Raw genomic sequence first — 121,724 nt, 5'->3', positions numbered from 1 at the left:
GCCCAGGTTAGAATCTGGTTTTCATCATGTCTGCAGGTAGAGAGACAGAGCTTGTACTGGATTTCCAGCATTGGAAATACAAGTGCCTGCACGAAATGGGAGGAAATGGTAGGAGACAGAGGGTGGTGGTAAATGGAGCTTGCTCCGAAGAAAAGGATGTCGTCAATGGAGTACCGCAGGGATCGGTCCTAGGGCCGGCTCTTTTCAAATGTCTTTGTGAGCGATATTGCAGAAGGGCTGTCTGGTAAGGTTTGTCTCTTTGCGGATGATACTAAACTCTGCAACAGGGTGGACATCCTGGAGGGTGTGAATGACATGAGGAAGGACCTAGCGAAGCTAGAGGAATGGACCGATATTTAGCAACTAAGGTTTAATCCCAAAAAATGCAGGGTCATGCACTTGGGTCGCAAAACTCCGAGGGAACGGTACAGTATAGGGGGTATAGTGCTTCAGTGTGCTAAGGAAGAGCGGGACTTGGGGGTGATTGTGTCTGACGACCTTAAAGCTTTCAAACAGGTAGAAAAAGCGACGGCCAAAGCCAGAAGGATGCTTGGGTGCATAAAGAGAGGCATGACCAGCAGGAAAAAGGAGGTGATAGTGCCGTTGTATAAGTCTCTGGTGCAGTGGCGTACCAAGGGGGGGCAGTGGGGGCGGTCCGCCCTGGGTGCACGCCGCTGGGGGGGGTGCCGCGCGCCTGTCGGCTCTTCGGTTTCATGCTCCCTTTGCCCCGGAACAGGTTACTTCCTGTTCCGGGGCAGAGGGAGCATGAAAACGAAGAGCCGGCAGGCGCGTGGCACCCTCCCCCCAGCGGCGTGCACCCAGGGGGGGTTCTTTCACCGGGGGATCGGGGGTTCTTTCACTGGGGGGGCGTCGCGCTGTTCCGGGGGCGCTGCACTCAGGGGGGCGGGGCGCATCAGCGATCCGCCCCAGGTGTCAGCCCCCCTAGGAACGCCACTGCTCTGGTGAGGCCTCATTTGGAGTACTGCGTTCAGTTCTGGAGACCACACCTACGGAAAGATATAAACAGGATGGAGTCGGTCCAGAGGGTGGCTACGAAATTAGTAAGCGGTCTTGAATGCAAAAATTATAGGGACAGGCTTATGAACCTCAACATGTATAAGCTGGGAGAGAGGAGACATGATAGGAACATTTAAATATCTGAAGGGCATTTATGTACAGGAAGAGAGCCTTTTTCAAATGAAGGAGAGCTCTGGAATGAGGGGGCATATGACAAAATTAAGAGGGAAGAGGCTTAGCAGTAACCTAAGGAAGTATTATTTCACAGAAAGGGTGGTGGAGGCGTGGAATAGCCTCCCGGTGGAGGTGGTGGAGTCGAGGACTGTTCCAGAATTTAAAAAGGCATGGGATAAGCATGTGGGATCGCTTAGGAACAGGAGAAATTAGGGGTTACAGAGGATGGGCAGACTGGATGGGTCATATGGCCTTTATCTGCCCTCATGTTTCTATGTTTCTATTAGACTTGCACTGGTTCAGCTCTTCCCTACAGCAGGGGTTCTCAACACAGACACTGGGACATATCCAGCCAGTCAGGTTTTCAAGATATCCACAGTGAATACGCATGGGATAGATTTGAATACGATAGAGGCAAGGCATGTACCTGAGTGGTGTAGAACGAGTAGAAGTGAATCGATTTAAGAAAGGAGGTGTTGATTCGCCTGTACTAGTCATTGGTGAGGCCCCACCTGGAGTATCTTGCTAAGGATGTAAAAAGACTTGAAGCAGTGCAAAGAAAAGCTACAAAACTGGTACTGGATTTGTGTTACAAGACGTACAAGGAGAGACTTACTGACCTGAACATGTATGCCCTGCAGGAAAGGAGAAACAGGATATGATACAGACGTTCAAATATTTGAAAAGTATTAATCTGCAAACAAACCTTTTTGTGGAGACAGGAAGGTTGTAGAACTAGAGGACGTGAATTAAGGTTGAAGGGGAGCAGACTCAAGAAAAACGTCGGGAAGTATTTTTTCACGGAGATGTTGGTGGATACTTGGAATGTCCTCCTCCCGTGGGAAGTGGTGGAGATGAAAATGGAAACAGAATTCAAAAATGCATGGAATAAACATAAAGGAATCCTGTTCAGAAGGAAGGGAACCACAGAAGCTTAGCGGAGATTGGGTGGCAACACCGGTGATTGGGAAGCAAAGCTAGTGCTGGGAGGAATTATATAGTACGTGCCCTGAAAATGGCAAGGACAAATCAAGGTCAGGTATACATATAAAGTAGCACATACAATGACTTTATCTTATTGGGCAGACTGGATGGACCGTACAGCTTTTTATCTGCCATCATCTACTAGGGGACACTCAATGAAGTTACATGGAAACACAGAAATACTTTTAAAACAAATAGAAGGAAATATTTTTTCACTCAACAAATAGCTAAAGCTCGGGAACTCGTTGCTGGAAGATGTATTAACAGCAATTATCTGGGTTTAAAAAAGGTTTGGACAAATTCCTGGAGGAAACAAAATTCTACAATCTGTTATTGAGACAGACAAGGGGAAGCCACTTCTTGTCCTGGGATTAGCAGCATGGAATGTTGTTACTACTTGGGTTTCTGTCAGGTTTTTGTGACCTGGATTGGCCACTGTTGAAAATAGGATACTGGGCTAGATGGAACATTGGTCTGACCCAATATAACTGTTCTTACACCCTCATGCATATTCACTGTAGTTATCCAGAAAACCAGACCGGCTGGGTGTGTCCCAAGGACTAGGTCAAGAATCCCTGCCCTACAGGTATGGAGCTCTGTAGTGACTTTATTCCCGTATTTCTGCAGTTCATGCTAGACTACCCCAGCCAGTCTAGTTTTCAGGATAGTCACAATAAATATGCATTAGATAGATTTGCATAAAATGGACACAAGGCATGTACATCCCTCATGCATATTCATTGTGGTTATCCTGAAAACCAGACCGGCTAGGGGTACTCTAGGATTGGGTTGAGAAACACTGCTCTCTTCTACCACTCTCAGGAAGGATGAGAGAATGCACTAGATTAGTGATTCCCAAACCTGGTCCTGGAGGCACCCTAGCCAGTCAGGTTTTCAGGATATCCACAATAAATATTCATGAGCGAGATTTGCATACTAAGTAGGCAGTGCATGCAAATATCTCATGAACATTCATTGTGGATATCATGAAAACCTGACTGGCTGGGGTGCCTCCAGGCCTAGGTTTTGGAACCACTACACTAGATCTCATTGACACCCTCCCTCCTTTCCCTCGCCTATCATGTTAGTTGGGTTTTCAGGATATTCACATTGATAACCTGAAACATCACCTGAAGTCCTTCCTACCATCATACTTATGGACCATTTTGGATTTTTTTACACCTCCCCTTATTGTCTATTTTTCTCTGTTTCTTTGTTTCTATCTAATTAATTTCTGATTTCATTGTAATTGAATCTCCTCTGATCTGCCAAAGCCTTTCATTTTCCCTTCCCTTCTTCCTTTGTCCCTTCTACTGTCATTGTAATTGGCTCATCAGTTCATTGTAAGCCGCTTTGAGGCTGCTTTAAGTGGTATTAAGCGGGATATAAATATTTGTACATACAAATATACCTCATGCATATCATGGTGGATATCTTGAAAATCCAACTGGATGTGGGGTCACCAGGAAAGGGTTGAGATGTCCTGCTTTCCAGTATTATCATTTCATAGGGTTTGTTATACAACTGGTGTACAGCCCAAACCTCAGAGGCTGGCTTTCCAGGTCACTGAGCCGTACATTCTCAGACCAAATGTCCGCAAATTGTCCTGATGAATATTTTTCATGGCTGTCCTGAAAATTACCCTCCAACATCAGGTATTACATACCTCTCATTAAAGTATCCTTCTGTCCAGAATTAAAAGTCACTTAGTACAAATGGAAAGGGGTCTAAGTTTTTGAGACAAGTGTCATCGAATGCACAGAGTTGATTTTGATACTGCTGCTGCGGATATATTCACGATTATGAAACTGATTATGTAGAAGAAAGTTAAGCACAATTTGTTTTAACATGCGCAAAAATGTTACATTAAAAATAGTTTTTCATGTTTTGGCAAGGAGTTTTTTGATCCGTAATTACATTGATCGCTGAAAGTTAAACACCGTAATCTGCCTAAGGAATGAGTGGACTCCTTTGCGATGTCCGAGTCTTTTTTCTCCTGCCTATAGAGAATGTGATACAGTCATAGTAACATAGTAGATGACGGCAGAAAAAGACCTGCATGGTCCATCCAGTCTGCCCAAGACAAACTCATATGTGTATACCTTACCTTGAATTGAATTTGTACCTGTCCTTTTCAGGGCACAGACCGTATAAGTCTGCCCAGCAGTATTTCCCGCCTCCCAACCACCAGTCCCGCCTCCCATCACCGGCTCTGGTACAGACCGTATAAGTCTGCCCTCCCCTATCCTCGCCTCCCAACCACCACCCCCTCTCCCATCACCGGCTCTGGCACAGACCGTATAAGTCTGCCCAGCAGTATTTTCCGCCTCCCAACCACCAGACCCGCCTCCCATCACCGGCTCTGGTACAGACCGTATAAGTCTGCCCAGCAGTATTTCCCGCCTCCCAACCACCAGTCCCGCCTCCCATCACCGGCTCTGGCACAGACCGTATAAGTCTGCCCAGCAGTATTTCCCGCCTCCCAACCACCAGACCCGCCTCCCTTCACCGGCTCTGGCACAGACCGTATAAGTCTGCCCAGCAGTATTTCCCGCCTCCCAACCACCAGTCCCGCCTCCCATCACCGGCTCTGGTACAGACCGTATAAGTCTGCCCTCCCCTATCCTCGCCTCCCAACCACCACCCCCTCTTCCCCCCACCTGCTCCGCCACCCAGATTAGTTCACTTTTGGGTGATTTTTTAAGTTTGACGATGAACTTTTATAGCCATTTTTTGAGACGTTCCAGGGGTATAATTCAGCCGTTGGTGGCTTAATGTCCAGAAATTCCAGTGCCGAATCACGTCTGACCACCGGCATTGAAAATCCGGGTTTATGGCTCTGGCTATCCCTTATCCGCTTAAGTGTGATATTCAACGCATAACCACATAAGCAAAACTGAACAAAGATATGACCGTGTTTCATGCAATCCGATTCGTCTAAGTGGTGAATATCGGTACTAAACCACATAGGTGCTGACTCCGCCCCAGACCACCCACAAAATAACCAGCTTTGTAGGTGGGTAGTGCTGATAGCCAGTGACACTAACTGGTTAAATACCACTGAATGTCAGTGGATACCCCTGCCCAAGCAATTTAACTGGACCGGACCCTCGCTGCCTGCTGAAATCGCTTTAAATATTGACCTTAAGTTGTTATCTAATTGTCTTTTCTTGAGTTTGATGATGGCATTAAAAGGTGCATTTCATTAAGGATTTTCTGCTAATCCATCGTTATTACTATAAATTAGAACCTGAATAAATTACCTTGCCATCCCATAGGTTGGAGTCTTGTAACCTGCTGAAAGAGAGTTTATTACTGAGAAAATTGAGATAGACTTTTCTATCTCTGTACTGTCATGCAAAGACTCAGCTGGACAAGACATTAAATACCTGTTTTTTTTTTTTTTTAAATCGCTCTCTCTCTCATATCTGCCACATTACCCAGTTCCAAGAGGGAGATTTTAGGCCAGTCCTGGCTTTCTTATCTCAAAGCATTATGAGATCTACAGCATGAGTTTCAGGCACTATAAATCCCACACTGCTCTGGAGTGTGAGTTCAAAACCAGGATTGGCCAGCAAGTCTCCATCCTGCTTCTAAGAGGACTGGTTCTGGAATGTGCGTTTATAATCTCTCTCTGCAGGAAGCTACCCTATGAGTCTCCTGCTCTGCTGGGTTAATTTAAATCAGTAAAGGACAAAAAATGTGAAGTAGGATTTGCCAGCTGGCTCCAGATTTGCCTGCCAGGTTGGTCCAGTCTTGGGTTTACCTCACCACATGCTGAAGCGACAGTCAGCTGCCTCTTCTACCTTGTTTAATTCAGTACAAGTCTTGCATCCCAAGGGGTGACAACAATGAGATCCAGCCCCCTGCCAGCTAGCAATGGCCAATTCCTCTATTGCATTCTCCAATGAAAGTTGAAGTACAAGTTCCCCCAGGCAGCTGCGTTAAACCACACTGACAAATCTAGCAAGACTAGGACAAAGATGCAATGTGTCCTATCACAAAGTAGAACCCAACTGAACCCAGAATTTTTGGTTTCTGCTGAATCAAATCCGTGACAAAAATTGGCTGCTCAGTTTTGGCAGAAGCCCAAACTGTAAACAAAAATGCCCACCACCCCCAACACGATTACACCCCACCCAACACCGGTAGGCCCCTACCCTAGGAAGCCCTGTTGGTCTAGTGGTTTCTTTGGGGGAAGAAACGAACACCACTCATTCCTGTCCCCTACCCGTGCTGGTTCCAATCACAAAAAAAATGGCTGCCAGAACTTCCCTCAGCAGCCATTTCCATTATAGTGGCATGGGGCAGGAACGAGTGGGGTTCGTTCCTGCCCCCCACAGAGACCACTAGACCACCAAGGCTTCCTAAGGTAGGCCTGGGGAGCGCCTACTTGTTTCAGGCAGGGAGTAATCACGAGGGGGGGGGGGGGGGAAGAGAAATAAGTTTCCTCAGCCAAAACCCAAAGATTTCTGGTTGGTTTTAGTACCGAAATAGAAATCAAACAAAATAAAACATGGAAAAGAAAATAAGATGATACCTTTTTTATTGGACATAACTTAATACATTTCTTGATTAGCTTTCGAAGGTCGCCCTTCTTCCTCAGATCGGAAATAAGCAAATGTGCTAGCTGACAGTGTATATAAGTGAAAACATTCAAGCATTACTATGACAGTCTGACAGGGTGGGAGGATGGGGGTGGGTAGGAGGTATGCATGGGGACATCAAAGCATATCATTGATATTCTAACAGGATGGGTGTGGATAGGTGAGGTGTGGGGTGATCAACAGAGACATACAGCTTTATGGTTTATAATGGGCTAGGAACCCCAGATCCTTGTTAAGTCCTTTCTGTTGGGTGTTAAAATATTCAATCATTCTGACTTCAAAGGTCTTACGTTCTTGTATGGTTTTAAAGTTACCTTTCAGGATTCTCACTGTGAAGTCACTGGTACAGTGTCCTGGTCCTGTAAAATGTTGACCAACAGGTGTGGGAACCCTACTGGCACCAACATTGTTCATGTGATGTCTATGTAAATTGAATCTTGTCTTAAGCATCTGGCCTGTTTCTCCAATATAGCATCCTTCGTTACATTTTTTACACTGAATGATATATACCACATTGGAAGATGAGCAAGTGAAAGATCCCTTTATGTTGAATATCTTTCCTTTGTGGATGACTTTGGGGTCCTGTGAAATATTTTGGCATAGTTTGCAACTGGATAAATTACAGGGAAGTGTGCCCTTCTGTTCCTTTTCAGTCTGTGGTGGAAGTTTACTTCTGATTAGCTTGTGTTTTAAGTTGGGTGGCCGTCGGAAGGCCAGTACTGGTGGGGATGGGAATATCTCTTTCAGTAATCCATCCTCCTGGAGTATAGGTTGTAGATCTCTTATGATTTTCCTCAGTTTTTCTAGAAATAGAAACTGTAACTCAGTCGGCCTCTATCACAGAAGCCAGATCGTGAGGCAAGCCGTGTTTTGGCATGAAGCTGCAGCTTGTTTGGTCACAGACTGAGGGAGCAGCACCTGATCTATGCTGATGTCCTGTCAAGAGAGGGAGGGAGCATGATCCTAAGACAGGGCCGCATGAGAATGCAGGATGTTATATCCAAGTTGTACAAAATATTATTGGCATAGAGCTGTAGAATGAGGGAGCAGGATCGTGTCAGAGACCTATAGCAGGGTATTGTCATAGGCCGCTAGAGGGTGGGGGGGGGGGGGGGGGGGGGGAATACATCAGCTCTCCTTTTGTTTATTTTTCACAATTGTAGCAGATTTTATAACTGGATGATGTAATGCTAGTCCAGATGAGGGTAATTTAGGAAAGCAGTTTGCAGGTATTTTAGGATTTCATTACACAAATGGCTTCTTTGGCCCTGTTAAAAAGGCTTACCTCACTCCCTTCCTCCTCTCTTCCCTGAATGCAGATTGGGTTTAGTCTTTAAAATATAGATAGCAAATGCTAAACCTGAAGGAAGGAAGATTTGGAGGCTGAATGTTATTCTTAAAAGAAAGAAAATAGCTTCTCAACATTTCAGTACAAAATGCACTAGGAAAACAGTGGGCATGATTTTAAAGGTGCACTATACATACACCAACACTGAGAGCACGAACATAAAACCCTTAATCAGAGGTCTCACCCTAGTCCACGTGACCCACCCAGCCAGTCAGGTTTTCAGGATACACATAATGAATATGCATGAAGCAAACCTGAATGTACTACCACCACTGTATGCAAAAATCACTCATGAATATAGAGCCTGGCCGAAACCGAAACGAGCAGCTCAGTTTCGGTTCCACCCCCAGCGGTGGCCCCTTATCCTACTCAACCACCCAATGGCTCTACCCAGGCCTACCTCAGGAATCCTTGGTAGTCTAACAGCCTCGTCAGGGACAGGAACAAACTGTACTCAGTGTTGCCAGGGCTGCGGGTTTCTCGCCCAATTGGGCTCCTTTCCGCGAGCCGCTGTGGCTTTTTCACGCCGCATGCGGGTTGCGGGATTTTGGGCAGCTTTTTCACCCACTGCGGTTTTTTTCCCTGCAGCCACGGGTTGGCTGGTTTTCCCATGGTCGTGGCCAGAATAAGCCCTATGGAGGCGGGCTTAATGATGTCATTTGTAGGCAAATGCCCTCTTTAATATTTATTAATGATGTCATTCATATGCAAATTGACTCATTAATATTTATTAATGATGTCATTCACATGCAAATTGACTTTGTGCAGTTTTGGGCTGGCTTTGGGCGTGACAAATTTTTCCCATCTGGCAACACTGACTGTACTCCTCCCTGCCCTGTACTGCTGCTGCTCCATCGCACTGGCTGCCGCAGGAGCTGCCAGAAGCCATTTTATGATTAGAACCAGAATGGGCAGGAGGAGTAGAAGGTCTCACTCCAGTCCTCAGGACACATTAAGACAGTCAAGATTTCAGGATATCCACAATGAAATGCTTGAGATAGATTTGCATATCAAGGAGACAGTGCATGCAGATCTAACATGCATATTTATTGTGGGTATCCTAAGAACCCCAACTGACTAGGTGTGCCCCAAGGACTGGGTTGAGAAGCATCGCTCTACGCTGCTAGATATGACCGTAGCAAAGCAGGTCCAGAGTTTCTTCACCCAGTCCTTAGGAAACCCCAAGCAAATCTGTTTTTTGGGATATATCTCATGCATATTCATTACCGATATCTTGAAAACTAGTGACTTGGTATGTCCCAAGGACGGGGTTGAGGGCCCCTGTTTTAAAGGGAATAAAAAATGCAGAAGCCAGGCACACAGCCTCTCAGCAATATCTACAACGTTGCTTCCCCAACCTCTCCTCCTACCCCCACAGCCAGCTGGTTTTTCAGGAAAGCCACCGTGAATATGCAGGAGAGAAATTTGCATACATAGAAGACGTACACATGTGTAAATTTCTCATAATGGCTATCTGGAAACCCAAATGGCCTGTCCTACAGGTGCACTAAAAGAGAAGGTGTCAGGTCTTGGGACATCCAGTTTGATTTTCAGGATACCAATAATGAATATGCATGAGATATATTCACATACACTGCAGGCTGAATATGTAGAGCTCCCTCATGCATATTCATTTGAGATATCCTAATAACTAGACTAGGAGTGTTGGAGATCCACTGCACTAAAAGGGTAGAAACGCCATAAACCCAAAAAGAAGAGAGGGTTACTTAGCCCCCAAACAAAAGCAGCATCTACAACTTGAGTTACTAAGATGTTTTAATGAAATGAATGCAAATGGAGAAGTAGAGGAGTGGCCTAGTGGTTAGGTCCTGGGGAACTGAGGAACTGAGTTTGATTCCCACTTCAGGCACAGGCAGCTCCTTGTGACTCTGGGCAAGTCACTTAACCCTCCATTGCCCCATGTAAGCCGCATTGAGCCTGCCATGAGTGGGAAAGCGCAGGGTACAAATGTAACAAAAAAAAAAAAAAAAAAACCTACACATGGATTGGGGGCACTGTTGAAAACGGACTCCTAGACTCTATTGACCTTTGCATTTGCAGTATTGACATGAACATAACTGACATACTAGGTCAGAGCAAAGATACCAAGTCACATGCATTAGGTTGTCATTACACACCTGCCTTCACATGCATTATTCAAGGAGCTGGTGCAGCCCTGCATGTCTTCCTCATCCTGCGCCCCTATCCACAGTCTGGCAAACTCTCCTTCTACTTTCTTTGTCCCAGCCCATGGTCTGGTATCTCTTCTTCTCTCTTTCTAACTCGCCCTCTCCTCATCTACCTTCAAACTTCAGTTTACTGCTAGAAGTCACTCACAGTAGCAGTGATTCATAGCCACTGCCTGTGGACAGCCACAAAGTCTTCCTTTGGCCCTGTCCCACCCTCCTTGATGCAACTTCCTGCTTCCAACAGGGCAGGAGACAACAGAGGGAAGACTCCCCCAGGTCTGGTTGCAGGCAGCATGCGTGTCACTGTTGCTGCTGGGGGAGGGGGAAGCAGTTGAGACTGAGGAAGAGATACTGGACTGTGGGCAGGGAAGGGACAGATGGGGGGGGGGAGGGCAGAGGTGAGGCAAAAGAGAGCAAAGCAATGGGAGACAGAGAGGTACATATGGGAGACCTACAGGCATGTTGTAGAGAAGTCCCATCTCCAGTCTGGTAGACCCTGTGCTACCTTGGAGGAGGGAGGTCTCCTAGAAGGACAGCATCACCCTGGTGAAGTAGGAAGTGCTCCTGTAGCCAGGACCTGCCCACCAGGGGATGTACTATCTCTCACACTGAGGATATGTCTCCAAGTGCTGCCCGAGAGGGAAAGGTTAGGACAGCTGTTGTGGTTGGTGATTCGATCATTAGGCATATAGATAGCTGGGTGGCTGGTGGACGTGAGGATCGCCTGGTGACTTGCCTGCCTGGTGCGAAGGTGGCGGTCCTCACGCGTCATCTAGATATGCTGGGGAGGAGCCGGCTGTCTTGGTACATGTGGGTACCAATGACATAGGAAAATGTGGGAGAGAGGCCAAATTTAGGCTCTTAAGTAGAAAGCTCAAATCCAGATCCTCTAAGGTAGCATTTTCTGAAATGCTACCCGTTCCACGCGCAGGGCCCAAGAGACAGGCATAGCTCCGGAGTCTCAATGTGTGGATGAGACGATGGTGCAGGGAGGAGGGTTTTAGATTTGTTAGGAACTGGGCAACATTCTGGGGAAGAGGGAGCCTATTCCGAAAGGTTGGGCTCCACCTTAACCAGGGTGGGACCAGGCTGCTGGCATCGGCATTTAAAAAGGAGATAAAGCAGCTTTTAAACTAGAAATGGGGGGGGGGGGGGGGGGGAGAGGCCGACAGTCACTCAAAAGCGCATGGTTCGGGATAAGGTATCTTTCAAAGATATCACCAAAACAGGGAAGATAGGGTATCCTGATAGGTTGCAAAAGAGACCGTAGTAGATCAGGTGTCCTTAAATAAAAATAAAAATCAGACAAAAGATTGCAAATTAATACTGTCAAGTACTAAGCATGATGTAAATAGGAACAACAAACATACTTTGAAATGTCTATATGCGAATGCCAGGAGCCTAAGAAATAAGATGGGAGAATATATTGCAGTAAATGAAAAATTAGATATAATAGGCATCTCTGAGACCTGGTGGAAGCAGGATAGCCAGTGGGACACTGTCATACCAGGGTACAAATTATATCGTAGTGATAGGGTGGATCGAATTGGTAGAGGGGTAGCATTGTATATTAACGAAAGCCTTGAATCAAATAGATTGAAAATTCTGCAGGAAACAAAACACTTCTTGGAATCACTGTGGATTGAAATTCCACGTGTAAAGGGGAAAAGGATAGTGATAGGAGAGTACTACCGTCCGCCTGGCCAGGATAAACAGACGGATGCAGAACAAACTGGGCAACACAATAATAATGGGTGGTTTCAATTACCCTGATATTGACTGGGTAAATGTAAAATCGGGGCACACTAGGGAGGTAAAATTCCTTGATGAAATCAAGGACAACTTTATGGAGCAGCTGGTACAGGAGCCGACGAGAGAAAAGAAAAATTCTAGACCTAGTCCTTAGTGGAGTGCATGATCTGGTGTGGGAGGTAATGGTGCTGGGGCCACTTGATAACAGTGATCATAATATGATCAGATTTGATATTAGCTTTGAAGTAAGTATACATAGGAAATCAAATACATTAGTGTTTAACTTTAAAAAAAGGAGACTATGATAAAATGAGAAGGAGCGACTGCGAGGGTCAAAAATTTACATCATGCGTGGATGCTGTTCAAAAACACCATCCTGGAAGCCCAGGCCAAATATATTCCGCTTATTAAAAAGGAGGACGGAAGACCAAATGAAAGCCGGCGTGGTTAAAAAGTGAGGTGAAGGAAGCTTTTAGAGCTAAAAGAAAATCCTTCAGAAAATGGAAGAAGGAACCGACTGAAAATAATAAGAAACAGCATAAGAAGTGTCAAGTCAAATGCAAAGTGCTGATAAGGAAGGCTAAGAGGGACTTCAAAAAAAAGATTGCGTTGGAGGCAAAAACACATAGTAAAAATTTTTTTAGGTATATTAAAAGCAGGAAGCCGGCAAAAGAATCGGTTGGACCGCTAGATGACCGAGGAGTAAAAGGGGCGATCAGGGAAGACAAAGCCGTAGCAGAGAGATTAAATGAATTCTTTGCTTTGGTCTTCACCGAGGAAGATTTGGGTGGGATACCTGTGCCAGAATTGGTATTCGAAGCTGATGAGTCGGAGAAACTTAATGAATTCTCTGTAAACCTGGAGGATGTAATGGGGCAGTTCTACAAACTGAAGAGTAGCAAATCTCCTGGACAGGATGGTATTCATCCCAGAGTACTGATAGAACTGAAAAATGAGCCTGCGGAGCTATTGTTAGTAATATGTCATTCATGCTTAAAATCGAGCGTGGTACCGGAAGATTGGAGGGTGGCCAATGTAACGCTGATTTTTTTAAAAGGTTCCAGAGGAGATCCGGGAAATTATAGACCGGTGAGTCTGACGTCAGTGCCGGGCAAAATGGTAGAGACTACTATTAAGAAGAAAATTACAGAGCATATTCAAAAGCATGGATTAATGAGACAAAGCCAACATGGATTTAGTGAAGGGAAATCTTGCCTCACTAATCTACTACATTTCCTTGAAGGGGTGAACAAGGCGTTTGACAAAGTACCTCATGAAAGACTCCAGAGGAAATTGGAGAGTCATGGGATAGGAGGTAGTGTTCTATTGTGGATTAAAAACTGGTTAAAAGATAGAAAACAGAGATTAGGGTTAAATGGTCATTATTCTCAATGGAGAAGGGTAGTTAGTAGGGTTCCCCAGGGATCTGTGCTGGGACCGCTGCTTTTTAACATATTTATAAATGACCCTAGAGATGAGAGTAACTAGTGAGGCAATTAAATCTGCTGATGACACAAAGTTATTCAAAGTCGTTAAATCGCGGGAGGATTGTGAAAAATAACAAAAAGACATTACGAGACTGGGTGTCTAAATGGCAGATGACGTTTAATGTGAGCAAGTGCAAAGTGATGCATGTGGGAAAGAGGAACCCGAATTATAGCTACGTCATGCAAGGTTCCTTGTTAGGAGTCACGGACCAAGAAAGGGATCTAGGTGTCGTTGTCGATGATACGTTGAAACCTTCTGCTCAGTGTGCTGCTGCGGCTAAGAAAGCAAATAAAATGTTAGGTACCATTAGGAAAGGAATGGAAAACAAAAATGAGGATGTTATAATGCCTTTGTATTGCTCCATGGTGCGACTGCACCTCGAATATTGTGTTCAATTCTGGATGCCGCATCTCAAAAAAGATATAATGGAATTAGAAAAGGTGCAGAGAAGGGCGACGAAAATGGTAAACGGGATGGGATGACTTCCCTATGAGGAAAGGCTAAAGCGGCTAGGGCTCTTCAGCTTGGAGAAAAGGCAGCTGAGGGGAGATATGATAGAGGTCTATAAAATAATGAGTGGAGTTGAACGGGTAGATATGAAGCGTCTGTTTACGCTTTCAAAAAATACTAGGACAAGGGGGCATGCGATGAAGCTACAATGTAGTAAATTTAAAACGAATCGTAGAAAACGTTTCTTCACTCAACGTGTAATTAAACTCTAAAATTTGCTGCCAGAGAATGTGGTAAAGGCGGTTAGCTTAGCGGAGTTTTAAAAAGGTATGGACGGCTTCCTAAAGGAAAAGTCCATAGACCATTATTAAATGGACTTGGGGAAAATCCACTATTTCTGGGATAAGCAGTATAAAATATTTTGTACATTTTTGGGATCTTGCCAGGTATTTGTGACCTGGATTGGCCACTGTTGGAAACAGGATGCTGGGCTTGATAGACCTTTGGTCTTTCCCAGTATGGCAATACTTACGTACTTATGTACTCTCTATGCTAGCGGTCCCCAAAGTATTGCTTTAGCATCTCAGCAGCATTTAGAAAGAAAAACCATGCAGCTCTTTCCAAATGTATACCCTGGATGCACCGCTAGAAAACCACACTCATATGCCTTAAATCTCAGTCACTGAAGTGGTAAAACTTAGTCTTTGGGATGGGCTACCCTTGGCATCTGCAAAAATAGACGAAAACATTTGTTTTCGGACAGTCAGGTGTGCTTTCTTTACAATATTCTCCTTTCAAAAAAAATTACAACCCTGTTTTAGCCATTTCTTATTTTTAAAACTAAAAGCCCAATTCAGAACGCCAGCTGAAGAGCAGAGTGCAGTATACTATGTACTGAAACAAGTGACATTTCAGCGACACCTAGTGGGCCATATGGGAAAGACAGTTGGGATAAAAAGAACTTTTTGGACAAGGATGACCACAATGACCCATTTTTCCTCCCAAAAGGTTAACAGGTTTTAATTCTCATTGTAAACAAGGTTAACAATCCCAGAACAGAATGAAAGCTAAAAAGGATAACTGCACTAGACCGCTCTTTGTGGCCAGACTTTACTAAAAGTACCTCACCTCATGGGGGATTTTTCACTTTAAAGGAGATACTTATTTTCACGTATCCTTCCATAGCATTTCCAATGTTTCAATCATTTCATGTGTGGTCTGGAACCATAAAAATTAACTTGCTTTGGCTACTGCTAGAAATGAGAGGTAGATGGCGAGCAGAGAAAATGAAATGATTTTATGTCCGTTAGGCCCAAGCTGAGCTAAAAACAAGAACTGACCAATCAACCTGAGGTTTCTCCAAGCACATTTCACTGCTCTTCTGACAGATGGACACATTGAAAACTGAGAGACTTCAAACGTGCTGAGAATCTGAAACAAATCAGCAAAAGAATGGAGACAAATAACCTTTTTCTTGCATGGCTGCTGTGAATGGATCCCGATTAAATCCACACTGAAGGATTGGCACTTTATCTAATGCTGGCCCAAGGGCATCAAACGCCTAGAAGAAGTTTCAGCAATGTGCCTCCTACCACCTCCGCCTATAGCTCAAGGCCATACCTTCCCTAACCCCCACTGAGTCCTATATATCTTCCAGTGCAGCATCTGATCTTTCAGTCTGGGCGTCCAGTATTTTCTCCCCCTTCCCTTCCCCATGTAGTCTCTCTGAGCCAGCACGGGGCCTTCTAGTAGAGACCCATGCTCCAATGCTGTTGCATCCCCCTCCCCAAGAGAGAAAATGCATCAGAGGCAGATGTCTACTCTGGCTAGTTGGCAGAGCTGGTCCTGTCATAAGTACATAAGTACATAAGTAGTGCCATACTGGGAAAGACCAAAGGTCCATCTAGCCCAGCATCCTGTCACCGACAGTGGCCAATCCAGGTCAAGGGCACCTGGCACGCTCCCCAAACGTAAAAACATTCCAGACAAGTTATACCTAAAAATGCGGAATTTTTCCAAGTCCATTTAATAGCGGTCTATGGACTTGTCCTTTAGGAATCTATCTAACCCCTTTTTAAACTCCGTCAAGCTAACCGCCCGTACCACGTTCTCCGGCAACGAATTCCAGAGTCTAATTACACGTTGGGTGAAGAAAAATTTTCTCCGATTCGTTTTAAATTTACCACACTGTAGCTTCAACTCATGCCCTCTAGTCCTAGTATTTTTGGATAGCGTGAACAGTCGCTTCACATCCACCCGATCCATTCCACTCATTATTTTATACACTTCTATCATATCTCCCCTCAGCCGTCTCTTTTCCAAGCTGAAAAGCCCTAGCCTTCTCAGCCTCTCTTCATAGGAAAGTCGTCCCATCCCCACTATCATTTTCGTCGCCCTTCGCTGTACCTTTTCCAATTCTACTATATCTTTTTTGAGATACGGAGACCAGTACTGAACACAATACTCCAGGTGCGGTCGCACCATGGAGCGATACAACGGCATTATAACATCCGCACACCTGGACTCCATACCCTTCCTAATAACACCCAACATTCTATTCGCTTTCCTAGCCGCAGCAGCACACTGAGCAGAAGGTTTCAGCGTATCATCGACGACGACACCCAGATCCCTTTCTTGATCCGTAACTCCTAACGCGGAACCTTGCAAGACGTAGCTATAATTCGGGTTCCTCTTACCCACATGCATCACTTTGCACTTGTCAACATTGAACTTCATCTGCCACTTGCACGCCCATTCTCCCAGTCTCGCAAGGTCCTCCTGTAATCGTTCACATTCCTCCTGCGACTTGACGACCCTGAATAATTTTGTGTCATCGGCGAATTTAATTACCTCACTAGTTATTCCCATCTCTAGGTCATTTATAAATACATTAAAAAGCAACGGACCCAGCACAGACCCCTGCGGGACCCCACTAACTACCCTCCTCCACTGAGAATACTGGCCACGCAATCCTACTCTCTGCTTCCTATCTTTCAACCAGTTCTTAATCCATAATAATACCCTACCTCCGATTCCATGACTCTGCAATTTCTTCAGGAGTCTTTCGTGCGGCACTTTGTCAAACGCCTTCTGAAAATCCAGATATACAATATCAACCGGCTCCCCATTGTCCACATGTTTGCTTACCCCCTCAAAAAAATGCATTAGATTGGTGAGGCAAGACTTCCCTTCACTAAATCCGTGCTGACTTTGTCTCATCAGTCCATGTTTTTGTATATGCTCTGCAATTTTATTCTTAATAATAGCCTCCACCATCTTGCCCGGCACCGACGTCAGACTCACCGGTCTATAATTTCCCGGATCTCCTCTGGAACCCTTCTTAAAAATCGGAGTAACATTGGCTACCCTCCAGTCTTCCGGTACTACACTCGATTTTAGGGACAGATTGCATATTTCTAACAGTAGCTCCGCAAGTTCATTTTTTAGTTCTATTAATACTCTGGGATGAATACCATCAGGTCCCGGTGATTTACTACTCTTCAGCTTGCTGAACTGACCCATTACATCCTCCAAGGTTACAGAGAATTTGTTTAGTTTCTCCGACTCCCCCGCTTCAAATATTCTTTCCGGCACCGGTGTCCCCCCCAAATCCTCCTCGGTGAAGACCGAAGCAAAGAATTCATTTAATTTCTCCGCTACGGCTTTGTCCTCCTTGATCGCCCCTTTAACACCATTTTCGTCCAGCGGCCCAACCGACTCTTTGGCCGGTTTCCTGCTTTTAATGTATCTAAAAAAATTTTTACTATGTATTTTTGCTTCCAACGCTAATTTCTTCTCAAAGTCCTTTTTTGCCCTCCTTATCTCCGCTTTGCATTTGGCTTGGCATTCCTTATGATCTATCCTGTTACTTTCAGTTGGTTCTCTTCTCCACTTTCTGAAGGATTGTTTTTTGGCTCTAATGATTTCCTTTATCTTACTGTTTAGCCACGCCGGCTGACGTTTAGTCTTTTTTCCCTTTTTTCTAATACGTGGAATATATTTGTCCTGAACCTCCAGGATGGTGTTTTTAAACAGCATCCACGCCTGATGCAAGTTTTTTACTCTGCGAGCTGCTCCTTTCAGTCTTTTTTTCACCATTTTTCTCATTTTGTCGTAATCACCTTTTCTATAGTTAAACGCTAGCGTACTTGATTTCCTAGTTTCACTTCCTTCAATGCCAATATCAAAACCGATCATATTATGATCACTGTTATCAAGCGGCCCTCGTATCGTTACCCCCTGCACTAGATCATGAGCACCACTAAGGACTAAGTCTAGTATTTTTCCTTCTCTTGTCGGCTCCTGAACTAGCTGTTCCATGAAGCTGTCCTTGATTTCATCAAGAAATCTTATGTCCCTTGCGTGTACAGATGTTACATTAACCCAGTCTATATGCGGGTAATTGAAATCCCCCATTATTATTGTGTTGCCCAGTTTGTTTGCGTCCCTGATTTCCTTTAACATTTCCGCATCCGTCTGTTCGTCCTGGCCAGGCGGACGGTAGTACACTCCTATCATTATCCTTTTCCCCTTTTCCTCCTATTCTTTGGGTCTTATTGATGAGGAGAAGCCATAGGAGTGGCCTAGTGGTTAGAGCAGTGGTCTTCCAATCCAGAGGTGGCCAGTTCAAATCCCGCTGCTGCTCCTTGTGATCTTGGGCAAGTCACTTAACCCTCCATTGCCTCAGGTACAAACTTAGATTGTGAGCCCTCCTGGGACAGAGAAATATCCAGCATACCTGAATGTAACTCAACTTGAGCTACTACCTGAAAAAGTTGTGAGCAAAATCTAAATAAATAAATAGCATTTAAACCTTGGGCCAATATCAGCCCCAAAACTTTTTACATCATCCCTGGAGCACATGTAAATGTCTGTGCCTATGTTTAAGTATGCACTGATATTAGCATGTTTTATAATTTATGAACCCAAACTCCACCCCTGTACATGCCTACCGTCAAAGTACACACCATCATTTCCATGTGGATACTTTTACACCAGTCAGTATTTTTATAAGAGGCTGCATAAGTATGTAAATTATGTTTTAGCTCCAGAGAGTTAATTTTATAACAGGGCAACTAAGTCTGGGATAAGGCACTTCTGTTACAGTACTACTACTACTACTACTACTATTTAGCATTTCTATAGCGCTACAAGGCGTACGCAGCGCTGCACAAACATAGAAGACAGTCCCTGCTCAAAGAGCTTACAATCTAATAGACAAAAAAGAAATAAAGTAAGCAAATCAAATCAATTAATGTGTACAGGAAGGAGGAGAGGAGGGTAGGTGGAGGCGAGTGGTTACGAGTCAAAAGCAATGTTAAAGAGGTGGGCTTTCAGTCTAGATTTAAAGGTGGCCAAGGATGGGGCAAGACCTAGGGGCTCAGGAAGTTTATTCCAGGCGTAGGGTGCAGCGAGACAGAAGGCGCGAAGTCTGGAGTTGGCAGTAGTGGAGAAGGGAACAGATAAGAAGAATTTATCCACGGGTCGGAGTGCACGGGAAGGGGTGTAAGGAAGGCTTGTATGATTCATCCTAGTAGCACAGAAATGCTCTCGCATACATTTGTACCTGCTCTGAAGGTGCCCAGTAAACATGTCTATGAGTGTAAACAAACACGTATAAAATACAAGCATACATTACAACGCCATCCCATCTCTGTTCAGACTAAGCCCAGAATACACCTACTTTTTAATCCACATGTAAAGCCCATTTTACACACAGAAAATGCTTTAGAAGAATTACTCCCAAACGGAGCAACTTTCAAAAGTTTGCATTTTGATGCAAAAGTCCATGGGTACTTTTCCTGGTGGATTTTGTACCCGTTCTTAAACCGCCCAAAGGAAGAGGTCGCTGCAGGGATCTGTGCCCACATTTTCCATGGATAATTTTTCTGGCAAAAACAATGCTTGTAGTTTTAAAAATGCTTAGCTGCACTCTGGGAACACCTCCATCAAAAAATGCGGTTAAAAGCATGTGCACTGTTCCACAAGACATACATCTGTACCTGGTACAGAGTGTGGACAATTTTCCAATAGCTCCATTACCCTTGGAAACAGGCATTCACATGCATAAATGTATTTTGAAAACTGCTCTCCGGCTAATATTTTTACCTTCTAGAAGTGCAAAGAAACCCTTCCTCAAGTTTAAAATAATCATACACATAGTAACTTCGCTTCACATTTCTTTACCAGGCACAGCCTATCTTGACAGAAACATCTTGATTTCAAAGCATCAAAGAATACAGCTGACAAACAGGTCCATGCCTTCCAGATTAATTCGACAGTGCTACATCCAGACTTATTCTGTTCTGGAAGTGCCTTTTGTATGATCACAGCATCAAACAGCTCTCACTGTTCAGAGGGAAAACATAAGAACATGCAAAATAGGACGGCATAGTTTTCAGGAAGCCCTTTCATTGGTGATGTTCGCGTTAGAAAGAAGCTGTTTGAAACAGACACACGAACACTGAAGACTAACACAAACAGAGCTCTTGTACTTTTCATCCTGAAATCAAAACCCACAGTCTACGGCTTTTCCTGTATAGATGGACGGGCACAGGTAGGACTGCTGGCATTTCGCAAATATGGTAATAAAATTTCATTCACATCAGGACTAAACATTGATCTGATCAGTAGACAATGGTTACAGAGCACAAAAGTCTCAGGCAGACATTAGCAACTGCAGCAAAAAAAAAAAAAGGAAAGGGATTTTGTAGGACGTCTATGGGGCCAAGATGTTTTGGTGCTGCTTGTGTATAACGTTGTTCACTTTGTACATCCAGTTGCTCACAGGATATTCTTGGAATGTATTATGTGCACTTGTGGTCACAAATTCATCTTTAAGTAAGTGCTGGAAGTGGGAAATACCTGAGAACTACGACCAGCTCATTACAATAAACAAATGCAGCCAAACACACAACCACCAGGATGGAAGTACCAAAGAGTCAGAATCTAATTTCTCTCCCTGTTTTGGATACCGGGATCCACCTGACACCTAAATTGCAAAAAATCCTGGGACCACTGCTGGCCGGTCCATCGCAGAACCCCAGTTCTCACTGCTGGCCAATCACAGAAGTCCTCACTGCTGGCCAATCACAGGGATCCTCACTGCCTAGCCAGTTGCAGCATCAGCTGAAGGTCCAAGATCTTCTCCCGGGGTTTCCCAACCTCACTTCCCTTTGCAGTTTCAGCAGCATTAATTTTCTCCCAGTCAGAGAAGGAAACAGAGTGAACTCCTGTGGAAGAGAAGAAAGCAGTGAGCAGAAATATCGTGGAAAAAGAACTAAAAAAAAAAATGCAGATGAACCACACATCAGAAAGGTTAACTAAACAAAGGCTGAGGTGTTAATCTACGTCCACGTAAACTGTATCAACCACATTTCCAGAAAAATTTAGTGAAGAGGAAAAGTTATAATTATTATTATGTATTGCATTTGTACCCCACATTATCCCACCTATTTGCAGGCTCAATGTGGCTTACAGAGTGTTGTTATGACATAGTCATGACAGGATCTTAGATACAATCGGTAGTAATCAGAAGATGTATGAGGGATTAGAGAGGTAAGTGATTAGGTAGGGTAGTGTAAGAAGTGTATTTTAATCCTTGAGTGGGTTGGAAAAGTAAAAAGGCAAATAAGGATTTTGTTCATTTTTCTGGATTATTGCTGTAGCTGCACACAGTCTACAAAGGGGTAGCAAGATGAAGCTGGAGAGACACAGAGAGAGAGAGAGCCTTTGGAGTGGGGGAAGGGAGCAGAAAGAGAGCGAGTATGTGCTTGGGTCAGTGCGTGGAGGGTGAGATGACTATGCTGGGGCCACTGCAAATGTCTGCAGGCGTCTTACAAATGAAAACCCGAAGCACACCAGTTCACATTCAGTTAAGAGTTGTCATGAGACATTTTATTTATGTCTAGTGCGTTCGACATGGTAAACCATAAAATACTACTAGTTGGATCAAGGGTTTCCTAACCACAAGAACATACCAAGTGATATCAAATTCAAACATATCACCATGGAAACCAGAATGTGGAATACGCCAAGGATCACCGACCCTTTTCAACCTAACGATGACCCCACTAGCCAAATCCCTATCCAACCAAGGCCTTAACCCTTACATCTACGCAGATGATGTCACGATATACATCCCGTACAAACACAAACTAACAGAAATCACAAATGAAATCAAACTCAGCCTGCAAATCATGAACTCATGGGCGGATGCATTTCAACTAAAACTCAACGCTGAAAAAACACACTGTCTCATCCTCTCATCCCAATACAACACAAACAAATCCACCAATATAAACACCCCAGATTACACCCTTCCTGTTTCAGACAGCCTGAAAATTCTCGGAGTTACAATCGGCCGAAACCTCACGCTAGAAAGCCAAGCGAAAACTACAACAAAGAAAATGTTCCACTCAATGTGGAAACTCAAACGAGTAAAATCTTTCTTCCCGAGGGAAATATTCCGTAACCTGGTACAATCAATGGTACTAAGTCACCTAGACTACTGCTATGGAATCTATGCGGGATGCAAAGAACAAATCATTAAGAAACTCCAAACTGCCCAAAACACTGCAGCCAAACTCATATTTGGAAAAACGAGATTCGAAAGCGTCAAACCCTTACGAGAAAAACTGCATTGGCTCCCAATCAAAGAACGAATTGTGTTCAAAATCTGCACCCTGGTTCATAAAATTATTCACGGCAAGGCCCCGGTATACATGGCAGACCTCATAGAGTGGAGGAGTGGCCTAGTGGTTAGGGTGGTGGACTTTGGTCCTGGGGAACTAATGAGCTGAGTTCAATTCCCACTTCAGGCACAGGCAGCTCCTTGTGACTCTGGGCAAGTCACTTAGCCCTCCATTGCCCCATGTAAGCCGCATTGAGCCTGCCATGAGTGGGAAAGCGCAGGGTACAAATGTAACAAAAATAAAATAGATACTATTGGAGATTCTACATGGAATGTTGCTATTCCACTAGCAACATTCCATGTAGAAGGCTGCGCAGGCTTCTGTTTCTGTGAGTCTGACGTCCTGCACATACGTGCAGGACGTCAGACTCACAGAAGCAGAAGCCTGCGCGGCCACATTGGTGATCTGCAAGGGCCGACTTCTACATGGAATGTTGCTAGTGGAATAGCAACATTCCATGTAGAATCTCAAATAGTAGCAACAGTGGAGGAGTGGCCTAGTGGTTAGGGTGGTGGACTTTGGTCCTGAGGAACTGAGTTCCATTCCCACTTCAGGCACAGGCAGCTCCTTGTGACTCTGGGCAAGTCACTTAACCCTCCATTGCCCCATGTAAGCCGCATTGAGCCTGCCATGAGTGGGAAAGCGCAGGGTACAAATGTAACAAAAATAAAATAGATACTATTGGAGATTCTACATGGAATGTTGCTACTATTGGAGATTCTACATGGAATGTTGCTATTCCACTAGCAACATTCCATGTAGAAGGCTGCGCAGGCTTCTGTTTCTGTGAGTCTGACGTCCTGCACATACGTGCAGGACGTCAGACTCACAGAAGCAGAAGCCTGTGCGGCCACATTGGTGATCTGCAAGGGCCGACTTCTACATGGAATGTTGCTAGTGGCCTAGTGGTTAGGGTGGTGGACTTTGGTCCTGAGGAACTGAGTTCCATTCCCACTTCAGGCACAGGCAGCTCCTTGTGACTCTGGGCAAGTCACTTAACCCTCCATTGCCCCATGTAAGCCGCATTGAGCCTGCCATGAGTGGGAAAGCGCGGGGTACAAATGTAACAAAAATAAAAAAAATAGATTTACCAACCAGAAACACAAAAAGATCAACACGCATATACCTAAATCTCCACTACTCAAGCTGCAAAGGACTAAAATATAAATCAGCCTATGCATCCAGCTTCTCCTACATAAGCACGCAACTATGGAATGCACTACCAAACGTCATGAAAACAATGCACGACCTAACAAAACTTCCGGAAATCATTAAAAACCAACTTGTTCAAAAAGACATACCCTAACGATCAAACTTAAACACCTGAACCCTGCAACACAACGAAACTTATACTAGAACTGGACAAAACTTAACTCTTCCTCCTTGATTACCTAATGTATTCTGTCACTCATGAACTCTAACGCAATACCACTCTGCATTTGTCATACCGGAATTGGCGATCGCCATCACGGTACTATGTAAGCCACATTGAGTTTGCAAATAGGTGGGAAAATGTGGGATATAAATGCAACAAACAAATAAATAAAATGAAATGATGATGCTGAGGAAGGCTTGGTGGTTGGGAGGCGGGGCTAGTGCTGGGCAGACTTCTACGGTCTGTGCCCTGAAAATGACAGATACAAATCAAGGGGCTGGTGGTTGGGAGGCGGGGCTAGTGCTGGGCAGACTTCTATGGTCTGTGCCCTGAAAATGACAGATACAAATCAAGGGGCTGGTGGTTGGGAGGCGGGGCTAGTGCTGGGCAGACTTCTACGGTCTGTGCCCTGAAAATGACAGATACAAATCAAGGGGCTGGTGGTTGGGAGGCGGGGCTAGTGCTGGGCAGACTTCTATGGTCTGTGCCCTGAAAATGACAGATACAAATCAAGGGGCTGGTGGTTGGGAGGCGGGGCTAGTGCTGGGCAGACTTCTACGGTCTGTGCCCTGAAAATGACAGATACAAATCAAGGGGCTGGTGGTTGGGAGGCGGGGCTAGTGCTGGGCAGACTTCTATGGTCTGTGCCCTGAAAATGACAGATACAAATCAAGGTAAGGTATAAACAAAAAGTGGCACATGTGATTTTTGTCTTGTTGGGCAGACTGGATGGACCGTGCAGATCTTTTTCTGCCGTCATCTACTATGTTACTATGTTACATGGAGTTACAGCCTTTTATTCTCCAGTCAAAACAAACTTTACATGTCTTTTTTTGTACTTTTTTTGCAGCTTCATCTCACTGTGCTTCCCACCTCTCACAGACTTCACTCATATTTACATATCTCGCTCACACCATCTCGTTCCCCTCTACGCACATGCACTCATGCTTACACACCTCGGTGCTGCAGCATTTCCTTCAGGGACGGAAAACCAGGCTTGCAGATAGAAGTGTCCAGAACTCCAGAGCTGAGGTCATCTAGCACCGACTGGGCAGTATCAAAGCTATCATTCATGGTAGTTATGATCACCCCAGTGGGACCTCTCTTCACCCAGCCGCTACAATATAGACCTGAGACACGAAGGAAAAAAAAAAAAAAAAGAAAGACAAGCTTACTCACAGTTCACCCTTAAAGGTACAGCAGTCCCAGGAACATAAAAAGAAGCATTTCTACGCAGCATCATACCAAGCGATGCGCAGGGCCGCTGAGAGACTAGGCCGGGCCCGGGGCAAAGCCGCCCCCGCCCCATCGCTCCCCCTGCCGCTGCTGTCCCGTCACTCCCCTATCGCTGCCGTCCCCGGTCTCACCTGCCTGCCTCCATGGCTCCGGACCCCCTGCATTCGAAGTGGCAGTCACAGATTGCCTCCCTTCGGGCCTTCCCTCCCTGTGTCCCGCCCTCATCTGATGTAACTTCCGGTTTCCACGAGGGCGGGATACAGGGAGGGAAGGCCCGAAGGGAGGCGATCTGTGACTGCCGCTTCGAATACAGGGGGCCCAGAGCCGAGGAGGCAGGCAGGCGAGACTGGGGACTGCAGGTCAAACAGGTAGAAAAGGTGATGACCCCCAAGTGCATCACACTGCATGTCTTGGCATTAAATTTTAACTTATCTAAATTCAGCACAATTAAATACTTGACTTAATTTAAGATTGCATCATGTATCAACTGCTTATACATGAACTACATTATGGACACATAGATTTCATTGTGCTGAATTTAGATAAGTGCGTTGAAGAGCACATAATTTTAAGTATTAAATTTCCGGGTACAGAAATTAAATGTTAACTGCCAGACCCTCGACCATTCTTCTGTTTGGAGATCCCTTCCCATGGTTTATATTCTGGAATTCGTTGCCGGAGAACGTAATGAAGGCGGTTAGCTTGGCAGAGTTTAAAAAGGGGTTGGACGGTTTCCTAAAGGACAAGTCCATAGACCGCTACTAAATGGATTTGGGAAAAATCCACAATTTCGGGAATAACACGTATAAAATGTTTGTACGCTTGAGTAGCTCGCCAGGTGCCCTTGACCTGGATTGGTCGCTGTCGGGGACAAGATGCTGGGCTCGATGGACCTTTGGTCTTTTCCCAGTATGGCATTACTTATGTACTTATGGAGGGAGTAGAAATTATGAGAAGGGATCTCCAAACATTAGAAGAATGGTCGGGGGTCTGGCAGTTAAAATTTAATCACTCTATACGTCACCTGGGGTACCACACAGTCCAGTTTTTAAATAATTAAACCAAAAAACACCAAAAACCAACAAATGTTATATACGCATAAATTTATGGGTATACTAGTAAAAAAGGCCCGTTTCTGACACAAATGAAACGGGCGCTAGCAAGGTTTTCCTCGGAGTGTGTATGTTTGGGAGAGTGTATGTGAGAGTGACTGTTTGAGAGTCAGAGTGAAAGTGTGAGTGTGTGAGAGAGAGAGTGAGTCTGGGTGTGAGTGTGTTTGTGAGAGAGTGTGTGTGTGAGAATGAGAGTGTGTGCAAGTGTGTATGTGAGACACAGTGTGAGAGAGAGTGTGTGTGTGTGGGCGAGAGAGAGAGTGTGTGTAAGACACAGATTCTCTGTTTGAGTGAGTGTATGAGACCAAGCGAGTGTGTGAGTGACTGTGTGGCACATAGAGAGTGAATGTGATACAGTGTGAGACAGAGTGTGTGAGAGTGAGAGTCAGAAAGACATTGTATATGAGAGAGAGAGTGTGAGCCGTGCCCTCCCAATCCATGGCCATCTGTCCCCTGCCCCCTCCATTCATCCTTTTCCAGCAATTCCCCTATCTCCCTGAGCCCTGCCCTCCCAATCAATGCCCATCCATGCTCCTCTGTCCCCTGCCCCCTCCATTCATCCCTTTCCAGCAATTCCCCTCTCTCCCTGAGCCCTGCCCTCCCAATCCATGGCCATCCATGTTTCTCTGTCACCTGCCCCCTCCATTCATCCCTATCCAGCATTTTCCCTCTCTGCCTGAGGCCTGCCCTGCAATCCATATCCATCCATGCCCATCTGTTCCCTCCATTCATCCCTATCCAGCATTTCCCCTCTCCCTGAGTCCTGCCCTTCCAATCCATGCCCATCCATGCTCCTTTGTCACCTGGCCCCTCCATTCATCCCTATCCAGCAATTGCCCTCTCTCCCTGAGGCCTGCCCTGCAATCCATATCCATCCATGCCCATCTGTCCCCTCTATTCATCCCTATCCAGCAATTTCCCTCTCTCCCTGAGTCCTGCCCTCCCAATCCATGCCCATCCATGCTCCTCTGTCCCCTGCCCCCTCCATTCATCCATTTCCAGTAATTCCCCTCTCTCCCTGAGCCCTGCCCTCCCAATCCATGGCCATCCATGCTCCTCTGTCCCCTGCCGCCTCCATTCATCCTTTTCCAGCAAGTCCCCTCTCTCCCTTCCATGACCCCCCCCTCGCATCCATGCTCCTCTCTATCCCATGTCCCAGCCTGGCCCACCCTCTTCTCCCCCCCCCTTCGCATCCATGTCCCTCCCCCCCCCCCTTCAAATCCATGCATCGTTTTTTTTTTTCTTCTTTTCAATTTACCTCCGTGGTGTTTCCGGCAGCAAAGCGTCAGGGAAGGAGGCGGCGCTCCCGACGTCTAGCTTTCCCTTCGCTGTGTTCCGCCTTATTTTGAAGGCGGAACACAGCGAAGGGAAGGCTAGACGTCGGGAGCGCCGCCTCCTTCCCTGACGTTTCGCTTCCGGATTTGTTTGTTTTGTCGCGCGGGCGGGGCAGAGACGGCTGGCTGGCTTGAAGGGAGGCTTCATACCACGAATCCACGAACCCTTCAGCCTCAGCCTGGGAGTGACGTCAGATGGCTTCATAGAACGTTGTCCTCAGAACGTTGAGGGTGCGTTTTATTATATTAGATAACATTTGTTGGTTTTTGGTGTCTTTTTGGTTTAGTTAAAATTTAATGTTTGTATGCTTATTATCCTCAAGTAGTTTTTTATGTACAGGGATCTTTCCATGCTTAATAAAGACTTCATACAAATTTAAAAAAAAAAAATGTAATGCCAAGAAGTGCAGAAATACAAAACAGATGTACTGGATAGGAGGGGAGAGATTGGTAAGCTCGGCTCAGGAAAGGGACTGTGGGGTGATGGTGTCTGAAGATCACAAGGTGATGAAACAATGTGACAAGGCGGTGGCCACGGCCAGAAGGATGCTAGGCTGCATAGAGAGGGGTATAACCGGCAGAAGAAAGGAGGTGTTGATGCCCCTGTACAAGTCGTTTCTTGATGCTCCACTTACAGTATTGTGTTCAGGTTTTGGAGGCCTTATCTCACTAAAGATGTAAAAAGGCTTGAAGCAGTTCAGAGAAAAGCGACTAAAATAGTACGGGGTTTAACTAGCAAGACGTACCCGGAGAGACTTACTGACCTTTGCTCTTCTGGTTCAGATAATGATACTTCATCTTGAAGATTGTAATGTACTATATGTGGGAATATGCTCCAAACGCTTATATAAGCTACAGCTTATTAAAAAAAACTGCTATGAGATTATTTTTTTTTAATAAACAGATTTACTAGCGTCTCAAAACATATGATGAGGCTGCACTGGCTTCCAGTAAAAGCATTGTGTTTACTGTATCATATTCTTTATGGTTCTATCTTATACTTTTTATTAAATATAGTTTTAAAATCCTTATTTGGCCATTCGTCAAGATTGTTTAACCAATTAATTCTTCATCCAATGTCTTTTGGTAAGATGCGATTTCGAAAGGTATTTAATACAATTTTTATCATGGCACCATTATGGAATTCTCTCCCGTTATTTATTAGAGCCGAGATAAATTACTTTTTCAAGCGTTGCTATTAATTTTCAGTATGTTTAGATTATCATGTTAAGACTGTGTTAAGAATGCTTTCAGGCTATTTTTAAATTTGTACATCGCATTGAACTCTTGTTTGAGGGAAATTGCAATTAATAAGCCCTATATTGATATTGATTTCAATTTACTAATTATTTGCAAAATGATATCGTAAGGTGAGGGTGATCTTCAAAATATTCTGTCACTTGATGTCTCAAAGCAGTACAGAAGTCTAGGTACACTCTGTAAATTATTCAGATTGTAAACAAATCTGTCAACCAGCTGGGCACAAGCCACCAAGAAACCGGTACATTCTAGGCAGGAGAAACTGTGACTAAAGACCTGAGAATTCCTGTGAAGCAAATGTTTGCATTGAGTCACTATCAATCTCTAGGCAAATACACTGTTCAAAAAGAGGAAGATAGAAAGGTCTGCAACGATTTACTAGCAGAGGAGATTCTGAATATGTGTGCGATGGGCATGGAGGGCAGAGATAGGGAAAGAGATATGGGGGTGGGAATGGGTGTTAAGCAGACAACACCCTTATGCAACTTATCTACCCAAAGTGGAAGAGTCTCAACTGGGCAGATAGCATGGGACAATGTGGTGTTTTTCAGCCATCATTTACTGGGTCAGACCAATGGTCCAGCTAGCCCAGTATCCTGCTTCCAACAGTGGCCAAACCAGGTCACAAGTACCTGTTTCTAATAATGGTTTCAAACTGTATTCCAGGTGGGCCAAGTGTACAAATAAAAGGTTACTGCCAGCATAATGCGAAATTCAGTGTTCCCCTCTTTTGCCACTGTGGGGGAACAATTTTCATAACTGCCCCCCCCCCCCCCCCCCCCAGTTACCCACGGGCTTCACAGTCATTTTCAGAGGGGGGAAGTAACTGCAGTGCTGTGCATCTCCCTTTTGTGCAGGCAGTTTTCCCCCTCGAAAACATCCATGTGGATTTGAAAACTTAAAATCAACCATTATTTCTTCCCCCATCTTCCCTACCTAAAAATATGTGCATCATCGACTCTCACAAATATCGTCTTCTGCAAGCAAAAGTGAGAACTTTTCAACCTGCCAGTCTGCCAGGGTAAAAGGTTTTTGAAAATTGACCTCTTCAAATCAGCTGTAACTTAAGACTGGAATTATCTTTGCTGCGAGAAATTCTACAACCAGCACATATAGGAAAGAAGATGGAGGGCACCCTTGACGGGTACCCAGTGCCCAATGATACCTGTTACTCTCTTGCTTAACTCCCCTTCCACTTCACTCAGAACCAATTTTCTCTGCTCTTCTAACCCCAATGTAGCCCTACCCAGGCTCTTTTTTGTTTTCTTCCTCTCTTCCCCCACGGACTTCTTACTCTTTTTCCCCTCTCCATCAGCCATCACATTCTCCTCCAAGGCCCGACACCTTCTCTCCCCCCCACCATTCCAGGGCTTTCAATGATTCTGCTGACCCCCCACTGCCAGCTCTAGAAGGAGCCCAACAGTTAGAGCTGTGGGAAGCCAGGGTTCAAATCCCACCAATGTTCCTTGTGTTCTTGGGAAAGTCACTTAACTATTACCTCTGGTACAAAGAGATTGTAAAGCTCTCTGGATCGAGGCAATACTTGCTGAATGTAACTCACCTTTACCTCAGGTTTGGAAAAGCCAGAATTAAATCTAGGATCTGAACTCAAGGATGCTTCCTTGTTCTACTCCACCAAGGAGAAATCTGTAACTTCTTGCTCTTGAGAACTCAATCAGGACAAAAAATGCTTCTTATGCCTCCCCTTCAAACCAGTGGAATAGCTACGGGTGGGCACAGGCCCACCCAATCTTGGCTCAGGCCTACATAGCTGCAGCCCAATACTGCTCTTCCCCCCTCCCCCTCCTCTGCGGCATCCCGGGTCTCTGAACCCCTTCCTTCCCTGGTATGGTACAGGTGTCCTCGGCGCCTGCAGAGATTCATTCTTGTTGCTTGCACCGGCCCCACAGGCTTCCTTCTGCCATGTCCCGCCCTTGCTGACATCACTGCCTGTTTCCTGTCTGGTGGAATGCAGCAGATGGAAGCCTGCAGGGTCGGCGCAAGCAGCGAGATTGAATCGCTGATTGAATTGCTGCAGGTGCCGAGGACGCCTGTACCAACAATGGGGAGGGACAAGAGTTCAGAGACAGGAGCGCAGATGCTGGGACGTCACAGAGGAGAGGGAAAAGTTGTGGGGTAGTTGAAAAAAAAACCTCTTATGTTCTTAAAAAATATCTCCGGGAAGATATTTGTGGTGTGTGTTTGGGGGGGGGGGGGGGGGGGGGGGAGAGGAGCACATGCACGAAGAAGGGCCCATTCAATTTACCTCTGGGCCAATCCAAGTCTGCCTACGCCTCTGCTTCAAACCCCATGCCTCCTCCTCTATGCCCAGGGCTTTCCTCACCAGCCCAGAGGATGCACCTGCCCCATGCAAGCAGATGAGCACATTTTAAGAGATCTGTGGATCACAAATTCCCTCTCCTTCTCTGAAAGCACTTACAATGTGGGAATGGACAATCGATGTGTCAAAGGAACATAAACTCCCCAAACCACATACATGCCAAGGATACTAGTGTCAAAAGGAGAAGCCCTGATTTTCTGCTCCCTGCCATATACCCATCTTGGAAGGGTTTCTAGCCACCTGCCTGTAAATTCTATAGGGTTACGACTGTTCATTTTGATACTTCTGTGTTAATACTAACCTGGGACATTATGAACTCGGCCCATGCTGTTAGGGATTATTCCTTGCTTGGCATCAAAAGGCAGAGATGGAGCAATTGGAAGACTCTTATAGCCGATGCTGCTTAGGATCAATCCACACTCAACGTTCTCAAACTCTCCTGTGGGAACAGCCACAGCAGACTCCCCTGAGCCCTCCAGGTGCAATGTCAAGTGAGAACAGACGGGGAAAACATGATGGAAACAGTGAAGGGGGGGGGGGGGGGAGGAAAAAAGACCAAATCAGCTGGTGTAAAAGAAAAAAATTCCCTGAATAAATCTCCAGCTCAGTTTATAATAATCCTATCACTGGTCTGCTGGGGTTCTCTCTTCCTCCAACATGTGTCACCAATTCTGCCCATTTCAACATTGCTCTCCTCACATCATTTGTGATCACGGAATTAAAGCAGTCAATGAGGGGGTCCTGATCAAAGTCACCATGAAAACTCAGCCAAGAGACTGGAAGGGAGGAGGAGGAGGAAAACATTGCACAGAAAGCCGAAATCTCTCAATTCTTACCTCAAGTCTATTGACGGCCAATCTGATCCCCACAGCCTGCTTCCCATTAACGCCGGGCAGGATCTCAGTGGGACTACGCAGGAATTTCAGGCCCCACTCTCTTGTGGCCGACACCCAGCGAGCTGCTTCTCTCTCGTAGGGTTTTTCCAGTGCAGATTTGATCATCAGCTCTGTCAGTCGCTTCCGTGGTCTGGGAACATCTAAAAGTGAAGCGCAACGATATGAGGGATTGTATACGTCCCTATAGGGATGGTAAGGAACACTATGGAAAAGCAATGGGGCAGATATTCAAAAGATTTAACCAGGTAGAAGAGGCTCGTTCCCGCTTAAATCACACTGGCCGGCTCTCCCGCTGATATTCAGCAGCGTTTAATCGGACAGTGCTGCTGAACTGGGGTGCAGACTGACGCAGCAACTGTCTGGTGAATGTCGAGGCGGTCCCCAAAGTTATCCGAGCACCGATGACATTCAGTGCTGGTACCCAGATAACTATCCGAACTGGTAGTACTGCATAAATAGTGGTCTTAATTTGCCCAAAGCTGGATGGTACCTATACTGAATATCACCGGTACCTGGATAATTTCCAGGAGCTACCGAGTGCCAGAAATTTACTTATTTATTGGGATTTATTAATTGCCTTTATGAAGAGATTCACCCAAGGCGGTGTACAGCAGGTACAGTTTAACATAAAACATACAATTTTGTTAACAGCTTAACAATAGTAAAATAACCAAGAATAAACGTAAATACAGTAAATGAGGTAAATTTGAAAACAGTAAATTGAAACCTAGTAATAGAACAACCGTGAAATGATATCAAAAATATACACATTTAACAGCACTGGAATTCAAACACCAGAGATATAATACAACTAGTAAAAAAGGCCCGTTTCTGTAAGAAATGAAACGGGCGCTAGCAAGGTTTTCCTCGGAGTGTAAGTTTGAGAGAGAGAGTGTGTGTGAGAGATGGAGTGTGTGTGTCAGAGAGAGAATGAGAGAGAGAGAGAGAGAGAGAGACAGAGTGTGTGCGTGTGTGTGAGAGAGAGAGTGAGTCTATGTGCGAGTGTGTGTGTGTGAGAGAGAGTGTGTGTGTGTGGGAATGAGAGAGTGTGTGTGAGAATGAGAGGCCCCCCATCCCTTTCTGTCTGCCAGGGGCCCCCTCCCTCTCTCCCAGTTCCAGGGTCCTCCCTCCCTCCTATTTCCATGGCCCTACCAGTTCCAGTGTCCTCCCTCCCTCCCTCTGAGTTCCAGGTTTGTGCTCCCCCTCCCAGTTCTAGGTTCATTGCCTCCCTTAGGGCCCTACCAGCCTCAGGGTTCCCCCTTTTCCCTCCCTCCCTCCGACTTCCATGTTCTCCCCCCCCCCCCCTCCCAGTTCCAGGTTTCTCCTCTCCTTACCGGTTCCAGGGTACCCCCTATTTCCTTCCTTCCCTCTTAGTTCCAGGTTCGTCCCCCCCCCCTTCCAGTTCCAGGTTCTTTGCCTCCCTCCCTCCCCCGTGATACGTTCTTTGATTTTGAGCAAATGTTTTTTTTCTTGTATCTGTTCAGTGAAAGGTTTTTTTCTCCTACACACCCATCTCCTCCTCCTCCGCCGCTCCCTGCCACTTTCTCCATGAGTTTCCCTACTCCTCCCCCTGCCTGCCCATTACTTGTGCTGTGCTTAAGCCGGTCGCCGAGTTGTAGATGGAGGGAGAGCAGGCGGGCGGTCTCTGACAGTGCACTGACACCAGTGACAGCTAAACGCGCTGTGATTGGCTGAGCGACCTGGAGGGGCATAATCGAATGGGGCGTCCAAACAGTTGTGATTTGGACGTCCTCGCAGATTCCGATCCCCAATTCTCTCCGGCGTGGTCATTTCGGGCACATAAGAAAAACACATCCAAGAGAAGGATGCCCATCACAAAATCTGAAGGGAAAAACGTCCAAGTGCTCATCAGGGACGTCCTTTTATTTTTTTGAGTGAAGGACGTGTATGAAGCCATCTTTGGCATGCGCAGAGCAGCCAGCATAATGATTGGCTGCTCTGCGCATGCTCAGCTGGCCGACTGGCTTCCCCTCCTTAGGAAGGAAATCGCGTGCAAATGAGCTAACAGCGAGCAGCTCATTTGCATGCGATTTCCTTCATGCATGCCCGTTTTTTACCGATTCACTAAGGGCTCGGTAAGGGAAGGGCTCTTTCCGTGGAGTTAGTGCATCTGGCTCAGACTCACTTGGGATAATTTGATGGTTGGCTAAACTCAAGGCAAGTTCTTTGTATAGTTAAGCAAGAGATAAGGAACTGATATACATTCTGGTGCTCAGTGCCTTTAAAATCGCTGACCTCTACCAGCTGAAAATCAGGGGGGGGGAATACTTGCATCCAACATGTCATTCCCCACACAGCACAGTGGAAGATCCTGAAGTACCAGGAAATGCAGTGTGAAACCAAGAAAGATTTCCCGTTGTTTTGGGTGCTACAGGCTTGATCAAAACAAATTTCCAAACACACCTGGATAAGTTGCCTATACATGTTACATCTTCTGAACTCCAGAAGGAAGCTCTCTTTGGTGCAATGCAAGTTTTACGGTGAACATTAGCAGTAAATCTGAGAGACTGAGATCACACTCCACGTGCCCTGGCTTAGGAGTGAGTGAGGTTTCATTACTGTCATGGTATGTGCAAAGCTAACTCATTTGGTGAAACTGACCCCACCCCCAAGAGCTGAACTAGGTCTGGGTGAAGGGAGCATTGGATGAACTTTTCCAAATCCTGCTAGGATCTGAAAACAGACTGCAAAGTAAAAAGAACAAACTGGTGACTAAAAGCCTCCTTACCTTTAATCACATCCCTGAGGCCTTCAAAGTCACCTGGACGCAGGAGTGGCTTGGTTCCAGGCAAATTAATCATCTCTCGCAGTTCCTGTGGAAATTTAGACAGCAATGAAGAACTCATGCCTCGAAAACTTTACAGTAAAGCAGTTTAACAGATTACAGGCAATTTTCTCTAAAGAAAAAATTAAGTAAGAAAATTATAAATTATCAACTTGTATTAGACCCCCAATTTGAAGGGGCTGGACCTTAGTACTACTCAGGAGATTAGTTTCAAATATCTTACAAAAATAAGAAGTAAAGGCTTAACAGTATATACCGCGCATTTAACTTTTCCATTAGTCTCTTTTTCCAAGGCTAATCAGACCTACTAAACTCCAACATAAATTATAAAACCTTTTTCTGTGTAATAAACTGTTTCAAATGCTCAGAAACAAAAAATACATATTTGACCCCTAAGTATTTCACATTACATTTGCACGGATAATTGAGATTAAAAGAGGCTCCCAAGGCTTCTTACTTAATTTTTTCTTTAGAGAAAATTGCCTGTAATCTGTTAAACTGCTTTACTTGTTCAAGATATATTCTTGTAAATTAATGAAAATGATAAAGAATTTAAAAAAAAAAAAAAAAGAAAACTTTACAGTAAGTGCTCTGGTTCAGTGGCAAGCTGATGCTGGGGAGCTGGGTTCAATCACCAGCCATTTGCCGAGTTCACACAGAGACATCCAAGCTGCTTCTCATTTTTACTGTGCAGTCTAGTGGGGAGCGGAGGGGAGGGGATGGCCTCAGCAACTACAGCTCTCAGTCTAAGGATCCTGCTTTTGATTCTCAGATGGTAACACGGTAGTACAGAACTGTGGCTGTAGGAATAACTGGATGTATGCACAGAGGGTTTGGGTTAAGGTGTAACACTGATGGAAAAGTTTACCTTTATGGTAAATGCCACCTGGAGAGGACCCCTCCGGCCAACAAGCCATACCCGTTTCACCTTGCTGTGCGCAATTGCTTCTAGGGAATGTGCAGTAATGTCCGTTTTCTACAGGGTGAAAAATGAAGAATTGAGCGCTACATTGGCCGAAGAAAGGGACAACTCAAACTCTTTAATTCATTCACCACAGGAAAATAAATGCGTGAACTGGCTGTCAGGAAAAGAAAGCGGGATAACTGATATCTAGAGACCTGGAGTATCCCTGTACAAGATTCAGGATGGACAGAGATACAGACCAACTAAACATACATATAGTAACATAGTAGATGACGGCAGAAAAAGACCTGCACGGTCCATCCAGTCTGCCCAACAAGATAACTCATATCTGCTTTTTGTGTATACCCTACTTTGATTTGTACCTGTGCTCTTCAGGGCACAGACCGTATAAGTCTGCCCAGCACTATCCCCGCCTCCCAACCACCAGCCCCACCTCCCACCACCAGCTCTGGCACAGGCACAGACCGTATAAGTCTGCCCAGCACTATCCCCGCCTCCCAAGCACCAGCCCCTCCTCCCAACCACCGGCTCTGGCACAGACCGTATAAGTCTGCCCAGCACTATCTCCGCCTCCAAACCACCAGTCCCGCCTCCCACCACCGGCTCTGGCACAGACTGTATAAGTCTGCCCAGCACTATCCCTGCCTCCCAACCACTGGCTCTGGCACAGACTGTATAAGTCTGCCCAGCACTATCCCTGCCTCCCAACCACTGGCTCTGGCACAGACCGTACAAGTCTGTCCAGCACTATCCTCACCTCCCAACCACCAGTCCCGCTTCCCACCACCGGCTCTGGCACAGACCGTATAAGTCTGCCCAGCACTATCCCCGCCTCCCAACCACCAGACAACACTAGGATTCCAAGCAGCTTCATGAGGTCACTATGAAGCATCCATTTCATCTTAAGACCTTCTTTTTACTCACCCTCAGCAGATCAGGTGGCGTTAGCAAAATCCGTGCAACATCCAGAGCGACATTTCCCTGTCCCAGAATCACAGCAGTCTCGCTGCTTAGGTCTGGTTCAAGCTGTTCTCGAGACACGAGTTTAAAAAAAAAAAGAAGAAGAAAAGAGAGAAACTAGACAATAAGGACAATCTGCCCCGGCACCAGCCTCACCCATCAGCATCAGTATCCCTTTTAATGAATTTGGATTTTACTTTTAATATGTACCTTTTCCAAATCCAAGCTTAAGACAAGTTACAAGGTCACATATCTGCCCAAGAAGGCTTACAATCCGAATGTGTATCCGAAGGTGTGGTGACTTGCCCAACATCACAAGGAGTGTTGGCGGGGATTTGAACTCTGGCTTCTCTGCTGCTCCTCTACTCCCACTTTGATCTCAATAGTTCCTAAACTGCCCAGTGGTGTTACCCACTGTCCATTTATATCCCGGAGTGGAGGAGTGGCCTAGTGGTTAGGGTGGTGGACTTTGGTCCTGAGGAACTGAGTTCAATTCCCACTTCAGGCACAGGCAGCTCCTTGTGACTCTGGGCAAGTCACTTAACCCTCCATTGCCCCAGGTACAAATAAGTACCTGTATATGTAAGCCGCATTGAGCCTGCCATGAGTGGGAAAGCGCGGGGTACAAATGTAACAAAAAATAAATAAAAAAAATAAATATTACACAGAGCCAAATCACAACTCCACTAGCACACAAACCCTCTTATTGTTACAATGCTTAACTTTAACAACTGTCTCCTCCCTCCGACACTACAGGGTATGCTCCCCTCCCCCAATCAGAGCTCAGTTTTACCATTCAAATGACACATGCTTGGTTCAATTCAGAATATCGGGGAAACGTGTACCAGTCACAAGAGCAGCTTACGTTTTGGTTCTCGGGCAACCCATTGTACCAGCCCACAAAGGCTCTGGCGGAATAAACTCCAGGAAGGTGCTCCCCGGAGATTCCCAGCATGCGATTATCTTCAGCGCCATAACTCTGTGGAGAAAATAAAGCAAAACCATCCCTTTGAATGTCTACGCTCTGCGATATCCTCCACCCCTCTCTGGCCAATCTATAGCGCATTACTGATGTTTTCCAGTAACTAGTGATGAGCGAGAAACTCCGTATCTGGGTAGCTTTGAGACAGCTATGGAAAATTAAGTTGCAGAGAAGGAAATAACCTTCCATGGCTGCGGTTACATTTATAAAAAATAATAAGACAATAAGACATAAAACATATCTGTTCAGAACCACTGAAGAAGTGTGCCTCAGTGACTTTAATATTCCTGCTAATGATCCTTCTAACTCTTATATTTCCAAGTTACTCGCTTTAACATCCTCCTTTAATCTCCAACTATGCTCCACCTCCCCCACTCACACCCTTGTCACCTCTCGTTTGGACTACTGCAATCTGCTTCTTGCTGGCCTCCCACTTAGTCACCTCTCCCCTCTCCAGTCGGTTCAAAACTCTGCTGCCCGTCTCCGTCTTCCGCCAGGGTCGCTTTACTCATACTACCCCTCTCCTCAAGTCGCTTCACTGGCTCCCTATCCATTTTCGCATCCTGTTCAAACTTCTTCTACTAACCTATAAATGTACTCGCTCTGCTGCTCCCCAGTATCCCTCCACACTCGTCCTTCCCTACACCCCTTCCCGTGCACTCCGCTCCATGGATAAATCCTTCTTATCTGTTCCCTTCTCCACTACTGCCAACTCCAGACTTCGCTCCTTCTGTCTCGCTGCACCCTATGCCTGGAATAGACTTCCTGAGCCCCTACGTCTTGCCCCATCCTTGGCCATCTTTAAATCTAGATTGAAAGCCCACCTCTTTAACATTGCTTTTGACTCGTAACCACTTGTAACCACTCGCCTCCACCTACCCTCCTCTCCTCTTTCCTCTATACATTAATTGATTTGTTTGCTTTATTTTTTGTCTACTAGATTGTAAGCTCTTTGAGCAGGGACTGTCTTTCTTCTATGTTTGTGCAGCGCTGCGTACGCTTTGTAGCGCTATAGAAATGCGAAATAGTAGTAGTAGTAGTAGTACATACATAAATCAAATGTGAAAATACCAAGTCTAGCAGATATAGAAGTCAAATAAGCAATTTTACGGGGCAGAAAGAAGACCAGAGAGAACTTAATGTCACAGAAGAGATGTAGCATTACCAACCCCAACACCTACAATTGTTAGCCAAAGAAAGGCAATGCTAGTATGCTTTCTGTTCATTTATTTATTTATTCACAATGGCTTGATATACTGCAAAAGGCCAGGAGTGGCTTCTAGGCAGTTAAACTTGAAAACAAGGGAGCCCCAAAAATGGTAGTGTGGGCGTGTGTACTGGACCATTTCTCTAGCACGTCTGGAAAAAAAAAGGGGTTGGGGGGGGGGCTGGGAAGTGGAGCTGCGGCAAATGAAAACCAGCGTTCGTCTATTTACGGCCTGAGCCCTTAACGCCGCCAATTGACTTAGCGGTAAGGGCTCACACATTATCCACGCGGTAACCGTCCAGCGCACATCAACTACCAGTTACTGCCAGGAACGCCCCCCACGGTAGAAAATTATTTTATACTGTGTATTTTCAGTGCGCACCAAACTCGGACTTACTGCCAGGCGCACGCATTAGCCGGGTGATAATGACGATTTGTCGCACGCTGCACGCACCTGTGAAAAAGGGCCCCAAAGTTTCTCATGCCAGGAATAGCATTTTACGGGGAGCTATTTCATTACAGGTTAATATTCTCTTATCTCCTATTTGTCCTGTTTGTCTGTCCTAATTAGATTGTAAGCTCTGTCGAGCAAGGACTGTCTCTTAAGTGTACAGCGCTGCGTATGTCTAGTAGCGCTATAGAAATGATAAGTAGTAGTAGTAGTAGTTACCTAAAAAGTGTTTTAGGAAGCCATTTTTTACAATAAAGGCAACATAGGTGCCAAGGTTAAGGTTCAAGGTTGCATTTATTTGATTAATCACCTAAGGCAAAGCCATCAAAGCAATTTACATAAAATAAAAGCTCACACAATGTAATACATTATACATTTTACAACATAAGCAAATATATCAGATACCCATATAGAAAGTAAAAATCAGAGCAAAAAGCAAGCAAACCCGCTGCACTCACAGGATCCTAAGGCCAAGGCAGACCACCAGTTAGAAAAAGCAAAATGTAATTAGGGAAGGCTGCCTGGAAGAGGTGTGTTTTAAGCAAAGCTTTAAATGAGGGGAGAAAGATCTCCGTAAATAAAAACATGCCTGCATAAAATAGGCTCCAGGCACAATCCTAATAGCACACGAATACTCACACATGTTTATATCTGCTCCTAGGCGTATGTGAATATGTGACAGTGGCCAATCCAGGTTACAAGTACCTGGCAAGGTCCCAAAACAGTACAATACATTTTATACTGCTTATCCTAGAAATAAGCAGTGGATTTTCTCCAAGTCCATTTTAATAATGGCTTATGGACTTTTCCTTTAGGAAGCCAACCAAACGTTTTTTTTAAACCCTGCTAAGCTAACTGCTTTTACTACATTCTCTGGCAACGAATTCCAGAGTTTAATTACACGTTGAGTGAAGAAATATTTTCTCTGATTCATTTTAAAGTTGCTACTTTGTAGCTTCATTGTGTGCCCCCTAGTCCTAGTATTTTTGGAAAGAATGTACAAGCTATTCATGACTACCCGTTCCACGCCACTCGTTATTTTATACACTTCTATTATATCTCCCCTCAGCTGTCTTTTCTCCAAGCTGAAGAGCCCTAGTCACCTTAGCCTTTCCTCATAGGGAAGAAAACCCATCCCCTTTATCATTTTCGTTGCCCTTCTCTGTACCTTTTCTAATTCCACTATACCTTTTTTGAGATGCGGTGACCAGAATTGAACATAACATTCGAGGTGCAGTCACACCATGGAACGATACAAAGGCGTTAAAATAGCCTCATTTTTGTTTTCCATTCCTTTCCTCTAAGCGTGTACACATGCATTTTATAAAGTACATAGATACATCCCAAATCCATTCAATCTATGGCCCTAGGAGGATCGTGAGGGGCAGGTGCAAGCGCATGGACCTAAATGCAGTGCTTCAGCGTGCATCTTACCGTGATCTGTAAATTATGCATGTAATGACCAGACGCCTCCCCTGTGAGCACCCCTTTCAGTTACACACTAGGTGAGCTGCATGCATCGTTTATAGAAGAGCGCTGAGCACGCATCTGGCACTCACACAGGTAAAAGCACGCAAACGGCATAGTGTAATAGGTTAAAACATATCTATTTTAAGTGTGGTCACTTACGCCAGCCATAAAGGGAAATACGAGCATAAATCCCAGGATTCTATAACTTAAGAGTGTCACGTGTGCGCCTTGCCCAAACTCCCCCCCCCACATCAACGCCACTTACAAACTATGCACCATCGAAGATTGGCACATATTTACAGAATACTGCACAGCCAGATTATTGTCGTTTGTGTGTGAAGCGCAGAAACAACCAGCATATCGGTAGAATTAACCTGTATCAGTGTACTTATGAACATACTAGTAAAAGCGGCCCGTTTAGGGACTGTCCTTCGATGTTAAATTGTACAGCGCTGCGTAACCCTAGTAGCGCTTTAGAAATGTCAAGTAGTAGTAGTTTCCAACAGAAAGGAAACGGGCTCTAGCAAGGTTCCAGGCCCCTCCCCTTCCCCCCCTCCTCTTCCCCCCCACCTGCCCCCTCCTCTCACCCCCCTCATCCCCCGCATCATAACCCCTCCTCATCACCCCTCCCCCGCTCTCATCTCAGGACCCCCCCCCCTCTCTCGTAAAAGAACCCCCCACCCTCGTCTCTGGACCCCCGCCTCCCCCACCCACCCTCCCTCTCTCGTCTCAGGCCACCCTCCCTCTCGTTTCAGGACACCCAGGATCCCCTCCCCCCCACCCTCTGTCGTCCGTCCGAGTTCCACAGGTCGCGACGGCCCCACTCCCATTCGAGTTCCACGCCCCCCGTCTCCTCCGGTTTCCACGCCCCCCCTCCTCCCATTGCTGCTGGCCAGCGCCTCCCTCCCTCTGTGTCTGTGGCCTCCGAGTGCAAGGAGGACGTGTGCGGGTGCCCCCGCCCTTCATACCTGGCAGCTGCCGTTTAAAAAGTTTTACCTCCTGCTCAGCCGTTAACACTGAAGTCCAGCAAATACAGACGCCGCTTCATACAGGCTGTGGTTTCGTTTCTGTTTCAGCTGTTCCTCTGGTCCCGCCCTCATTTCCTGTTTGCGGAAGGGCGGGACCAGAGGAACAGCTGAAACAGAAACGAAACCACAGCCTGTCTGAAGCGGTGTCTGTACTTGCTGGACTTTAGTGTTAACGGCCGAGAAGGAGGTAAAACTTTTTAAACAGCTGCTGCCACTTAGGAAGGGCTGGGGCACCCGCACACGTCCTCCTTGCACTCGGAGGCCACAGACACAGAGGGAGGGAGGCGCTGGCCAGCAGCAATGGGAGGAGGGGGGGGGGCGTGGAAACCGGAGGAGACGGGGGGCGTGGAACTCGAATGGGAGTGGGGCCATCGCGACCTGTGGAACTCGGACGGACGGGAGTGGAAGGAGGGAGGGAGGTAGGGGATCATGGAACTCGGGGGGGGGGGGGGGCGTTTGTTTACTCACCTTCGGTGGCTGCTGCTGGGTTCACTTCCCTCTCACTTCCCATTGGTCCGCCCTGTGAAGTCATCCCCAGGGCGGACCAATAGGAACTGTGTTACGAACCCAGGCAGCCAGACGGAGGTGCAAATTATTATATAGGAAGAGTAGCCATATTGGGTCAGACCAATGGTCCATCTAACCCAGTATCCCGTTTTCCAAACAGTGGCCAAGTCAGGTCACAAGTACCTGGCAGAAACCCAAATCATGGCAACACTCCATACTACAAATCCCAGGGCAAGCAGTTGCTTCCCATGTCTATCTCAATAGCAGACTATGGACTTTTCCTCCAGGAATTTGTCCAAACCTTTTTTAAACCCAGATACACTAACCGCGGTTACCATATCCTCTGGCAAAGAGTTCCAGAGCTTAACTATTCGTTGAGTGAAAAAATATTTCCTCCTATTTGTTTTAAAAGTATTTCCGTGTATCTTCCTTGAGTGTCCCCTAGTCTTTGTACTTTTGGAACGAGTAAAAAAATCAATTTACTTCTACTCGTTATACACCACTCAGGATTTTGTAGACCTCAATCGTAGCTCCCCTCATCCGTCTCTTTTCCAAGCTGAAGAGCCTTAATCTCTTTAGCCTTTCCTCATACTGACATTTGATAAGATTCACAATAAAATCTGAATAGGCAAAAAAGAAATCCATAAAGTACATGACACAGAGAAACAAGCAAACTGCAAAATAGCAGATTGGCTGCAGTACTGTCCAATGCGGACCCCCCCCTCCCCCCCCCCCACCAAATAACCGGAACTTGTGTCCGTGCAAATTCCCAAAAGGTAAAAGAAATACGTCTTTAAATGAACTTTGCATTTGCAAAGAGACTGCTCAGATCAAAGTTCCAAGGTGAGAGAGTTCCACAGAAAGGGCACCAAAATTGGCTGCAGTACTGTCCAATGCGGACCCCCCCCCCCCCCCCCCCCCCACCAAATAACCGGAACTTGTGTCCGTGCAAATTCCCAAAAGGTAAAAGAAATACGTCTTTAAATGAACTTTGCATTTGCAAAGAGACTGCTCAGATCAAAGTTCCAAGGTGAGAGAGTTCCACAGAAAGGGCACCAAAAAGTAGAAAGCACTCTGCACTCTTTCTGGTCAATTCAAATGAGCCCTTGATGGGTTAGGAAGAACTAGTCGGCGATTGTTCAAAGACCTTAAGACTCAAGACGGAACATAAGTGATTGTCATGGATGCTAGATAATCAGGAATTCCAGTGGCGATTGCTTTGTGGGTCAGCATGTATATTCCCGGGCAATGTTATAACAGCCATGTTCCACACGTAGAAAACGCTTCACACGTGGAAAAAAGCTTTATAAAATTATCCCCACGCTGTTTCGTCATCACTCACCAGCACTACAGCGTGATACGCCTGCTGCAGCTCCTCCACAGTTACGTCCTTGCCAACGGTGATATTTCCGTAGAAGGCGCAGCGGTCGGAATGTGCTGTCTGAGTGAAACTGTTTATCACGTTCTGTTCAAGAGACACAAGAAAGACGGTACAGAGAAACATATATTAAAGCACAGATCCATGCTGCAGCGGAGTCCTTTTACTGGCTCCTCTCTAGGGCACAAGAGCTGTCCTTGACTGAATCTAACGGACAGCCTTGTAGCCTCCTGCCCGTATCTTTCTTTTATCTCCTGACCCGTTTCAAGGGCTGGCATGTCCTCTTATCTGTCAAGCATTCTTTTTAGATATTTCAAGGACTCATAAAGGCTATCTTCAAAAACTAAATAACATGAAAAGCATTGAAACAGCAAAGAGCACACATCTTTCAGTGTAGGTTATCACCAGTAACTAGCTCAGTGACTGTATAAATTTATTTTGGTTCCCACTGGATGCTGTATAGGCGAATGCTTAAATAATACATAGCCCTTGTCTATTCTCTCTTCTTCCCCGCCCTCCTTTTACAGCCATGGATCTCTCCACGTCGCCTTTCATTCTGCTCCTTTAACTCTTTTGATTGTTGCTGTGCCGTATCGCTAAAGGCTCCCAATATCAACACCCAGCTCCAGATCAATTACAAATTCTTCTCATAAAGAACATGTATGTTAGTAGCAGGGGCGTAGTAGCTACTATGGGGCCACGGGGGCCTGGGCCTCCGTAGATTTGGCCCTGGACCCTCCTGCCGATGACCCTCTCGACCCTCCCTCCCACCGCCAACCCACCGTCTGCTACCTTTGCTGGCGGGGGACCCCAACCCCCACCAGCCGAAGTCTTCTTCCTTTGTTTTTTTTCTGAGTCTGAAGTCCTGCACATACAACGTGCAGGACATCAGACTCACAGAAACAGAACGAAGCCCTGCAGATCGCAAGGCTTCGTTCTGTTTCTGTGAGTCTGACGTCCTGCACGTTGCATGTGCAGGACGTCAGATTCAGAAACAGAACGAAGGAAGAAGAGGATTCAGCTGGCGGGGGGTTGGGTTCCCCTACCAGCAAAGGTGGCGACGGCGGGTGGGCGGGGAGGTGGGGGGGGGGGGGTCGAGAGGGTTGTCGGCGGGGGGGGGGGGGGGGGGCAAAGTTGGTGGTGGTGGTGCTGGTGGCGCCGGGGGGGGGGGGGGGTCGGCAATGGCGCCGGGGTGGGGGGCTAAAATGTGCCCCCTCACCTCGGGCTCTGGACCCCCCTCCTGCCGAAGTCTGGCTACGCCCCTGGTTAGTAGTACTACTGGATCTATCGGATGCGCCTGACACCACTACTATGGCTCAGTATATCAAGCCAAGCATTGCTTAGAGTGGGCATGTATTCGTCATTGATCCAAACTTTTTTTTATTTTTTTTTACTTTTAATCTATCTATTATCAAAGAAACTTATTTTTCAAACTTCTAGTTCTTAGCTTAAAAGCTTCTTCGTTTTATTTTCTCAATTCTCAATTTCCCCATATTAGATTGGAGGAGACTTCTTGATAAACCACACTGGCTCCTAATCAAAGAGCGAATTGCTTTCAAAATCTGCACTCTGGTTCACAAAATTATCTACGGTGAAGCTCCGGGATAGATGACAGACTTGATCGACCTACCAACTAGAAACACATCTGAATCAACACGAACGTACCTAAATGTCCACTACCCAAGCTGCAAAGGACTCAAATACAAATCAACTTACGCGTCCAGTTTTTCCTACATAAGCACACAACTGTGGAACGCATTACCAAAAGCCATGAAAACAACGTATGACCACCTAAACTTCTGGAAAAAACTAAAAAGTAACCTGTTTAAAAAGGCATACCCTGCCGATCCAACATAAATGCCTGATCTCTGCAACACAACAGTGGAGGAGTGGCCTAGTGGTTAGGGTGATGGACTTTGGACCTGGGGTACTGAGTTAAATTCCCACTTCAGGCACAGGCAGCTCCTTGTGATTCTGGGCAAGTCATGTAACCCTCCATTGCCCCATGTAAGCCGCATTGAGCCTGCCATGAGTGGGAAAGCGCAGGGTACAAATGTAACAAAAATAAAATAGATACTATTGGAGATTCTACATGGAATGTTGCTACTATTGGAGATTCCACATGGAATGTTGCTACCACTGGAAATTCTACATGGAATGTTGCTACTATTGGAGATTCTACATGGAATGTTGCTATTCCACTAGCAACATTCCATGTAGAAGGCTGTGCAGGCTTCTGTTTCTGTGAGTCTGACGTCCTGCACGTACGTGCAGGACGTCAGACTCACAGAAGCAGAAGCCTGCGCGGCCACATTGGTGATCTGCAAGGGCCGACTTCTACATGGAATGTTGCTAGTGGAATAGCAACATTCCATGTAGAATCTCAAACAGTAGCAACAGTGGAGGAGTGGCCTAGTAGTTAGGGTGGTGGACTTTGGTCCTGGGGGACTGAGGAACTAAGTTTGATTCCCACTTCAGGCACAGGCAGCTCCTTGTGACTCTGGGCAAGTCACTTAACCCTCCATTGCCCCATGTAAGCTGCATTGAGCCTGCCATGAGTGGGAAAGCGCAGGGTACAAATGTAACAAAAAAAAAAAAAAACTAAAGAATGTAATGGACATAACACAACTCCTCCGTTGTACAATTCCCTAATGTGGCTGTGCCACATGAACTTTATCTTACCACAACATCACTTTGTATTTGTTTACACCGGAGTCTCCAAACACCTGTCCGGTACTATGTAAGCCACATTGAGCCTGGAAATAGTGTGGGATATAAATGTAACAACTAAATAAATAAATACTGAGCCATAGTAGTGGTTTCATGCGCATCCGATAGATTCAGTAGTACTACTAACAAAAATGTTCTTTATGAGAAGGATTTGTAATTGGTCTGGAGCTGGGTGTTGATACTGGAAGATACAGGAGCCCCCTCCGTTGAGAGACGTTACGGATAGTGTTAAAATTGGAGTCTCACTAAAGGCGACATATCAAGTTTACGTGAGATACAAAAAAAAAAATCTGTACATCCAGCAAGATAACCTTGGCTGGAAATAATTCCAGCTTAGAAACTTAGGAGCCCTTTTACTAAGCCACGTAGGTGCCTACACAAGCCCATTTGGAGTTACTGCCCAGCTACCGCAAGGCCCGTGTGGTAATTTCAGTTTTGACGCACGTCCGCTGCATGCGCCAGAAAATTGGGCAGTAACTCCGACTTGACGCGTGTCGGCGATTACCTCATGGTTACCACGAGAGACCTTCCCGCTAAGTCAATGGCTGGCAGTAAGGTCTCAGACCCAAAATGGACACGCGCCATTTTTTTTTTAAATTTTGCCGCACGTCCATTTTCGGCAAAAAATTTCTAAAAAGGCCTTTTTTACAGGTGCGCTGAAAAATGGATCTGTGCGTGTCCATAACATGCACCTTTTTTCAGCGTGCCTTTGTAAAAGGACCCCTTATTTAATCAAGGACTGGGAGTTTCACTTTCACATAGGTGCTTATAACATTTCCTGGAGGTGTACATGCTTAAAAGTAGAAAATACAATGCCTACTTTTTATGCAGTATACATGTGGGTGTTCCCAGTGGACGAAGAATGGGCAAAGTGGGGTGGGATTGGCACTTCTGCATGAATTTTATAAAATGTACACATCTGTGCCATTTCTACTGGCACCTGCACACGTGTAGTTACAGGAGCTTTCGGTTAGGCTCTGCTATAAAGGTACATAGCTGAATATGTTGTTTTTATAAAATAGCTGCAATGTGAATGCCTTCCCTGCCTACGTACTCAGTTGTATTATTACCCTCTAATTGGGTAATGTAGGCCTTTCACTCTGCAGACTTTGCAGGATCTCCTCAAGACCCTTCACTGGCTCCCTATCCGTTTTCGCATCCTGTTCAAACTTCTTCTACTAACCTATAAATGTACTCACTCTGCTGCTCCCCAGTATCTCTCCACACTCGTCCTTCCCTACACCCCTTCCCGTGCACTCCGCTCCATGGATAAATCCTTCTTATCTGTTCCCTTCTCCACTACTGCCAACTCCAGACTTCACGCCTTCTGTCTCGCTGCACCCTAAGCCTGGAATAAACTTCCTGAGCCCCTACGTCTTGCCCCATCCTTGGCCACCTTTAAATCTAGACTGAAAGCCCACCTCTTTAACATTGCTTTTGACTCGTAACCACTTGTAACCACTCGCCGCCACCTACCTCCTCTCCTCCTTCCTGTACACATTAATTGATTTGATTTGCTTACTTTATTTATTTTTCATCTATTAGATTGTAAGCTCTTTGAGCAGGGACTGTCTTTCTTCTATGTTTGTGCAGCGCTGCGTACGCCTTGTAGCGCTATAGAAATGCTAAATAGTAGTAGTAGTAGTAGTAGTAGTTTTGCAGGACATGGATAGAAGTTGCTGGTAGCTGACTTGCCCTATCAGGTGGCCAAAATCGCAGTTTTAATATCCTCCCCCCCCCCCCCCCCCACCCCCCCAGACAACAAGTGAGAAAAACTCTTTGTCTAGTCAGGCCTAAATGTCTACAGAAGTAATTACATCTCTGAATCCCACTCTTTATCAAGTGAATGTTCTCTGACACACAAAGTCCTCTATGGTCTGGAGTTTGGAGGATGATCTGGATGTGCAGTTCCCTGGATCCCAGCCAGCAGGATACAGTATGAAGGCTGAATCATTTCAGCTTCTTTTTGAAGATGCCATAAAAATATAACAGCATAAAAAAAACTAAGCTGAGTCAGATCGAGATCCACTGCGCCCAACATCCTTGTCTCAGACAGTGGCCAGTCTGGATCACAAGTACCTCTTTGAGCAGGGACTGTCTTTCTTCTATGTTTGTGCAGCGCTGTGTATGCCTTGTAGCGCTATAGAAATGCTAAATAGTAGTAGTAGTACCTGGCAAATCACAAAAAGAAATGCACCTATTTCTCAAAGCTCATTTCCAGGGGTGAGCAATGACACTCCTAACTCTACCTGGCTAACCAATGTTTTTTAAATAAACTTTTCCTCCAGGAACTTGCCCAATCTTCTTTGGAATCCTGCTACCATCAATGGAACCCCAATGCTCAAGTCAGTGAGGGTGATTCTATACCAGTGAGCCTATATTTAGGTGCTTACATTCTTTTATAGAATATTAGCCTGACAGGTAAGATACATGCCTGTAATTTAGACCCAAACACACATCAGTCATAGAGCTGGCCTAAGAGTTCACTCTTGTTTGCTAAAAGATACACATAAGAACATAAACGTTACCATACTGGGACAGACCAAAGGTCCATCAAGCCTAGTATCTTCTTTCCTACCTGGATTGGCCAAGTATCCCAGAACAGTAAAACAGATTTTATGCTGCTTATCCTAGAAATAAGCAGTGGATTTTCCCAAGTCCATCTTAATAATGGCTTATAGACGTTTCTTTTAGGAACTTGTCCAAACCTTTTTTAAACCCTGCTAAGCTAACTGCTTTTACCCAGAAACATAGCCAGGTTGAGGGCGCGCGGGGAGTGGAGAGTCATCCGTTGCCGGCACATATTTTAAACGCGACAGATCGTGTGAAAAATAGGCGCCAGAAGGAAGTCCGTTTGGGGGAGCGACCCACCTAGCTACGCCTCTGCTTTTACCACATTTTCTGGCAACAAATTCCAGAGTTTAGTTACATGTTGAGTGAAGAAATATTTTCTCAGAGTATTTTGTAATTCATGCACATAACTATGTGCTCTGCCCATACCCCACCCATATGTATGCCCACCTTCCAAAACGTGCACCATCGCATTTAGACACCTTTCCACAGTACAGCGCTTAAGCAGACTTTTTGGCATTTACTCATGTATGTGCACACACACACACACATCTATATGCCTGTATTCTAGTCCTTTAGATGAGTGCTTGGTGCATAAAATTAAACCCCGAGTGCCTAACCTAAGAGACACTTACCTTTACCTCCGGATGGTCCGGTGCCACACCAAAACGCACAAGGCCAAAGGGTACAGGTAGCTTCTCATAAATGTCCACCTGCACCTGCTTATGATGCTAAAGAGAAGAAACAGAGCAAAGGTTTAAGAGAAGGTGATGCAGTTTATAAATTGACTGAACATTTCTATAATTGAAACCCCAAACAAAAATTCTCAGATGATAAATTAGAAAGAAGTTATACTTTTAACTCAAAAATAGGAGGAAAAAGCTTCAAGAGTTCCAGGCGTAAAAGCCTTTGGAGCTGGAACTCTTCATCACTGGCTAAAAACAAAAACCACCTACTAGACTTCAATTTATTTTCTTTTCTTCAAAAATTTTTTAAATATTAAAACAAATACCAGTGGATTCAGTAAATATGTTGCTTAGCTTTTAACTTTTAACTAAGCATAAAGGAATCCTGTGCCGAAGGAATGGATCCTCAGGAGCTTAGTCAAGATCGGGAGGCGGGGCTGGTGGTTGGGAGGCGGGGATAGGGCTAGGCAGACTTATACAGTCTGTGCCAGAGCCGGTGGTGGGAAGCGGGACTGGTGGTTGGGAGGCGGGGATAGTGCTGGGCAGACTTATACGGTCTGTGCCCTGAAGAGCACAGGTACAAATCAAAGTAGGGTATACACAAAAAGTAGCACATATGAGTTATCTTGTTGGGCAGACTGGATGGACCGTGCAGGTCTTTTTGTGCCGTCATCTACTATGTTACTATGTTACTCTGTCTTCACCTTCCTTCATGTTTCAAAAAAAAAACAAACAAACCAGACCCACGACCAGTGGTGGCCAGCATTTCGCCTTGCTTCATCAGGGTCTATGGATCAAAAATTCTTAACAATTTTTAACAGCGCCGGCATCAATCCGACTGAAGAAGTATAGGTAGACATTACATTACGAGTTCTCTATCGGAAGTCCATGGGACAGAAGAGCAAAGCGGAGAGCGCTGGAGATGGAGTGGCAGCAGCGGGCAGGAAAGAGTGGGATTCTTTCCTGCCCCCGTAGCCGCAGAGGCCACTAAACCACCAGGGCGGCCTTCAAGGATCAAGGTAGGTTTTGTGAGCGGCGGCAGCGGCCAGCGGAGCTTAGCGCACGGGTAAGCATGGCAGTTTCTGGTGCCCCCCCCCCCCCCCCCCGCCATGCATACCCTGCTTACCGCGTTCCGCCGGCCCTGGGTGCGCGTGTAAAACACACGCCGACGCCAGCACCGGCCCCCTTTTGCCGCAGCTTGGTAAAAGGGGCCCTAAGTTTGTACTTGAGTCAATGGAGGTTTAAGAGATTTGTCAAGACCACAAGGAGCTGCGATGGGACTTGAAGCAGGTTCTCCTGATTTTCAGCCCCGCTGCTCTACCCGTTATTACAGACTTGGGGCCGATATTCAGCTGGTGGAGGCTGGCATTATCCCCGGAAATTCAATGCCAGGCCATGAATTTCCAGGTATACAGAGGCAGCAAAAACATAGCCACTTACCCCCCAGATTCTATATAGTGCGCCTAAAGACCGGCGCGGATTCTATAACAATGTGCGTCATTTAACAAACTGAATAAGCTAATGAGCGCCAATAACAGAACTTAACAAGCATGAGCATTAATTGGCACTGATTTAAGCACACAGCTCGCTAAGCGTATTCTGTAATGAAGTGCGCCAAACTTCTAACGCGTGCAGGCAAAAAGGATGTGCTTATGGGTGAGGAAATGGGCATTTCATGAGCGTTCCAAAATTTACACGCCTAGTTATAAAATACGGCCCAATGCGCCTAAATCTACGAACAGGGATTTACACCTTTTTCATTGGTGTAAATGGATGTGCGTAGATTTAGGCGCTGAAATACGAACTAAGCGTATTCTATAATCAGCGCCTAAATCTAGGCACCGATTATAGAATAAGCTTAGTCAGCACTGATTTCAGCGCCAATTTTTTAGGTGCCATATACAGAATCTCCTCCTTTGTGAATGGGAAATAGGGGAGAAAGGGGGGTGGGGAGTTTGTGGCTGCATCACCTGCTGGAGTCTGGATTACAGTCTTGTACAAGAGGTTTCAGCAGGGAGGACCTAAGAAGGGATGGTGGTTATTTTTTTGGTGGCCTTCTCGTCATGAAACGTAGATTAAATTCTATGGCCAATATTCATCCAAGGTTTGTAAACGCTACTGTAGAGTAACTTGATAGATGGTTCCATGGTGTAATGGTTAGCACTCTGGACTTTGAATCCAGCGATCCGAGTTCAAATCTCGGTGGAACCTAGACAAAAGTTTTTGCCAAACAGGAAAGGATCGTGGATGTATAGAATCATATTCCCAGGGGAGGTGATGAAGGGGATAAAAAACAGCAGCTGAATTTTAGAAAGCTTGGGACAGAGAGGGTCCTGTGTTGTAAAGATGTGATGTGAAGTCAGAGATTATAGTGTAATTATGAGATTAAGGCAGTGCTGTTCAACCTTTTCCTGAAGACACACCCTATCCCTGTAAATTCAATGCCAGCCCACATTCAGGCTCCGGCATTGAATTTCCAGGTATACAGAGACAGCAAAACCATAGCCACTTAAGTGCAATATTCAGCACTCAACCAGCTATGATGAACCGCATAAAGACCTGACTGAATTTTATGTGGTGCAGCATCCTGTGAGAGCAAATCACTTTAACCCTCCATTGCCCAGGTACAAAATAAGTACCTGTATATAATACATAAATCACTTTGATTGTAACCACAGCAAGGCGGTATATCAAATCCCATCCCCTTTCCCTTTTCTATCTTAGTAGGTGAAGTGCTGAATATCGGCACCCTGAACGCCCCAAAACAGCCAGTCTTGCATTGGGTGCTAATCGGATTTTTTCAGTGACACTATCCGGTTAAGAGCTACTGAAAATTCCCCGGACAGGTGAATTAAATCATTTTGAATATCGAGCCCTTGGTTGTCATGGCTGTTTGCCTTCACTACATTGTAAGCTCCAGGGAGTACATAAGCACCGCCATACCGGAAAAAGACCAAGGGTCCATCAATCCCAGCATCCTGTCTCTGACAGTGGCCAATCCAGGCTTCAAGAACCCGGCAACCCCCCCCCCCCCCAAAAAAAAAAACTTAATTCTTAATAATGTTCAATGGACTTTTCCCTCAGGAATCTGTCCAAACCCCCTTTAAATTCCATAAGGCCAGCTGCTGTCACTACATTTTCCGGCAACGAGTTCCAGAGTCCAACTACACGATGAGTAAAGAAAAACTTTCTCCTATTTCTTTTAAATCTACCATATTCTAGCTTCATCTTGTGTCCCCTGGTTTTGTTGTTGTTTGGAAGTGTAAACAAATGCTTTGCATCTGTCCACTCTATACAGCGCTGCATACATTCAGTAGCAGTGGCAGTTTACAAATGATTGTAGTGAAGTATTTGCCCTTTGGTTTTACAGTCTAGTTACAAAAATCCAGGAAATCAGCACTCTGTCTACATATACACATTACCAGAGAAGCACGGAGTCAAGCTGAGCAGTTATTTTCAACAATCACAAATGGTTAAGAGGAAATGCTGGCGGGGGTTGTTTACCCCTTTTCCACCACTATTAGGGAGCAGAGTTTTGACATTTGCAACAGAGCAGTTCATGTTTGTCCCAGGAAACAAGTAAAAGTGTCATACAGGTCACAGATGCAACCAAACTTTAGAGTTAGCAGATTTTATTGAAGAACCTGACATCTCCCGTGTTTCAGCTATTGCCTGCGTCAGGAGTCATAAGTTTGACAGCTATACAAAACTCTTGGGTCAATCACAGTCAATGGATACATCACCACCATGACTGTGTGACCGATCACCATAGCGATTGTGTGATTGACCCAAGAGCTTTGTATAGCTGTCAGATTTATGACTCCTGATGCAGGCAAAAGCCGAAACACGGGCCGTGTCAGGTTCTTCAATAAAATCCACTTCCTCCAAAGTTCGATCTCGCCTGTTCCATCTGTGGCCCTCTACACTTTTACTGCCTCGTCAATATTTGTCTTACTGTTTCCCGCTGGTCTGCTTGTTCCAGGAAACAAGTAAGCAAGTGGTCCCGTCCACCAGTCCCAAAAAGGATGGTAGTTGTAGAAGCAGACAAGATTTATCGAGGATAAAAAAAATATTTTATTGGAGATCAAACATAAAATCAAACTTGATGGATGGTAGTCGTAGAAGAAGACACAGTTAACGGAGGATAAAAGATAACTGAGTCTGCTTCTACGACTACCATCCATTTTTACGTCATTCATAAAATCCTAGATTCCTGGAAAAGTCAGTTGCTGGTATTAGTTGTATTTTGAACAATCAGCCTGAGCTGCTCGGCCAGTTGGAATAAGGCTTTCCTATACACAGAAAATGAAGACAATGTTGTATTATGAAGAACATGTACATGACATATTACCTTTAAAAGGTGCTGCGCAGTATAAAACCCTGCTGGACCACTACCCACGACGCATACCTGAGGTGTGGAGGATGCAGTGGAGAGCAGCTTCCCTAAACCTGAACCCACAACAACAGAGTCCTTAAGTAGAATATATGAGCAAATTAAAACTACATGTCATGATTAGCTGTCTTCTTCCCCCTCTCCAGCTCCATCTTTCCCAGGACCCCCTATCTTCTCTCTCCTACCTACCATCTCCTTCTTTCCCAGGACCTCCCATCTTCTCCCTCCCCAGCTCCTTCTTTCCCAGGACCCCCTATCTTCTCTCCCCACCCCACCAGCTCCTTCTTTCCCAGGACCTCCCATCTTCTCCCTCCCCAGCTCCTTCTTTCCCAGGACCCCCTATCTTCTCTCCCCACCCCACCAGCTCCTTCTTTCCCAGGACCCCCTATTTTCTCCCCCCCCCCCCCCCCCAGCTCCCTCTTTCCCAGGACCTCCTGTCTTCGTCTTCCTCCCACCCCCTTCTTTCTCAGCCCCCCCCCAATCTCCTTACCCAAGACCACTGCAGGATGCAGACGGGCCGCGAGACTCCGGAGGTTGCGCCCAGAAGAAACACCACAGATCCACCACCTTGCACCCATCCTGCACGCACGCACGAACCGGGACCTGATAAGAAGCACGAGCAATTCTGTCAAGAACAGAAGCCATGCCCTTTGATGCCCGTGGGCGGAGACCCAGCCTAGTCCCACCCATCCCAAACCACGTGTGCGGACACAACCAAAGACGTCTCCTGTGCTGCAAGGTTCCGCCCTGCCCCTTGCCCTCCGCCCAGTCATGTTACTTTATTAGAATATGTACAAACCAAAAGCCAGAGAATGGAACAAGGAGATTGGATCAAACGAAGGCGATTGGATAAAACAGGAGACGAAGTGACGTCAACACGTTGAACCCAATTAGGGCTTCTCTGTTTCCACAGTCCCGCGCAGCCGTCATCCCCATACACTCAACTCAAAGCAAACAACCTATCATCTGTTGCATCCACGTTGCCGTTCTTTATTGTTGATAGCATTTTAATTTAATCTCACTTATATTGTTAAACTTGTCAGCTTGTGCAGTTTCAATTTATTTAATAACTTATTTATGACATATATATCAAGAAATATGAATTGAGTTGAAATTTGCTCCTTTTGTTTTGTGAATTACTGGTATATTTATTTTCCCACTCATGGCAGGCTCAATGTGGCAATCAATGGAGGGTTAAGTGACTTGCCCAGAGTCATAAGGAGCTGCCTGTACTGGGAATCGAACTCAGTTCCTCAATTCCCCAGGACCAAAGTCCACCACCCTAACCACTAGGCCACTCCTTCCTATCACTTTGTAACACCAATTGTATTTCTTCCCTGTTAAAGTGATGCCATAACAGATCTTTGTAAGCCACATTGAGCCTGCAAATAGGTGGGAAAATGTGGGATACAAGTGCAATAAATAAATAAATAAAAATATTACAAAAATGCACTTGATATTTTTATTACTATTATTTAAAAGACATGTTGAATAATGAGGGTAGAGCTACCTTCATGCAGAAGTCCAGAGTCAGTCAAAATGTGACACATTTGTGCAGTTCAGCACACTGTTAGCTGCCAAGTTCATACAAAGTTAATTATGTTCAATAGAAAATATATCTGTTGGCTCAGGTTGCTTGCTATGTGAATATTCCATCACTGTTTCATTATTATTATTATTATTAACATTTGTATAGCGCTACCAGACGCACGCAGCGCTGAACATACAACTTAGAGAGAGACAGACCCTGCTCAAAAGAGCTTACAATCTACCAAGTATTGCATATTAAGGGTATTTGCTTTAAACTTTGTTTTAATTCATTTATCCATTCCCTTCATGCACATGGTTTTGCTTTCTAAACCCAAATGTGAATCCTAAGGGTGGTGAACAATTAGGTATAAACTGTGTTGTTTCTGACTTTACTTGTTTTGGACTGCTTTGGGTCCTACTGATCTATACATTTGCTGTCTGGAATTTTGGAAGATGGAAATGGGAATATAAAAATTAAGGGCCCTGTTCACTAAGACACGCTAGCATTAAGGGCCTGTTTACTAAGACACACTAGCATTTTTAGCATGTACCTAACATTAGCACACGCTAAATGCTAAAGACACCCATATATTCCTAGCGCACCCTTAGAGCTGCTTAGTAAACAGGGCCCTAAGTTTTGGATGTACTCCGTAGAAGTTGTTTACTTTTGCAATGTGTGTATGGATGCCTGTTTGAATAACTGTCTATACTTATGGCTATAATTTCTGAACATGTGGCATCATTAAAGGACAGACTTTTAAATGCCCAGTTGGGTACTCAACTTTGTTAAATGTTTCAGACATATCCATCTATTTGCTCCCATGATATAACTGAATTCTATTATTCTGTCTCACTGTATTTTAAAATGTAAGCCACATTGAACCCGACTTTACTTGGGATAATGTGTGATATAAATGTAAAAAAAGAAAATCATTTATCCTCCACCTTTTAAGACACTGCCTATCCAGCTGTTTGGTGATGGCACAAGGAAAGCAAGTTTGGTCCAGTGAAGACTAACTCAAAGTAACTTGTTGCTTAGCTGGACTCTAGTATTACCATATTGAAACTGTGACCATACCATGCCTCTGTGGTTACATTCCACTAATCCTATCCTATATAATAAAAAGCACCTCCAACGTTCTGAAGCTGACTCTGTGGCACTTAAACCTTGAGGCATTCGTGCTCTCCATCTCATGAATTGATGTCAGTACTTCCTGGTACGTCACCAGCGGCACTGACAAACCACATGAAAGCAGCACGAGGCACACCAACGGACAGAAAAAACAGCCCAAACAGCGTACCCGAACGTGAACGACACACAACCGCCGTGAATACTGCCGGTAAACCCACCTCACAGACACACTCGACAACACCCCCACACACACGGTGCTCTGTCACTCGCCCCTCCAGAGATGTCACTGGACCCCGTCCCCTGGCCACAGCCCCCCTCATCCACTCTCCTCCCCAATGCACACTGCCACAGACCTCCCTCTCCTGTCCGACTTCGGACCTCCGCCCTCTCCTCTCCGACTTCCGACCTCCCCCTCTTCCACGACCGACTCCCTCCCGAATCGCCATGCCGCTACAAAAAAAGAAAATCAAAGCTGGCACTTACCAGCTGATTCCCCCCTGCAGCGCAGCACTGACAGCCGGAGCCAAGGGAAACGCTCTGGCTCTCAGAACAGCAGCAGTCAGTCAGACAGGAACTAACTCCCTAACTCTCCGCAAATTCTTTGTTTAAAATAAATTTTATGGTTCACAGATTTTTTTTAAGTGATGAGAGAATGAGGGAGCCAAGCAGAGAGCACATAATCTTGTCAGATGAGAGTACAGGGTGAGGCAGGGACCTTGCAGTAAGGTATGCCCCCAAAGGTGACTGAGGGAGGGAGGGGGGAGGGCGACCCTGGAACTGGCAGGTAGGGAGGCCCTGGAACTGGGAGGGAGACCCTAGAACTGGGAGGGAGTGGGGGAGGGGGACCCTGGAACTGGGAGGGAGGGGGAGGGGGACGACCCTGGGAGGGAGGGGGGAGAAAAACCCTGGAACTGGGAGGGAGGGGGAGGGATGACCCTGGAACTGGGAGGGAGGGGGGCCCTAGCACACACTCTCATTCTCACAGACACACTCTCTCTCTCTCTCTCACACACACACACTCGCACCCAGTCTCACTCTCTCTCTCTCTGTCACACACACACATTCACTCTCTCTCTCTCACAAAGTCACTCTCACACACACTCTCTCAAACATACACACTCCAAGGAAAACCTTGCTAGTGCCTGTTTCATTTGTGTCAGAAACGGGCCTTTTTTCCTAGTAAGTTAAATAATTAACTAGCTTTCTTGAAAGGATTATATAAACTTTGGATGCATGACTAGGAACACAAACATACACTTATTTATTCAGTATCACAATTGCTCATTTACAGCCACAAAACAACCTTTTAGGGTGTAAAGTATTCACAATGAGCTCCTTTTATTATCCACCAGATAGAGAGAAAAGTTTTCAGTTTTGGCACAGTATAAGTCATCAAAAGAACAAAATATAAGAAAATGAATGGACAGCATTAGGGGTTTATAACCCTTTTTTTTGTACCCTGTGCTTTCCTACTCATGGCAGGCTCAATGTGGCTTAGGTACTTATTTGTACCTGGGGCAATGGAGGGTTAAGTGACTTACCCAGGCCAGAGTCACAAGGAGCTACCTGTGCTTGCAGTGGGAATTAAACCCAATTCCACAGGACTAAAGTCCACCACTCTAACCACTAGGCCACTCCTCCAGTTATGTTTAAACAAAAGAGATCTGCATGAAACAAAATATTTATTTTTATTTTGACTTATCAAACCACTTGCCCTGAAGTATGTTCAAAACAGAATCTGTGTATCTAACATGTCAAATTCTACAAAAGAGATTAAGATGTGAACATGATGTGCCCCAGTGAAATGAAAATTTAATTCTACTTCCGTTTAATTTCAATATATTTTACCATCTTTATAACACCAAACTTCCAAAGCAGATTACAACAACAGTTAAGATGAACCCATCAGGAAACAGGATATCCTCACTGATATCTGGCCATCTGTATTATATAGAACAGTGAATTAAAATGAGCACACACTACAGGGTTTATAATTGTTGTTTCTACCAGTTACAATAATTTTTGAAACTGTTTTAGTGATATTCAATTGTATTTTTTTTCTCCTCCACGTTTTAAGGCACTTCCTATCCTGGAACAGCTTTAGAGTTTAGACTAGTTACAGATGGACCGACGATAAAGAACGACAAGGTGGATGCAGCAGCTCATAGGTTTGCTCGCTTTGTTTTGAGGGTATGGAAATGACGGCTGGGCGGGAGGAGTGGAAACGGAGATTAACCAAATTGGCTTCCTTGCATACAGTGGACTAGATAGGCTCACTTCCACACTCCTGTCTGTTAAAAACCACCTTGGCCAGAACCATAGAGTAGGCAGCTTCGGTCGCGGGGGTTATGACGTTTTTCAGTGGCGTACGTACGTCTCTGTCTGCTGCTTCCGGTACTCTATGGTGGGCAGATGCGGGAGGTCTTGGAGGGTCGCGGTCGTTGGCTAACAATAAAATTAACAATTTAGAAGTGTGTTGACCAGACGTTTTCTCTAATTCACCTGTAGGAGAACGCTTAACAAGTGGACCCTTTAGTTAGCCTTTTATAAAGCAGAATTGTAAGCTAAGTGGGCCAGCGACGGTCTTCCTCAGGCATTAAGCATAATTCCTGAGTCTGAGTGGGAAATGGGGGAAAGAGGGGGGAGGGTGTGGGTGTGGGTGCATCACCTGCTTGGGTCTGGATTACAGTCTTGTACAAGAGGCTTCAGAAGGGATGGTTGTTATTTTTTTTGGTGGCCTTTTTATGAAACCTAGAGCAATTGGTATGCTGATGGCCTATATTCTCACCCCAGGTTTGTAAACACTAGTGTGACTTGCTAGATGGTTCCATGGTGTAATGGTTAGCACTCTGGACTTTGAATCCAGCGATCCGAGTTCAAATCTCGGTGGAACCTAGTCAAAAATTTTTGCCAAACAGGAAGGGGTCGGGAATGTATGGAACCATATTCCCAGGAAGGGGAAATAATCAGCTGAATTTTAGAAAGTTTGGACATACACAGAGGGTCCTGTGTTGTAAAAAATCAGAGATTAATAGTGTAATTATGAGATTGCATAAGGCAGTGCTGTTCAACCCTCTCCTGCAGACACACCTTGCCAGTCAAGTTATCATCAGGATCATGAAAACGAACAAAGCCAAAAGAATAAGAGGAGGCCGAGATCCACACAGGTAAGTTCTACACACAAAAAGAATGTGGATCCAAAAATGGTGCAACAGCTTTATTGATGGTTTTAGACACCTGCACAGCAAAAATAGTGCCATAGTCCTCAAGAATTGGTGTGAAGGAACAGAGTTTATTTAAGAAAATGACATGGGCTGTGTTTTGGTGATGCTTCTACCTCGAGGTCCCTTAATAGGGAGTATCAAATTTAATTGTCAAGATTTCAAACATCCAGCAATGAGATCTAATCAAATCCTTCCTGCAGTTCAAAGAATGTTTTGAGCAAATGGGCATTCCTGTATGGCTCACACAACATTTGTTTTAAGCTGACGTGGCCTTGTTTCATAAGAACGTAAGCAATGCCATTCTGGGACAGACCGAAGGTCCATCAAGCCCAATATCCTGTTTCCAACAGTGGACAATCAAGATCAGAAGTACCTGACAAGATCCCAGAACAGCAAAACTTTGTGGCACGGCTTGGTAAAAGGATCACTTAATGCGCTAAGGGCCCCTTTTACAGAGCTAATGAAGTAGTTCAATTCTGCAGGGCCCTTTTTCTAAAGCTTAGCACGCACTAATGGATATTAGCATGCACTAAATGCCATGTGGCCCATAGGTATAAAATAGGACACCCAGCATTTAGCTCATGCTAATATCTGTTAGCATGCACTTAAGCTTTAGTAAAAGGGCCCCTTTGTTGCCAAAAGACCTAAAAACAACATAATCACTCAAATGTATTCATAGATTATACAAAGATCAGACTTTTGTTAGTATTAAACTCAGCAGATTTTTAAACTGCAAATATCTCGATCTTTTAAAATCAATATATCATCCCTATTAAACTGCTTATAAAAATGTGGTTCAGCAAGATCATTCTCATAATACAAATAAAAAAAAAATATATATATATAATCCTACTTGTTTAAATTTCATGCATTAATTATTGCTAAAAGCTCTTTTGGCTATATAAAGTTCATCTACTTCATTACTGGAAGCCTTTCATAAATTTATTTTGTGCTAATTAAGTCAAAATATAATTATGAAGTTATAGCTTTTTAAAATTGATGTGTGTTGTTGTTGAAGTAAAACTGAACATAGAAAGTTTTTTTTTTTATGGTATTTTAGGACTTGTGATTTGCTGTCACCTACTGAACAGTGCATTTATTTTTGTTACATTTGTACCGTGCACTTTCCCACTCATGGCAGGCTCAATGTGGCAGGCAATGGAGGGTTAAGTGACTTGCCCAGAGTCACAAGGAGCTGCCTGTGTTGGGAATTGAACTCAGTTCCCCAGGACCAAGGTCTACCACCCTAACCACTAGGTCACTCCTCCACTCCTTCAAGTGCCTAACGCAGCTAGAAATGGTGTGCCGGGGATGCACTCAGGCATCCTGCGATAACTTAACTGCACACTAAGAAATATTTCTGTTTTGTTTTTAAGGGGGAGCATGTCACAGGCGGAAAGTGGGTCCACAAAATAGGTGGCGGCAGCAGCCCTAACCACTGCTCACTTGCCCTGTACCTTTTATCCCCTCCTCTTTAATTCCCCTTACCTCTTAGTTGTTCTGTCTGTTACCTGTCTTATTTAGATTGTAAGCTCTTTCAGCAGGGACTGTCTTTATGTGTATGGTGTACAGCGCTGCGTATGCCTTGCAGCGCTATAGAAGTGATTAGTAGTAGCAATTTCCAAAAATAGCTACACTATCAATGCATGGTTGTTAATACAAAAAAGTCAAAATTAGAACTGATACTTGTATATATTTATCAGTTTGTTTGTTGATTCATTTTTTAAGTATTTGTTTCATAAATATTATTGTTTGTATGATTAGTTATATTTTATGTTCTTAGGTATTACCTCTGATGAAGATAGTTTTCAAAACATGGCCATTTCAAGTGTCTTATACCTGTTGCACTATTTTTGGATTCTCATTCTGTTTTGTCTGTAGAACTTACCTGATGTGGATCTCCTCCTCTTTTTGTTGTTCTTCATTTTCATGATCCTGAAAACCTGACTGGCAAGGTGTGTCTCCAGGAGACGTTGAACAGCACTGCCTTATGCAATCTCATAATTACATCACAATTCGACTTTCTCTTCGCATCTTCACAACAACGGACCCGTTCTGTCTGCAAATTAAGCTACTGTTTGCCTTCATCTCCTGGCGATGCAGTTCCTTGCATCCATGATCTTTTCCAGTATGGCAAAAAGATTTTCAAGGTTCCACCGAGATTTGAACTCAGATCGCTGGATTCAGAGTCCAGAGTGCTAACCATTACACCATGGAACCATCTGTTGTGTCATTGTACTGAATTATTTATAAGCCTGGCAAGAGTATTTTTATTGTACTTGCGCTGGGCTTCATCATGAGAAGGCCATCAAATAAACAATTGTTTTAAAAAAAATCAATCATCCTTGCTGAAATTTTTCGTACTGGGATGTATTCCAGACTCCAGCAGGAGGTGCGCCCACAAACCTTCCCCTCTCTTTCTCCACCATTTCCCACTCAGGGTTCGATGCACAAAACCTAAAAAGGCAGCAACATGGTTTTTAAACTGGTTATAGCCGGTTTAGCGAGCATGGAGTTCAACGAGATGTGCACAAAGGGATTCTGTGGGCTGATTTCCGTTGCGGTAGCAACTAATGATAATTGCATGCTAATATATTAAAATGAGATACTTACCATTTAAATGTGCATGCAAAGCGATGCACAGCCGTTTTCTGAGTGATGCACAGAAGCAGCCCCTACCTTTACCGTGAATTTAGCGGGTGGTCAGGAGCTGCCGGTACTGTCTGGGATGACAGGAGACAGGACTTTTCAATGGCTTCCAGCAGCTTGCAGATCTTAGCTCAAAGAGAGAACCTCTGACAGCACCCTCAGATCCACCAAAGTCTGGTTCATGTCTTTGGGAAGAAAACTATCCTGCAAGGAAAAAAACAGGAGGAAAAAACGTGATCAGTAAGCACCGTACCGGTGCAAACCACCAGCGTCCGCTGCTACTTCTGCATGGGGATGAACAACTCGGCAGCTGCTCCCAGTACTTCCTGCAGCAGTCGGTGTGCCCCTCTTCCAGAAGTGGCAGCCGTCACTGGGGTCCCACTGAAATAGCAGTCAGATTCAGAGACGGGTCCCCCAGGAGCGGTGACAGCAGCAGAGACTCTTTTCTTTCGGGTGAGTTGTGCTACTTGTTTTCTTTCGGGCACAGTTTGATGTAAAGCTGGTAGTAGCACTCTGGACTGGTCCTGTAACCCATTTGGCAAGGATCAGAGTGTACTGTTGGTTTCTTTTTAAACTTGTTAGCTTTCATGCAAGGTGGGGGCTTGGGCAAAAGCCCACACTTCTTGCTTTCAGACACACTAGGTGAATCCCAGTGGGTAGTTTATGGTGGCTCCATCTGCCAGGCCGTAGGAGCAGCGCTTGCAAAAAAATAAAAAAAGGCTACCTCTACTGCTTTCATACACGCAGCTTGTACACAGGTACAGTTGGTAAGTCCCTTCCTCCATGACCCTCATTTGCTAACTTGCATTGATACATATTAATTCAAGCTAAGTGCATAATGGGGCTTGTATTATATCACAACGCGTGTTAGTAAGTGAAGCTTGGGGATTCAAGGAGCATCAGTGGAGGAGATGGAATTTGCTTCATAATCTGCTGCTACAACGGACTGACCGCATCTGCTTGTGTCTGTAAGCAGCATGCGTACCTCTTAAGCTGCCAAATAAATCTGTGTTATCCTAAATTTTGCTTCTCCCCACTCACTCTAGCTGATGGTGAAACTTATTTTTATTAAACAGTACAAGGTTAGAAAGGAAAAGTCTGAGAATGCATGTGAATGAACACCTACGGAACAATACAAGAATATCGTGTCTCTGGTAACATCCAAAACTAAACAAAATAAACCAGGACCTTAGCCACCGATTATTAAAGTCTCAGCTGTCACCAATGCACTAGTCCACTCATCCAATATTTGTAATACAATGCACACCCATAAGTAGCAAGGGAACCCTCAGATGATTTTGCCACTTCTCATGCAGTCAAGCATACTGCTCTGAAATGGTATAGCGTTTCTTTCATCGGGTATCCCTGCAGTGAGTTCGGAAGACTTTTTTTCTTTTTTTATTGCTTCCCGACACCACTGTGGTACAATTTTTCAATCTTTTTAAACCAAATGTGCAAAGTGGAAGAATTCCCACGAGACTGGATAAGTACTCAGCTTTTCACTTTGCACATTTGTTTTAAAAGATTGAAAGTTTAAAGTATTTAGTCCATTACTTTGCACATTTGGTTTAAAAAGATTGAAAAATTGTAGCACAGTGGTGTCGGGAAGCAATAAAAAAAGAAAAAAAGTCTTCCGAACTCACTGCAGGGATACCCGATGAAAGAAACGCTATACCATTTCAGAGCAGTATGCTTGACTGCATGAGAAGTGGCAAAATCATCTGAGGGTTCCCTTGCTACTTATGGGTGTGCATTGTATTACAAATATTGGATGAGTGGACTAGTGCATTGGTGACAGCTGAGACTTTAATAATCGGTGGCTAAGGTCCTGGTTTATTTTGTGAATGAACACCAGCATGGTTTCTGAGGGTCTTTTACTAGGATTGCCTCTGAACCAGGTTAGCCCTGAGTCCTGCCCGATTGATCCGGTGTGGGGTTTTGCCCGATTGCCTCCAAGGACTTGCAGTTCTACCTTTGCAACAGAAATTGGAACTAGAAGTCCATAAGTACAGTGGGAGAGAATCAAGAATTTGGATCAGCAAAGTCAGGGATGATCTGGGTCTGATGTCAACACTTTTTTATTTATTTATTTATTTGTTTGTTACATTTGTATCCCTCATTTTCCCACATATTTGCAGGCTCAGTGTGGCTTACATAATACCGTAAAGGCATTCGCCAAGTCCGGTAGGGGATAAGTACAAAAATGTTATAGTGGGGTAGGGAAGATAAGATTCAATCAAGTTGGGTTTGAGGTAAAAGGGTTTGTTAACATCCAGTACGATCTTTGATAGTGAAGCGTTGCAGGGTTGAGGCATTTAAGTTGGGTCAGTTGGATATGCCTTTCTGAATAGGTGAGTCTTTAATAATTTTCTGAATTTTAGATGATTGTAAGTTGTTTTCACCACTTGTGGTAGTGCGTTCCACAGGCGCGTGCTTATGTAAGAGAAGTTGGACGCATGGGTTGTCTTGTATTTTAGTCCTTTGCAATTTGGGTAGTGGAGATTCAGGTAAGACCGTGATGAACTGGTACTATTTCTGATTGGAAGATTGATTAGGTCAATCATGTAACCTGGGACTTCATCGAAGATAATCTTATGGACTAAGGTGCAGATTTTGCCCTCTTCCTTTTGCCCTCCCTTTCGCTCTTCCTTTTGCCAGTTCTGTTCTGTTCTTGTCATTTATAGAGCACTTTGTTCATATCATTTTATAAAGACAACTACAAAGCTTGGAAAAGGGAGATTGTTACATTACGTTTGGATGAGATATACTCTCAGAAGGAAGTAAGTGGAATATAAGTCTTTAAGACAGTTAAGTGGCTTTTCCCTCCTGAATTGAAATAGCTGGTAGCAGCTGTGATTTTTTGCCATGTCACTGACGTCCAGCCTCTGTGAACTGGTTTTTCCTTTAACCCAAAATGAGAGGAAGCCCATAGAAATTAAATGGACTTCTTCTCATTTACCATGCAGGAATCAGTAGTGTGGCTTTGTAAACAAAGCCCTGAGTGCGATATTCAGCACTTAACTGTCTATGGTGAAGCGAATAAAGATAGTTCTGACTTGTATGTGGTCCTATTTATTTGGGTAATTTGGCCGGTTAAGTGCTAACTCTGCCCTCAGAACGCCCCGAAAATAGTTTTGAGTTGGGCACTAACTATACGTTTTCAATGGCACTAACTGGTTAAGTGCCGCCAAATTTGACTGGTTAACCCCCAAACAAGCGATTTAACCGACCCGGGGCTGTTTCTGGCCAGTTAAATTGCTTTGAATATTAACCCCTTCTTGTCGTTTTGCTCTGAACAGCTGCAGTAAGTTTTTTGCATTTAACAGCAAAAGTTAATATACAGTAAGCGCAAAGGCTGTGTGAAGTTGGTAGCTCGCCCAGCGTATCCCCTATACATACCACACTGAGCATGGCAACCTGGACTACTGCTGGCCCAGTGCGGTTACTGCCAGGTTACTGCAGGAGCCCTTACCGCCACCTTCATGAGTGGCAGTAAACGCTCCCCGCTGCATGGCCACATGGTAAGAGTAATTTTACCCCATGGCCATTTTATTTTACTATGGTAAAAAGGGTCCTGGTGCACAGGAAAAACAGCCCCCGCCGCTACCGCAGGGCCTTTTTTTACCGCAGCTTGGTAAAAGGACCCCTGAAATGTTCTTTACTGTGCATTAAGACTGTACTTAGTATGGATGCCCTTAGGCTACCTTCTGTATATGGCGCCTTAAACAAAACGTGCAAGTGGAATTCTATAAGCCACGCCTAAAGTTTGACGCAGTTTATAGAATTAACGCTTAAGCTGTCACGTTTTCACAGCAGGAGACTAGGCAAATCTCAGGCAAGCAGTCAGGCTTCACCTGTACTTGGCCACTTTTCACCCAGAGTTGAGCTCTGGGCTTCAGGTGGCCGGCAGGACTTGCTGGACAGGGCAGGACTGGATAACAGCAAGGCAGCACAGGGACTGAGGGTCAGAGGGGAAAGGGAGGAACATGGGCAGCAAGGCAGGAGACTGGGCAAAGAAGGGAAAGCTAAAGGGCAGAACAGAAAGCTGCAGAACAGCCACTAAACAGGGAACAAACACTGACTAACAAGACACAGAAGTAAGAGCTGCAAGCAGCCCCAAAGCCAGAACACAGACAAACAGAAACTAAACACAGAATTACAAACAAGAAACCAGGCAAGGAAAGCAAGCAAACCTAAACTAAACACAGGCTAACTAGAAACAGGCAAGAATCTCAGGCAATGACCGGACTAGCAGAAGTGCAGCAAGCACCAACATACCAGGGCCTTAGACGCAATGCAAAGGCAGAGAGGTTCCAAATGGCTAATAAGCCCAGCAGGCAGCTGAGACTCAGGTGCAACAATCACCAAGCAACTAAGGGTCGGGCAGCCTGGACTGAGCTGAAATCTGGAACGGGTGACAGCACACCGACAATCTAATATAGCCAGCACACAGAGACAGAACTAAATCACAAAGAACAGAAAGAAGCCAGCTCAGAAGCTGACCACAGGAAATAAAGTGAATCTGAGAGGGGTCACGGCCACAGACGTGACATAAGCAGAGAGGTCACACGCAAACTTATGTGCTGACGTTTGCACCAATGAGAATGTGGTACAAATGCCCATGCCTAAATTTACGCAGAGAGCACCATTATCAATTAAGCTCGAAACTCAAAACCAGGCCCCTGATCCCTCCGAAATGCCCATGACCCTCCCATTCCCGCATCTCTTTTTCAGGCCACGCGTAAATTGTAGGCACGGATCCCGCACCTAACTTTACACGCGTAAGTCCCAATGTAATCTAATTAGTGCCAAGAATTGCTTGATTAAAAAAAAGCCAATTAGCACTAATTGATTTGTTATTCTATTACATTGCGCAAATCGGGAGCATGCCTAAATTTGTGTGTGCGATTTTTAGTGATCTTTGTAGAATCGGGGTTAATGCCTCCTGTCGAGGAGGTGGTAAGTACCACAGTATGCAGTCCACACCCATTCTCCACCCCTTACATGGTGTACAGTTCATGTACAAATTAGTGCACAGTGTCATGGCAGCACAGAAACATTAATTTTTTTATTTTTGTTACATTTGTACCCCGTGCTTTACCACTCATGGCAGGCTCAATGCGGCTTACATGGGGAAATGGAGGGTTAAGTGACTTGCCCAGAGTCACAAGGAGCTGCCTGTGCCTGAAGTGGGAAATAACTCAGTTCCTCAGTTTCCCAGGACCAAAGTCGACCACCCTAACCACTAGGCCACTCCTCCACATTCATATGCTAATATGTGTGTTATCTGCATAATATGCTCTAGTAAAAGAAAAAAGCTCACTTGACCAGGGGGGGTTTCTCTTCCATTGATGTCATTTCCCACCACCTAATTAAACAATGCTGCGGAAACTAAGGTACAACCGTGCAACTCGAAACCTTTTAGATAGTGAAGTACAGGGTCAGGTATTAGCTTGAAGTAAAGTAGACTGGTGAACGGTAATGCTTGATTGAGAGAGGATCAGATTTTCTTTTAAGTTATTTATTTCTTTGTCACACTGTATATCCATCAGTACCACAGAGTTTGCCTCATTTTGCACCCTTGAGCAATAAAATATTGTTTGGTTCACGTGTGAATAAAGCACCAGTTTTCTCATGCAAGAATCAAAGACTTGGAGATGTTAATTTGAACTTCTTGAAGTGGAACTCAAGAGGATTGCCTAATCATTTTTCCAGTTGATGCAGGTTTTCTATTTTGCCATCTAGAATGGGTATATTAGGGGTAGGTAACCACAGTCCTTGAGGGCCAAGACCTAGTCAGGTTTTCAAGATTTCCACAATGAATATGAACGAGATTGATTTGCATGCATGTCCTCCATTGTATGAAATGTATCTCAAGCGTATTTATTGTGGAAATCTTGAAAACCCAACTGGGTTGTGGCCCTCAAGGGCCATGATTGCCCACCACTGTGTTATGGATTCGGAGTAGTAAACACACTGTGGCAGATCTATCAAACCTCTTCTAATAAATAGAAATGTTTCAGAATTGTCAGTGAAAATATCTCGGCATCTCTATATATAAAAGGCAGCACCAACGTTCTAATGAAGCCAGGGTTGCCAGGCGGAAAATTTTTTTCCCACCCAAACGAGCCCAAATCCAGCCCAAACCCCGCCCAAAGTCAAACCCCGCCCCTGACACCCCACCCCGCATCATCAACCCCGCCCCCGCCGTCATCGGCCATGCCTCCCCCGTCATCGGCCCCGCCCAGAACATCACTAACCCCGCCCAAAACGTCACTAACCCCGCCCCCCGCGGCCGAAAAAGCCGCTTAAAAAACCGCCCAAAAGACCCAAAACAAGCCCAAAAAACCGCAACCCGCCGCGGGCAAAAATTTCCTGCGGCGGGTCGCGGAAAACCGCCCAATTGGGCAGTAAAACCGCCCACCTGGCAACACTGAATGAAGCCTCCAGCCGGAAGTGTGAAGCTGCAGAGATATCCGGTTTCCCCATGTATGTCTGCCCCGCCCTCGCTCTCTCTCTAACACAGTGAAGGAAAACACAGCACAGCACGAAATCGCTCTCTTTGTAACAGTGAAGGACTGGAGGAGGGAGGGGAGAGAGGGCAGACGCCTTCACTCTCTCTGTAACACAAACAAACACAATACAGCAGGAAACTTAACACTGAAGGACTGGGGGGGGGGGGGGACGGAGAGCAGAGGGGAAGGGAGAAAGGGCAGAAGGCAGGGACACACACACTCCCACATGCACACTCTGAAGAAAACCTTGCTAGCCCCCCCCCTCCCCCGTTTCATTTGCATCAGAAACGGGGCTTTTTTACTAGTACTTTAATATATCTGCCACCTCCTTAGCTACCCACCTCCACATCACCAGTTTTTATTCCTTTTAAATTCTACTGTCCGCACTGTCTTTTGGACTCTCACCAAGGCACTTGAAATATTCCTGTCTTTGAAAAGCTTAATAAATATATCTTGATAAAAGGTGCGAAACAAGTACGAGATCACTCGCGTCACACTTACAACCCTTCTGATATTCCTGGTTACTAACTGCAGCGCAGAGGTTCTCAACCCAGTCCTTGGGACACAACTAGCCAGTCAGGTTTTCAGGATACCCACAATGAGCATGCATGAGATAGATTTGCATAGAATGGAGGTAGCGCATGCAGATTTACCTCATGTGTATGCATTGTGAATATCTTGAAAACCAGACTGGCTTGGTGTGTCCTGAGGACTGGATTGAGAATCCCGTGCTCTAGAGCATGTCTTGAAGAGAAGCAACAATATTTACTTTAAAAAATTGTATATACTGTGCCCCGATATGTGACATGTATCCTGCCCCGTTTCATTCCCTGTGCCATGTCATAGGCTTGAGTCTATGTCTGGTTTTCCCTTCATAAGAGTTTATAAAGGGGAAAGGGGTTAGGTTATTACTATTAACCAATTATATTTGCATATGCTGAGGCGCAGGAGGATACATCTACTAATCATTTCTATAGTGCTACTAGACGTGCAGCACTGTACATACTATATAGAGTGGAGGAGTGGCCTAGTGGTTAGAGTGGTGGACTTAGGGCCTGGGGACCTGGGTTCAATTCCCACTACAGGCACAAGCAGCTCCCTGTGGCTCTGGGCAAGTCACTTAACCCTCCATTGCCCCAGGTACAAATAAGTCCCTGCATATAACATGTAAGCCGCATTGAACCTGCTATGAGTGGGAAAGTCCTGGGTACAAACGTAATAAAAAAAAATATGCAGGTACTATCTCTGTCCTAGAGGGCTCACAATCTAAGTTTTTTAACCTGGGGCAATGGAGGGTTAAGTGACTTGCCAAGGTCACAAGTAGCTGCAGGAGCGGCAGTGGGAATCAAACCCAGGTTGCTAGGATCAAAGTCTGCTGCACTAACCGTTAGGCCACTCCTCCACTCTCACATGCAACCAGGATCATGCCAAGGAGTCCTTCAGTCCTCGAAAAGACATATTTGTATTTGTACTGGGGCCACAGTCCGTAAGCGCTGGCAATTGCTGTATTACTTATGGTGGACCTCTTGGTGGAAGCATCACATAGGGCTGTGTGACTTGAAAATGTGCAGTGACATTTGTCGAAGCATAGACGGAGGAAAAGTGAAAGCTTATTTTTGGAGATTTTCCTCCAATGCCGGCCGTTAAATTTTATACTTTTACTGTTCACAGGAGTAGGCAGGTATTCCTGCTAGTTTAAGCTACGTGTAAGCTTTGGAATAATTAGGATAATTCATTTATAAATCACCAAAGAAAACTGACTTCACCCTTCTTACTGTTAGATCTCAGAAAATTTAGCATATAATAAACCCTTCATAATAGTGAATTGAATTTAGTCAGGTTTGAGCTTTGGTACTTGAACACCAACCTTACAAGACATTGCTCACGATACTTCTCCTAATGCATGTCATCCTCACGAGTGAGACACTGAAAATCACCTTATGTTTTTCTCACCCATAATTCAAAATGGAAGACAGTATTTTTAAAATGAGTCTGCAGATGCTCAGTACAGCAAGGAAAAAAATATGAATGGTGTAACAGTTTTCAAAGTAGAAATGAAAATATGCGTAAGTTGAAGAATTTAGATCCAAAGTAGAAAAATGTAGTCATTTCGTAGTGACGGTGAGAGTATGGGTAGGAGAAAGTTTAAGAAACTCTTCAGTACATCTGGCCATTGTGGCTGAGGTGCGAAACAGTTTAGTGCATGTGGCCTTAAGTGATGGGTACTAAAAGAAGCTGTGTTCCCCGAATCCCTGCTTGTGCTTACTGGGAGGATTCTGAGACCTGATATCCACAAGCAATAGGCAGGAGATAAATTTGCATGGATTAATGAATCGAGGGGTCCTTTTACTAAGCTGCGGCACAAGGGGGCCTTTGCGGGCATCAGCGTGTGCTTTTGATACACGCCGAGGCCCCCTTTTACTGCAGTGGGTTAAAAAAACGGGGGTTTTTTTCTAAAGAAATGGCCGTGCGGCAAGCGAAGCATTTGCCGCGCAGCCATTTCAAGAGGAGCACTTACCGCCACCCGCAGAGGTGGCGTTAAGGGCTCCTGCGCTAACCAGGCAATGCATGGCACTGCCCAATTACTGCTAGGTAAATACTTGGAGCTACAAAAATAGCACTGGAAATGGCGCACATTGGGGGTGGGAACTACCGCCGGGCTGCTGCGATAGCCTGGCAGTACTTCCAGTTTAGCGAACGGTAAGCCTGAGTTGGGCATACCGCCGCTTAATAAAAGACCCCCCCACTTAGTATTTGTAAATTTATCTCCTGCGTGTTCCTTGTGGTGAGCCCAAAAACACAATGTTCTTTTCTTTTTTTTTTCTTTATTTAAGTGTTTCAGTACCTCACCACAAAGAGTGAATATGCAATCGGCATTATTTAACATGAAATAAGAAAAATAATAAGTAAATATCTTAACAGCCAGTTTGTCCACAATTTTAAGAAATTAGATTCCGAGATTAAGGAAATTGATAAAAACACAAAGTTCTGAGTTACCAAAAAGATTTGGGAAGACCCAGCTTAATGTAACCGAGCACTGCTTTTTGAGTCTTAAGCAGGTTTTCTGTCTCTTGTCTCTCAGTCTTTTTCACTAATCGAGACATTCTGTTCACACTTGTTTGCCTGATGGGAAGGAGAAGAGGATGATTTCTTGTAGCCTCCTTAAAACGAGCTGGTGGTGTCGCTGTGATGACTTGGGAAAAAGAGCTGCACAAATGTCTTGTCATCACTGCCTAGTTTCTGTTGTCACTGAATTCCCACCAGCTGGGTTATAGGGGGAACCCGGACCATCAGCTCTTCATATTGTTTGATAAACATCCTCAGACGAGACAGGTAGGCGTCTTCATGGTAAGGAAGATTCTTCTTCATCAAATATTGTGAAACAAGAGGCTTTATCTGAAGATCAAGAAAACATTTTTAAGGCTGATGTTCAGAAAGACTGAACTCATAAATTTAGGCATCTTAGTTGTCTAACTTTGTTCCTTATTTTATTTTATTTTTTTTAGTTTTTATTTTATGTTTCAGTCTTTTTATTGATGGCAAAATACATAAACAGCATTTGTCCTCTTGGTTCTCCAAGAAGCCAATCTCCTAATACATTTAACAGATATAAAATAACATCAACCATCATCAACAAATTTTGTTTTTATCTCCAAAACATTCCCGCCCTCCCTTCCTTTTACTCTGTCCCTCTCCCGGACCACAAACGGCAACTCATTAAATACCATTGGAAACAACCACGTCTAGCCTGAAATAAACTGCTCAAATTCAAGACTGTACCGGTCCGCTCTTTGTTCCTTATTTTTAATCAGATTTAGGAATCTTAAGTTTTCAGCTGAAAATTCGCTGGCATTTAGGAGCTTAAAAGTTATGCTCTTAAATGTAGGCCTGTATCCATTTGCCTAGATTTAAAAGCCCTGTTTACTAAGCTGAACTATAGACACGCTAATGTGTTTAGCATTCGCTAATGCTAAAGACACCATATGTTTGGCCCTAATTTAGGTGCTTCTTAATGAAACTAAATGCTAAGCTCCTAATTTTTTCCCCTTGCCATTAATCTGCCCCTGTTACTACCCATCTTTTAGGCTCTTAATTTTAAGAGTTTAGTGATTACGAGTATAATTTAGGAAGGCAATCCTAGTAGATTTTCAAAGAAGCCAATTTAGGAGCCTAAACCCATTATGTATTAACCAGCAAAGAAACATTTGTTGGAAGAGAAACATTCAGCCTGTTTCTGGGATGCGCAGAAAGGCCAAGGAAATATCTTTGCCAGGTTGAATGTTTATGTAAGAAGACACGGGAGAGGTATTGTGACAAAAAGGGTTGGCTTGCCTGGCGTATTTACTCGCCATTCATCTTTAGCCATGAGAGGAGACTTGACACCTCTTGCTAGGACCCTTGTACTTCTAGATACACTCACCTTGAGACACATGTGGTCAGAGAGACTAGGGAAAAGGTGATGTTCCACATGACAGTTAACAATTGCGTGGCCAAAAGTCCAATCCAGCAGGGGGTGTCGAGGAAGATTCAGGACAGCGTGGCTCATCTGCTGATCCGTTTGGGCTTTTTTCAAGGGAGAACATTGGGAGGCCAATGTGCTGCAAGATAGAAGACATGCACGTAAGGGCTGATATTCAAAGAAGGCTGCCCATGACCTAAATGCCTCATTTTAGGCACATAAAGTTAGGATCATTTTTATCTAAACTCATGTGCCTAGGTTTTGGGTTGAACAGTTTTGTAACTTTAGGTTCTGAAATTTGAGCATCTAAGTTAGGCATCTAAATATTCCAAGGATGGTTTTCTTATCTGCTCAGTCTTGAGTTTCTTATTGAATGTAACACATCTAGACCCATCTACCTCATTAATTCACAGTGAGCCCCATTTTAGATAGAACATAGAAATTGGAATTTTCACATCCATGTCAGGATGGGTACAATTCGGATTCTGTTCTTATTAGGGAAAGGTTGTTCTGATTATCCAACAAGCATTGATGTGGATGGAGTTCAGATTCAGATTACAATACAGTTGAAGTGTTTAGGTGTTCAGCTTGATTCTGTTCTATCCTTTCAGACCCAAATTCAAAGTATTATTTTTAAAAATGTATATTTTTTTACATTGAGAATTGCAAATGCAAAAAAGCGCCAAGGGCCATTCAAGCATGAGTCCTTTATTAATAGACCCGACACAGGCCGTGTTTCAGCGTCAAGCACCTGTGTTAGGGATCAATAGGAATCAGTCTATTTAAAATAGTGAGCTAAAAGCTCATATGATCAACAGACTAAAGCTGATTACAGATTATGTCATCAACACAAAGCAAAGTGCGTCATCACGCACCAGCATCTTCAAATTGGCGCCAAATTGAATACACTGGTGTGCGATGACTACATATCTCTAATCAGCTTTAGTTTGCTGGAACGGCCCTTGGTGCTTTTTTGTATTTCTACTGTTGTGTGTGCTTTAAGGGATTTTTTCACCGGAAAATTACAGAATAGTGATCCAGTTGATTGTGATGCCCATATTGCTTATTGCAGTGCATTGTTTCTAGGTTGTCCAGTATCTGTTACAGACGATGCAAGTGGCACAAAACATGCAGCATGTTTTCAAACTGGATCTCCTAGATTTGCTCATATGTAACCGGTTTTGATGGAGCTCCATTGGCTGCCAATCAAATGGAAGATTCAGTTTAAAGCATTATTACTGATTTGGGTCCAGTAGTACTTGCTTCAACATTGAGAATTTATCAACCTGCTCGTACATTACGCTGTACAGATAAATTAATACTGGATATACTATCTTTTAAGTACTATATACAGTTGGTTATTGTTCCTTCATTGTCTATGTGGCAGGTCCTTTGGTGTGGAATTCTCTCCCTCTGACTCTCAGAAAAACGACAAATTTGTTACAATTTTGTAAACATCTGAAGGCTGATCTTTTTTTTTGTTGGCTTTTTGACTCTTGGTTCTTAGTTTATTGTTCTTTAATCTGAACCACATGATTCAAACTGGATTTTATCCTATATTTGTATTGTAATTGTTTCAATTGTTTTTATTATGCCTACTCGATATGTTCTTTCTTGTAAGCCACCAAGAATTGTGGATTGTGTGGGTCATAAATATTTTTAAATAAAATAAATATTTCAGAATGGGATCTGTCGATGTAGAGCCTGTTCTGAAATCCAAGCGTACATGCATGTTTATGTGGCAGTAGGCGCAGTGGGATCATCCATTTTACCACTCTAATCATTGAAAATGTCAACAGGGGATAAATAGGTACAAACACATGTAAGTGTTGGCACATACACATGTATGTTAGCCATTTTTCAAAACTACATATTTACTGTAAATACCACTTATGACACAGAGGCCACATTAATCCTTTAATTCCAAATTGAGGGTGAGGGCAGTAATGGAAATCTTTCAGAGGATACCTGTGTTACTCCCTCCTGTAAAGGGCCAACCAATATATGATTTTACAATACATGTACATACGGAAGTGTAGATGTAAATCCCAACATGTGGATTGTCCCAACATACATGTGTGTTCCCTTTGCCTACATCATGCCCAAACCACACCTGTTTGTAATTAAAATGTTTTGCAGGAATATATATGCGAATATTGGCTTTCTAAAATGGGAGTTTACATGCAATATACATGTGTGAATCGCAAATGAGGATTCTAAAATAAGGGCCAATAGGTATGAGGTTAATCCAATAAAAAGGTATCATCACCATTTCTTTGTTGACTCATATTTCTTTCTATTAAACATCAAGGCAAAATGCTCTTCTTCCTTGATATTGCATATAGAGGCTTGAAAACCATGTAAATATATGGGATGATAGCATGAAAGCATTAGAGAATCTATGAGCTTGCTTCCACGTATTCTGTGATTCATATACCTGGAAGATGTTGACATGAATAATGGGATGGAAAGGATAGCTCTGATGAGGAACATGAAGAAGAGAGCTGACCCTGCTGTCTGGAACCCTGAGATCTCTAGAAGGAGCCAGTAATGACTGTAGAGACCCAGGCAAATAAAGCAGAGGCTTCGTACAGCCCTTATAAAGTCCATATCCTTCAGAAACCCTACAACCAGAAAAGAAGACAATGTAATGGAATTGACAATGAGCACATCAAAACAGATTGACGAGCAGTCGGTCACCAAGATGAGCAGCCAGAGAGCAAGAGAGGATAGAATGAAGGACAGATAACAAAAAACAGAGAAAGGGAGTTGTTGGAGAGACCCTTTCTTGCTTACAAGTACGAATCCTGGAGAATGCCAGTACTAAATTAAAAGAAGTGGCAAAAGCATGCAGAGCATAACTCATGGAATTCTTTCCAGCTCCTCTGCATTTGTTTGTGCCTGTGTTTTTGTTGTTTCTAGGTGTGTCTCTGACCTGGAGGGGATAGGGATTGGATGGTTTGAATGGAGTGGTGTCCAAACAGTAATAAAATGAAAAAGATGTGAAACTATATCTAACTAGTAGATGTCACTGTCAACAGATTTCAAAGGACGTATTTTACAGTTTAACCACAGGGTACTACTGTCCTAAGGTAACAGGTATTGTATTGCTTCCCCATCACTAGGAGGTTGTACACATGGAGGGACATTTTCAATATGACGTCTAAGTCCGACTTTGGACGTTTTGTGAAAAACGTCCAAAATCCGAATAGGAAAGGTAATTTTCAAAAGAGAAAAATGTCTATCTTTTTAAAATATGGTTGCGAACAACGTTTTGTGATTTGGACGTTATGTTTTTAGGTCCATTTTCGAAAAAAAAAAAAATCTAACTGCAAAACGCACAAAATCAAGCCATTGGAATGTAGGAGGGAGCCAGCATTTTTAGTAGACTGGTCCCCCTGACACCCCAGGACAGCAATAGGCATCCTAGGGGGCACTTCAGTGGACTTAATAACATGCTCCCAGGTACACATCTCACCATTGCTCGCTTACCTTGTGTGCTGAGCCCCCCAAAACCCACTTCCCCCAATTATACACCACTACCATAGCCCTTACAGGTGAAGGGGGCACCTATATGTGGGTACAGTGGGTTTCTGGTGAGTTTTGGAGGGCTCACAGTTTCCTCCCCAAATATAACAGGGGGAGGTAGGAACCTGGGTCCACCTGTCTGCAGTGCACTGCACCCAACACTAGACTACTCCAGGGACCTGCATGCTGTTCTAATGGACCTGAGTATAACATCTGAGGCTGGCAAGTAATGTTTTTCATCACATTTTTGGAGGGTGGAAGGGGGTTAGTGACTACTAGAGGAATAAGGGGAGGTCCATGTGATTCTCTCCAGTCAATGGCGTACCAAGGTGGGGGCGGTCTGCCCCGGGTGCATGCCACTGGGGGGGGGGGGGGTGCCGCGCGTCTGTCGGCAACGCTCGTTCCCTGCTCCCTCTGCCCCGGAACGGGTTACTTCCTGTTCCGGGGCAGAGGGAGCAGGGAACGAGCGAAGCCAGCACCCCCCCCCCCCCTAGCTGGTAAAGATGCACCCAGGGGGGTGTCGTTTCCACCGGCGGGAGGTGTCTGTCCTTTCGCCTGGGGTGGTGGGGTCACGCTGCACCCGGGGGGGGGGGGGGCGCATCGGCGATCCGCCCAGGGTGTCAGCCACCCTAGGAACGCCACTGTCTCCAGTGGTCATCTGGTTATTTAGGGCACCTTTTTGTTCATTATTTGTTGTAAAAACCAGGTCTAGCTCAAATGTCTTAGTTTTAGTCCTGGACATTTTTGTTTTGTTCCATTATGGCTGAAAAACATCTAACTCTTAGGAATGACCATGTCCCTGCCTGAACACACCCCTGTTATGCCCCCTTGAGATTTGGACGTACTTCTGACCAACTTCATAGAAAAACGCCTAAAAATGGGTTTCGAAAATACTGGTTTGGATGTATTTGTGAGAAAAACGTCCAAATGCTGCTCTATGCCACTTTTTAGACGTTTTTCTGTTTCCGAAAATGAGCCCGATAGTAACCAGTAGCAAATTACAACTGTTTACTCACAAGGTGTTATCATGCATAGCAACCATTAAGAAGCTGATCAGTCCGGTCACTAGGATTCACAATAACATTTACAATAAAATATTGAATACACATCTTATTCATCCCAGCAGGGATAGGAGTGTGAAAATTGAGGGGGGGGGGAGAGCACCTTGGTGGGGAAAGAATGTAGAGCAATGTTCCCCCCCCCCCCCCACACACACCCATTTTCAGACAGTCCTGATCAGATCTAGCCAATTTTCAAACTTATGTGTCTTCTCATAGGTTCTCTCCCCCCCCCCCCCCATCACATGTGCTTCCTTTCCATTAATGTTTTGGAGAGTTACTGTGCCCCCCCCCCCCCCCCCCCAGATACAGCCAGAAAGATGTTCTCAACCCATTATGTATAATTTCATTCCAATATTCTGTTGGGTCAGAAAGAATTTAAAAAACAACATCCTTGCAGAAAAAATAAAAGAAACAAAATTACCTAGTGCCACAAGAGGAGTTAAAATGGGCAGTGCCAGGTGGTGCAATGAAGAGATAGACATATCGACTGAGGGCAGGAATCTTCCAGACACTGGAATCACCCAGACCGATGACATTAGTATAAGCATGATGCTGTTTCACGTGACTGTGCACGGCTTCGTGTGCAGGGAAAGACCCAAAGATCTGAAACATTAAAAAAGTAAGGTTAATACTATAACAAACAGCACAGCCCTGTGCCATACATATTCTCAAGGGCTTGTGCGATGTGGTGATCATTTTTCGGGAAGTTTGCTGGAGTCTGCTGATCTTGCTGGAATTTCAAATCATTCAATGGATTAGTGAGAACAGAAAATGCTGAAAACAGACTCCTGTAAAACAATACCAGCTATCACAGCATCAGCACTTCAGTACTGTGCATTGGAGCAAAAGGACTTTGCATCAGTAGAATAACAAAGTTTTAAGATGAATCAACCAAACGTAAAAAAATCTAAAACGTAAAAGTCCTAACGAATTTGAAAAAACGAAGAATGCACCAAAAAAAACCAAGTCGCACATGTTCGGTGCGGTATTGAAAAGTACAATGTATTAAACATTCATTAAGTGGTGTAATCACCCGGCGGTAATTCGGCCCCTAAAGCATGCGCAGAGCAGCCAAGCGTTTTGCTGGCTGCTCTGTGCATGCCACAAACGTCAAAACAACAACAAAAAAAACACAACAACGTGCTCCACGCTTCCCCCCTGCATTAAATAGAAAACTAAAAACTAATCAAAAAAGGATTGGGAGGGGGCAAAGGCGCTCGTCCGGAGCGTCCTGTATGGACGGCCTTGCCCCCCCCCCCCCCCCCGCTGCTCCCTGCTTCCGCCCGCTTCCCCCTGCACGAAAACTCCAAATTTTAGCAGCCCCGGCCCCCCTCCCTTCCTTTCCTTTCTCTCTACTCTCTCCCACAGCTCCGCCTCCCGCCATCCTCCGCCCCCGGCCCCGCCCCCACCGCCCCCCTGAGGTCGTCGCCGCCGCTCCCCCTCCGCCGGGCCCCCCCTCCGCATTACCGGGCCCGCGCAGCGCCTCTCACCTCTGTATGAAGCGCTGCATGGGCAAGAAGACCATCTGATCGCTGCAGTCTTCAGGACTTCTCTCTCCTTCCCTGAACTGGGGTCCGCCCCCGTCTGACGTAAGAAACCTACCATCAGACGGGGGCGTATGTTGAACAAATCTTGATTTATTTTACAGTGTTAGTTGTCCTAACTTTGAAATTTTTACTTATTATGGTTTCTTGTAATTCCTGGTCTGTCCCATCTTTTTAATCCTTATCTGAATAGATATCGCGGACTATAACAGCTGAGATGTTATGTTATGCTGATGTGCAAGTAAAAGATACTCCAACAGCACACGATGATTGAACTGGCTCAGTCCTTTGTAAATTCTCACAACATGTGGATAGAAATCATGGACTGTCGGGGTAGAAGACATTAGGGATGGGAATTCATTTGCAATGATATGGGAATCCCATGTTGTTGCATGTCATTTTCAAATGAAAATGAGCTTAAAAACACAATAATTAATGTTTTTATTTGCCGATAACAGTGGGCACTCTTTCAAGAAAATGCACTATTTGCAAAGGGGGCTCCCACTATGCATACAGAAACTATTATCACAACCACTGTGCATGTGTGCATTGTACATACTCTTTCAGAAGAGTGTGCCTGTGTTCAAGAGACTTTGCTCCCCTGATGAAAAAAGGGCCAACAAAATGAATAAAACAAACATTCCCAGAAACAACACAGGAAACAATTTGAAATTTCTGGCTGCTCATCTCTAGAAGACATTCCAAGAGATACGTCCATAGCTGAGGTGTCCCTCAAGACCAACCCATATGAATAGTATGTGCTTCAACGCAATGCACCTTTCCGTTGAGTTTTCATGTCAGTCGGATGTAGGACTGTGCTGTGGTACCATGAGTCTTCACTTGCTAGTACCTGGGGAACTTTCATTCATTTTCTGGCTGCACAAACCCCCCCCCCCCCCGCCTCCCTATTTAATCCATTCATTACAGCAGGATTCCTCGTACCATGCACTAAGGCTTCTCCTAGAACTCTGCAATTATCACGCTAAATCCAACAAGTATGTGTCACCACTGTACAATAATATGCATTTCACCCAAACAGACTGTGAACAAGGTTTTTATAACATCCACAGCCCTGGCATCTCCTAGGAGCAAAAAATACAAGCCATGAATAGAACCTAGGTTCCTCTGCATGCAGTGGGCCACATTGCCTGTCACAGGAATGGACCATTCAAGACTATGATAAAGAGTGAATTTGCACCAAGGCCTTGAACACGCCAGCTCATCTTTGTAGTTCTCCAAGGTATCTGCTGCTCACCCTGGCCTTCATTTTAAGAGGAGAGACCTGTCCTATATCACCACCCCTTGCCATGACCCGATTTTTGTGGATGAAGAGTTGCAGGGGGGCAGACTCAAGAAAAATGTAAGGAAGTATTTTTTCACGGAGAGAGTAGTGGATGCTTGGAATGCCCTCCCGCGGGAGGTGGTGGAAACAAAAACAGTAATGGAATTCAAACATGCGTGGGATAAACATAAAGGAATCCTGTTCAGAAGTAATGGCAGAGCCGGTGGCGGGAGGCGGAGATGGTGCTGGGCAGACTTATACGGTCTGTGCCAGAGCCGGTGGTAGGAGGCGGGACTGGTGGTTGGGAGGCGGGGATAGTGCTGGGCAGACTTATACGGTCTGTGCCAGAGCTGGTGGTGGGAGGCGGGGCTGGTGGTTGGGAGGCGGGGATAGTGCTGGGCAGACTTATACGGTCTGTGCCAGAACCGGTGGTGGGAGGCGAGGCTGGTGCTTGGGAGGCGGGGATAGTGCTGGGCAGACTTATACAGTCTGTGCCAGAGCCGGTGGTGGGAGGCGGGGCTGGTGGTTGGGAGGCAGGGATAGTGCTGGGCAGACATACGGTCTGTGCCAGAGCCGGTGGTGGGAGGCGGGGCTGGTGGTTGGGAGGCGGGGATAGTACTGGGCAGACTTACACGGTCTGTGCCCTGAAAAGGACAGGTACAAATCAAGGTAAGGTATACACAAAAAATGGCACATGTGAGTTTATCTTGTTGGGCAGACTGGATGGACCGTGCAGGTCTTTTTCTGCCGTCATCTACTATGTTACTATGTTAAGAGTTGCAGGTCTTCAATTATAAATTTGGGATAATATACACCATGCTAACACCCAAAGTGTTTGTGTTCATGGCACATATCACACTACCACTTGTTCTATTTAAATTATGAATCTGTTATGTACTTGCACACGTACCCTCGATGAAGAAAACAGCCAGATCCGGCTCCAGAATCGGGACTCTGTCAGGGCATGGTGACTAGCCATGTGACTCCCTTTTACTGTAATGGTACTGTGAGCAGCCCCCTGGATGAAAATCCCGAGAGCGAAGAGTAGGAGGTTGTCCGACTGCAGGAAGAAGAACCCTGCAAAGAAAAGAAAAGCTGCGGCAGGCAATTTTGGTTTGTTGCTCTTCAGGGATAGTATTCCTTTGCATCCGCTGATTAAGCAATATCTGCAAAAATTGACTGTCCACTCAATTCTTGTATCAAGTTTATTTTTCAAGGTCTAATTTATAATTTTGTGGCCAGGTTTGATTTCTTGTATATTTGTTACAGTGCTAATACAGTTTAATTTGTTATTACAATGTACACCATGTGCGGTGGGTTTTTTGGTTAAAATCTGCTGCAGGGTTTTGTTGTTGTTGTTGTTTTTTAAATGATCAGGGCTGGTTAGAAATGGAGAAATGTAGGCAGATAAAGACCATATGTCCTATCCAGTCTGCCCATCCATGCCATCTACTCTCCCTATCACTCCCTTAGAAATTATATGTACTTGTCCAAAGCTCTCTTGAATTCAGATACTGTTTTCATCTGCACCACTTCCACCAGGAGACTGTCCCACAAATTCACCACCCTTTCCATGAAGGAGTTATGTTGCCCTGAGCTAACAAGGGCTGGATTTTGGCGCCCATAGGCCAGACAGAAGATCCCAGAGAGCAGGGGAGATGGGGGGAGGGGAATGAGATATCAAAGCCTGGAGAGCCAGGAGGAGCAGAGAAAGGGTTGTGGTTCCACAGCCTTTGACATGGCACATGCATGTGACCATTAAGTAAACAGGTGCTCCCTGGCATCAGCATTAGCCCCTTCCAGCCTCAACCCCCTGCAAGATGTGGAACACAGTGGCGTGGCAGGAGCTTGTTGCTTCACTCCCACTGCTCTACTTCTTTAAAGCCACTGCTGCTGGCAGCACTGTGGCAGCTTTGAAATATTTAGAAGGGAGCTCCTACATGTTACAGAGCCTCTGCTGGTGTCCCTTGTTGTTGTGAGGGGCTGTGAGTAGAGACCATTTACTAGTCGGGGCCTGTGCAACAGGCAGTAGTGACTTTTCCATAGCTTGCCTGATCAAGTCTGAAGGCAGAGCGGCATGCCATGCTACACTGATTTGGAAACACCAATCTAGCAAGCTAATAGAATAATTAAATAAAATTACAGGACCAGCCAACAGCGAAAGAAGAGGACAAAAGAAAGATGGGATAGCCACGGGATCCTTTTTGGTATGATTGTGTCTTGTGAAGTAACATAGAGGAGAATTCTACAAATGGGCGTCAGAAAAGTTTGGCACTAAAGCACTATTCTATAAAGGGCATGCACCCTTTATAGAATGGGTGCCAAACCTACACTTGTTGAAAACGGGTGTAAATCCCGGCGCCCAAGTTGGGCATGGAGATCCATTATTCTATAACACTGCGGGCAACCTTTTGGAATGCCCATGACCCACCTGTGTCCCTCCCACAGACACGACCCCTTTTGGGTTGTGCGTTATGGGATTTAGGTGCCCAGAGTTATAGAACAGCCAGATGCACATGCAAATCCTAACTGGCGCCAATTAACATCAACAATTGGTTATTAGCATCCAATTATTGACAGTTAACAGTTTGTTGGCCAATTAAGTTGCACATGCATCTCGGCAGTGTACCCACATTTGGGCACACAAATTTTGGGTGCTGTATATAGAGTCTGGGGGGGTAATGTGCTACTCATTTCTTACCCTTCCTGATGTGCTTCGTTTTTGGAATCATATTTTATGTACTTTACTCTTTTGCTTTTCTCGCTGCTATAATATAATGTAAACTGTCAGGATGTCAGATATTTGCGAATAAATAAGTAAGCATGAAGTCAGCATTCTGCAAGGAAGCTGCCCCAACATCATTATTCTTGCTTGTTTTTTTCCAAAACCACTGCCAATTGCCAAGTCACAGATGTAAACAAGATCATGGAAGTTTGAGCCCTGATCAGAGCCTCAGCACAGTTAAGAATCTTCACAAGGGATTAACCTGCGTCTTCAAAGCCTAGTAGTAATACTCAGCTTTTTTTGAGGGGGTACTTGGGGGTACTGAGTACCGGCACCTTTTCCATTGTCTGCTAAAATTGTCTCATGGTCCCCAAGTTTTAATGAAAACGCTCAGGCTCTACATGCAAATTCTGCCTTGTCATAGATTCTGTGACTGGTTGCAGGGGGCCTGGCTATTGTGGGGTGGGTCCCTCAGTGATCACCCGACCCCTGAAGGATGTCCTGGCATTTGAGTACCGGCACCTTTTTTGCTAGAAAAAAAAGCACTGGTAATACTCTAATTTTTATAGCATTACTGGACATTCGTAATGCTAAATGGTATGGGCCTGCATTCAGTAACTGGCACTCAAAATTCAGTGACTAACAATCCACTCAAGCTTCAGATTGTGTTTGAAAATCACAACACAACTTCACACCAGCTGTGTAATTCTAGTGTGGAACACTCACACCCTTATGTAGTCACATTAATCTAATTTAATGGAGAAAAAAAGCTTCAGTATCGCCACCCAACCAGCCCGACGTAGTTGGCTATAAGGCGTAGGCTCGGTGTGCCATCATATAGCTTTAAAAAGCTCCATATATTTTAGTACAGCGAAAGTAGACCCCCTATATGGGGATTAATTTAAAATAAATGTATGGAGTTTTTTAAGCTATATGATGGCACACCGAGCCTACGCCTTATAGCCAACTACGTCGGGCTGGCTGGGTGGTGACACTGAAGCTTTTTTCTCCTTTAAATTAGATTAATGTGACTACATAAGGGTGTGAGTGTTCCACACTAGAATTACCCAGCAGGTGTGAAGTTGTGTTGTGATTTTCAAACTCAAAATTCAGTGCCAAAAAAAGTCAGTGCAGAGCAGTATTTTATAAAGGCTGATCCGGGATTGGCGCCCTTTATAGAATAGGGCACTGTGCCGAGATCCACGCTCAAATTTGGGTGCAAAGATTTATGTCAACTAAAATTAGGTGGAAACCCCGGCATGAAAGTTGGGCGTAGATCATCACTATTCTATAACACTGTGCCAGGGGCAGACTGAAAGTGGTCAGGGCCCCTGGCTAGTAAAGGTCATTGAGGCCCCACCGGCCACTGCCCACACCCCACCATTGCACCGCTGCTGCCCTCCCCAACCCTACCTTGAAGAGACTGGTGGTCTAGTGGCTTCTTCGGGGGCAGGAAAGAATCCCACTCTTTTTTGCCCACTGCTGCTACTGTGCATGGTGGTGGCGATGGCTGCCAAGACTTACCTTGGTAGTCTTGCGGGTCTCAGCAGTTTTGGCAGCCAATTTTAAAACACAGCAGCGCCAGTGCCACCAAGCAGGGTAGCGGTAGTAGGCAGGAAAGAGTGGGATTCTTTCCTGCCCCCACAGAAGCCACTAGACAAGCAGACCCTTCAAGGTAGGACCGGGGAGGGCTGCAATGTGCTGTTACATAGTAGATGACGGCAGAGAAAGACCTGCACGGTCCATCCAGTCTGCCCAACAAGATAAACTCATATGTGCTACTTTTTGTGTATACCTGACCTTGATTTGTATCTGCCATTTTCAGGGCACAGACCGTAGAAGTCTGCCCAGCACTAGCCCCGCCTCCCAACCACCAGCCCCGCCTCTCACCACCGGCTCTGCTACCCAATCTCGGCTAAGCTTCTGAGGATCCGGGGCCGGGCAACCGGGTAAAGCCTCTGGGCTCTTGGGCACTGCCCAGTTGCCAAAATGGTCAGCACTGTGTGCATGTTAAGGGAACGCCCCTGACCCACCCATGTCCCCCCCCCCCCATCATTTTCCACACCCAAAACTCAGCAGGAAAATAGTGCCTAGTGTTAGGGATCATACATAGATTCCCCCTCCCATATATCCCTATCCCAAAGAGCTTACAATCTCAGTGGGCACCTGAGGCAATGGAGGATTTTGTATATCTTTTTGTAGGTTGCAATAAATCATTTTTGAAGAAACTACAAACTTTACAGAATATAGCAGTTAGGCTGATTTTTTTCAGCTGGAAAATTTGATAGAGCGACTCCCCTTTTGATCAGAGCTCACTGGCTACCCATCCAAGCCAGAGTAATGTTCAAGATTTGTACAATAGTATTTAAAATACTGTACGGATCTGCTCCACAATATAGGCTTTCTTTAATTATTCACCCTTCTATTTTAAATGTTATCCAAATTACATGAGGCCGCAATCCTACATTTCCCATCAACAAAAAGTGTTAAATATTTAGTCATCTTTAAAGCTTCATTCATGTATATGTTAGCCAGTGTTTGGAATAGTTTATCTAAGTACTTTAGAGGTCAACAGTGTATGTGAATTTTAGGAAATAGCTAAAACGTTGGTTATTTAAACATTACCTTAGTTAATTTATCTACTTTATTTTTTGGCCCTATGCCTGGTATGTTAATTTTATGCTTTTGGAATTGTAACTTCCTGGGCTATTCCTAGTTTTTTTTATCTTTGTTATCCGTATTGAACTTGCAATGGTATATGCGGAATATAAATAATGATAATAAGATCTGTACATACCATGAGTCATTCTATATTTTTTTTGTTACATTTGTACCCTGCGCTTTCCCACTCATGGCAGGCTCAATGCAGCCTGCGCTTTCCCACTCATGGCAGGCTCAATGCAGCTTACATGGGGCAATTGGAGGGTTAAGTGACTTGCCCAGAGTCACAAGGAGCTGCCTGTGCCTGAAGTGGGAGTGGAACCCACTAGCAACATTCCATGTAGAAGTCGGCCCTTGCAGATCACCAATGTGGCCGCGCAGGCTTCTGCGAGTCTGACATCCTGCACGTACGTGCAGGACGTCAGACTCACAGAAACAGAAGCCTGCGCAGCCTTCTACATGGAATATTGCTAGTGGAATAGCAACATTCCATGTAGAATCTCCAATAGTAGCAACATTCCATGTAGAATCTCCAATAGTATCTATTTTATTTTTGTTACATTTGTACCCTGCGCTTTCCCACTCATGGCAGGCTCAATGCGGCTTACATGGGGCAATGGAGGGTTAAGTGACTTGCCCAGAGTCACAAGGAGCTGCCTGTGCCTGAAGTGGGAATTGAACTCAGTTCCTCAGGACCAAAGTCCACCACCCTAACCACTAGGCCACTCCTCCACTCCATATATTGGTGTCCATATTTGCTTATAGTTATTTAATATGCTGTACACTGCTTTAGGTATTATTCTTTCAAAAAGCTGGGTAATACATTGCAATATAGTTGATAAATAAAGTTAGCTTATGAGGTGGAAAGGATTATCTACGTCAGTAATAACAAGAGGCAGGTTATGTGAACTAATTTCAAAAAAAGTATTAACAGTAAATGATGCTTCAGGAGCCCCTCCTTCCTTTCTCCCCTGGTACCTTCCCTATATTAATTTCCTCCCCCCCCCCCCCCCCCCCACAAGCCAAACACACACCTCTTTCCTCCCTCCTACATATGGGTCTGCCAAGTCTGGACCTCTGCGTGGACACAGCTGCCCTTAGTACCTGCAGCAAAGGAGATGAGCGCTAGGATGATCAAAACTCCGTCGATTCCATGTCTCTCCCACCAGCTGCTGCTCCTCACCACTTTCTGTACCAGTGTGGATAACTCCTGCATCAGGGACTCTTCTCCCTCGGCCTGTTGAGACAGTCCTCGCTTGGCTTCCTCCAGAGCACAACTCTTCTTAGGGAGGCAGCCCCCCTCCTCCTTTTCAAGGCCATTGTCTTCCGCCAAAGTAGTGGGATGTAGTCCTGATCCAACAAAATCTTCCTCCTGGGGGTGGGCTCCTTGGTTCCCTCTTCTCCATCTCAACTGCTCTGGATCAGCAAGTGGCAGCTCCTGCCTGAGATCCTGTCTTCTTCCAAGGATGCTGCTTTCCTTTCCAGCAGTCTCCACATCTACCCCATCCTGGATCTGGAGGGGATACTGATCTGGCTTCTCTTCCCTTCCTCTCTGCTCTCTGCCCTTCTCTGTTCCAATCTCTGCCAGTTTATTTACAGACTGAACATTCTGCTCTGCCTCCATCCTCCCAGGACACTGCTGAGTAATGCAAGGTCCCAGCCTCAGTCTGCAAACTTGTTTAAATGTAGCAATGAAGCTATCCCAGGAAAGGCTGCCAAGGCACACGGAGGCAGTGCTAGCTTTGGGTACATGCAGACCTCATCAGCTCTGTAATGGTCTCAAAATGTGAGTTCCAGTTTCTTAGTTGCAGCAATGAGAAAAGCCTCTGGAATGTGGCCCAGTCTCTGCCTCACCCTTTCTTTGTGCCTCCCTCCTTTTCTGGTTTCTCTCACCCTGAGTCCTTCTCTTCCCACCTTTCATCTTGGTCTCTGTCTCCCAGTGGTTTATTTTTTTTCTCCTGTGCCTAGGGTTCACAGATGATCAGGAGTCTTCTGTTTTCTCCTCTGCAGAGAGAGTTGGGGAATAAAGAAAAAAGGTTTAAAAAAGAAACTCAGAATTCTGCTGGAGACAAGGAGGAGGTAGAGAGACAGTGGAAGCACAAACAGCTGAAGGCTAAGACAGAAACAGAAGCCATAAGAAATGTTGGAATGAGACGTTAATCCCTAAATCTGCTCCACTGCCCAATATCTGGTGCCACCGAGTTTTGAAATAAGGCCAAAGAATGTCATATTCCCATTACTAGACTAGACTGAAAAGGGAAAGCTGAATGGATCTGAGTTTTTCAGGTGTTACGTAGACAGAGTATGAAAAACTCACAAAACTCCCCATGAACAAGATGAAGGTATGAATGAAGATGTGTCTGGGAACTAGGACTTGCCTGAAACTTATCTCTTCGACAAAATATATCATAAAGAACAACACGCATAACTCCACATCTATATATATAAAAGGCAACCCCAACGTTCTGAAGCCTCCACGGAAGTTGAGGCGCCCGAGATATCCGGTGTGCCCTGGAGTGTCTGCACCGCCCTCGTGTCAAAATGTCATGACGCGTCATGACGTCGAGGGCGGAGCTATTGACACTCAAGGGCCGAAACGGCCCACAGCGAACAAGGCAAGTAGCTTCGAGGGACGGAGGGAGGGGCCCCTTGCTAGCGCCCGTTTCATTCCGCTCAGAAACGGGCATTTTTTCCTAGTTCTTTAAGATATCCAGGAACATTCTTCAATGCCCTTTGCTTTCACACTATCATATACCTAATGTCTATGACTTGATACTATCATGTATCTCACCACCATGCACCCTAAACTTCTGCTAACATAAATGTATACTCTTTTCTATTTCCAGTACTATGTATTTCACCATCATGCACTATGCATCCAGTACTATGTATTTTACCTGCTGTAAAACCAAATGTATATTCTTTTCCATTTCCAGTTTCCATGATGAATTGTAAGCCACATTGAGCCTGCAAAAAGGTGGGATAATGTGGGATACAAATGCAATAAATAAAAAATTATTAGGTGCTCTCTCCTTCAGGGAAAGTGAGCATACACTGAAGGGAATTAGCTGAAGTCAAGAGCGCCAGAGAAGGACACTTTCACTCTATAACAGCAGCAGTAACAGAATAAGAAAGAGATGCTGAGCATCCAGGTCAAAGAACAAAAAGGAAGAGATGGCAAATAAACAGGGCATGTCTCTCTATGAAACGACATTTAAAGAATTAAAATAAACACCTTTAGCTAATTATCTCATGAAACCCAGGTCAATGACTCACGATTACTACGTTTATGTCATCCAAATTATTCAAGCATTTTAACGAGGGAAAAAAACACAACACCCTCCTCTATTTGTCTTTTTCTCTTAGAATAATGATGTTGTGTATGACAAATAGTTTTGATTTGGTTTTACCGTGGCTCAATCAGTCTTCGGACTCCAAATTATTTAGGTCATCTGAGTCCTTTAAAGTCAATGGGGAAAGTAATTTTGCACTCGACCAGTGAGGGCTTCCATCCATTTTTAATCAAACATGCTTAAAACTTTCTAGCAGTGTATCTGACACAGAGAAATTAACATTCCACGACATCAAGAGTGGCATAAAGTCCCTATAAAACCAAGAGAGGGGCAAAAAGCACGAACAGTGGCAGGAAGAATCCAAGCTACCATCAGAGGGCTTAAGCAGCACAGAGAGGGGAAAGAAGACCCCAGGACATGAGAAAATGGGCAATAAAAAAAACCCACATTAGCCATGGAATAGGAGGCAATATTCTGTTGTGGATTTGGCACCCGTTAATTGATAGAAAACAGAGCCATTTCTCTCAGTGGAGGAGGGTGGATAGTGGAGTGCCGCAGGGATCTGTACTGGGACTGGTTCTTTTTAACATGTTTATGAATGATCTGGAAAGCGGAACAACAAGTGTGGTGATTAAATTTGCAGATGACTCAAAACTATTCAAGGTTGTTAAAACCAGGGCTTTTTTTGAGGGGGTACTGAGTACCGGCACCTTTTTCATTGTCTGATAAAATTGACCCATGGATCGCACGTTTTAATGAAAGAGCTCAGGTTCTATACACTAATTCTTTCTTGTCATAGGATCTGTGACTGGTTGCAGGGGCCCTGGCTATTGTGGGGTGGGTCCTTCAGTGATCACTCCACCCCTGAAGGGTGGCCTAGCATTTGAGTACCGGCACCTTTTTTGCTAGAAAAAATGAGCTGCTTAAAACACAGGCAGGCTGTGAAAAATTGGAAGAAATGGCAGATGAAATTTAATGTGGGCAAATGCAAAATGATGCACATTGGGAAAAATAACCCAAATCTTAGTCACCTGATGTTAGGCTCCTTCTCAAGAATTAGCACTCAACAAAAAGATTTAGGTGTCATCTTGGATAATGTGCGGAAATATTCTGCCCAGTGTGCAGCGGCAGCCAAAAAAGCAAACAGAATGCTGGGAATTATTATGAAATGGATAGAAACTAAGACATACAATACTATAATGCCTCTGCTTCACTTCTTGGTGTGACCAAACCTTCAGTGTTGTGTGCAATTCTAGTCGCTGTATCTCAAAAAAGATGTAGTGGAATTAGAAAAGGTTCAAAGAAGAGCAACCAAAATGATTAAGTGGATGGAACTCCTCTCATATGAGGAAAGGCTTAAAAGGTTAGGGCTCTTTAGCTTGACTCTTTAGCTGAAAGGGGATATGATAGAGGTCTACAAAATCCTGAGTGGTATAGAACAGGTAAGCGTGAATCGATTGTTTATTCTTTCAAAAAGTACTAAGACTAGGGGGAAACTCAATGAAGATACATGGTAATGCTTTTCAAATGAATAGGAAGAAATATTTTTTTCACTCAACCAGGAGTTAAGCTTTTGGGCTCATTTTCGAAAGAGAAGGGCACCCATCTTTCGACACAAATCGGGAGATGGGCGTCCTTCTCCCAGGGTCGCCCAAATTGGCATAATCAAAAGCCGATTTTGGGCGCCCTCAACTGTTTTCCATCGTGGGGATGACCAAAGTTCCCGGGGGTGTGTCAGAAGCATAACGAAGGCGGGACTGGGGCATGCTTAACACATGGGCGTCCTCAGCCGATAATGGAAAAAGGAAGGGCATCCCTGATGAGTACTTGGCCAACTTTACTTGGTCCATTTTTTCTTGCGACCAAGCCTCAAAAAGGTGCCCAAACTGACCAGATGACCACTGGAGGAAATCGGGGATGACCTCCCCTTACTCCCCCAGTGGTCACTAACCCCCTCCCACCCTAAAAAAAATCTTAAAAAATATTTTTTGCCAGCCTCAAATGTCATACCCAGCTTCCTGACAGCAGTATGCAGGTCCATGGAGCAGTTTTAGTGGGTACAGTGCTCTTCAGGCAGGCGGACCCAGGCCCATCCCCCCCCCCTTACCTGTTACACTTGTGGTGGTAAATGTGAGCCCTTCAAAACCCACCAGAAACCCACTGTACACACATGTAGGTGCCCCTCTTCACCCCTTAGGGCTATGGTAGTGGTGTACAGTTGTGGGGAGTGGGTTTTGGGGGGGGCTCAGCAAACAAGGTAAGGAGGCTATGCACTTGGGAGCAATTTATTTATTTATTTATTGCAATTTCCGAACTCCACTGCAGTGCCCCCTAGGGTGCCCAGTTGGTGTCCTGGCATATGAGGGGGAGCAGTGCACTATGACTGCTGGCTCTTCCCACAACCAAATGGCTTGGATTTGGTCGTTTCTGAGATGGGCGTCCTTGGTTTTCATTATGGCCGAAAACCAGGGACGACCATCTCTAAGGACGACCATCTCTAAGGTCGACTTAAATGTTGAGATTTGGGCGTCCCCAACCGTATTATCGAAACGAAAGTTGGATACCCATTTTGTTTCGATAATACGGGTTTCCCCGCCCCTTCGCGGGGACGTCCTGCGAAGACGCCCTCAGGAATACTTGGGCAACCCTGTCTGATTATGCCTCTCCATGGCACTCGTTACCGGAGGATGTGGTAACAGCAGTTAGTATATCTGGGTTTTAACAAAAGGTTTGGACAAGTTCCTGGAGGAAAAGTCCATAGCCCGCTATTCAGATAGAAATAGGGAAAGTCATTGTTGTCTCTGCAATTAGTTGTCTGGAATCTTGCTACTATTTGGGGTTTTGTCAGGTAGCTGTGACCTGGATTGAACCCTGCTGGAAGCAGTATTCTAGACTTGATGGACCATCGGTCTGCCCCAGTAACACCCCAAAACACTGGGAAAGGGGCAAAGCAACACCACATTGGCAGGAAGACCCCAAATCCTCTAAGTACAGGACAAAGAAGTCCCAAGAGGGTTAGGTCACGGTCAGAGTTTTGTGGGAAGATATGTCAATTTAAGGGATGCCTGAAGGAGTATCTGAGTGTCTCCTCAGACAGATTTCCATAAGAGATTTTGAAGTCAGTAGGGTACTATTTGTCACACCACCAGAAAGATCACACAAAAGGACCTTAGTGACATTTCTTTGAACAGAAGATTTAGAACCAGCTTGCTTATGCCTCTTTCCTGTTTGGGTTTTTTTCTCCCTCCCTAATTATACTCAGTATGTGGCTCTAGATCCACACCCAGACAATTTGAGAGAATTTTACAGTGGAGTCAGTTTGCAGTGCCACTAATACACAACCGATCTGCCTGTGCCTTTTGCCCTGTCCTATTTTACTTTTTTCCTCGCCCACTCAGACAAACTGAAAGATTTTTACAAGAGTCATCGGTTTTCCGTGTCATTGACACAGAAACAGTGCTGCTACAGCCTCTCTCTCTCTCTCTCTCTCTCTCTCTCTCTCAAATCCCTGCTTTTTTTAATGATGCATTCTCTATTTTGTGTTCTCTGTTTGGCTGCAGCAAAGTCATTTTTCAAACGAACAGCTTTCTCTCTGATCCTCTCTGTATGTTATGCTTTCACTTTCCTAGACAGGGGCTGCTGACATCATCAACAATCGGATTTGGGAGAAGGGAGGCAGGGATGGGCTCACTTGACTGCTTATCAAAAATTTTCGATATGATATTGAAGTGACTCTTTTTACTTTACTTTCAACCTATGACCCCCTTATTCCAGTGCTTTCTTTCCATTGAAAAAGGCCTGACTCCTATGTTTTATTTTTGTGTACTGCCTGCAAGCCTAAAAGCTATCAAAGCAGTATACATTTAGGTACAGTAGGCATTTTTCTGTCTCTGGAGGGCTCACTATCTGGGTTTGTACCTGAGGCAATGGAGGGTTAAGTGACCACGAGGCTCATTTTCAAAGCAATTAGACTTACAAAATCCCATAGGTTACTATGTAACTATGTAAGTCTAAGTGCTTTGAAATTACGCCTCCATGTATTCACACTTTTGATATATTGAAATGTCTCTATCATATCTCTCCTTTCCCACCTCCCCCCCCCCCCCCCCCCAGGGTATTCATGTTTAAATCTTCAAGTTTGTCCCCATATGTTTCACAATTTGCCGATAACTCTTAGGAGAGGAGTATTTAGATGCTCGTTTTTTAAAAAAATATATATATCTCATATATATTATTTTTGAAGAGAGGAGACCAGAGAGATTTGTTTCCTGTTATTTCCCTTGGAACAAACATTCTAAACTACATCATTCAAGGTTATAAAGACCCCTGAAGCAGGCCATTGTGCCGAAACACGGCCGTGTCGGGTCGCTGTTATGCACATGTAATTTTTTAAGTGAATTTTTTAAGTGAATAAATATAAAACAGTTGGTATCCTCATCCATTCTCCTCACTTTTTTGTTTCATCTGTAGTAGACCATCAACCATTTTGGCACTGTTTTCAACCCAGTCCTCAGGGATCACCTGGCCAGTCAGGTTTTCAGGATATCCACAGTGAATTTGCATAGAGAAATTTGCACACTAAGAAGGCAGTGTATGCAAATTTATCTCATGCATATTAATTGTGGATAACCTGACAACCCGACTGCTGTGGACTCCAGAACTGCACACAGTACTTCAAATCAGGTCTCACTTGAGACTCACACAGATGCTCTGCCACCTCCTTCTTCCTGATAACCATTCCACTCCTAAGACGCCCAAGCAGCCTTCAGTTGTTATGGTCTTCATATCTGTTTGGCAACTTTAAGATCATCAGATATAATTACCCACAGGTCTTGTTTTTCCTTTGTGCACAGAAGGATTTCATCCCCTAAGCCAGTGCTTCTCAATCTTGTCCTTGGGGCACATCCAGCCAGTTGTGTTTTCAGGATATCCATAATGAATTTGCAAGGAATAGATTTGCATACCAAGCAGGCAGTGCATTCAGATTTCTCTCATGTATGCAAATCTTCTTACAGAATGCTCACAAGGTGCAAAGAGGGCGCACTCTTCTTAAGGAATGCACACAATGTGCAAAGAGGGCACACTTTTCTTAAAGAATGTACATAGGGTGCAAAAAGGGCACACTTTTCTTAAAGAATGCACACAACGTGCAAAGAGGGCACACTCTTGAAGAACGCACACAACGTGCAAAGAGGGCACACTCTTCTTGAAGAACGCACACAACGTGCAAAGAGGGCACACTCTTCTTGAAGAATGCACACAAGGTGCAAAGAGGATGCACTTTTCTTAAAGAATGCACACAAGGTGCAAAGAGGGTGCACTCTTCTTGAAGAATGCACACAAGGTGCAAAGAGGGCACACTCTTCTTGAAGAATGCACACAAGGTGCAAAGAGGGTGCACTCTTCTTAAAGAATGTACATAAGGTGCAAAAAGGGAATACTTTTCTTAAAGAATGCACACAAGGTGCAAAGAGGGCACACTCTTCTTGAAGAATGCACACAAGGTGCAAAGAGGGTGCACTTTTCTTAAAGAATGTACATGGGTCTAGATTCCATATATGGCACCTTAAAAATTGGCGCCGAAAAAATATGTCTAGGCATATTCTATAAACTATGTCTAAAATTAGGTACGGTTTATAGAATACACCTAGCGCCCATCCACATGACCAAATTTAGTCACAGGCAGTTACACCAACCACCTTATAATTGAAAGAGAAAAACGCCTAGATATCGACCCAAATCGGGAGATAGACGTTTATCTCACAAAAACGAATAAATCGGTATAATGGAAAGCCGATTTTGGACGTTTTCAACTGCACTCCATCGCGGAAGCGTACAAAGTTGACGGGGGCGTGTCAGAGCCGTGGCGAAGGTGGAACTGGGGCGTGGTTATCGGCCGAGGAGAGATGGGTGCCTTTCGCTGATAATGGAAAAAAAGTATGCGTTTGTAGCTAGAATTTAGGGCACTTTTCCTGGACCCTGTTTTTTCACAAATAAGGCCCCAAAAAGTGCCCTAAATGACCAGATTACCACCAGAGGGAATCGGGGATGACCTCCCCCAGTGGTCACTAATCCCCTCCCACCACAAAAAAATGATGTTTCACAACTTTTTATTTTCACCCTCAAATGTCATACCCACCTCCCTGGCAGCAGTACGCAGGTCTCTGGAGCAGTTGTTAGGGGGTGCAGTGGACTTCAGGCAGGTGGACCCAGGCCCACCCCCCCCCCATCTGTTACAATTGTGCTGCTTAATGCTTAGTCGTCCAACCCCCCCAAACCCACTGTACCCACATGTAGGTGCCCCCCTTCACCCCTTAGGCTATAGTAATGGTGTAGACTTGTGGGCAGTGGGTTTTGAGGGGAATTTGGGGGGCTCAACACACAAGGGAAGGGTGCTATGCACCTGGGAGCTCTTTTACCTTTTTTTTGTTTTTGTAAAAGTGCCCCCTAGGGTGCCCGGTTGGTGTCCTGGCATGTGAGGGGGACCAGTGCACTACGAATCCTGGCCCCTCCCATGAACAAATGCCTTGGATTTATTCGTTTTTGAGCTGGGCGCTTTCATTTTCCATTATCACTGAAAAACAAAAACGCCCAGCCAGGGCCGTGCCTAGGGTCTCTGGCGCCCCCCTGCAGACTATCAGTTGGCGCCCCCCCCCCCCCCCCCGGTGAAAATGATCGCTCACCACTTGCTACACTGACAGGAATTGTCAGCAATATTCTTAGAAACAAATTGCTATACATTGCAAAATAAGATAGCAGATGTAAATTCTCAAAGTAGACATATTCCAAACGCTAAAATGAAAATAAAATGATTTTTTTCTACCTTTGTTGTCTGGTGACTTTCTTTTTCCGATCATGCTGGCCCAGTATCTGAGTCTGCTGCTATCTGTCCTCTTAACTCCATTTCCAGGGCTTCCTTTCCATTTATTTCTTTACTTTCCTCCTTTCTTCTTCATTTCTTGCTCTAGATCCATTTCCAGCAATTTCTTCTCTCTCCCTGGGTCCTGTCCTCCCATCCATGTCCATCCTTGTCCCTCTCTGCCCTTCCCTCCTCCATCCATAGCCAGCAATCCTCCTCTCTCCTCTCCCCTCCATTTCCAGCAAATTGTCCTCTCCCTGGGCCCCCATGTCCATCCTTGTCCCCCTCTGCCCTTCCCTCCTCCATCCATAGCCAGCAATCCTCCTCTCTCCCCTCCCCTCCATTTCCAGCAAATTGTCCTCTCCCTGGGCCCCCATGTCCATCCTTGTCCCTCTCTGCCCTTCCCTCCTCCATCCATAGCCAGCAATCCTCCTCCCCTCCCCTCCATTTCCAGCAATTTGTCCTCTCCTTGGGCCCCCATGTCCATCCTTGTCCCTCTCTGCCCTTCCCTCCTCCATCCATAGCCAGCAATCCTCCTCCCCCTCCCCTCCATTTCCAGCAATTTGTCCTCTCCTTGGGCCCCCATGTCCATCCTTGTCCCTCTCTGCCCTTCCCTCCTCCATCCATAGCCAGCAATCCTCCTCTCTCCCCTCCCCTCCATTTCCAGCAAATTGTCCTCTCCCTGGGCCCCCATGTCCATCCTTGTCCCTCTCTGCCCTTCCCTCCTCCATCCATAGCCAGCAATCCTCCTCCCCTCCCCTCCATTTTCAGCAATTTGTCCTCTCCTTGGGCCCCCATGTCCATCCTTGTCCCTCTCTGCCCTTCCCTCCTCCATCCATAGCCAGCAATCCTCCTCTCTCCCCTCCCCTCCATTTCCAGCAAATTGTCCTCTCCCTGGGCCCCCATGTCCATCCTTGTCCCCCTCTGCCCTTCCCTCCTCCATCCATAGCCAGCAATCCTCCTCTCTCCCCTCCCCTCCATTTCCAGCAAATTGTCCTCTCCCTGGGCCCCCATGTCCATCCTTGTCCCCCTCTGCCCTTCCCTCCTCCATCCATAGCCAGCAATCCTCCTCTCTCCCCTCCCCTCCATTTCCAGCAAATTGTCCTCTCCGTGGGCCCCCATGTCCATCCTTGTCCCTCTCTGCCCTTCCCTCCTCCATCCATAGCCAGCAATCCTCCTCTCTCCCCTCCCCTCCATTTCCAGCAAATTGTCCTCTCCCTGGGCCCCCATGTCCATCCTTGTCCCCCTCTGCCCTTCCCTCCTCCATCCATAGCCAGCAATCCTCCTCTCTCCCCTCCCCTCCATTTCCAGCAAATTGTCCTCTCCCTGGGCCCCCATGTCCATCCTTGTCCCTCTCTGCCCTTCCCTCCTCCATCCATAGCCAGCAATCCTCCTCCCCTCCCCTCCATTTTCAGCAATTTGTCCTCTCCTTGGGCCCCCATGTCCATCCTTGTCCCCCTCTGCCCTTCCCTCCTCCATCCATAGCCAGCAATCCTCCTCTCTCCCCTCCCCTCCATTTCCAGCAAATTGTCCTCTCCGTGGGCCCCCATGTCCATCCTTGTCCCTCTCTGCCCTTCCCTCCTCCATCCATAGCCAGCAATCCTCCTCTCTCCCCTCCCCTCCATTTCCAGCAAATTGTCCTCTCCCTGGGCCCCCATGTCCATCCTTGTCCCCCTCTGCCCTTCCCTCCTCCATCCATAGCCAGCAATCCTCCTCTCTCCCCTCCCCTCCATTTCCAGCAAATTGTCCTCTCCGTGGGCCCCCATGTCCATCCTTGTCCCCCTCTGCCCTTCCCTCCTCCATCCATAGCCAGCAATCCTCCTCTCTCCCCTCCCCTCCATTTCCAGCAAATTGTCCTCTCCGTGGGCCCCCATGTCCATCCTTGTCCCTCTCTGCCCTTCCCTCCTCCATCCATAACCAGCAATCCTCCTCTCTCTCCCTTCCCCTCCATTTCCAGCAAATTGTCCTCTCCCTTCACGCGATTCGCGAACCGCTTAGCACTGCTTTAAAAAAAAAAAGGGGCGATCAAGGAGGACAAAGCCGTAGCGGAGAAATTAAATGAATTCTTTGCTTCGGTCTTCACCGAGGAGGATTTGGGGGGGACACCGGTGCCGGAAAGAATATTTGAAGCGGGGGAGTCGGAGAAACTAAACAAATTCTCTGTAACCTTGGAGGATGTAATGGGTCAGTTCAGCAAGCTGAAGAGTAGTAAATCACCGGGACCTGATGGTATTCATCCCAGAGTATTAATAGAACTAAAAAATGAACTTGCGGAGCTACTGTTAGAAATATGCAATCTGTCCCTAAAATCGAGTGTAATACCGGAAGACTGGAGGGTAGCCAATGTTACTCCGATTTTTAAGAAAGGTTCCAGAGGAGATCCGGGAAATTATAGACCGGTGAGTCTGACGTCGGTGCCGGGCAAGATGGTGGAGGCTATTATTAAGAATAAAATTGCAGAGCATATACAAAAACATGGACTGATGAGACAAAGTCAGCACGGATTTAGTGAAGGGAAGTCTTGCCTCACCAATCTAATGCATTTTTTTGAGGGGGTAAGCAAACATGTGGACAATGGGGAGCCGGTTGATATTGTATATCTGGATTTTCAGAAGGCGTTTGACAAAGTGCCGCACGAAAGACTCCTGAAGAAATTGCAGAGTCATGGAATCGGAGGTAGGGTATTATTATGGATTAAGAACTGGTTGAAAGATAGGAAGCAGAGAGTAGGATTGCGTGGCCAGTATTCTCTGTGGAGGAGGGTAGTTAGTGGGGTCCCGCAGGGGTCTGTGCTGGGTCCGTTGCTTTTTAATGTATTTATAAATGACCTAGAGATGGGAATAACTAGTGAGGTAATTAAATTCGCCGATGACACAAAATTATTCAGGGTCGTCAAGTCGCAGGAGGAATGTGAACGATTACAGGAGGACCTTGCGAGACTGGGAGAATGGGCGTGCAAGTGGCAGATGAAGTTCAATTTTGACAAGTGCAAAGTGATGCATGTGGGTAAGAGGAACCCGAATTATAGCTACGTCTTGCAAGGTTCCGCGTTAGGAGTTACGGATCAAGAAAGGGATCTGGGTGTCGTCGTCGATGATACGCTGAAACCTTCTGCTCAGTGTGCTGCTGCGGCTAGGAAAGCGAATAGAATGTTGGGTGTTATTAGGAAGGGTATGGAGTCCAGGTGTGCGGATGTTATAATGCCGTTGTATCGCTCCATGGTGCGACCGCACCTGGAGTATTGTGTTCAGTACTGGTCTCCGTATCTCAAAAAAGATATAGTAGAATTGGAAAAGGTACAGCGAAGGGCGACGAAAATGATAGTGGGGATGGGACGACTTTCCTATGAAGAGAGGCTGAGAAGGCTAGGGCTTTTCAGCTTGGAGAAGAGACGGCTGAGGGGAGATATGATAGAAGTGTATAAAATAATGAGTGGAATGGATCGGGTGGATGTGAAGCGACTGTTCACGCTATCCAAAAATACTAGGACTAGAGGGCATGAGTTGAAGCTACAGTGTGGTAAATTTAAAACGAATCGGAGAAAATTTTTCTTCACCCAACGTGTAATTAGACTCTGGAATTCATTGCCGGAGAACGTGGTACGGGCGGTTAGCTTGACGGAGTTTAAAAAGGGGTTAGATAGATTCCTAAAGGACAAGTCCATAGACCGCTATTAAATGGACTTGGAAAAATTCCGCATTTTTAGGTATAACTTGTCTGGAATGTTTTTACGTTTGGGGAGCGTGCCAGGTGCCCTTGACCTGGATTGGCCACTGTCGGTGACAGGATGCTGGGCTAGATGGACCTTTGGTCTTTCCCAGTATGGCACTACTTATGTACTTATGTACTTATCAGCAGGAACAGGCTGCTTCAGCCAATCCCAGGGGCCTTCCTTCAGCGTGTTCCGCCCAAGGGCTGAAGGAAGGCTCCTGGGATTGGCTGAAGCAGCCTGTTCCTGCTGACGTAAATTTTTTTTTTAAGCAGTGCTAAGCGGCAGCGCGGTTCGCAAATCGCGTGAAGGGGGGGTGGGGGGGTGGGACGACGCGACGGCAACGAAGAGGAGAAACAAGAGAAGTGCTGCGTGTGCCGGTAAGCTGCTCAAAGGCACAGGGGACGCCGTCAACACTGCCAGGTGGGGACCGGAGCCGGTTTTAAAAGTCATGGTTGGGCTGGGGAGGCTTAGCCTCCCCAAGCCTCTTATACGGGGCGCCTATGCCTCTGCTCTTTCCTCCGCACCCTGGGGCCTTTAAATCTTTTACTTCCGGTCGCAGCAGCGTCAGTGAAAGCGGAGCGCTGCCGACATCTCCCTTCGCGCTCTTGGTTCCCTCAGTGTCCGCCTTCTTCTAGAAGGCGGGACACTGAGGGAACCAATGAGTGCAAGGGAAGGGAGACGTCGGCAGCGCTTTCACTGACGCTGCTGCGACCAGGTAAAAGATTTAAAGGCCTCGGCGGCGCGGGGCGAGAGTAAGCACCGCGGCGGCGCCCTCCAGAGGTGGGCGCCCCCCTGCGGCGCTTACCCCGCTTACCGCATCGGCACGGCCCTGCGCCCAGCTCACAAATTGTCGAATAAAACATGGACGTCTATTTTTTTCGAAAATATGGTTCGGTCCGCCCCTTCACGGACCCGTTCTCGGAGATAAACGCCCATGGAGATAGACGTTTTCGTTCAATTATGCCCCTCCAAGTGTATTCTGTAAGAACACGAATAGTTTTTAGAAATGCCCATAACCCACCATTCCCTGCCCATGGCTATGCCCCTTTTTCAACTATGTGCCCTAGAATTTGTGTACATTACTTTCAGAATACACTTAGTTGTGCATGTAAGCTCTAATTAATGGTAATTTGTGTCAATAATTGCTTGTTAAGTGGTAATTAGTGGTGCTGATTGGCTTGTTAAATAATTAAGCTGCTTATGCAAATCCAGAACAATTTGTATGCAGAACTGTAATAAGTCTAGTAGTGAAGCATTGGGTTAAAAGAAATGGATTAAAAAAAACCCCCATAAACCTCTTAATGGTACAAATAAATCAATGCATTATAATTCTAATGTAGCATCGATTCAGGGCTACTGGTAGTATTGCAGCCAATACTGTGGGACAATGTGCTTAAATGATGCTAAAGCCTTTGAAGAATTGAAAAAGAAAGAAGTTATTTCATTTAAGAAAGGAGTTAAATACTTAAGTCACTAAAGACTAGATGTACAAAAGGACTTTGTTCCCACGGAGACGGCAATTTTGAAAAAGGGAGCAAGCTGGCTAATAAAAGAGTTTCCCAGCTACATCCCTGAGTCAAAGCACCATTCTCGCAGCAAGTGGATCATAAAGGAATGTGTTCATATTTGCCATTTTGCTTGTTTTAACATCAAAGAGCTTGCTGACCCCTGATGAAGGCATTGTGTCGAAACTTGGCCAAGTCGAGTCGTGGCATAATAAAATTGTATGGCAAACCTACCATTGTTTCCTCCCTCTCTGGACCACCTCTGCTTTTTGTTGATGCTTGAAATAAAATAATATTATACAGTGAAATACGGTATTCTCAATGTCAACACAATACAAATGAAATATTTTCATAGGCAGCAGGTGGAACATACAGTTGAGACATGCAAAAGGACATTTTTAAAAGGGCTTCCAACTCAGAATAGGGATGTCCAAGACAGCATCATAAAGGGATGTCCATCTCACATGTATTTTTCAACAGGATACATAGAAACATGATCTCTCTATATAAAACGCACCTCCAACGTTCTATGAAGCCTCTTTTAGCCAAAAGTGAAGGGGGTGAGATCCCATTGTGTCTGCCCCGCCCACGCGTCAAATGTGATGACGTCGAGGGCGGAGCAATGACACTCAACCAATCGCATCGCTCGGCAGCGAAGCGTCAGGGAAGGAGGCGGCGCTCTCGGCGTCTAGCCTTCCCTTCGCTGTGTTCCGCCTTCTTCTGACATCAAGGATGACGTCAAAAGAAGGAGGAACACAGCGAAGGGAAACCTAGACGTCGGGAGCGCCGCCTCCTTCCCTGACGCTTCGCTGCCGGAACCGCCACGGAGGTAAATTTTAAAAGAAGAAGAAAAAAAAAAACCCCCATGCATGGATGCGAAGGGGGGGGGGGGCATGGATGCGAAGGGGGGGAGGAGAAGAGGGCGGGCCAGGCTGGGACATGGGAGAGAGAGGAGCATGGATGCGAGGGGGGGTCATGGAAGGGAGAGAGGGGACTTGCTGGAAAAGGATGAATGGAGGCGGCAGGGGACAGAGGAGCATGGATTGCAGGGCAGGCCTCAGGCAGAGAGGGAAAATGCTGGATAGGGATGAATGGAGGGGGCAGGTGACAGAGTAACATGGATGGCCATGGATTGGGACGGCAGAGCTCAGGGAAAGGGGAATTGCTGGATAGGGATGAATGCAGGGGACAGATGGGCATGGATGGATATGGATTGCAGGGCAGGCCTCAGGCAAAGAGGGGAAATGCTGGAAAGGGATGAATGGAGGGGGCAGGGGACAGAGGAGCATGGATGGCCACACACACACACTCTCTATCACACTGTGTCTCACATACACACTTGCACACACTCTCATTCTCACACTCACACCCAGACTCACTTTCACTCTGACTCTCAAACAGTCACTCTCACATACACTCTCCCAAACATACATACTCCGAAGAAAACCTTGCTAGCGCCCGTTTCATTTGTGTCAGAAACGGGCCTTTTTTACTAGTGACAGATAAAGGCCAAATGGCCCAACCAGTCTGCCTATCCTCCGTAATTCTTCCTTTTCCTAAGGAATCCCACGTGCTTGTCCCACACTTTCTTAAATTCTGACACAGTCCTCATCTCCACGACCTCCACTAGGAGGCCATTCCACACTTCCAGCACCCTTTCCGTGAATACTTTCTTAGATTCCTCTTAAGTTCATTGTATGTCCCCTCATTCCAGAGTTTTCCTTCAATTGAAAAATGCTCACTTCCTGTACATTAATGCCCCTGAGATATTTAAACATCTCTATCATATCTCCTCTCTTCTAGTGTATACATGTTGAGGTTCATAAGCTTGACCCTATATGTTTTATGTCCAAGACCGCTTACTAATTTTGTAGCCGCCCTCTGGACCAACTCCATCCTGTTTATATCTTTCTGTAGGTGTGGTCTTCAGAATTGCACACAGTACTCTAAATGGGGCCTCACCATAGACTTATATAAGGGCACTATCACCTCTTTGTTCCTGTTGGTCATCCCTATCCTTATGCACCCAAAAAGGACTGCCGAGGGGGGTGGGGGGCAAGATTCTCCTGGGCCCAGCCTCCAAGGGGGACCCAGTGCTGAGGTCTCTCTCTCTCTCCTGCTCCTGACGGGAACTGGGTGATCGCGTCCCGACAAGAGCAGGAGAGAGAAAACTCCAGCGCCGGGCCCCCCTTAGACGCTGGGAAGGAACAGGCACAGGGCTTCAGGGCCTCTTTTTTGGCTGGCGGGGGTCCCCAGGCCCCACTAGCAGAAGAAGCCTTCCTCAAGCACTGTTCTTCACTCCACCACATTGCCTGTCTTGTGGCTGCTTTTCCCCTCGCATCCCGCATGCTCGGTTTTGGTGAAATTAAGCATGCGTAACATGAGGGGGAAAGCATCCGCAATGCGGCGGAGTGAAGAACAGTGCTGGAGGAAGGCTTCTTCTGCTGGCAGGGCCTGAGGATCCCTGTCAGCCAAGGTATGCGGAATAGTATGTGTGTGTGGGGGGGCAGTGGCAGCGATCCTGGTGGTCAATGGGGCAGCGATCCTGAGGAGGGTGGCAATCCTGGAGGGGGGGAGGGGGCGGCAGTGGTGGCTCTGGCCAGGGCCCAGCTCAGTCTCTTGGCGGCCCTGCACCCATGCATCCTTCTGGCTATGACCGTCCCTTTTTCTACCTGTTTGAAAAGTTTGTCATCAGACACAATCACCCTCCCCCCCCCCCCCCCCACCCACTGTTCCTTTGTACACAGAAGCACTTCACCCCCTATATTGTGACCCAACTGCATTTTTTAGTATTAAATCTTAGTTGCCAAACGCTGGACCATTCCTCAAGCTTTGCTAGGTCCTTCCTCATGTCATCCATTTCTGGAGAGCTCACAATTAAAAAAATGAAAGGAAATAGTTGAAGTGGGACTTGAATCTGGGTTTCTTGGTTTACAGCCCACTGCTTTAACCATTAAACTAATCAGTCTTTTTTTTCTAGCTTGCTAAGAATGCCTACAATACCTGAAGCTGTCATACAGCCTGGTATCTTTCTGATTTCACTTTCAGGGGCGAGGAAGGGGGACAGCAGCCACTGAGGGATTAAGGAGGTGTCACGCCTGAATCCCTCCAGTGGACAGGTGAACAATCAGAGCACCTTTCTGTAATCTGGATGTACCTGAACCAGGTCTAAATAATGGCAATCTCCCTTCAGTAATCACTGTTGGCTGTCCATATTTTGAGCCCTCTCTAGTCCCACCCAAAACTCACCCAGACCACACCCCTTTGCTATATGGATGTTTCTGCAGTGTTATAGGTTCATATCCTGCCTTTGCAAAACTGGGATTTGGACATTCCTGCAGTATGGCCATGGAGTGGAGGAGTGGCCTAGTGGTTAGGGTAGTGGACTCTGGTCCTGAGGAACTGAGGTCAATTCTCACTTCAGGCACAGGCAGCTCCTTGTGACTCTGGGCAAGTCACTTAACCCTCCATCACCTGCTGCATTGAGCCTGCCATGAGTGGCAAAGCGTGGGGTACAAATGTAATAAAAAAATTAATGCTGGTTTTCAGATGTTCAAAAACAAGTGCTTTAGACAGACAGAGCATTCAGAGAAATGAAAGTGGTCAGCTAGACAGAAAATAAGTTGTATGTATATACTAGTAAAAAAGGCCCGTTTCTGACACAAATGAAACGGGCGCTAGCAAGGTTTTCCTCGGAGTGTGTATGTTTGGGAGAGTGTATGTGAGAGTGACTGTTTGAGAGTCAGAGTGAAAGTGTGAGTGTGTGTGAGAGAGAGTGAGTCTGGGTGTGAGTATGTTTGTGAGAGAGTGTGTGTGTGAGAATGAGAGTGTGTGCAAGTGTGTATGTGAGACACAGTGTGAGAGAGAGTGTGTGTGTGTGGGCGAGAGAGAGAGTGTGTGTGAGACACAGATTCTCTGTTTGAGTGAGTGTATGAGACCAAGCGAGTGTGTGAGTGACTGTGTGGCACATAGAGAGTGAATGTGATACAGTGTGAGACAGAGTGTGTGAGAGTGAGAGTCAGAAAGACATTGTATATCAGAGAGAGAGTGTGAGCCGTGCCCTCCCAATCCATGGCCATCTGTCCCCTGGCCCCTCCATTCATCCTTTTCCAGCAATTCCCCTCTCTCCCTGAGCCCTGCCCTCCCAATCAATGCCCATCCATGCTCCTCTGTCCCCTGCCCCCTCCATTCATCCCTTTCCAGCAATTCCCCTCTCTCCCTGAGCCCTGCCCTCCCAATCCATGGCCATCCATGTTTCTCTGTCACCTGCCCCCTCCATTCATCCCTATCCAGCATTTTCCCTCTCTGCCTGAGGCCTGCCCTGCAATCCATATCCATCCATGCCCATCTGTTCCCTCCATTCATCCCTATCCAGCATTTCCCCTCTCCCTGAGTCCTGCCCTTCCAATCCATGCCCATCCATGCTCCTTTGTCACCTGGCCCCTCCATTCATCCCTATCCAGCAATTGCCCTCTCTCCCTGAGGCCTGCCCTGCAATCCATATCCATCCATGCCCATCTGTCTCCTCTATTCATCCCTATCCAGCAATTTCCCTCTCTCCCTGAGTCCTGCCCTTCCAATCCATGCCCATCCATGCTCCTCTGTCCCCTGCCCCCTCCATTCATCCCTTTCCAGCAATTCCCCTCTCTCCCTGAGTCCTGCCCTCGCAATCCATGCCCATCCATGCTCCTCTGTCCCCTGCCGCCTCCATTCATTCTTTTCCAGCAAGTCCCCTCTCTCCCTTCCATGACCCCCCCCCCTCGCATCCATGCTCCTCTCTATCCCATGTCCCAGCCTGGCCCGCCCTCTTCTCCTCCCCCCCTTCGCATCCATGCATCGTTTTGGTTTTTTTTTTCTTCTTTTTCAATTTACCTCCGTGGCGTTTCCGGCAGCGAAGCGTCAGGGAAGGAGGCGGCGCTCCCGACGTGTAGCTTTCCCTTCGCTGTGTTCCACCTTATTTTGAAGGCAGAACACAGCGAAGGGAAGGCTAGACATCGGGAGCGCCGCCTCCTTCCCTGACGTTTCGCTTCCGGATTTGTTTGTTTTGTCGCGAGGGCGGGGCAGAGACGGCTGGCTGGCTGGCTTGAAGGGAGGCTTCACACCACGAATCCACGAACCCTACAGCTTCAGTGACGTCAGATGGCTTCAGGGCTTCAGGGCTTCACAGAACGTTGTCCTCATTAGAACGTTCACGGTGCGTTTTATTATATTAGATATTGTAATGCTTTTGCTTTTCTGTTGTAATTTGCCTAGGATATAAGTGGAATACAAATAGAATGAAGAATAATAAACAATAATAATTTACACAGTGGAATGCCCACTTTGAAAGCAGCCAAACATATGTTGTACATTTTTTTTTTCTGGAGTAACAAATCCCACCCAGGGAGATGACTACACTTCTGGATTATTTATCCTGGAGTAACCAGTACCTGAGCACACAATTCTGGAACACGCTGCCGCGCAACCTAAAAACGCTCTATGAACTAACCGACTTCCGCAAAATACTGAAGACCTATCTCTTTAACAAGGCATACCACAAAGATGAACTCCAATACAAATATCCAGAACTGCCTTACAAAATTTGCTTGTTAAACTATTAGTATGTTCTATCATTACCATGTTACCCTTCTATAATGTTAAATGTATATCTTCTTATATGCTTCCACTATCCATGATGTACTGTAAGCCACATTGAGCCTGCAAAGAGGTGGGAAAATGTGGGCTACAAATGCAATAAATAATAAAATAATAATAATAATAATAATAATAATAATAGGGTTTTAGAGTCAACTCGAGCAGAAATAGAAACGAATCCACATTTTACGTGGGAGTTCCTGGAACTGCGGACTAGATCAGGGAGTGAAAGGAGATCCAGAGCTGAATACTGGAGTAACTAATCCAGGGGTAGCAAACTTTTCTGTGTGAAACCAATTAAAAAGGCAAGAACAGAAGTCCCTCTTTCACATTGATGTACTAAGTGGCACAACATTTTGCAAAGTTATGTTATGTTATGCCAAGTCTTGTATTCCATCAATACCTTTACAGTCCAAAGACGGATTCCACAAAACAAGAGCCAGATCATTTCATCTGGGAATTATAAACAAGCTATTATATTTATAAATTTAAACAAATTACATTACAGAGGTGTCCTTTTACCAAGCTGTAGGAAAAAGGGCCCTGTGCTAGCAGAGGGGGCTGTTTTTCCCATGCGCCAGGGCCTTTTTTTCCGCAACTGGTAATAAAGCCCCCAGACATACATGGCCATGTGGTAAGAGAAGTCCCATTGAGGTGGCGATAAGTGCTTTCGCGCTAACCCACCAGTGGCTGGGTAGCACGCAGCAATGCCCAATCCCCACCAGGTTAGTGCCACCACGTAAGCCATTTCTAGGGTTTTCTTTTTCCCCCAGAAATGACATACGTTCGGGGCAGGACTAGCACTGGTGGTTGTGTTCAGGGTTGCCAGATGGGCGGTTTTCCCGCCCAATTGGGCGGGTTGCGGTTTGTTGGGCTTGTTTTTTTTTTCGCGCGGTTTTTCGGCCGGTGGGAGGTGGGGCTAATGGCGACAGAGGCGGGGTTTGGTGACGTATTGGGCGGGGCGAGGTGACGTATTGGGCGGGGCGATGATGGTGGGGGCGGGGCTGATGACGGCAGAGGCGGGGGTGATGACGGAAGGGGTGGGGCTGATGACGGCGGGGGCGGGGGTGATGACAGAAGGGGCGGGGTTAATGACAGCGGGGGTGGGGTGATGACGGAAGGGGGTGGGGTGTGTGCGGTACTTTCCTTTCCTCCTTCCTGTACACATTAATTGATTTGATTTGCTTACTTTATTTATTTTTTGTCTATTAGATTGTAAGCTCTTTGAGCAGGGACTGTCTTTCTTCTATGTTTGTGCAGCGCTGCGTACGCCTTGTAGTGCTATAGAAGTGATAAATAGTAGGTTAGTAGTCTCTTGTAACCAGAGCTAATGTTGTGATGTCATAATGCCTCAGGCCACCAATAAGAGCCAACCTCATCAGTGATGTCACAATGGCTTGATTGTCCTATACTTGGCTCACTTTTATTACATAGCTCTTTGAGCAGAGACTGTCTTTCTTCTATGTTTGTGCAGCGCTGCGTACGCCTTGTAGCGCTATAGAAATGCTAAATAATAGTAGTAGTAGTAGTACATAACTATGCATGGTCAGAAAATTATCCATTTCATCCCCCAAATTTTTGAGTGGGGATCTAGAGGAAAACATTTTCCCATCTAAGATTATAAGCAAAAAAAAAGAGCACAAAGGGCCTTTAAAAACAGAAGGGACATCATTGGATCAGTATTAGACCCAAGCCACAAAACTTGGTTTTATTCTTATTACGTTTAAGTTGATGAGTTGAAATCCAATTTTCTATCGTACTGACACAATTTTAAATATTAGATAAGGTTACAGGCCACAATTGGGATACAGGTAGTGTGACAGTAATGTCATCCACTTGGCATGCAACGCATGGCCACTGGTGTACATTATTCCAGACAACTTTGCTTTTTGGAGTGGAGGAGTAGCCTAGTGGTTAGTGCAGTGGACCTTGATCCTGGGGTAACTGAGTTTGATTCCCACCGCAGCTCCTTGTGACTCTGGGCAAGTCACTTAACCCTCCATTGCCCCTGGTACAAAATAAGTACCTGAATATATGTAAACCTCTTTGGATGTATTTGCGAAAACCTCAGAAAGGCGATATATCAAGTCCCATTTCCCTTTCCCTATTCGAGATTCTACATGGAATGTTGCTACTATTGGAGATTCTAGATGGAATGTTGCTACTATTGAGATTCTACATGGAATGTTGCTATTCCAGTAGCAACATTCTATGTAGAAGCCTGCCCTTGCAGATCAGCAACGCGGCCGCGCAGGCTTCTGTTTCTGTGAGTCTGACGTCCTGCACGTACGTGCAGGACGTCAGACTCACAGAAACAGAAGCCTGCGCGGCCGCGTTGCTGATCTGCAAGCTTCTACATGGAATGTTGCTAGTGGAGGAGTGGCCTAGTGGTTAGTGCAGTGGACTTTGATCCTGGGGTAACTGAGTTTGATTCCCACTGCAGCTCCTTGTGACTCTGGGCAAGTCACCTAACCCTCCATTGCCCCAGGTACAAAATAAGTACCTGTATATATGTAAACCGCTTTGAATGTAGTTGCAAAATACCACAGAAAGGTGGTAATCAAGTCCCATTTCCCCTTTCCCCTATGACATCACAATATCAGAAGTGAGCCAAGTATCGGGCAATCAAGCCATTGTTGACATCACTGATGAGGTTGGCTCTTATTGGTGGAATGAGTTGAGGAGTAGCCTAGTGGTTAGTGCAGTGGACCTTGATCCTGGGGTAACTGAGTTTGATTCCCACTGCAGCTCCTTGTGACTCTGGGCAAGTCACTTAACCCTCCATTGCCCCTGGTACAAAATAAGTACCTGAATATAGGTAAACCACTTTGAATGTAGTTGCAAAAACAAAACTAAGAAAGGCAGTATATCAAGTCCCATTTTCCCTTTCCCTTTTCTATTCTTGCACATTTTCATCCAGAATGTTACACTTGTGGAGTGCATTTAAATTAGCAGTTCATGAGTACCTGTGATGCAAAATTATGCAGAGAAACTCCTTTAACTATTAGCTGTCTTTTAGAAAGTTAGCAATCAGCACTGCTCACTAGCTGGAAAATGGTTTAGGCTGCCAGGTAGATAATGCTGCATTGAAGTTGTTTTCAGTGACATTTGCTTTTAAGCCTTTTTCCTAATTTGTTTTCTACTGGGCTCCTTTGCACATAAGTATCTTAAATAAATAGTATGCACTGTTTCGCAAACAGTGAATAAAATGTTCTTCCCCTTAGGACTTTGGCTCTTTTAAGAGGTAAAGTTCGTCAGCAACCTCTATCACCGCACATCTGCCATCTTCATGTATTGGTTACTGGCATGAGTGATGCTCAGAGACATCCCAGAATCATAGCCTATCCCAATGCAGAGGTCATGTTTCTCCAGGAGAAGCGCTATTTTGGCAGACAGGTCCTGAAGAAGCGACGTTTCTGAAACGGAGGGGCTCCGTAGAGCTGGGTTCTTGCAGAGTGAAGCGTTTTTGCAAAAGCTAAGTGATTCGACTATATTTTAAGTTGAAACTCAAGGAAAAGTCAAGTATTTAAAAACAGTATAAAAAGGAAATGGTGAATGGACAGCAAGGGGGAGGGAGGGGGTGTTTGAGGGAAGGGATAATTGGCTGGGGGGGGGGAATAAAAGAGGTAGGGGGATGGGAAGGGGTAAAAAAGGGAGAAAAATTCATGGAAATGAGGGCATCCCCATTCAAAGATGCCTGAGAGTCAATGTCTGTTTTAACTCCATAGAGGGGGCAATGGTTTCAAATGTTTTTCATTTTTGTATCACAGTTTGCCGATGCAATTGTTTTCATGTATCAATAAAGATATTTAAAATAAAAATAAAAATGGCTTAAAAAAACAAAACAAAAAACAAATAAAGGATGGGGCGGGTTTTCTGACTCCTGATGTGTTATACAGCAGCAATACCATAATTATAGAACTGGTTTGTTTTTTTACTGAAGTCTTTCCTCCACCTAAACTAATTATTTAAATAGGTGCAAATACGGAGCACACTTTGTTATATTTCCTTGTAGAAAGACAGCAATCGGCACAGGTAATTAGTGGGAAATGATTTGGGCTGCCAGGTAATACTGGTTTGAAATTGTTTTCCAGTGAAACCTACCAAGAAATGTACAAAAAGGGTTAGCAAAATGGCGAGGGCTAAGTTTCTGGGTTTGGTTTCTAGACAGGACACACAACACTGGGTGCTGAAACTTAACATCAGACAATCGCACAGCAGTTTTATCAACAACACGTTCCCACTCCATGGCCAAAATGCATTTCCATGCTTGTGTTACAGGTAATGTGATTACTGACCTCGTTTTATACTTTGTTCTGGCTGTTCTAAATAATCTCTGAATGTATATTTAGGAACAGGTGTACCTGGGCATGGTTCCTATGGACACTAAATAGGAAACACCCTTCACTAGATTCGTTCACTGGTGAATATGGTTAAGTATCTGCTGAGTCAAAAATCCTAATTTTCCTCCTGATATCCGTGTTGGCAAATTCTGCAACTTGCTGCTCCATTAACGTGCCCACCCCATCATTAAAATAGAGTTCAGGTAAGCCTCTGGTGGGCCGATGATCAGAAGCAAACGCGGGTGCTAGAGGGTATTATTTTATTTATTTATTTATTTATTGCATTTGTATCCCACATTTTCCCACCCATTTGCAGGCTCTATGTGGCTTACAGAGTTTTGTTATGACAAAGTCATTACAGGAAATCAAATACAGTTAATATTATACAAAGATTGAATAAGAGAAGAGAGAAGGAAGGTGTTAGGCAGGATAGTATAGACTGTGAACTTTAATAACTGGATGGGTTGGTGAGGGAGTTTTGTAAGGCTATGGGTTCTCTTTGTAGGCCTTGTTGAAGAGATGTGTCTTCAGAGATTTGCGAAAGTTGGTTATTTCGTCAATGGTTTTCAGAGCTGTAGGTAATGCATTCCATAACTGCATGCTCAAGTAAGAGAAGGTGGTGGCGTGTATCAGCTTGTATTTTAGTCCTTTACAGCTGGGGAAGTGTAGATTGAGAAATTTACGGGCTGATCTTATGGCATTTCTGGGGGGCAGGTCCACGAGGTTCAGCATGTAGATTGGGGAGTCTGCATGGATTATTGTATGTACAATCGTGCAGATTATCACTATACTAGCACCTGCGTTTGCTACCGCCCCATGATCAGAGCCCCTGAGTGCAAGAAACTATGTGCTCGTGGGCTCTGAACGCAACTAGCATGCAAAACAGGGCTCTTAGCACAAGTAGCATGCTAAACCTATTCTTCCCTAATGATCAGCGAGCAGTTGCCAAACATTGCTGTGCTGTCCATGGCAAACCCTACACCAACTCGCATTTGCATGCTAGCAGGCCCCCATCCCCCCCAATGCAGCCCCCTCCCATAGGAGCAGGAACCCTGACTCCCCCCCCCCCCCAGTGACACAAGTTCAGGGGGGGCTGGATATCTGGTGGGTCTTCAGTCCTCCTAGCATCCCCCCAAGTAAAGCCCTGGTGGACCAGTGGGTTGCGAATCAAGCCCCCCCAACCTGGTGGTCTAGTGGCCCTCTTCCCCGCCCCCTGTATCTTAGTTGGAGGAGGGAGGTAGACTCCCTCCTCTTCCAGCAGCGCCACCTTGAAAACAGCGCAATTCTCCCGCACTTTACCCTATGATCAGAGATAATAGCACACATAAACTTGCATGCTATTATCTCTGATCACAGGGGTGGTAAATCCCCACGCTGTTCCAGCACTATTTTTAAAGTGCTGTTTGGAACAGCGCAGGGCTTTCGATCGTCTGGGCATGAGAATGCACCATGTGTAAATGCCTCTCTGGAGGTGTAAAACAGAGCAGGAAAATATCCCCCGGTAAAGATAAAAATGCTTTCAGAGACAGTATACACTCCTCTGTTCCATGGGAGGGGGAGGGGGGTCAAGTGTTGTTTTTCTGTCTCCCTGTGCTGAGTGCTATTGGACAGAAGAGCCCAACGTTTCTCAAATACAGTGAATGAGAGCCAGGAAAAAAAGGAACAGAAAGTAGATGAAGACGTACTCTCACAGAAGGATATAAATATCCACATTGTGCTATGAAATGTTCACTTTCCCTGGATCAGCACAGACAATCAATTGCCAAATCGGCTGTAGTTTGAAAAAGACTGAAATGGTGGACTAACCTTCCCCCCCCCCCCCCCCCCCCCCCCCAGCTAAATGAAAGGAAAGAAAAGAAAGGGGAAGGGATTTGAATACTAGCTTTCTGTGGGACAATCAAAGCAGTTTATATGAACTACAGAGGACAATTTTGAAAGGCATTTATCTTTGGCTGAATGAAAATTGCATCCTTCAATGCAGCTAAAAGGACATATTCCCCCCAGATTCTATATAGCACGCCTAGAGATCCGCAGCGAAATCCAAGCACATTCTATAGCAATGCTCATAACTTAATTGGCTTAACAAGCTAGTCAGCATTGATAACAAGCAATAATAAGTATTAATTGGCAATAATTAGATTTACATGTATAACTCGCTAAGCGCATTCTGGTAATGCAGTGCGCCTAACTTCTAATGCACGCAGGCAAAAAGAGGTGTGGTTATGGGCAGGGAAATGGGCAGGGCCCCCGAGAGGGGGGGCAGGGGGGGCAAAATTCCCCAGGCCCGGGCCTCCAAGGCCTCCCGCCCTCACGGAAACCGGAAGTTACATCAGACGAGGGCGGGACACAGGGAGGGAAGGCCCGAAGGGAGGCGATCTGCAACTGCCGCTTTGAATACAGGGGGCCTGGAGCCGTGGAGGCAGGCAGGTGAGACCGGGGACTGCAGCGGCGGGGGGAGTGACGGGGGGGTGGCAGCAGCGGGGGGAGCGACGGGTGGCAGCGGCGGGGGAGCGATGGGGGGCGGCAGGGGGAACGACTGGGGGTGGAGGTGGGGCAGCCTTGCCCCTGGCCCGGCCTTGTCTCTTGGTGGCCCTGGAAATGGGCGTTTCATGAGCATTCTAAAATTTACATGCATAGTTATAGAATATAGCCCAGTATGTTTAAATCTACACGCCGGGATTTATTTATTTGTTACATTTGTAGCCCACATTTTCCCACCTATTTGCAGGCTCAATGTGGCTTACATAGTACTGGAGAGGCTTTGAAGTCTCCGGTGAACAAATACAAGGTAATGTTGTGATAGGATAGAGTTCATGTAGCACTGTCACATGAGGGAGTTGTACAACGGAAGAGTTGAGTAATGTCCATTACGTACTTGAGTTTTGTTGTGTAGCAGAGTTCAGGCATTTAAGATGGGTCGGTAGGGTATGCCTTTCGGAACAGGTTAGTCTTTAGTGATTTCTGGAAGTTTAGGTAGTTGTACGTCGTTTTCAAGGCTTTTGGTAATGCGTTCCATAATTTATTTATTTATTTATTTATTGCATTTGTATCCCACATTTTCCCACCTATTTGCAGGCTCAATGTGGCTTACAGAGTTTGGTTATGACATAATCATTCCATGATATCAGATACAAAGTAATGTACAATGATTGGGTAAGGGAAGAGAGAAAGAAGGTGTTAGGCAGGATAGAAGGTGGACTGTGATAACTGGGTGGATTGGTGGGGTAGTTTTGTAGGCTATCCTGCTTATAATCGAAATAGAAAAACGCCTATATTGTGACCCAAATCGGGAGATAGACGTTTATCTCACAAAAACGAATAAAGCGGTATAATCGAAAGCCGAATTTGGACGTTTTCAACTGCACTCCATCGCGGATGCGGACAAAGTTGATGGGGGCGTGTCGAAGGTGTGGTGAAGGCGGAACTGGGGCGTGGTTATCGGCCGATCAGAGATGGGCGTCTTTCGCCGATAATGGAAAACAAATATACGTTTGTAGCGAGAATTTAGGGCACTTTTCCTGGACCCTGTTTTTCCACGAATAAGGCCCTAATAAGTGCCCTAAATGACCAGATGACCACTGGAGGGAATCGGGGATGACCACCCCTGACTCCCCCAGTGGTCACAAACCCCCTCCCACCACAAAATATGCCGTTCACAACTTTTTATTTTCACTCTGAAATGTCATACCCACCTCCCTGGCAGCAGTATGCAGGTCACTGGAGCAGTTATTAGGGGTTGCAGTGGACTTCAGGCAGGTGGACCCAGGCCCATCCCCCCCCCCACCTGTTACACTTGTGCTGGTAAATGGGAGCCATCCAAACCGCCCCCAAACCCACTGTACCCACATGTAGGTGCCCCCCTTCACCCCTTAGGGCTATAGTAATGGTGTAGACTTGTGGGCAGTGGGTTTTGAGGGGGATTTGGGGGGCTCAACACACAAGGGAAGGGTGCTATGCACCTGGGAGCTCTTTTACCTTTTTTTTTGTTTTTGTAGAAGTGCCCCCTAGGGTGCCCGGTTGGTGTCCTGGCATGTGAGGGGGACCAGTGCACTACGAATCCTGGCCCCTCCCACGAATATATGTCTTGGAGTTATTCGTTTTTGAGCTGGGCGCTTTCATTTTCCATTATCGCTGAAAAACAAAAACGCCCAGCTCACAAATTGTCGAATAAAACATGGACGTCTATTTTTTGTGAAAATACAGTTCGGTCCGCCCCTTCACGGACCCGTTCTCGGAGATAAACGCCCATGGAGATAGACGTTTCCATTCGATTATGCCCCTTCACGGGTTCTTTTTGTAGGCCTTGTGGAAGAGATGTGTCTTCAGAGATTTGCGGAAGTTGGTTATTTCGTCAATAGCTTTCAAGTCTGTAGGTAATGCATTCCACAACTGCGTGCTCATGTAAGAGAAGGTGGTGGCGTGTATCAGCTTGTATTTTAGTCCTTTGCAGCTGGGGAAGTGCAGATTGAGAAATTTGCGGGATGATCTTATGGCATTTCTGGGAGGCAAGTCCACAAGGTTTAGCATATAGATTGGGGCGTCTGCGTGAATGATTTTGTGTACAATCGTGCAGATCTTGAACGCAACACGTTCCTTGAGTGGGAGCCAGTGAAGTTTCTCTCTTAGGGGTTTTGCACTTTCATATTTAGTTTTTCCAAATATGAGTCTGGCGGCGGTATTCTGGGCTGTTTGGAGTTTTTTTGATAGTTTGTTCTTTGCAGCCAGCGTATAGTGCATTATAGTAGTCCAGATGACTTATTACCATTGACTGTACCAGGGTACGGAAGATATATCTCGGGAAGAAAGGTTTTACTCTTTTGAGTTTCCACATGGAGTGGAACATCTTTTTCGTTGTGTTCTTCACGTGAGTATCGAGTGTGAGGTTTCAGTCGATGGTAACTCCAAGAATTTTTAAATTTTGTGCGTCTGGGAGAGAACAGTATGGTGTGGTTATTGTGGAGTAGTTGTTTTTGTTGTGTTGTGAGGTGAGTACAAGACATTCTGTTTTCTCTGCGTTGAGTTTCAGCTGGAATGCATCCGCCCAGGAGTGCATGATTTGGAGGCTTTGGTTGATCTCGTTGGTGATTTCATTTAGATCATGTTTGAATGGGATGTAGATCGTGACATCGTCTGCAAATATATAGGGATTAAGGTTTTGATTAGCTAGAAGTTTGGCTAAAGGTATCATCATTAGGTTGAAGAGAGTTGGTGATAGGGGGGATCCTTGGGGAACTCCATAATCAGGTATCCATGGGGGTGATATGTCCTCATTCGTTGTTACTTGGTATGATCTTGTGGTCAGGAATCCTTTGAACCATTTGAGAACAGTACCTCCTACTCCAAAGTATTCTAGTATATGTAATAGTATTCCATGATTAACCATGTCGAAGGCGCTGGACATGTCGAACTGTAGGAGGAGTATGTTGTTACCAGTTGCAATTGCTTGTTTGAATGAGTTCATCGCAGATACTAGTACCGTTTCGGTGCTGTGATTTGACCGAAATCCTGATTGAGACTCGTGCAGAATCGAGTGTTTATTTAGGTAGTCAGAGAGTTGTTTCGTCACTGTGCCCTCCATGAATTTGGTTATGAGCGGTATAGATGCTACTGGGCGATAGTTGGTTAGGTTCATTGTGCTTTTCTTAGCATCTTTTGGCAGCAGAGTAAGTAAGATGTTTCCTTTTTCTGTGGGAAAGAGACCATTTTTAAGCCTGTGGTTTATATGATTCGTGAGGTCTTTTTTGAATTGTTTGGGGGCGGATCTTATTAGGCTATTAGGACAGGTGTCTAATTTGCATTGTGACTTGGCGTATTTTCCGAGCCATTGTGAGAATTCATCAGACGATATCGTGTCAAAGTTGGTCCATGATCGATCTGCTGGGCTTTCCCCAGGTTTTGGATCTAGACATTCAAGGATGCTTGTGTATTCAGTGATGTTGGTAGTTATCATGAGTCGGAGCTTTATAATTTTTTCATTGAAGTAGTTCGCAAGATTAGTTGCGGATGGGGTGTTTATGTTGTTAGAGGTAACCGGTGTGGTATTTAGGAGTTTGTTTACGAGTGAGAAGAGTTTGTGTGTGTCCTTGTAGTTTGGTCCTATTTTAGTTTTATAGTACGTTCTTTTAGTTTGTCTGATAGTGATTTGTATTTTCTTTGTAGCTGTTTCCAGTCTTTGAGTGTATGTTCGTCGTTTTTCTTGGTCCATGCTCATTCTAGTCTTCTGACCTGTGTTTTTAGTTCTTTCAATTCTTCGTTAAACCATGGTACTGAGTTTTTTCTATGTGAGGTTCTGGTTTGAAGTGGTGTTATGTTGTCTAGTACTGTTTTGCATCTGTTCTCCCATTCTTGGAGAAATTGTGGCGAGTCTGTGGATGTTGTCCATTCGTCTGTATAGAATTGCTCCCAGAATGTTAGTGGGTCTATTTTGCCTCTCGTAGTATAGGTTTTTTAAACTCTTGCTTTTGTTGTGTCTTTTTTGTTCTCCAGCGAAGGGAGAGGTTTGCTTTGTAGTGATCGGACCATGGCGTGGCTGTCCACTTTGTGTCTCTGAGTGTGAGATTAGGTTCTGATGGGAATTTGTGGGTGATAATATCTAATGTGTGTCCTTTGTTGTGGGTGGGTTGCATGTTTGGCCAGTGAAGCTCCCATAGTTGCGTACTTATGTAGGAGAAACTGGATGCATAGATTGATTTGTAATTTACATCACATTTTCGTTGGTGTAAATGGAGGTTATGTAGTTTTAGGCACTGAGATATCAAACTATAAACCGTGCCTAAATCTAGACACCGGCAGCTCCTTGTGACTCTGGGCAAGTCACTTAACCCTCCATTGCCCGCCGCATTGAGCCTGCCATGAGTGGGAAAGCACGGGGTACAAATGTAACAAACAAATATATGCTTAGCACTAATTTACGCACCAATTTTTTTAAGTGCTACATATAGAGTCTCCTCTTTTAGGGTCAAACCTGGCCCAGCCATTACACAAGACTAGGCAGTCAACTAGGGTGGCAATTTCTCGGGGGCAGCAAAGAGTAGCTGCAATCAAAGCAAAACAATAGGTCCTGACAGCCACACAAACTCATACATCCATCAGCACATACTTTAACCTGCAGAAAGGGGGCAGCAAAGAGTAGCTCCAGTCAAAGCAAAACAATAGTCCTGACAGCCACACAGTCACAAAGAACCATCAGCACCTGCTTTAACCTGCATTTCTATAGGATGTTTGTGTGGCAGTGACGTAGCCAGAGGTGGGCTTGGGTGGGCCGGGGCCCACCCACTTAGGGCTCAGGCCCACCCAACAGCAGCACACATTTAGTGGTAGCTGGTGGGGATCCCAAGCTCCGCCAGCTGAAGACCTCCTCCTGATGGTGCTGAAAACATTGCTCTCCACTGCTGCAGGCATGCGCTGAAAACTGAGCATGCGCAGTTGCCAGTATCGGCAACTTATGGAGCTCAGACTTCTGCCTAAGTTGCCGATACTGGCAACTGCGCATGCTCAGTTTTCAGCGCATGCCTGCAGCAGGCTGCCAAGGTAGAGAGCAATGTTTTCCTGCCAGCTGAGATATTTTTTAAAGTTGGTGGGGGAGAGGGGAGAACACATGCCCACCCACTTCTTGTCTAGGCCCACCCAAAATCTGCTGTCTGGCTACGCCCCTGTTGTGTGGTCATCATGTTTGTTGAGTTTATCAAAATCTTGGTGGGGGCTGCAGGATAGGGAGCCTGAAAAGAAAGTGAGGCGGGGGGGGGGGGGGGGGTGTAAGGCTGAAGGTTTGCCTAGGGCGCCCTCTACCCTGTGTTTGTCCCTCACCTGTCATCCTTTTGGTCCACCTGCTCTTAGTTAGGACTCAAACTCGTTTGTCCTCTGACCCCCATTCGTTGTCTCTTCTTATCTCTTTCTGATGAATGACGTTTGATTTCATCTTTGTTTACATTTTTAAAGAAATTGTAAACTACTCTGATGTGTTTGCAAACAGTAGTATAGCAAAAACATAGTAAACCTTCCCCTGGCTCTGATTAGGGGTATGCGTAGAAGAAATTTTTGGCTCATTTTTGGGTTATTTTCAGACTCCCCCCCCCCCCCCCCCTCTATTTTCAGCCATTTTTCAGTTTTTTTCATACATTGATTTTAATGAAAAAAATTTAAATACATGACAGAACATTTTAATGTGTGCTAATCGACATAACACATGTAAATTCACATGTTACCATGCCTTAAATCAGTTTAGTGTGCACTAACATTCTTAAGGAGCCCTTGAATCAAAACATGCACTAACAAACCCTTGCAGCCCTAGTTCCACCATTTGCACATTTAGTTGCATTTTGAGGAGTACGTCCTAGAGCTGGGTTTAGGTCAATAGATTTACGTTTAGAGTAAGAGGGACGCTGTGCTCCTGTGAAGAGTAAGCAGGAAGATTTTGCATGGATTTTAGTCACGGGTTTGATGTGACTTCAGCTCTCAGCTGGTTTCTTCGCTCTAGACAATTACAACTGAACGACCCCTGATGCAGGCACTTTGCGCCGAAACACAGCCCGTGTCGGGTCAATGGTACAAGACTTATGTACAAGACATATCATGTGCAATTAAAGGTTTGTCCCACTTGTGAAGGCTCCTGGTACTTTTTACGCTGTCTGGGTTTTTGTTTTGTGCTTTGAACTCTCTCTCTCTCTGTTGTTGTCAATAGAGAAAAAACATAAACCAGACACTATTCAAAATGATGTAACTGGCCGACAAACTGTTCAATCGCTTGTTCGGGACTATCTGTTAATTTTCAGCAGCACTTAACGGGTTATCCCTGCTGAAAATTCGTGGTTAGCACCTAATTGAAAACTGGCTATTCTGGGAGCGTTCCAGGGGCAGAGTCAGCATTTGGCTGGTTAAGTGCTGATATTCGGAACAGGCCAGGTTAACCACATAATAAGGACCATGTAAAACACATTCCTATATTTATGTGCTAACCCGTGAGTCACTTAGGGGTCCTTTTACTAAGCTGCAGTAAAAAGTGGCCTGCGGTAGTGTAGGCGCATTTATTGGGCGCGCGCTGGGCCAGTATTTACCGCATCTACAAAAGACTTTTTTTTTTTTTTAAATGGGACGGGAAAAGGGCCTGTGGTAAAAATGAAACCAGCGCATGCCCCAAACCAGCCTGAGTCCTTAACGCCATCTAGCGGTAAAGGCTCATGCGCTACGTGCATGGTGACCGGTTGGCACATGCCGAATGCCAATCACCACCAGAACCGGTGCGAATGGGAGGAAATAAATAACTAATTCATCCATGCATGACGGGCAGGTGCCAAATCTGAAATTACTGCCGGGAGGGCGCACTGGCCTGGAGGTGGTCTCATTTGGGCGCATGCTGCATGCGTGTAGAGCAGTGGCGTAGCTACGTGGGGCCAGGGGGGCCTGGGCCCCCGTAGATGTGTCCCTGGACCCCCCTGCTGACGACCCGCCCGACCACCCCTCCTGCCGCCAACCCGCCGTCACCGTCGCCTGCCTTTGCTGGCGGGGGACCCCAACCCCCGCCAGCTGAGGTCCTCTTCTTCTCGCAAAAGGCTTCCTTCTGTTTCTGATGCCCTGCACATTGTACGTGCAGGACGTCAGAAACAGAAGGAAGCCTTTTGCGAGAAGAAGAGGACCTCGGCTGGCGGGGGTTGGGGTCCAGCAAAGGTAGGCAACGGCGAGTTGGCAGCGGGAGGGGGGGTCGAGAGGGTCAGCAGCAGAG

The 121,724-nt window shown here is 45.5% G+C and overlaps 2 protein-coding genes and 3 non-coding genes across 5 annotated transcripts; 2 read left to right on the top strand and 3 right to left on the bottom strand.

The window, feature by feature from the left end:
• Positions 1 to 19,474: 19,474 nt before the first annotated feature.
• On the bottom strand, positions 19,475 to 54,972 carry FDXR (ferredoxin reductase). The gene is made up of 12 exons (XM_030208328.1): positions 54,841 to 54,972; positions 54,309 to 54,406; positions 49,907 to 50,002; positions 43,935 to 44,057; positions 37,813 to 37,926; positions 36,912 to 37,013; positions 35,931 to 36,038; positions 35,006 to 35,090; positions 32,197 to 32,396; positions 31,662 to 31,833; positions 25,034 to 25,207; positions 19,475 to 21,241 (listed from the first exon to the last, which is right to left on the bottom strand). Exons 1-12 carry the CDS (start codon positions 54,926 to 54,928, stop codon positions 21,111 to 21,113), a joined length of 1,491 nt encoding a protein of 496 aa, XP_030064188.1. The 5' UTR covers positions 54,929 to 54,972; the 3' UTR covers positions 19,475 to 21,110.
• TRNAQ-UUG lies at positions 52,097 to 52,168 on the top strand. Its single transcript has one exon. It is a non-coding gene; the product is annotated as a tRNA-Gln (tRNA).
• A 4,863-nt stretch (positions 54,973 to 59,835) lies between the features above and the next one.
• On the top strand, positions 59,836 to 59,907 carry TRNAQ-UUG. The gene has a single exon. It is a non-coding gene; the product is annotated as a tRNA-Gln (tRNA).
• A 2,477-nt stretch (positions 59,908 to 62,384) lies between these two features.
• Positions 62,385 to 62,456, bottom strand: TRNAQ-CUG. Its single transcript has one exon. It is a non-coding gene; the product is annotated as a tRNA-Gln (tRNA).
• Positions 62,457 to 72,239: 9,783 nt separating this feature from the next.
• On the bottom strand, positions 72,240 to 88,459 carry FADS6 (fatty acid desaturase 6). Its single transcript, XM_030208329.1, is given in 9 exon segments — positions 72,240 to 72,796; positions 73,821 to 73,953; positions 73,955 to 73,998; positions 76,297 to 76,328; positions 76,331 to 76,483; positions 78,870 to 78,906; positions 78,908 to 79,051; positions 82,185 to 82,351; positions 87,765 to 88,459. Coding segments are annotated over 9 exon segments (1,380 nt in total). The 5' UTR covers positions 88,285 to 88,459; the 3' UTR covers positions 72,240 to 72,646.
• Positions 88,460 to 121,724: the final 33,265 nt, after the last annotated feature.

Source organism: Microcaecilia unicolor, chromosome 6 (assembly GCF_901765095.1).
Source record: "Microcaecilia unicolor chromosome 6, aMicUni1.1, whole genome shotgun sequence".
NCBI lineage: Eukaryota > Metazoa > Chordata > Amphibia > Gymnophiona > Siphonopidae > Microcaecilia > Microcaecilia unicolor.
The sequence above is the reverse complement of the archived record's forward strand: the minus strand, read 5'-3'. Positions and strand labels throughout refer to the sequence as shown.

What these genes read in the sequence shown, in the direction of transcription:
- FDXR (XM_030208328.1), bottom strand. Translation starts at nt 54,928, where the DNA reads ATGGGTGCAAGGTGGTGGATCTGTGGTGTTTCTTCTGGGCGCAACCTC. An exon ending in CCTCAGGGATGTGATTAAAG is followed by an intron (nt 32,397 to 35,005) that starts GTAAGGAGGCTT and finishes CTTCACTTTTAG; the next exon opens with ATGTTCCCAGACCACGGAAG. An exon ending in CCGAGTTCATAATGTCCCAG is followed by an intron (nt 25,208 to 31,661) that starts GTTAGTATTAAC and finishes TTCGTGTCTCAG; the next exon opens with GTCTATATTGTAGCGGCTGG.